Genomic DNA, 142760 nt, shown 5'->3' on the forward strand with positions numbered 1-142760 from the left:
GCAAGATTAATGGATGAGTAAATGAAAGGCCCTTGTGTGTCTGCACGTTTGTGTCTGCTGTTTGTATGTGTTTGTGATTATATTCCTATTTCTCTGGGTTAGGTATGCTCTTTATTTTTAAACTGTGTGTTTGCCTGTGCACATGTGGTTTTGAACATATGGAAGACTCTCTGGGTCTATGCATAGTGTGCTTCTGTATGTGAGTTTGTGTGTGTTTCTGCCTGTGTTTCTGTGTCTTCTGTAGGTGGATGTGTCTGGACCCTTCAGCCTGGTGTCAAGATCTGTGGAAGAAAGAGGCGTTGTAACTGCCTCTCACCAGCAGAGGGCACCAAAGAGCCACGTGCCTTTGCTCAAGGCCCGAAATCCAGAAATCTTGGCGGGTAGTTAGGGACTCAGGAGACTTAGGAGCCGGGAGGAAAGAAGTGGAGACCTCTCTGGACCAATACAGTGCTGTAAAGTTGTGCAATTCCTGTGCAGTTTCTGATATTTCTCCTCAACTCATTCCCTAGAACCCAGAGGTCGAGGCACCCCCAATCCTGTGAGCAGAAGCATCCGGTTAGGGGCTGGGAGAGAGGCTGGTTGTCAAGCTGGGCTCTTTAAGAAAGAGGAGAACCCCGTCAATCTCCAGGAATTCCTTCCCCTCCCAGTACCCAGACCCCTCAACCTCAAAGGATCTGAAACACTGTGCTTGGAGATCCTCCTGTGGCTGCCCTCTCCTGGGCCTTTGGAAGCCCTCTAGTTGACTACTTCCTGGATGGGTAGATAGATGCCCAAGATGAACAAAGGAAGGAGTCAACTGCGCCTCTCCCCCACCAGCTGAGGACTCCAACACAGCCTGGTGTCACTGTGTGCTGGGTGAGGCCCCCCTGGCAGGGGCCTCAGTCCAGTCCAGGAAGCAGCTGGAATTCTTCAGCTTTGGGTTTTGTAGGTGGGAAGAGAAGTGTATCCGTCCTCACCTCCAGCAGTCATCAATTGAGAATTCCCACTTTGGGTGATGGAGGGGTTAGATTCTGGGTGTGGAATTAACACGAAAAAAAAAAGGATTTTATCCTTTTTGATTCCATGAACAGCCACCTGCCCACCCCCTCCTCTCCCACACACGCTTACACATACCCAAACACACCCAAACACTCACACACCCTTCCCCACCAGTCATCCCCTGGGCTAAAGGCTTGTCCTCAGCCCATGCCCCGCCTCCCCAATCTACTGCCTAGTTCCGTAGCCCGGGACCAGGGCTGTATATATAAATGAGAGGGAGGTGCGGGGGGCAGGGGTGCAGCCGTCCCAGCTCCAGCGCCCGCTTCTGTCACGTTAGTCAACCCCTTTGCCCTCCACCGCTTTCTCTCTTGGCGCTCCGTCCATCTCAGTTCCAGCGAGGGGTGTGAGTGTGTGTGTGTGTGTGTGTGTGTGTGCGCGCGCGCGCGCGCAGTGGGGGGGGGCAGGGGGAGGGCTGTGGAGGGAGGCGCCGTCGGAGGGAGAGTAGACGTCAGGAGGAGGGACTGAGGAGGGAGACAGAGGGAAGGAAGAGAAGGGGGGAGAAAGGGAGAGCAGAGATCGAAAGAGACCCAGAGAGATAAAGCTTGAGGCGAGAAATAGTAAAAGGCGGGGGGCGGGGAGGGGGGGAGGAAGGAGGAGTGGAGAAGAGGGAAAGGGAGAGAGTGAGAGAGAGCGAGCGAGCGAGCGACGGGACCAGGAGGAAAGAGAAATAAAGAGGAGCGGAGGGAAGGGAAGTGAGTTTGCGCGCGTGAGTGAGTGTGCGTGTGCGTGTGAGTGTGCAGGGGCGGGCGCGGGCGGGCGGGGGGCGGGCTCCCGGGCTCCCCTCCTCCCCAGCCCGCTCGTCTCGCTCGCTCGCCAACTCCGGGCCCCAGCCGCGGGCGGGCGGACGGCGGGCGGACAGCATGCTGAGCCTCCTCGTTTGGATCCTCACTCTCTCCGATACTTTCTCCCAAGGTAAGGGCCCCCCCGCCCACCCCAACCCCCGGCAGCCCGGGGAACACTGGGGGGCTCGGCGACCCGCGGCCGGTCCCCCGGGGTCCGGACGCCACGAGGCGGGGGCTGGGTCCCGGCGCGGAGCCCTGGGGGAGGGGGCGCGGAGTAACGGGGGCTGGCGAGGAGGAGTTTGCCGTTGATTTGCCCAAGTTGTTTCCTCCGGCTGCGCGGGGGACCGGTGAATCGGGGCCGCGAGGGCCGGGGGTCGGAGTGAAAAAGGGATCCGAACGCTCAAAGTCTTTTCCGGAGCCTCTGGCAGCCCTACCTACCTCCACCCTCCGAGGCCGGGAGTCAGGACGCCCGGGTCCTGGCCGGGGGAAGGCTGGGAAGAGAGTGGGATTTCAGATTCGGGGGTGGGAGGTGCGCGGAAAGCTGGGGGCCCAGGCTCCGGAAGATGCAGCTAAGGGAATCCCCGTCCTCCTTCCAGCCCAGCCCCTGGGAGGGCTGAGTCTGAGCGGCGGCTCCAGACTGCCTGGGGCTGCCCCCTTCAAAGGAAGGGAGCGGTGCCTCGGGGCCTCTGGTGGGGATTCGAACCCCTGCCCGCGGAGGCTCCGGGTCGGGAGTGGAGTTCCAAAGGCAGCTTCGGGCCCGCTAGATATGGAAGGGGCCACTTGCGGGCGGGGCTCACACCCACGGGGGCGGTCAGGAAAGTGTTGATGTCCGGGCTTATTTGGGACTGGCAGGGGAGAGGCTGGGAGATGAGGGAGAGGCTGAGAGAGAGATGAGGATGTTAGTGTATCCTGAGGTTGGGCTGGGGGGCGGCGGGGGAACTGAAGAAACCAAGGGCCCAGACTTCAGCCCCGACTGGGGTCTGTGGGAGTGGATTCTTGTCTCCTGGGTCGGACTCTAAGAAAGATTTAATCCTGCTGAGCAAGCTCCCCCCACACCCCCCCAAATGGAGCTGACACACAGATGTTGACATACAAACACCAAAACCCAGCCATAGACACTGAGACAGACTATTCACCTACTGAGACAGACATACCCGCGAGCATCCCCCACACGGAGACAGACACATATACACAAAGACACTGACACATCTGAGGAAGACAGATTCCTCCCCCGTATCGGCACATGCGTGCACGTTCATGCACCCAAACATAACAAAACTCACAGACACAGTACATGTATGAGGCGGGCATTTACAAGGACACAACACACGCACACACACACACACTGAAACCCTTCCAGGGATACCAACCCTCCAGCAAACAAAGAAACTTGAACAGATATTCATATAGGCAGACACTTATGGAGATGTACAGACAACAAAATGGAGGAGGTGGTCTCCTTTTTTTTGGGGGGGCGGTTAGGGAATCTGGGAAGGGGGAAGTTAGCTTGGACAGAGCACCCTCAGGCATTGCCCTGCTCTCAGTTCCCTTCCGGGGCCGGTGCGTGTGTGTTTAGGGGTGGGGTGTTATGCTGGACCCCTCCCCTCCAATCCTGGCCAGGCGCCTCCCTGGCTCGGAAGCCAAAGCCTGGCTGAGTTGCTGGGGGCGGGTCTGTCGATCCATCATTCCCCATAGGGCATCCATGCCCCCCTGCCCCCCCACCCACACTTAGGATTTGGGAAGGGCGCACATCCGTGGTGTGAGAAGTGGTGCTGGAGGAAAGGAGGCCTGGCCCTGGGGTTGGCAGGCCAAGCCAGCCACTTGGCAGAAAGTTGGGAAGATGACTTAAGTTCTGACTTTGTTCAGCCGGGCTGCTAGAGAAGGGGGAGATGAGGGAGGGCCCACGCTGGTGGGGGAGGGGTCAGCTGGGTCTGTACTGATATGTGTTGGGCGCAAGCTTCTGTCTGCCCCTTTCCCCGCAGCCCTCATGTGTCAGCAACGTGGATACAAACGAGCTTCAAGGAACAAAAGCTGCAGTTAGCAAACAGGAGAGGCATGTGGATTGAATTGGGACAGAAACGGTCCGAGAGAAGTGTGTTGTGTGCCTTTCTCCCTTTGGAAAGGGGGGGAGGGGTTGGGGGTTAGCTGAGCTCCCATCGCCCATCCTCCAGCGTGGGTGAAAGCAAGACCTGATGAAAGTGTGCAAAAGTATTTGGGATGGGGGGAGGGGTTACCAAAGGGAAATAAAAGGGAGAGGATAGAACGGAGGGGAGAGGAAGTCACTTCTGAGTGTTCCTGGGAAGCTGAGCAAGGACTGGGGAGGAGGCAGGGCGGGAAGGAGTGGGGATCTGGGGCTCTTCAGGGTGGGGGGAGGTGGTAGGACCTCTCTCTTCAGCCTCCATCCTTAGAAAGAAAGAGTTGTAGGCAGGGACTGGGCCAGTGGTAGGGGAAACCAAGGCGGGGGTTGTCAGGGGCTTGAGGGGGGGTGGGGAGAAGGTAGGAGGAGAAGGCAGTTGAATTGAGGGGAGTGGAGAGGAGAGGGGAAGGGGACGTTCAGCCTAGGCAGAGAATAAAAATCACGTTTTAAAGAATTTCAATGGGCTTCATCAATCTTCATTTTTCACTAAATAATTTTCTGTATCTTATCTAAATGAAAACCATTATCCTTCCCCCTGTTTCCATCATGCGCTGGCTCCTCAGACTGATTGCACCGACAATTGAAATATTTATTCATTTTCTGGGAGATTTTCTCGCTCCCCAGTCTCAGGGAGGAGAAATTGAAAAAGAAAGATTATAGCTCATCAGAGCAATGTGGGATGACAGGCTGGCCCAGGGTGGGAGCTGCCCAGGGGAGGGTGGAGGTGAAGGTAGGGGGAAAATATGTCCCCCCAGCCCCCAGAGTCCCCTGGGCATCCCTGCCACTGCTTGGCAGGGCGGTGAGGAGTGAAGGGAAGAGGTCCTCCTAAATTCCCAGTATTCAGCTGCCGAGTACAGCTACATCCTGCCAGAGAACAAGAGTCTGGAAAAAAAGAGTAGCTGGGAATGGACTCTCTCCTCCCTGTGCACCCCCACCCCATGTCCCACCCTTCTAGCCCAAAGCAGGATCTTGAGGTTGGGGAAGAGGCAGGGGGCGACATGGCAGAAATCAGGATACCAGGTCTCTCTCCTTGACCTTTTTTGTTTTATATATACATTTATTTTATTTATTTATTTATTTTTGGCTGCGTTGGGTCTTCGTTGCTGCGCGCGGGCTTTCTCTAGTTGCGGCGAGCGGGGGCTGCTCTTTGTTGCAGTGCGCGGGCTTCTCATTGCAGTGGCTTCTCTTGTTGCGGAGCACGGGCTCTAGGTGCGTGGGCTTCAGCAGTTGTGGCTCGCGGGCTCCAGAGCGCAGGCTCAGTAGTTGTTGCGCATGGGCTTAGTTGCTCCGCGGCATCTTCCCGTACCAGGGCTCGAACCCATGTCCCTTGCGTTGGCAGGCGGATTCTTAACCATTGCGCCACCAGGGAAGCCCTTCTTGACCTTCTTGATTGGACTTCGGCTCAGGCCCAAAGGGAGGGTGTGAACCCAGTATTTAGTGCCTGGAATTACCTCTGGCTAAGCTCTGGACCCCAGAAGACCCTGGATCAGGAGGCGGAGGCATCTAGGCCCTCCCACCTTCTGCTGGCTGCATGGTTGGTTGTCTTGCTCTGCCTTTGGTTCTCTGATGGGGTGAGGATGAGGAAGCCCAGCCTTGTCCCCTGCTCTCACCCCCTTGACTTGAGAACCGAGTGCTCTGATGGAAGCTCTTGTAGACCCTCTTTACATCCTCGGGGACCAAATCTTAATTTCTCTTTTATCCTTTCAGTTTCTGACACAGTGCTACACACTCGCTTGGTAAGTGCCCTTAAATATCTGATCAATTGATTGATTGGATGAGAGTGCTACGATGTTGGAAGAAGGCAGTATTAAAGGGTGCTTAAATCACAGACTCCTGTCCAGCTCCCTGGCTAAACCCCCTCCCTCTTGGCCACTGGGTAGTCGTGTTGGCTTGAACAAGGTATGTGCCTTCTCTGTGCCTCAGTTTGCTCATCTGTAAAGTAAGGTTAGGAATAACATTTCATAGGGTGTCGATGGCAGTTAAATATGTTAATCTGTGTAAGGTGCATGGAACAGTGTCTGGCACAGAGAGGTGTGCTCAGTAAGTGCTTCTGTTATGACTTTGTGGCTGGACATCTGAAGCCGAGTTGTTTGCTCTCTTTCCAGCTCTCCTTATGATTCTCTTTTTGTTTTCTTGCTCCAGTTGCCCAGATTTTTTGTCCTGGGCTTCAGTACCTCTGCTTTGTATCTCTCATGGAGAGAACTGGGTTGTAGAGGATCCAGAAGGGGAAGCTGACCAGCCTTCCCCTGGTTGGAGACCTCAGGAAAGCTCTGGAGAAGGAGAGGACCAAGTAGAAGAGGTCGGCATTCTAGTGAGAAGGAGCTAGAGCTCTTGTGAGAGATGAGGAGCACTAGCCCCGAGGTGGCAGCATTTCAGAGTCTGGAAATAATACGGATCATTTATTGAGCGATTGTGCTAACTATATTATATGCATTATCTAATTTAATCTGTACAACAGCCCCCTGAGATTGGCTCTGTAATTATCCCCATTTCATGGATGAGAAATCGAGGTTTAGACAGGTTAGGTATCTCGATGGTAGCTGGGGGAACCAACCCACCTCAAATCCTGCACCCCTCCCCTTTGCCTGGGATCCCACATGCCAGCAGGGACAGATGCTGGGCTAGGACAGGGTCTTTCCTGATTCAGAGCCAAAGGAGAACTAAGAGGAAAAGGGAATGAGTGCTCATAAATGGAAACTCACTCAAATTTTTAAAATCATCCTTTATTCTGAGATTCTGTCCTTCTACATTTTTGGGTGTTGAATGGTTTTTCTTTGATGATATGACAGTGCCCATAAATGACTTTTTACAAAAGCCCTTTACTTGGCAAATCTAAAGGTTTGCAACCTGTGTTTGTTTCTAAGATTAGACACAGCGTTACAGGTCCATGAGCTACAAACTTGGGCACTACCCCTGTACCATGCAAGGCTGACTCCTGGAGAATCGTGGCAAGGCAAGAGGTGGAGTGCTGAGTGGGGGCCTGGGGAGAAAACCAGGACAGTCAGCTTCCAATTCAGCGCAGTCCCTGGCAGACACAGAGGCTGGGATCTGGTGTTCCCATCTGCTTTGGGAAGCCCTGCCTGCCCTAGAGTGGGGCAGAGTGACTGTAGGAGGTGGACTCCCTACCAAAGCATCAAAATTACTTCTTCTTGAATCCCTACTGTGTGCTCTTCACATTCATCATTCTTTATTCCTTTTAACAAAGACCTTGTGAAGATAGCATTACGCCTATTTTATAGAAGAGGAGACAAAAGCTGAGTTTAATTAACTTGTTTAAGGCCATCCCTGGGGTATTAGATCCCAGATTTAAACTCTTTGTCTTACTACAAAGCCAGGCTGCCTCCATGTCAGAGCCACCTGTGCCAGTGGCGCCTTTCAGTTGAGGCAGCTGTGGAGGGGAGAAGAGGCCTTCTTCCTTCTCCTCTTCCCCACGGTGATGGACAGGCTCCTCCTGCCGCCTTGCTCAGCCTTCTCCCCCAGGGCTCAGCCCATCACACCTAGTGCATATCCAACTTGCTGCCTTGCTCTGATGGTCATCTGTTTTATTCAGTGGGGATGGGAACTCCTTGTCTGTCAGGAGGAGGTTAGTAAAGCCCCCTTTCTTCCCACCTGAGGAGTCTTTTTAACTTTGTACTTCTGTAGTACTTTCCAATTTTAGCAACTTTTTCACATGTACAATCTCATTTAATAGAGATATTGTGATCGTCCTGTGATACAGACAGTGGAGTTATTACTTCTCCATTTAACAGATGAGAAAACAGAGTCCTAGAGAGTTGAAATGACTTGCTAAGGGGGAGGTTGGGCTGGAGGGAAGGGATGGGGGCAAATTCCTCCGTCACCCCAATTTTGGGGGACTGTTTCCAGCTAAGGGTAGGGAAATTTCCTCTCCATGCGTCCAGGGCTGAGAAAGCTGTGCTCCTTCCCAACCTACCACCTCCTGCCTGGTTTCTTTTCAAGGCCTCCAGACCACTTTACTTGGCCATGTCCTGGAGGATGCTTTGACCTGGAAAGGGCTGGTGTAGGGGGTGGAGGAGGCAGTGGTCAGCAGTGGAGGAGAAAGAGGCTGCCACGTCCTTGGTCCTCGATGCTGAAATGCAGCATCAAGGAGAGGCTGTCTCAGGAGTCAGGAAACAGAATGAGTTCATTCCAAGTGAGAGAGAAGGCCGTTCACTTTTGTGGAGGACGTGCTTTGTGTTTTATGTGCATTAGTAACTCATTTAATACCAACAATAATCTATTAAATGCAGGAGTCATTATCCCCATTTTGTGGGTGGACAAAGAGAGACTCAAAGATGTTAAGCAGCTCGGCCAACGTGATACACCTAAGAAGTGACAGAGCCAGGACTAGATCCCAAGCAGGGAAGTCGGAGTGAGGGGGCCGGAATGATTCCCAGAAGGAAGCCCCTGAAGATGGGCATATCCACCTCTTCCACATTGCTGCTGCATGCAAGTCTCACTGCACAGTGTGTGTGCCCACATGCACACGCATAGGTTCCCACGTGGCCTCCTGTGCACTCGCACACACAGCCATTTCTCATCCCCATATACCTATGGACAGATATCTCTGGCTTTCCTCTGGTCCTTCCATTCACCAGAGCAACACTGCCATGTTTCTGTGTACCATTCCCCTTCCAGCTATGGCAGCCATCCTTTGAAGAGTCTTTAAAGGCACTACTTTTTGTCTTGTCTCACGTGCTCTGAAGATATACACACTACAAGGTTAAGAAAGTTAGAACGCTTGGGTTCCTCATTCTGTGACTCTGGTCTCTCTCCATCCTGCAACCCCAGCTCTTACACTTTCCCACTACTGATTCACAGACGATGCAACCTGATAGAGTTCTTTGAGCTCCCAGGATGAAAGCTGTTCTAGCTCCCAGACATTGCCAAAGATCACATTTTTCTTTTGCCATCCTACTCTCCCACACCCCCCATCAGCTCTCTCCAAACTCCCAGTTTCTCCCCCTCCACATTTAATTTCTCCAGCAACTTTTATTAACCTCTGTAGCCTCTGGGAGCTGAAGCCTCATTCCTCTCTGCCCTCCTTGAGTCCATTTAACAAAATTGGGATCATATTGAAATAAATGGGCCTTGTAACCAGCCAGCCTCCTCAGGATTAAGGGTATTAAATCCAGGGTGGAACTCTCTAGTACTCCCTAGCAAATTCCATTAGTTTCCCAGGAGATGCTGCTGCTGCTTCATTCCTCTGGAGGTCTGGCTCTGGGAAGGTGATGGGAGAATCTTCCAGAAGGCCACGGGGACTGGGTTTTGAGGTAGGGAAGGGACAGCAGGGACCTGAGTGCTCTGTGCCTGGAGGGTAGTCCCTGGAGGCTGCCCCACTCCAGGCAAGATTAAGAATCATACATTCCTCTTCCAGACTGGCCCTTTGATGCTTTTCTTCTCTGCCCCTTATTTCCTTCTGAAGCAAAATGAGGAGTCCATCCTCACTGGAAGATGTGTGGGAAGAGAGTAAGGACTCAGTCCCTTCATCCCACAGAAATGTGTTGTGTACTTAAACTATGTGCCAGGCACCAGTGCTGCAAAAAGAATAAAATACTGTCCTTGCCTTTAAGGGTCTCACTTTGTGATTTAGGTGCAAAAATTACTTAGCTTCGGTAGGTCTCAGTTTACTCTTCCATAAAATGAGGATATTCATTTTTTTTCAAATCAGCAAATGTATATTTCTATATATAAAACATACTGGTAGGCATTATGAGGAATAAAAAAAAACCCCACAAAATTGTATGGTCCCTTCCCTCCAAAAAGCTAAGATGCGCATACATATGCACAGATTCCAGGTAATGCTAGGCTGGGTGTAGTTGGTGTCAGGATAGCAGTGTGCACAGTCAGAGCTGGGGAGTTTGCTGTGTGCTGAAGAGGCCAGGAAAGGCTCCATGGAGGAAGTGGGTCTAAGGATGGACAGGATGTGGCTGTGGCAGGAAGAGGGAGAGCATTACCAGACCGACTGAACTTCCCGAGTCAAGGTGTGGCTACCGGAATGTGCGGGGTCCATTGAGGCTGGTGGCAGCTGAGGATTTGGGTCGGGGCAAAATAATGGAGGTGATCCAGAACAGTAGACTGGGGCCTGACCCAAGAAGGCCTTGAAAAGCCAGGCCAGAGACTGTCCTGTAAGAAGTGGGGAGCCAGGGATTTCTGTTTTTGAAGCACAGGAAGTGTTAAAAACCCGTGTGATCCCTACCTCATTCCTCACCAAACCCTCCTCTCCTCTTAAACTCCCCTTCCGCTGCTATAGAGATCTGCAGCCCATTCAATTGGAAGAAAAAAAAAAAAATGTGAAATGGGCAGATGATCAGAGTTTGACCAGGCAGAAGTGAGCAGAAAACCTTAGAGAAAATCAGTTCTGCCTTGGGAAGTCTCAGATCTGTGACCTGAGTTGGGGAGGCTTTGGAATGATAAGATCTTTTTTTCTCTGTGAATCCTCAGGTGTATGATAAAGATGCCCAGAGACAGAGTTCAGTGGAGAGCCCTGCAGCTTGGTGGATACCTAGGCTCTTTGTCACATGTTCCCTGGGAACTTAGGCTGGGTCTGCACTGCCCAGAGTCTAGGGGAACCACCTGGTTCCATCAGAGGGCCAATCCGGATTTAGTCCCTGCAGGGTCAGTCCTGGGCCGTTTCCTCTGGTCAGTGGCCAGAGATGTGTGTGCACTTGGGGGTTGAGCCTAGAGAGTCTTAAAACCTCTGCAAGGAAGCCAGCTCTGGTTTTTCAAATGGAAACCTTTGAAGAAGATTCCTGCTAGGGTGGTGAGTGCCTGTGTCCAACTAAGCCAGTGTGCTTTTAATGGCTGGGCTGGGCCGGGCACTCAACTAGGCACCGGAGGTACAAAGGTAAGTGAGATTTGGTCCCTGTCCTTGAGGCACTCTGGGGCGGGTGTGGGAGAAGGATGTATAAACACATATTGACAATTCTATAAGATAAACGTTGGGAGAGAGGTATGTGAAAAATGCTGAAGTCTAGCTGTCGGAGAGGGGGGAGTGGAGGAGGCAGCCTGGCAGGGGGAGGGCACAGCCACAGATGTGAGGCTCTGGGGCTGCGCTGGAGCCTCTGGAATGCAGCGCCACTCAAGATATCCCGGCTCTGGACAATCCCTGATTGTGCCCCCTGCTCCGGATGGAAGGAGCTGAGGAATCCGAAGGAGTGAGCAAGGTCCCTCCCAAGGATTATGATTTCCAGGAACAAAGGCAGTTTATGTAAAGCGCCCTTTCCCCAGATCTCCAACCTCTTGTGTCCAGTTCCCTCTTCCCCACCCCAGCTCCCACCCAATTGAGCTGATTTCTAAATTAACTTTGTCCTTGTAATCAGCTTAGCTGAGTTTTTTTTCTTCTCTTTTCTTTTCGTTTTTTTTTTTTTCCCCTCCTTCCTGAATTCTCCCAGGAACAGCCTGGGGCCTTGCTCGCTCCATTACCCAGCATTGTCAAGCCATGAGGTGCTTTTAACTGCTCTTACCATTCGACTCTCTTAACTGGGAGGTTATGAAAAGGAAGGAAGCTGAGATGGGCAGATGGGGGCAGAGAGAGAGAGAGAGAGAGAGAGAGAGACAAGGGAGAAGGGGAGAAGGCAGGCTGGCAGGGTGAAGCCCCAGAGAGAAGTTGGGGTTTGCTTCATCTTGATTCCCTAGTCATCCAGTGGACTACTGGGTTTTAATCCCAAACCCTGAGCAACTGACATGCTGCTCTATGCCTCAGTCCCTACCTCCCTGGAAAGCTACTAGCTTGACCTCACTGTGAGATGGGATGGGGGGACTCCCAGAGGCCCCTGCAGCCCGCTGCCTCTTTGCCCACCTCTCCCACACACATAACTCCTGCTACCAGTGCTATCAACTCTCCAGCCTCCACCCCCAAGTCAGCTACTGCCTGGATGATGTTTGATCCTAGACTAATGTGCCTATCACCCTGCACACATCTGGGAGTTCTTTCCTTACCAGGCCGTGGGTGAAGTGAGAATACAAATTCATTTTAATGTCCGTTTGAGCCAAATATAATTAGAAAGGAAAATCCGACTTGGCAAAAAAAAAAAAAATCTAATGCATTGCAAAGCTAAGTTAAAATGACTTCTGGATTATCTGCACTGCTGCTGCTCTCCATTTGTGCAGAAAATTGAGAGGGGAGCCTGTAAAGCCTGTATGTAAGGGGTTTGGTTTGTGCACGTTGCCTTTGGTTTCATACCAGGGTCATGTCACAAGACTAGTCTCTTTCAACACACCTTTGGAGTTGGATAACCCCTCAAGTGCCCTGGGACCTCCTTACCAGAGGGCCTATGGAAAAGCCAGACTTGCCCAGAGGGGCTGCCGCCCGTGTGATCAAGACCAAGTCATTTCACTAGAGCCTCAGTTTTCTCATCTATAAAATGGAGACAGTAATACCTACCTCAGAGGGTTGCTATGAGGACTGAATGAAGGAATCTATGTTAAGAAATGGGATTTGGAACACAGCTGGTATTCAGTAAATCATATTGCACAGTGCCGGCTTTTTATAGCTCATAGTCCAAGGCAGATCTGAGGAAAGCAGACAGTAAGATGAGTGAAGAACAAATAATGGTGAAAAGACAGGTAGGTCTCTGTGAACTGTGCCAGTGTTGCTGGTAATCCCTGAATTTATGGTTTCTGGAATGCAGTGCAGTGGGACTTTTGAGATGGCAGCAAAGCCTAATGGAAAGCACCCTGCTTTAGAGTTAGGTCTGAGTCCTGGCTCTGAAGATTCAGTGGTCTCTTCATCTTCGTGAGCCTTAGTCTCCTCAGTGTTAAATGGAGTGATAGCAACCACAGCCACTTACCTCTTACTTGAAGCCCTGGGAAAGCATCTGGCAATGCACAGTAAGCATGACCAGAAGGTTTGTCGTGCCACAAGATTTCAACTCACTGTGTTAGAACAATGATTCTCAAACTTTAACGAGCTTGTGAAGCACCTGGGGATCTAGTTAAAAAGTGCAGATTCTGATGCAGAAGATCTGGGGTCAGGTGGAGTTTTTTTTTAATTTTTTTGAAATTTTATTTATTTATTTTTAAAAACTTATTTATTTATTTATCTTATTTTTGGCTGCGTTGGGTCTCTGTTGCTGCGCACTGGCTTTCTCTATATTCGGGGAGCGGGGGCTGCTCTTTGTTGCAGTGCGTGGGCTTCTCATTGCGGTGGCTTCTCTTGTTGCGGAGCACGGGCGCTAGGCACGCGCGGGCTTCAGTAGTTGTGGCACGCGGGCTCAGTAGTTGTGGCTCACGGGCTTAGTTTCTCTGCGGCATGTGGGATCTTCCTGGACCAGGGCTTGAACCCATGTCCCCTGCACTGGCAGGTGGATTCTTAACCACTGCACCACCAGGGAAGTCCTCAGGTGGAGTTTATGCATTGGCACCAAGCTCCCAGGGGACGCCGATGCTGCTGCTTCTTGGACCACACTCTGAAGTGTTAGCAGATGTGTTCTTCTAGGGAAATAGATCTTCAACATTCTAATGGGAAGCAAGAGAAAATAGAATTCGTTTACCTGAATTCGCTTTTCAGCCAGCTTAGTCGTGTAACAGAGCCCGGATGGACCGTTGATTCAGGAGTGTCGATATGTTTGTTTTAGGGAAGCAGGTTGTGGGACAGAAGAGGGGGCAGTGGGTGCCAGCGTGTCCATCTTCGGCTCCAAGCCTGACCTGACCAGTCTCCTTCTTGCCACCTCCCAAGCTCCCAGCCGCCCTTACTCCACCCCACCAAGTCTTCACTCAGGCCAACAGCTGCCAGCTGCAAAGTTGAAAAGCAACTAGCCAGTATGTTGGTGGAAACTCCTCCATGCCTGACCCAGTCTGTCATTTCCACTCAATTTTTTTTTTTTTTTTAATGAAAAGAGTCCCCACAATCCAGCTCTCTTTTGGTGGAGTTTTGGGGGAAAACATTTTTGGCAGAGCTGCTAGCCAGGGCCTAGATCTTGTTGGCTTTGGCTTGAAAATTTGGTCAGGAGCAAATTGAGGTTTGGGAAGGTAGGTGGGTCATAGGCCTAACCGAGGGCATGATCTGGGGGGAGCAATGGAGGACCATCCCTGGGCAGGTCATTTTCTCACACTCACATAGACCTACTGGTGGTTCAGGCAACATGATGAGCTAACTCATTCTCTCCCTACCTTCTCTGTCTGTGTGCAGAGCCTCAGGCTGTAGAGGAAGATCCACAGGCCTGGGAAGAGAGCTTCTGCCTTCAGAGTTCTGATTCAATGGGGGAAGCTTGGTTCTTAAATCTAGGGAATCCTGTCCACTAGGGGAAACAGGAACTCCCATTACGTCCCCTTATCCGCCCCCCCCACCCCGCCAGAAAACTGACTGCACATTCAGCCATCTCCAAGTGCAAATCGGGACATATGCAAACTGCACGCATCCATCCTGAGGGGTTTCAGAGTAAATAAAGAAGGAGGTGGGATCAATCAGATTGGGCTTCCTAGAACATAGAGCCTGGGGTCAGGAATGAAGATGGAGAGATGACTCTGGAAGAATTCTAACATCTTTGGACTCTCAGGATCTCTCTCTTTAGTCAGGTAAGACTAACTTGAATCAACCTGGACACGTCAGTGTTTGCCCTTTTTCTGAAGAGAAAGGAATTTCATTCGCTCTCTCTGCCTACTCACTTCCATATCTAATAAGCCCTGGCAAGCAGGAAGTTCTTCTTTGTGTCTAACCTGAACCCTTCTTGCTCCTGCATGGAAAAAAAAAAAAAAACTCTCTTGAGACTGTAACTGAATAAGTGTTCGGTATTCTTTTTGTCTGGAAAAATAACATTTTCCCCAATAGGTTCATTTTTCTCTCACTGCAAGGCAAAGCTCCCTGTGATAGAGAAGCAAGCCCAGAGAGGTCATAAGTGAGACTGTCTCTGAGGCCCCAGTTGAGGCAGAGCAGCTTGTCTCTTTAGGGGTCAGATCTGCTTTCCAACAAACTGCCAAGGCTATCTTCCCAGTGTCCCCAGTCAGGGCTAGAAGGATAGTGTTCCTAGGAACCTGGCTGAGTCACCATGCCCTTACTTGTTCAGTTTCCCCTTCTCAGCAGCTTGGAGCAGCTGGAGGCTGGAGAGCTCTGGTGTTCTTCACTGGACCGCTGTCTCTGGCTGATGGCCTGAGGGCCTCTCCTCCTCACTCCATGGGGGCCAGGCTGAGAGAGGCCCTGGCATCTGCTGCTACACCTGGTACCTGTAAGAAAGTGGGGCCTGCAGGGGAGATGGCAGAGGTAGGCCTATGCCACAGTCAGGCCCTGTTCTAGCTTCAGAGCAGGATATTTTCCTTTTGGAATCACACAGAGATGTCCTCAACCATGCCTGGGTGGACAGGGTGGATCCCAAGTGCCATCAGTGTGGGCAGAGAAAGGAGAGGATAGAGTGTGTCTGCCTTTGGAGATCTACTAATCTGTTGGAGTATGGACAAGGATCCTGGACTGTATTAGATCAGTGCAAACTTTTAGCTCTAAGCTTGAACTTGAGGGTGGAGACTTGATTTCTGCTATCGGATAGCTAATTACAATAGAGGAGGTAGGTTCCCCATCTTCCTCAGGATCTACACACACAGAAAGATCATCTAAATAAGGGGAGGATTTTGAACCCTGTTGTACATCAGCACAGGAGAAGATGGAAAAAGAGGTATTGCAGCTGCGGGATCAGTTATGGAAGGTTTCCAGGAAGAGGCAAGAGGGGAAAATGGAACCCAGTGGGAAGGACTGGTAGGGCAGGACCCAGTGTAAAAGAAGCTAGAAGAGGGCTTCCCTGGTGGCGCAGTGGTTGAGAGTCCGCCTGCCGATGCAGGGGACACGGGTTCGTGCCCCGGTCCGGGAAGATCCCACATGCCGCGGAGCGGCTGGGCCCGTGAGCCATGGCCGCTGGGCCTGTGCGTCCGGAGCCTGTGCTCCGCAACGGGAGAGGCCACAACAGTGAGAGGCCCACGTACCGCAAAAAAAAAAAAAAAAAAAAAAAAAGAAGTTAGAAGAGACGGGTCTTACTGGAGGGTTGGATGGGAGAATAGTGGGAGTGGGGGGAGGCCTACCCAGCTAGAGCAGTGTGGGCTGCAGGCTCCGGGAGCTGAGAGCTGTGGTGTCGCCTTGTCAAGTCGTGGCCCCTGCAACGTTCACACTGGCCGTGTGACACACTCCCACACTGCACAGGCCAGGAGAGGAATGGTGTTAAAGCAGCTCCTGCTGCCTGGAGGACAGGGCGGAATGTAAGTCCTCGAAGAGGAGGAGCTGACATGTCTCGGGGGGGAGACAGGAGCTTGGCCCTCTGGTCCCCCTAGAGGAGACAGTGAGGGTGTTCCAAGTTGGCTCCAGCGTGGAGCCTGCCTGTGGGGCAGCGTGTCTTTGCCGGGGGGAGGTTGCTGCCCTTTTTCAAGGGTAGCCATGGCCCGGGGTCCTGGCAGTGCTGCCCGGTGGCCTGGCACGGGACAATCTGTCCACCAGCACAGACACACGCTCCGCTGCGCCGGGCTTCTCTCTGCCCCCCAGCTGGATGATCCCCAGGCCTCTTCCTCCTGCTGTCCTTCCCTGTCTGTCGGTCTGTCACTCGGCAGGAGTGAAATGTGCCCTGCTCTTGGAGCATTTGGTGCTTGATAATTTGTGGATTATAGCTAACTCTCGATAAAGATTCCCCTAATTGCTTGGCTCACCTCAGGTTCTACCATCAAAGCAAAGCCGTGAGGCCCGCCTCTCGTCCTCCTTTTCTTTTTATTATCTCTTAATTAATCACTCTGGCTTTCACACTTAGCAGATAATTACAGTCTCCTGGGCACGAAGCTCATTTTCATAACCTCCTGCTCCAAGCCAGCAGCAGAGGGGGGGAGGGGAGGAGGAAGCGGGAGCGAAGGGGAGAGTGGGAAGAGAGATGCTGGAGGGAGGTGCGGGCAGCAGGTAGCGGGTACATGAGGACAAGGGAGGAGAAGAAAAGGACGTCAGGCAGCGGCAGCAGGGGGCGGGAACAAGGAGTGCTGAGTGGGGGCACAGGGACCAGAACCCCTGGTCAACCCAGCAGGCCCAAGGAGGCTCTGCCAGTGGGCAGGGAGTATGGCCCTGCTCCCTGGGGAAGGCCCCACCTGGTCCACCAAGTGCTGGCGCAGCCTGAGCTGCACTCGACGGCTCCCTTGGCCTCCCCGGGGGTGGGGTGGGGTACATCAGGAGATGTGCGTAGGTTGGTGGCCAGAAAGCTTAATGAGGAGCAAGGGATGGTCCCAAGTGAAGTTCATTCGACCATGTGCTGGGAAGTGAGGCAAGCTGGGGTGAGAATGGTGACAGGGAAAGGAAGGACAGGACCTCCATCCAGTTAGGACACAGGTCTTGGTCTGGGAACTTTTCTTTTTTGAGGAGAGCAGAGCACACACACCCTGGGGCTGAATGCCACGGCCATGACTAGGGAACGGCCACTCAGTAATGTGATTGGATGAAGAGGGGAAAGCCTAGCACTTCCTCACACCTGCGCCTTGTAGGTGCTGTGCCAGGGGTCTGACGCTATGCTCATCGTTCCCATTTCAGAGATGAGGAAAACTGTGGCTCAGGAAGAAGAGGTGAGGCAGAGAGAAAGCACTGTTCCCACTGGGCCGTCAGCCCTGGCATCACCACAGACCTCGGGGCTTTCCTTGGGCTTCCAACTCCAAAATAAACAGAGAGGAAGATGTCCAGATGATGGATTTGAGAGGCTCGAGAGACAGGAGAGTTTACCCAGAGGGTTAGACACAGAGCTGGACTGGAACCCAAAGCTCTAGAATGTACTCACGTCCCCAACGCTGTTCTTCATCGTGTCTCTGTGGCCTGGGCTGCTGGTCCACAGGAAGTGGTGGAGAATGAGGGAACATCCATTTTTTTCCCTCTCTATATTGAATTTTCTTTCATGACCCTAGAACAATGTGCTTGATCTTGAGAAAGAAAGAAATTGGATCCTACTAACTTTTGCTGTTAACTAGCTGTGAGACCTTGGAATCGTCATATAAACTGAGTCTGCTTCTTCATTGGTAAATGGGAATCTTGAAAAGACCGCAGATGGTATATGTAAACCTGGCGTATGACAGGTGCTCAACAAATGGTAGCTGTTACTACTACCACTACTCCTATTGTCATTACCACTACGCATGAAAGCACCTAGCCCATGCCCTTAGAAACCACATAAAACAAGTTAATTTTTTTAAAAGCTGGCGATGGAAAGAGGGTCCTTTTTTTCTACTTCCTCAGTAAGGGAGGGCACAAAATTTCTACCCTGTGTTCCTTCTGGGATGTGCTAGTGAGCCTTGACAACCCAGGTCACTCTGTCCCAGTGCAATTTTTCTTTCCACAAATAAGTTGTCTGTTCTGGCTGGGGCTGCTTCCAGCTCAGAGCTTATTGGCTTCCAGCTCCAGGCAGGGTTGATCGTCCCTTTGCTGACCTCCAGGCCTCAGACTGCACACTGCTCCTGCCGCCTGCAGCAGAGCCCCTGTGCCAAAGGGTTAAATGTGTCCAGTCTCACGTGGCTTGAAACTTGCAGCTTCTGGTTTCCCAGGCACTACAATAGGAAAGTCTATATTCAGGAGGCAATATGAAAGGAGCACTGGATTTCGAGTCTAGCTGTGGATTTTAGCCCTGTTTGTGCCTGTCAGGGAGTGGCCTTATGCACTGACCTGGGCCTGTTTTCTTATCATAAAATGAGAAGGTTAATCTCCAAGATTCTTTTTGGCTGTGCCATTTTCCAACTCTGCCATCCGGTGGGAGTTCAAAAAAAAGGACTTGTTCTTCCTGAATGAGGCCCTGGATCTCTCTGATTTGGTTTTTCAGCCAAGGCCGGAGGTACTGATTTCAGAGGGCCAGAGCTGGGGTGCTCCAGGAGAAGCATTATTTGCTCAGGAACCAGGGTGGAAGCAAACGTTTTATACATTTTTCAGATTTTTCAGTGCCCTCTTCTACACACACACACACACACACACACACACACACACCCGCTGTCCTGGGGATGGGGATGATCCAACACGCCCTGGGAAGGTGGGAGACCCTGGATCAAGGATGTGGGTTCTTGTGTCTCCTCCATGTTGATAAGAGTTTGTTCCTTAAGAAACGTGCTCTGGCTTCACCCTGAACTTTAGCTTTGGTCTGTGAAAAGGTTTCGCAGAGTCTTGTGGGAACATAAACATTTGGTAGATTTCTTTCCCTGAAAGCTATTTCTTCTCCTTTCTTTTTCTGGGAACTTTAGCCAGCAAGACCAAGGCCCCTCCACCCTCCCATCCTCCCTCCCCTTTGCCTGAGACACCCAACCCCCTCTCTCCTCCTCCCCGCGATGAAAACAAAGTGAATTGGTGGGTACTGGGAATCATCGAGAGCAAACCGGGCCAGAAGAAAGGAGTGAGGCAAACAGATAGCTCTCCCAAGAGGAGAAATTATAAGAAGGGAGGGGAGAGAGAGAGGGAAAATAAGCAAATGGCATCAGTGGTGAAAAGTGAATTCCAGGCATTTAAAATTCTTTTGGTTTTAATCATCTCAGAGGCCGACCAGAGCTGAGCCGTGGGGGAAGGGAAAAAATGAAAACCAGGGCCCTCTCCTAGGAGCCAGAGCCCAGGAATTTCGGTCTGCGCCCTCCACCTCCTGCCTCTGATGCTCAGAAGGGTTACCTCCTCCAAGGGCCTTTCCTGACTAACCCTCCCTTTATCTCATTTCACAGGCTCAGTTTATACTCAGTTTTAAAGCACTGACCTTTCAGTTTTCTACCAGATTGCAAGTTCCCCAAGGCCCTGGATTATGTTTTGTTAAAAACAAAACAAAAATAACAAACAACAAACCTCAGCCTCTTTCATAAGTCATGCCTGGGCCTCCTCGGTGAGGGTCAGGGCCCCCAGAGAAACTTCTGGGCCTGTTTTCCCCATTTGTAAAATGGATTTGAAGAGATGAGCTGAGCCTGGAAGAAACTCCAGAAGGAACTGGGAAGCTGGGAGGGAGCCTGGCAGGTCCCGGGTACCTTCTCTGTGCAGTGTTCTGTGTTGGCTGCTTTAGGATTCTCTCAAGGGCTGTCCTGTCTTCTTGCCTCCTCCCTCAGGGTCGGGGCTCGTTGTCCGGAAAAGCTGCAGGCGAAGCCCCTGGACACTGGTGGGTGGGGGGATTCCAGGCTCTTTCCCTGGCCAGGGGGGCAAGAGTGGGTTTTAGGTGAGGGAGTGAATCAGGAAATCTTGTCAGCCTGGCCAGGTGATGGGTGGTGAGGCACAGAGGGAAGCAGAGCGTGAGGTTAGCCTGGAAAGAAGCAGGAGGAGGGCAGGGAAGACCCTGTCACCTGCCATGCTCAGAAGCCTCCTCCTTTCCTAGTCTGGCCCCTCTCTGTGTGCTCAGCATCTTTCTTCTTTCTTTTTTTTTTTTTTAAAGGATTTATTTATTTATTTATTTATGGCTGTGTTGGGTCTTCGTTTCATGCGAGGGCTTTCTCTAGTTGCGGCGAGCGGGGGCCACTCTTCATCGCGGTGCACGGGCCTCTCACTGTCGCGGCGTCTCTTGTTGCGGGGCACAGACTCCAGACGCGCAGGCTCAGTAGTTGTGGCTCACGGGCCTAGTTGCTCCGCGGCATGTGGGATCTTCCCAGACCAGGCCTCGAACCCGTGTCCCCTGCATTGACAGGCAGACTCAACCACTGCACCACCAGGGAAGCCCCTCTTTCTTCTTTCTGAGCTTCCTCCCTCAGCCTCCCCCTCCCCGACTCTCTTTCTCCTTCACCACCTGGAGGCAGCTCTTTCCATTCTACTGACCACTAGCTGTTTCTCCCAGTTTCCCAAACCCTCTTTCCCTCAAACTTTGATGCTGGGATGTTCAGACTTTGTTTCTTATGATGCGCTTCCCACTTCCTTCCCCCAGTAAGATTACAAACATTGAGATCTCGAGGCTATATTAGATCCGATATTAGACTGGGAGTCCGGTGACCTGGATTTTCGCCTTGACTCTTCTTGGGCTGTTTCTTCTTGGGCAAGTCACGTGCTCTTTCGGGGCCTTGATTTATTCAGCCATAAAACAAGGAGCTCACTAGGTGATGCCTGGGGTCCCGGAAATACTCTTTGCCTTCTGGGTAAAAGAGCAGGATCTGGAGTTCAGACTGCTCGGGTTCATGACCCTGTTGTGCAAGTCCCTTCACCTTGGTATAGAAGAACAGTGGCATCTGCTTCGTAGGGTGGTGATAAAGATTGCATTAAATAATCTGTGTAGAATACTTGGCAAATGTATCTGAGATGCTTTAAGTATGCGGTATGTGTTGGCTCTTATTGCTAAACTGACCCCTAACATTTTCTGGTATGGAGAAATGAGAAGAGCCCTGGATTTGTGGTCAGAAGACCTGGGTTCAGGTTCCAGCTTCCTTCCTGACTTTCTGTGTGACCTTGTACAATTTCGTTTCAAGTTGTGAATATGTTAATGAAAAGTCTTTGGGGACAAGGGGATCTTCTCTCTTGGTCTTGCATCTACCCCACCGTTCATGCCTAGAACGGTGCCTGGCCTAGGCACTCAGGAAGTGTGTGTTACATGAATGATTGGGTATAAGGTACTAATCTATGAACAAGGAAATTGAGGCTCTGAGTGGGAAAATGAATTGCTCAAGATGGATACAGCTAACCTTTGTTGCATGCGGCGGTGGGGCGCGGGGGGGCTGCTGTGGACTGTAGGATGGTTAGCAGCATCCCTGCCCTCTACTCACTGGAAACCAGTAGCACACCTCACCCACTGGTGTGACAATAAAAAATGTCTCCGGACATTTCCAAGTGTCCCCTGGGATAAAATCACACTGATTGAGAACCACAGAACCAACGAGAGGAAAAGCTAGACCTAGAAATCGAGTCTTCTGACTCCCAATCCATAGCTTTCTCTAAAATGTCAGATTGTTGTTTATTTCTCCCTTTACCCAAGTATTTAACTTTGACCCGTATCATAAAATTAAGAGAGAGAGGTTTATGTCATGGAGGAGTGAGTAGAGTATTTCAATCTCTAGCCCATTTTAGAAATGACTAGGCTTCCACCTAAACCGTAACTTACTGACTGGGGGACCAGGGAAGGAGCAGACAGGTGGCAAAGACAGCCACCTGGACAATCCACTAGTGGGGAGTGAATGGAGGCCCTGACTTCCTTTAGAAACGAAGTTTGGGATGAGGATTGCTGGAGATCTACCCACTCTCTGCCTTAAGCAGATAAAAGCAGTCCCCTGTGGTGCCAGACAGCGGGACTAACTGTTTTGGGTCTCAGGCACCTGCTACACCTCCCTCCCCTCCCCTCACCTCCCATCCCCCCAGCTATAGCTGCTGAGGTGGTTCTGATGGCCTAGGGCACCTCAGAGTACAGAAAAATCACAGATTGAATCCAACCCCTGAAAAGGTACCAATGAAAACCAAGACTCAGGAGTGTAAGTGACTCACTGCCCCAGAGCAGACACTAGAAGTTCCACCTTCACCCTGCCCTGCCCCCCATCCAATACACACACACACACACCCCTCCCAGAAGTTTGGAAAACCACTGCTTCACCTCCACAGACCTCCCTGCCTCTCCTCCCCATTCCTGACTGCACAGATCAAAAAGTCCTTTCTTGGTTGGGGGTGGAGGGGAAATGGTGGGATAAGGAATCTATTTTCCATTAATTGCTAGAGGAATTGAGGCCCAGAGGGGAAGGTGGTGGTCCCCAGAGAATCTTGAGTAACACTGCTCCTGGGACTGCAGGCAGATCCCCCCACCTTCCCCAGACATGCCCTTATCATTCAACCTCTGCCCCCATCCCTCCTAAAGGGCCTACTCTTGCTGTCATGGCAACCAGGGGATTAGGGCCAGCTAGGAAGCCCAACAGTAGGGGAGAGGGCTTAGAGCGGAGGCAGGTGGAAGGAGGAAATGAGAGAATGAGGTGATGATAAGGAAACAGAGCTGGGTGGGGGGGAGAGCAGGGCAGAGAGGAAGGTGAAAGGAAGGGAGAGGATGAGAGAAACCTCATCCGTCCTAGGAGAGAAAAAGAGGGAGGAGCTGGGAGGGAAGAGAGAGAGAGAAACCTCAACTTTTATTTAAAATCAGAGAGCAGTTGTATGCCTGGAGTCGTTGCCATGGCAACGGCAAAGAAAAGGAGATAGAGAGCTTGTGAAGCCGTGAAAACCCAATAGGGGTAAATGTTTAAAGCCAGGAACAAAAACCATTCAGAGATAATTAAGTAACAGGCTGCAGGTTCCAGACTCCTGCCCATTGTCAGGGGACTTGGCCTGAGATGCCAGCCTGCTCTACCTCTCCTTCTCCCCCACCTTTATCCTTGTCCTCACTCACCAAGAGGATTTCAAAGAAGCAGCCAGGGAGCCCCAACCCTCCCTGCAATCTTCTTCCCTTTAACTGGGGACTGCCCCTCTCACTCCAGTGCCAGCTCCGCAGACCAAGGCTGGACAAGCTTTCTCTCCTGCACTATTAGGAAAAATACAGTCTTGGTAGGGAAAAACAACAAAAAAGGCTTTGGTCAGATAGACAGAAGAACTTGTGGATGCTAAATTACTAGATGGATAATTAAGTTGTGGACTTTCTTCCTTTGGACGATCTCGAGGGTAAGAGCTGCAGATGTCACAGGCAGGCTGACCTCTGTGTTGACTGTCGCCCTCTGGGTCTCTGAAGTGCTGGGGCACCTGGGCTCTCCCTTCACTGGGGAGGTACAGTCTAGTCTGGGAGCTTTGCTGGGGCTGCTTCACCGTGTTTAATTCTACCTCTAATTCCTCTTTGAATTCTCCTTAGGATTTTTTTCCAGCAGGCTTAATCTTCCCAAGCTTCAAGATGGCCAGAAGCTAAGCTGATATTTTGGGGGTTAGGTATACTCTGCAGAAATAAAAAAGAAATAAAATGCCAAAGTACTTTTTCATATTTTAAATGAGTCACCTCACTCCCACCCCAGACATCACAACAGCTGGCTGGCCCCTTGCCCGGTGTCCTCAGGGAAATAATCTTTTGAGTTCTGCCTTCCCCTGCCTTCAGATGCCTCCCAAGAAATCCTGGATATCAAAGAAGGCTGTGATGTTCTTTCTTCCTCTCATCTCAGGATGCAGTTCTGAACTGAAGGCCAGAATAGCTAAGTCGCAAGAGTCCTGTTTTACATCTGCAGCTTCCCAACCCTCTCTCTCCACTGTTATCACCTTCCTCCAGTCCATTCCTCCAGATACTCTAAATTTTATCCTTAGACTAAGCCAGACCGTTAGAGAGTGGCAAACTGAGACTGAACGGTTTTGGCCCCTCGAAGAATTGCTTTTACTGAGCTGAGCCTTTGGCACTGTGCCATCAGCCTGCACTGAGGAATGTTCTAAGGGGCAGCACTGTGAATCTCCTTATTGTATTTATGGTAGGGGTGTTGCCCAGGACATGGTTCAACACATCCCAGTGACTTTGTATGAGGATCCACAGAAGAAAGTTCTGTGGTGGTACTTTTCCTAAGGCACCAGTTAGTTTTTATTTTATGGGTACTGTAAATTGCATCACTAATTATGAATTTTTCCTCTTTACACGTGCTGCTTGGAAGCTCAAGGCTAACCTTGCAATTCATCTCTGATGAGGCACCCAGGATCGTGTGGCATATATTTAGTATTATGACTTTACCCCACTCTCAGTTTATTTCTCCTGTGCTTATTCTCTTTCCCTGCTTGCCTAATCACCACCATCCCCACACAATGTCTCAGGTCATCTCCTAATTTATTGTTTATATCATTGACTCTGTGTATGCAAGTCTTTTTTTTTTTGTAATGAATAAATTAAATGAGTTAAAATATATAAAACATATAGCATAGTGCCTGGCACATAGTAAGCCAGCAGCTACTAAAATGTCCGCTGTTATTTTAAGTAAAAAATAATATAAATTGTCTGTAATATTCCTTTTAGAGGTACTGTAAAGATGGACCAGAGGCTGTGGAGAGCTGAGTCCCCCAGATTAAAGGCCGTCTGTAAATACAGTTAACTCCCACCTGACCCAGTAGAGGTGGAGCCTTGACAGGGTTAACACCCAGCCACTGATTTTGTTTTTAATCTTTTTTTTTTTAACTTTGGAATGCATCATGGTGGCAATAATGATGATAATAATCAGATTTGCCTTGCTTATTAGAGTTGACTTGGACTGCTATTTAAATGAGTTTCTAATTCCCTGCTCACACCAAGACTGACAACCAAGACATTTTGGGTGGCAAAGGGAATCAACCTGCCTGGGATTAAGATTTTTCCATGGATAATCTCCAAAGTGAGAAACCTACGTGCGAGTGATTGAACGCTGATAGCATTTTGCTGGATGAGTGATGCCCAGCCAGACGAGGGTGAGAACTAAGCCCAGGGAAGATGGTAGGGTGAGACAAGAAGAGGTTGACAAAGTGTGACCTCTGTTTGTGAGCCTGGCACAACCTGATCTCCATCAGGTGAGGTTGGCCTGAGTTCTTTGTTTCTGCCTTGTCTATTTTCCAACCAACCTTTAGCTGGGTCCTGGAGGAAGAAGAAAAAACAGAAACAAAAAATGCAGTCACCCATAACTGCCTTGTTTTGTTCCACCCTGCATTTATTGAGCATTTACTGTATACTAGGCACTGTTAAGTGCCGTGGGTGTGCAAGGAGAAGAGAACTCTCTTTACCACCTCAGGGAGGACTTCTAGTTCTTTCTGTTACCTCTAAGTTGGAGAAACTGTCCAATGGATACACAGCCTGGGGAATGGGCATCTCCATCATATCCCTTCTTTCCCCTTCTGCTCATGCATTTCTCAAGGTCCATCTTCCTCAAGCTCTTCTCTCTTGTTTCCTCAAGGTCTTTCTCTCCAGCCCTCCCTCATTTTCTCTGTTACCTCTCCAAGGTCCTCTCCTATTCAGAGTCCTTCTTTTCTTTTCATATTTTCAAGACCTTTCTCTTTTTTTCTATTAAAATAATTTTTTAAGAAAGAAAATAGGTTTATATTGGGTTTTCTTCTATCTTCTCTCCTTCAGGTTTTTTTTTTTTTTTAAAGTCTTTCCCAATTACTTACAAGGGAAAGGAAAAAAAAACCCCAGCAGCCCTCCCAATCTCTCAGTTCTTTTGCTCAGAAGACAAAAGATCCTTCAGAATTAGAGAGGAAGGGGGAAAAGGAAAAAAAAAAAAAAAAGGGATTCCAGTTAAAAAATCTTCATCAGGGTCAAAAACCTGACAGAAAAGCTTTGTTTGAAGGGCATGTGAAGGGGGAGGAGGGGGGAATTGGCAACTAGCAACTCTCAACCTCAAAAGGCAAATATCTTGAGGTTTGAAGGGAATCTAGAGATAGTGAGCATTCCCATTGAAGTATTGGAATAGCTTTGATTTCCTTTTTAACCAGAGAGTCTTCTCCTTTTGAGGCTCGTAGGATATGCTGAGAAGAATTGGGGCGTGGGAAGGAAAGGGAAGCAGGAAACTACTGTTTTAATTTCACCCTGGGTCAGAATTGTCAAGAGTCAGAGTCGGGATGATTGAAAAGAAAGCCTAGGCCTTGAAACCTCAGGCCCCAGTGGGCTGCCCAGCCTTAATACTTTTTGAGAGTGGGAACAAGAAGAGAGAAGCAGAGTGGAGGCATGGTGAGAGGCCCAGGGGGACTGATAACACTGCGAAACCTTAGGAGAGACCTGTGGGAGGTGGGCAGCCACATGGCAGTGTTGTCATGGAAGCAGGATGGAGAGAGATAGCTGCCCACCTAGGAATGGAATCTGAGAGGGTGTGTGTTATGTGGACAGAGAAGGAAGGCGGGGAAACAAAGTTCCAACTGGTCATAACTTCTCTAGGACTTTGGGCAGAAAAGATTCAGAAATGTCCTTTGAATCAAGGAGCAGTGCAAGCAGGGTAACATGGGGCATTACTGAAGGAGTGTCAAGAGTGAGAAGGCTAGAATGAGGAAGGAAACACAAAGCTGGAACCTGGACCAGAGGGAAGTGCAAAGAGAAGACAGGAACCAGTCATTCATTGAGAGCATCTAAATGCCAACCTTCCCAGGAGGCCATGCTGGGGGCGGTGTATGGGCCAGCTTGAGAACTGTTTGTGGCAAGTGTTTAAATCCCAGGCTGCTTTTGCCCTAGCACCTGGTATCCAGCCATCGATTGATGTGTGGCGGGGGAATATGAACCAATTTTTAATATTAGCCTGAACAAAACATAATTAGGAAGAGAAATTTGCTTCTGCAGTTCTGGCTGCTGCAGCAAAGAAGTTACATAAGGTTCATTCAAATGACTTGGGACCATCTTCCCCATTCCCGTCCCCAGGTCTCTGACTTGAACAAAGTAGTAGAGGCCCAGAGCCTCCACCCCTGCCTTCTGGAAGTCCCAGAGACAGACACACTGCCTGGGAGCAGATCTAAGACCTTCAGCCTGTAGAAGGACACTGAACAAGGGCACAAATCAAGTAAATCAGTGCATAATGAAATACAAACAAAGGGGAAAAGAGGCAGAAGAGAGCAAGAGAGGGAGGGGCAGACTGGAGGGGGAGGGAATAAAGAGCTGAGGCAAAGTGTGGCTCCTGTGATGGGGGAAAGCAAAAAAAAAAAAAAAAAAAGTACAGCATTATCCTGGGACAGTTGCAGACGAACGAGATGGATTCAGGAAGGAATTAACTCTGTGAATGTCCTGTATTATCACGGCTACAATCTAAGGTGGGCAAAGGATAGGATGTGGAGCATTTTGGCAGAGGCTTTTTGGGTGGTGGGGGAGGAGTGAGGGAGTGGGTGGCAGCGGGGGTGACATTCGTGTAGAATGTTAAGGCCGCAGACGTCCCAGGCTGAGTTCCACGTGGCCCCCTTAGAGCAAGCTGTTCATTCGGGGCACTTCATCTGGGTGGAGGGAGGCAGAAGTGGAAACTCCAGGCCTAATTGCTAGGTCTCTCTCAGCTCTTCCAGGGAGCACAGGGCAGGAAATTCCTCAAATTCCAGGCTTGTAGGATCACTGCTGAGCGTAACCGCAGAGCAAGGGAAAGAGGCCGAGAGGCAGAGAGGGTTGCCTCCTCTCCATCTTTTTTCCTTCGCAGTTTTAAAGCAGCAGCAAATTAGAAGGGTTTAGCGGGGCTGATGGCTAAGAGAGAGGCCCCAAACATAACAGTCTCATGTAAGAAAAGTTCCAGGTCTGGGAATCCCAGAGAAACTAGCCCTGGATTAAGTAAGTTTGAGGTTGAAAATAGACTGCTGTGGACTGGGACAGGAATTTTTCCCAGGGTGATTTTTTTTTTTTTTTTTAAAGCTCTGAGGAATAACTGGCGGAAGGGAACTTGCTTCAGTAGGACCTAAGCAAGAACTATCTTGTTGAAATAAATGATGGTGGAGCAGGGAGCACATTAAAAGGCATCTTGGGGGTTTACAGAATTTCCTTTTGCTCAAAGGGGGAGGCCAGTCAGGTCTCCTCCTGCAGCATTGGGTGTGGAAGGGAGAGCCGATGCTGTTCCTCACACTGTTCCCTGAACGGCCCAAACATCTTCTCAACCTCCATGCTCATTCAGACTGGTGACCCCTTTTCCCATCCTATGCCCTCTGAAATCAGGATTTGCCTCCAAGTTGCACTTTTAGTGCCTCTCAAGGTAGTCTTCTCTACTCCCTCCAGAAAACTATTCTTTCCTTTGAGCTTCCAAAGCAAATTGCTTCAAGTTCGATATGGCACTTATATTCTGTCTTAATCATAGTGAGTTGTTTACCTTTGCCTCTCTCACCAGACTGTAACACTCCTGGAGGATAAGAGTGTGTCTTGTTCCTATTTGTAATGTCCCTCTCTTTCCTCTTCTCCCCAGCACATAGCAGAGTGCCTGCCACACACACACACACACACACACACACACACACACACACACACACACACGCTTGTTGACTGAATATTCTGGTCATTGGCAGGTCCCCATAATGAAATTTTAATTCAAAGTCTGGTTCCTCTTCCAGCTAACCACTTTTGTTCCTCCCTATCACTTAATATGTGCTCAGAGAATACAAACACTTTTTAAATATTATCTTCAGTAGAACATAACTAGGTGCCACTAAAAATCCATTATCATGCTTTCCAAGGCCAAGAAGAGATGACTTTTGCATTATCTACACCACCAGTCTTCCTCAGTGGTACCAAGAACTGAGATGTGAGTGTTTGCATCATCGTTGATGATGGGACCACTGTAGAGGGCAGTTGGTTTCACTGGGTTAGAGGAGGAAGGGGCAGTGGCCCTCGGCCTCTGTAATTCTTGCTTCTCAGTGGCTGTGCATCCTGGGATTTGTCCAGAGCACTTAGCGCTGGTGGTCCCGCCCTCAGCAGCAACCTAAAAATGGCCACTGTGGGCTGGCATCAAGGAAGTAGCTCCACCAAAACCTCAAAAATTCACGGTCAAAAATGCCATATCCTGGATTTCATTCTAGGGCTGTTAAATTCTTTCTTGGGATAGGATTATCAAACCTTTTTGGTTCTCCTTCAGACCTTTGTGTCCCCTTTTGTTGTCAGATATTGTTACTGGGTGGCAAGTGCAGGTTTTTCACTGCACTTGAATGTGGATTCCCCACCAAAAAACAATTCAGCTGGCTGTATGATGTCAAAATGACTCCTTGGTTTGGCTAATTCAGTCAGCTGGTGAAAGGATCATGGTGCATGAGGCATTACGCCATCTTGGTTTCCTTCCTGACTACTAAGTGAGCTGTGTGACTTTGAACAAGTTGCTTAATCTCTCTGGGTCTCAGTCTCCCCTAACATGAGGAAGTTGGGATAGGTAAAAGCAGAGGCTCGGGCTTCCCTGGTGGTGGAGTGGTTGAGAGTCCGCCTGCCGATGCAGGGGACACGGGTTCGTTCCCCGGTCCGGGAAGATCCCACATGCCACGGAGCGGCTAGGCCCGTGAGCCATGGCCGCTGGGCCTGCGCGTCCGGAGCCTGTGCTCCGCAACGGGAGAGGCCACAGCAGTGAGAGGCCCACGTACCGCAAAAAAAAAAAAAAAAGAGGTTCTTTTTAGCTGTAGCTTTTGTGTTTATTATATATCAAGTTATTATGTTTTTAACCTTCTTCCCTTACCTGGAGGAAGACTGAGAGAGAGGGCCGTGGATGTTGATGCAGGCTGTGGTGGGTTTTATGAAAGGGGTTTTCCTTAGTCCCTTCTGTTCACTTGTCAGGTTTCAGGGGTAAATTATGCCTTTACTTACCAGGATATATATAAAAGAAACTACGGATAAATATAACGCAACCCGAGGCGTTAAATACTGAAGGGACAGGAAATAATACCGGGTGTGGTTATAGATGGTGCTAGTTTTGCCAGACTTCCTTAGAGAGGTAAGTCTGGAACAGGGCTCAGAAGGAGGCGACATGGCATGGATTGCAAGGGAAGAAAGAAATCCAGTCCAGGTGTGTGGGCCCGTGCGGTTGGGGGTGGGACTTTGGTGGGCAGCTATTAAGGCCTTGTGCACCTGGACTCTCAGTAGGCAGCTACTGTGGCTTCTTGAGAAGTGGGTCAACATAATGCAGTTTGAGAGGCTGCATTCAGATTTCTGGGCACTTGGAGGTGGGGAAAGCAAGAAGCAGGGAGGATGCTGAAGGGGCCATTATCATCCAAATGAGATCAGTGGGATGTGAGTGGTATGGAAAACATTGTAAATATCTGGAGGAAGGGAGTCTCAGAATTGTATCTATTCAGTCATTTAACTTATGCTAAACACCTCCTGTGTTCTGGGCTGTCAGTTCTGGAGGTAATCTATTCCATGAATTAGGAAACTAAAGATCAGATAAGGGATGGGACCAGTGCAGTTCCACACAGCTGATTCTGGTGGAACCAGGGCTGTAAAACTTCGACTCCTGATTCTCATTCCAGTGGTCTTTCTACGACAGCTAAGTACCACCCATATTCCTTTACCTCAGTTTCCCTATTAAATTTGCATGTAGTGCCTGAGGAGCTCCACTGGATATAGAGTGACCTTAACACACCCCAGGAGCTCTGCAAGCCATGGGCTGTCCCCAACAGTCAAAAGTCAGGACTTGCCCCAGATCCTTTGCCAGCTGCCAGAATCCCAGGCCCTGAGATGTAAACTCCCCACACAGCTTCCAGCACAGATTGCCCAATAACGTAATCGGAAGGGAGAGAGGGAGGGGATCCAAGTGTTCAGGCAAGTACTGCTCTGCTGGGCTCCTCTCTCGACCGTCCACATCTGTATTCCTTTGAACAGCGTGAGAACATCTGCAGGCCTTCTGCTAAAGCTCCACGGGCCCTATTTCCAGGCTGCTTCTTCCTCCCGTGGACCCTTACCTGCGTATACCCAGTGCGGGTGCAAGTGAGGAGAGACCTAGGCTTTGGTCCAGGAGGAGTGAGGAGGAGCCAGGAGTGACCACCCTAGAAGATGTTAGGGTCCACAGGTGTTTTCTGGAGTTCTTTTTGGAGCCCTGTGTAGCCCCTACAATCTCCTCTCTACACATTTGGCCTGCAGCCATGAAGTGGGCCAATCAATTGCAAAGTTCCTGGCCTGGAAGCCTATGCCTTTCCGTTTTGGCTTTGGAAAGGCCAAAAGGTGCAAGTTGTGCCCCTAAGTGATGGTTTTACATCCCCATTGTCCTTTGTAAGTGGTAGGGAGTGAGAGGAGAGAGCTGGCCCCAAATGGACAGGGCTGTGCTTTATCATCCTTGTCAACAAAAACCTCCATCATCTTATTGAGGGTGAGGGCTCTGCAGTTTCAGAGGGTCCATAGTATGTTTTCATTTCAGTTAGTTTCAATTTGTCAAGCAATTATTGAGTGCCAGGCACTGTTCGGTGCTGAGGAAACAGAGATGAATACAATGTGGTTGTTTGCCTTCCAGGAGCGCACAGTTGAATAAACTTAAGACCAACAACACCTATCTCAGACATAGCAAAGAGACTGACTACAGGGAAAGGTATTTTGGGACAGAGAACAAGGAACAGTTATGGAAATCCCCAACCGGCAGACCAGGCCAACTCTTCTCCCTTCTCTGAGGAGATGGCAGCTTCAGGACAATGGAAAGAGCACAAGAGGAGGAGTTAGGAAACTTGGGTGTCTTCTCCCAGCATTGCCATTAATACTTAAATACTTAAATCACTTAATTGCTCAGGCACTCAGTATCCTACTTCTAAATTGAGGGGCAATTAAATAATTTCTTAGATCTCTTCCATCTTTAAGATGGAATCAATCCAGGAAGGCTTCCTGGAAGAAGTACAATTTCAGTGTTTGAAAAATGGGGCGGGTGTGGGGAGGGAATTAAGTTACTGTGCTGGGAAAGGCATCCCTGCTGTGTAGTATCACCTGGAAAAAATAGAGGTGGGAAAGGGTGGAGAGAGGCAGAGAGTGGAGACAAAGGGTTTTGAAGATATTGTGAACAAGTAGTATAGGAATTGGCAGATCTGGAGGATGAGTGTGGAAAGGCCTTTGGATCCAGTGCTTAGAAGATCATAATGGTTTATAGAGAGGAACTTGACACAGACCTGGCAGAGGGAATCCGATATTTTCCCTAAGGCGAGCATCCCCTCATGGCTCTTCAGGATCCGCCCTGACCCCAGAATTAAAGGCAGCTCACCACCAGCTGCATTTTTAGAAGGAGAGAGGCGGTGTGGCAAAACCAAGGCAGTAATTCCTCAAAGGTTGGAACTGCTTACCCTCAGCTGAGGAAATCAGACCAAAAAGAGGCCCTCCCAGCAGCTGTGGGCAGCCCAGGTGTGGCTGGCAGGTACCCCGTCACCAAGGTGGCCCATGGTAACTCCTCCAGAAAGTGTGTCCCTTTTGTACTGCCTCCTCTGTGTGGAGAAGCCATTGTTTAATATCTTCTCCTTGGCCCTGCTGCTCCACAAGCTATTCTCTGTCACTGGGTTTCATGTTGGGAATTAACTAGTGGATTGTGAACGTAGCGAGGCACTTAGGATGAGACAAGTCACAAGTGTCCTCCCCCAAGTTTCCCCCCATTCTCTCCTCCCACCAGGAAAGGGGCAGAACGTATACAAATTCCTCAAAGTGCACATTTCTTTTAGTGTGGTGGAGGTACCGAGTGGGAGGGGGGGAGAGAGTAAGAGCCAGAAAGAAGGGAACACAGTAAGAAAAGGGGAGAGAGAAACAGGAGAAAGGGGCCAAGAAGGGGAGCGAGAAAGGAAAGAAAGCAGAAGAGAGAGCTGGAGCAAAAGAACAAGAGAGGCAAGGAAATAAGGATTCTGAGGCTGAGGATGCAGCAGGGAGGGCAGGTGGCCCAGAGAAAGTGGCTAAGACCTGAAACTGGAGGGCCGGAAAATCGGGGTGGGGTGGGGGGCAGGAATCAAGAAAAGATGATCTTGAGAAATGGGAGGAAGGAAAGGCCAGGGGGCAAAATAGCCAGAGAAAGAAGGGGAGAAACAGTGAGATGAGGAGGGAGAGATACAGCCAAGAGTGGTACAGAAGAGAAAAAGGAGTGAACAAGGTGATAAGGAGGGGAGGCCAGAAGGATGAGGGGATGGGAGCAAAGGAGATAGGAGAGGGCAGGCGAAAACGGGCAGAAAGGGAGGGAGCCGCAGAAGAGGCATGCATGGCTGGTTTAATGAGCCACTCTGCCTCTCCCACTCCCCAGAAGCACGCTAATTATGCCTCCATCCTCCCGGGCAGGAGGAGGTCAGGAGGACTGAAGAAATGCCCTCACCCAGCCGAATGGCAGGGGGAGTGAGGGGTGGGAGCAGGCAGGGCTGGGGCTAGGGGCAGGAAGGAGTGCTGAGCCGGCAGGATGGAAGATGGGGCCCCTGCCCCTGATTAATCAGGCCTCCCGTGGACTGGTGGCGGGCACACTGCCAGCCCAGGATGGGTGGTGGGAGGAGGCACACCTATCTCCATTGGCCCTGTGGCACCATTGTCCTCTTGGGGACACCCTAAGAAAGCCAAAGACCTCATGAGAAGGGGGAAGGAAAGGAAGGAGCTGCAGCTAGGGCTTTCTTCTCCCCAGCACCTCCATGGGGCGTTTTCCCCTGCCCAGTATTACTGCCTGGTACTGATGCTTCGCCTCTAATCTCCAAGGCACTGAAAGTAAACCAGGGGCAGGTGAAATTCTAGCCTCAGGCCACTCCAGCTTCCCCCCTACTCCTGTCCTGCTGGGTATCATAGGAGCTGAGTTTCATATGCTAACACCTGGACTCATCTGCACTCACAGGGATCATACACCCTCTAGGTGCCGTGGAGGACAGAGGGGCGAGTGGGAGACCACCAGTGTCCTATGAGTGGTTTACAATGTAACGGGGACTTGTGAGAGATGGGGGACAGTATACTTAGGGAAATCCAAGGGAGGGAGACTGTAGGGAAAAGTGGAAAGAGCATGGATTTTGAAGTCAGACACACTTGGTTATAATCCCAGCTGTATAGCTTATAAGGTCTTGGACAAACTTCCAAGCATCAGTTTCCTTGTGTATTAACCATGTGCCAGGCACCTTTCTGAGTGATATTAGTGGATTTATGCATTATGCATTAATGGTCTTCTGTGGTCCTATGAGATAGGTATTTTGTCATCCCCACTGGACGGAAGAGGAATCTGAGGCACAGAGAATTTAAGTGACTTGTCCAAAGTCTCACAGCTAAGACATGACAGAGTAGCTGAGATTTCAGTCAGTCTGGCCTGGACATCCTGCTGCTAACTACCATGCTCTAAGGCCTTTCTCTGAAATGGGGATAATGTAACTGAGTGCAGGGCTGTAGGGAGGAGTAGATCAGTTGAAAGTATTAAGCACCCACTAGGTCCTCAATACCTTTGTGTCCTCTCGGACCAAGGCAGTAGATGCTAAGTTGCCCTGTGAGTAGCATAGCCAGGAAGCTCAGAGCAAGGACACACGTCTTTTTTTTTTTTTTTTTTTTAATTTTTTATTGGAGTACAGTTGATTTACAATGTTGTGTTAGTTTCAGGTGTACAGCAAAGTCAATCAGTTATACATACACATATATCCACTCTTTTTTTAGATTCTTTTCCCATATAGGCCATTACAGAGTATTGTGTAGAGTTCCCTGTGCTATAGAGTAGGTCCTAATTGGTTATCTATTTTGTATATAGTGGTGTGTCTATGTCAATCCCATTCTCCCAATATATCCCTCCCCACCTTACCCACTGGTAACCATAAGTTTGTTTTCTACATCTGTGACTCTACTTCTGTTTTGTAAATAATTTCACTTGTGCCCTTTTTTTAGATTCCACATATAAGCAATATCATATGATAGACAACTCACTTCTTCATTAGGGTGTCCTGGGAAGGCTTGACCGTCAAGGAGAATTAATAGGAGTTCAGTCTTAGGGATAGGGCAAGGGCGCCCCCAGGGAGGGAATGATAATCCAGAGACCACTTCAGAAAGGACCAACACTCCTGCCTCCCCACTCCACCCACACGCCGGTTTTTCTCCTTCTCCCCTACACAGCCCCTCCCGCACCAGCCCACCCCCCAACTACTGCCAAGTCCCTAACAGAAGGCCAGCTCACTCTTGCCTCCAGGCTTGGAACAAGCCACTGTTGTTACTACCTGGAACGCCCTCTCTCACTCCACTGCCTACCCTTGACCTTCACCTCCTGCAAAACCAGCCTCAGCACGCCAGTGGGGACTGTGACTTGATGTGCCTTGTCTGCTGCTCAGGGTCTCCTCCCCGACCCCGGGCCATCAGAGTGAACTGCGTGGTCATCTGCACTAGTTGCTTTATTGCTTGAACAATCCCTCCCTAACTTTGAGGAATGTGTAGCTGTGTGTGTATCCCCATCCAGAATAGATAGAGATGGGAACTGAGGCTCAGCCAGCTCAGATAAATTGCCCAATGCCATGAATGTGACTAAATGAAATTTAGGGAGAATTGGCTACTGCTTCTCTCGTTAGCTGTTTCCAAAGGTGGATGAAAATCCAACTTTTCATTGTAGCAACCAGCAATTGCAAAGATCTCTGGAATATTTATTCCATGTGCCAGTGGTGTGCTAGGCCTTAAGCCAGGCACAGGGGAGCTATGAACAAGACAGTTTCCGTCGCTGGGGGGTGGAAAGCACAGGAGGCATTTTCCCCTGATAAACCTTGGGATTTGCTCAGAGGTCCTTTTTTTTTTTAAATTTATTTAATTTATTTTTGGCTACGTTGGGTCTTCGTTGCAGTGCGCAGGCTTTCTCTAGTTGCAGCGAGCGGGGCTACTCTTCTTTGCGGTGCGCAGGCTTCTCACTGCGGTGGCTTCTCTTGTTGCAGAGCACTGACTCTAGGCACACGGGCTTCAGTAGTTGTGGCACAGGGGCTCAGTAGTTGTGGCACACGGGCTTAGTTGCTCCGCGGCATGGGGGATCTTCCTGGGCCAGGGATCGAACCCGTTTCCCTGCATTGGCAGGCGGATTCTTAACCACTGCGCCACCAGGGAAGTCCCTCAGATGTCATTGTTTTTTCGTTAATTTTTTCTCTCTTTCTTCCTAAGTAGCAGATATATAGCACTTTTCAGTTTACTAAGCATTTCACAATCCCTTCTTTTAATTTTCATTACAGACCCATGAAGTAGCTATTATCTCCATTTTATAGGTGGACAAACTATTACCGAGAGAGGATAATTCCCTTGCTCTGGAGCCGGTTAGAACCAGGTAGAGCCAGGAGGCAGATTGTGCTCTTTCTCCAGGTACTAGTGCACGTTCCACTGCACAGCACTGTCTCGTGAAAATTACCCTGCCTGGAGGCTTCATTTCTCTTTAAGTTGGAATAAACGACCTTTATCTCTGTGGTCATCTGCTCAAACCTTTATTAACCACATAATTGTGTCTGGCTCAGAGTAGATGCAGTATAAAGAGAGACATATGGCCCAGGCCCTGCCCTCTGGGGGCTATAGTCTAAGCCAAGGCACTGACATGGATAAGCCTGTACAGGGCATGTACGTAGCAGAATGAAAACAATAACCTAACATGAATCGGCAGCAAAGTATTTAAAGACTGTCTGTGCAAGGCAAGGATGAGTATGTTTCAGGGGTGGGACAGGATGAACAACTCATGCCAAGCTGCCTGGGCAGTTCTCCACAGTGCCAGACCACAGGGGTGCCTTTTCAATATCATCCTAATTCTTTCTCCTCTTGCTATAACAAAAGTGTGTGTGTGTGTGTGTGTGTGAGTGTGTGTGTGAGTGCGTGCATGCACATACATAATTCTTCAGACTGCCAGTGAACAATTGGGTTGATTGTAAGGCAAGTAGTTATGGGAGTCCTATATTTAGATGATGATGGGGAAACTTTTAGCCCTCTTGTAGCAATATAGTAAAATTTTACTCTCCTCCCATATACATCAAGTTTATCTCTTAACACTGAGCTTTTATGAGATGGAATGAGCACCTGTAATATGGCGGGGGGGGGGAGAGAGAGGGAGAGCAACTCTGAAATCAGAAAAATAGGAGTTTTAATCCTAGACCTGCTAATATTTAGTCACATTCATGGCATTGGGCAATTTATCTGAGCTGGCTGAGGCTCAGTTGCCTCATGTGCAACTGGGAAAATTATCTCTTCCTTGCAGGGCTGTGGAGAGAATTAAGTGAGATTGTGCGTATAAAGCACTCTATAACCTGATGATCAAATGTATTTTTGTTAAATTTTTAAACATTTTCTGTAGGTAATGCACATGGTACAAAATTTTTTTAATGCAAAAGGGTAAACTGAAAATCTCTTTCCCATTGTTGTCTTCTAGCCACCATTTCTCTTCTCCTTGTATATTTTGATCCTCAAAACCTCTGTGTAGCAGGCAGGACAGGGTTTATTATCCCTGTTTTTTAGGAATGAAAACTGAAGCCCAGAGAGGTTAAACAGTTTGAAAATGCTGGGATTAAAACCCAGGTCCTCCTATTAGTAACCCAGCTTGTTGTATTCCACATTTCACACTAGAAGGCATGGTCAGAGATGGGCCCCAAGTTGCTGAATCTTGTGATTTTGAGGTCACAGACTCTTTCAAGAATCTTATGAAAGCCGTTGATCCCTCCCCCTCCCCCAATGCCATTCACATTCTGACATATAATTTTATATGGTTTGTGTGGAAGCCCTACCCATCCCAGCACCTTCTTTATATCCTCAACAGGGTTTGAGCTGTCAGGGAATTGGGACCTCACCCACTGTCTCTGGGGTCAGTAGGAGTCAAAAGGGTATTGAAGACAGATTTTTAAAATTATTTTCCGTAGGAATGGGATGCAGCGGGTAGAGTGTGGGAAAGGAAGTCCATTCAGAGCTTTCCCAGCATGTCTGGGGAGAGGTGAGCTCTGGATATCCCTTTCTTTAACTACAGATCCATCTGCCCTACTAAGGGCAAGGGCCCCTCACCCCACACCAAGCACCCTTTCACTAGTCGTCCCCAATCTCTTTACAGATCATCCCAGACAAGGATGGGGGTGGGGGTCCCTGCTCCCTTCTGAGAGGACCCCATCACTATCCCTATCACTCCCCTTAATAGGAAACTTCATGGCTTTCCCTGAGTGGCCACCTTCCCTCTCACAGACCTCCTCCCGGTTCCAGGCCAGATGGTGAGCTTTTTGGTCTCATTACTCCATGGTACCTTCTCTTCCTTGCTTTGCAGCTCGTTTTATTGCTGGTCCCCACCATCACACCAATCAGGAAGTTGTTTGATCGTTGTCTCAAAGCCTACTGTCACAGAATGAGTCAGTTTTCTCTTGTTTGGCCCTGGACAAATGGTCACTAGGGCTGTAGAGCTAACACTCCAGAGACAGAATATGAAGTTTTTCTTCATCCTTCTCTCTGCTTCTAGGAGCCTCAGATTCCCATAGATTGTCCTCTCCCAGTTTCCATTCTACTTCATAGCCAAGTGCTTAGCATTCTTCATGTCCATGAACCCCAAGCTCTAATAGGATCCTGAGCAATGCCTAAAATAGAAGGGAGTCGCTGTCAAATCTTTGTTTTCTAGTTACCTGGATGTTTTACTTTGTGGAGTACGTGCACATGCGTGTAAGCCACGGGTACATGATGTTATGTTTCTCCCTAGTGATGTAGTGACGTGAGTGCATGTATTAGGAGTCAGGAGATGTGGGTTCAAGTTCATAGTCTGTTTTTACTAGCTGTAAGAACTTGGGTCTGTAAGTGGGCTATAAGGTCACTTCTCGGAGCTTCAGCTTCCCTGCTTCAGCTTCAGGGCTGAGTTTCTGTGATTCAAAAGTAAAATGAAAATGATTTGTGAATTATAAAGCTGTTCATCAAAAGGATGACATTTTTATTTCTTGCTAATTTTATGTTAGTCCTGTTGTCCCTTATCCAGTCCATAGGGGTCAAGGGACTGGAGGCTTTTATGGATAATCCACAAGTTGGATAGTTAGAGTAGACATATTTTAGATAATGTGGGGCTGCATAGTTATTACTGCAAATCACCCATTTGTTTTTCATCCCACCAGATATAGATGAGTATAGTTTTGCATTGAAGAAATTTATGAAATTTCTAGGGAAAGCCAACATTAGATTCTCTCTGTATTTTCTACCTAACAAACATGGAAGTTGAACCGTGTGTATGTTTGTATTTTTTTTTTGCCCTTGTTTTGTTTTTCTTACATCCTTTTCTTTCACCTCTTTTGGTATGCATCGCATCTTGGAATCTGCAAATTGAAGCAGGAACTGGTAGGAGCCATACCCCCTGCCTCCTGTCTAGGTAGCTATTCAGGCACCCTCCCTACCTCTTGTAAGGGATCACTTACTTACCATCCGTCAGTTTCTTTTTTCTTTTGGAAGGAAACCTGTTTAGAACAGCCCCCTTGGGACTGGAGCCCTGGGCAGTGAGTGTCACAGAGAACGGAAGTCTGTGCTGCTGATGTACCCTTGTGACTGCACGCACACATGCCGACAGCAAGGACTGCAGAGAGTTCTGCCCCCCTCTCTGGCATCCCCCATCCACCAGTGGAGGGGCAAGGGTATCAGGAGGGAGACGAGAAGACCCTGACCTTCACACTAGGAGGGTAGATACAGAGGAAGGAGGGAAATCAGGAGGAGAGAATTAATGCATAATGAGTACCTACTCTGCACTAGACACTCTGCTAAATATTCTACTTACTGTTGACCCATTACGTTTAATTCTCACGGAACCCTATTAAGTAACCTTATTTTCTGGGTGAGGTGTTAAGACCCAGTTAGGTGACAGTGGAGCTGGGATTTAAGCCAAGACCTGTCTGACCCCAGATTACTAGCTCTTTTGACCAGTCCACCATCTCTCAGGGCCTCAGAAAACCACTCTGATAAAGGAGACAGGCCCTGTCCCTGCTAGATGGAGACTAAGTGGCTGATAACCGTAACTAGACGTTTGGGTGCCAGAGCCATAATCTATATCCTGTAGCAGTAGTGCCAATAACTTGGGAAGAACATTCCTTTACCCCTTAAAAAGACATTTTACTACCCCAGAGTCCCAGAAATCTACAGAGTCCTACAGAACCATACAGAGCCAAGGGGATCTGGTGTTTCCGGGGGTAGTTTTATGCTTTGACAGTGTGTACTGTCAGCCTGCAGTCCTCAAAAATTTCGGAGACCCAAGGTGTCGGGAGATACTTCCATGAAAACCAGGGGATGCTGGGATAATCCAAAAGTGTTGTGGATTGTTTGTTTTTATTAAAGTATAGTTGATTTACAATGTATTAGTTTCGGGTATGCATCAAAATGATTCAGATATATATATATATATATATATTCTTTTTCAGATCGTTTTCCAAGTTGTTTTTTGATAGAGAAGGAACCTTGGGGCACTTGACACTGCAAGACAAGGGGCATCAATAACACAGACTGCAATGCACAGGGCGCCCCCTGGAGCACAGAATCAGAGTGTGGAATTTCAAAATGTGTATTTATTCATTCAGTTATGAGTCATTGTTCCAGACTTATTTTCTGGTTTGACTCATTGAGATGGATACTGCATTGAACTTGTAGTGCTGAGTGTACATGTCAGCTGGAGGTGTTCGGGGGCCGTGGCAGATAGTTTAGGTGGTTTAGGGAGCTGTGTTAGGGTGAAAAATGCACAACTCCCTCGCAGACCTGGGCACGATGAAACATGCTTCATGCTCAGGTAACAAGGCCATCTGTTGGGTTACCTGTACTTACAAATGGTGAAGGGGTATAATAGTGTGCTAGGGTTGCTGTAACAAAATACCACAGACCGGGTGGCTTAAACATCAGAAATTCATTTTCTCACAGTTGTGGAGACTGGGAGTCCAAGATCAAGGTGTCAGCAGAGTGGGTTTTCTCTGCCTCGCTTGCTGAAGGCTGTCTCCTTGCTGTGTCCTCACATGGTCCTTCCTCTGTGCGCATCCCTGACATATCTTTTGCGTGTCCAAATTTCCTCTTCTCATAGGAACACCGGTCAGATTGGATTAGGACCCACCTTCATGACCTCATTTTAACTTAATTACCTCTTTAAAGGCCCTATCTTCAACAAGTCATATTTTGAGGTCCTGGGGGTTAGGACTTCAACAGAAGAAATTGGGGGGGGCACAATTCAGCCCATAACAGGGACACAGAGAATGGGAACCTATAAGAAGGAGAGTAAGAGGGTGCCTGGAGCAGAAGACGGTAAGTCGTCCTACATGAAGCACAGCCCGTGTGAAGGAGGCAGCCTGATGGAGGGGACAGACATCCCATTGACCGTGGAGCCTGGCGCGACCTTAGTCAGCCTGCTGGGGCAGATGTCCTCCACTGTAAAGTGAGGGCTTTGGGCTGTATGTTGCCGAGGCCTCCTGATGGCTTTCATATGCCTTGGTCTAAGGCTGAAAGGGGAGGAGAGAAGGCGATTTGAAGTGGAAAGCAGGCTGGCTGGACAGGAAAGACCAGGAGAGCAGACCCGCAAGGGCAGTCAAACATGAGCAAGGATGCTGGGGATGAGGGTGGTGAAGGCTATCGGGCTAGACAGTGTGGCTTTGATCCGCCACAGGTCTGAGGAGCCTTGGCAGGTCTGCAGTGAACCTCTGTGAGCTTTGTACTTTGATGGGGTCTAGGTTAGGTACAGTCTCAGTTTTGCCCTTGAGTGTTGGCTTTCCTATGATAGAGAAATCCCAGAGGATGCCATGGGACCCACTTATGCTATGATGTGCACTGATGACATGATGCCCTCTGATGACATGCAGCAATAAGTCACGTTTGAAGTCCTTGACACATGGGTTCAAATTCCAGTTGGCCCTTAGCCAAGTTACCTCATTTTTCTAAGCTCTGATTCTCCATTTGTGAAAGGAGTAAATTTCTTCTTCTCTGGCAGTTGTGAGCATCAAATGAATCGGTGTCTATAAAGTGGTTAGCAGAATGCCTGGCATACTTAAGTGTTAAAATGAACACTGTTTTATTTTTGGGGGCCTGCACCACACAGCATGCGGGACCTTAGTTCCCCGACCAGGGATCGAACTCACACTCCCTGCAGTGGAAGCGCAGTCTTAACCGCTGGACCACCAGGGAATTCCCAGAAATGAACATTATTTTAAATTGCTAGCTGTCAAGCCCCTTCTCTCCTTCCAAACCTTATTTCCAATGCCCCTCCTCCAGGAAGCACTCTCTGACTAAGCTTATAGGACTCCGCTCTTGCATGCTGAATCTGGGCTCCTGTTGCCTCACTTTGGGTTCCCGGGTAGCTGTTGGCTTGTTGTCCTGAGTGTCCTAGAAATCTGGTCTCCAGAGCAACGGCCCAGCTCCTCTTCTCCCCACGTCTCTCCTCGGGGCCCAGAGCAGATCCCTGCCTGTGGCACATGGGGCTGAGCCCGGGGGTTCCTGACTGATTGACCCCCTGTGACTCACTCCCATTTCCTTATCAGGAAACAGTCTCCCAGGCTCTGTGTCAGCCAGACACCAGGCCGGACCAGCAAGTCAGCTGCTCAGCAGCTCTGCTTGAGTTGGGAGCTGGCTCTGTGCCTGCAGACCTTCCTGGGGCGGCCACCCCTCTGCCTGGCTGGCGGGGTGGGAGGCCAGCTGTTTCTTCCTCAGGAAGGTGATGCTGCCTGAGGGATCGAGGTCTGTGCATGAGTCTCTGCTGTGCGCCCGGCACTGTCCTAGGCCCTGGTGATCAGCCGTGATGAGGCAAACGAGACTCTGCCCTGGTGTAGCGGGAACGAGCTGGTTCATGGCGGTCCAATAAGTAAATCAACAAGAATATATCAGCGAAGAATAAATGTTATGGGGCTTCCCTGGTGGCGCAGTGGTTGAGAGTCCGCCTGCCGATGCAGGGGACACGGGTTCGTGCCCCGGTCCGGGAAGATCCCACATGCCGCGGAGCGGCTGGGCCCGTGAGCCATGGCCGCTGAGCCTGTGCGTCCGGAGCCTGTGCTCCGCAACGTGAGAGGCCACAACAGTGAGAGGCCCGCGTACAGCAAAAAAAAAAAAAAAAAAAAAAAAAAAAGAATAAATGTTATTATGGTGAAAATAAACAGGGTGACATGAAAAAGGCTGACATCTTCCAATCCTTTTCCAGCTTTCCTCTTTCAAGTAGTGCTTCTTGGTGTATAATAGGAGAAAATGTTCTCTTTTTTGTTTGTTTTTTTTTTGGCTGCGGCGCGCGCAGCTTGCAGGATCTTTGTTCCCTGACCAGGGATGGAACCTGCGCCCCCTGCAGTGGAAGCGCGGAGTCCTAACCACTGGACCACCAGAGAATTCCAAGGAGAAACTGCACTTAGCCCTCAGAGACCTCACAAACTGAAAACTGAACACGAATAGGACTCCAAAGCGTCTGGGGAGAAGGGAAAAATCCTGTGTCATGTGGAGGAAACAGTGGACTGGCCCAGTAGATGTAAACACTCCAAGGGACTTTGTTTCGTTCATCGCCTTAACTTCGGAATCTAGAATAGTGGGGCATAGTAGGTCCTCAGTAAATATTGGCTGGCTCCAGAGGGCTGAGCTGAGATGAATGGAAGTGGACATTACACAGAGAAAGAGCTTCATACACTATTCAAAAAAAAAAAAAAAAATGCTTCTTAATAGCCAGAGCTGTCCAGCAAACAAAAGGGCTGCTTCAGGAGGCAGTGAACCCCACAGCCCAGGAGGGTTCAAAAGGAGCCAGGATGGGGCTTCCTTGGTGGCGCAGTGGTTGAGAGTCTGCCTGCCGATGCAGGGGACACGGGTTCGTGACTGGGTCCGGGAGGATCCCACATGCCGCGGAGCAGCTGGGCCCGTGAGCCATGGCCGCTGAGCCTGTGCGTCTGGAGCCTGTGCTCCTCAACGGGAGAGGCCACAGCAGTGAGAGGCTCGCGTACCGCAAAAAAAAAAAAAAAAAAAAAAAGGAGCCAGGATGATCACATGCTGGGAACACCAGACTGCGGACTTCTGATTGGGAGGCGAGGTTGGGCAAGGTGACCTCCATTGTCCCTTCCTACAGTGAGGCTCTGCCATTCTGTCACCACCTCTTCCCAGGCCCGGCCTGCCCGGTGTCGCATCATAAATGTTCGGACTTTGCTGACAATGCCTGTGTCTTGCTTGCAACAGAATTGCCCATGAAGAGGAGCCCTGACTGCTCCGCATTACAAGGGCAAATCACTTGGAAATAGACTTCCCTTCCCTGACCCTGCAACTCTGTCCCTGTTTTATTTTTCTGCATCAAATTGCCAAGAGTAAAATTGCAGGACACACGGCATGTGCTGTTTGCTTCCTTTATGGCCCCTCATTCCCGCCAGTTGGCCAGTGGAGAAAACAATTAGCGGCATTGGCCTGAGACGTGGGCTGGAGGACAGGAGAGCAGGCAGTGCTGAGCGGGCTGCAGAAGCCGGGCAGGCTGGGGTGGTGAGGGCCAGGACAAGCGGGCGCTCACATCGCCATATGCCTACAACCTCGCCATATGCCTACAACCTCCCATCCCATGCCCACACCAAGTCATCAAGCTGCTTCTCCTCCAACCACTCCGATTGTTCCTGAGTCCCCTACCTTGCAGGGCTGTGCCTGAGCGCAGTGTTCCCCTGGCCTCCCCACTCCTTCACGTCTCTGAATGGGCCGGTGATGTAAATACAGTCTGGCCACGTATTGATTTTCTACTTCTAGGCCTTCTTTCCAAATGGCCTAGATGTTGCTACCTGTGTTGGTGTGTCGGTCTCAGAGGGAGGTCCCAAAAGGCCAGGGATGTGTCTGTCTTGTTCTTTATAGGGAGTTGCGCTTGTCACCTTTGGGTGTTGTTGTTATGTTTTCTGGTTTGTTTTGATGTGGTTGGTGTTTTGTTTTTCGAGAACCATGCTATCTCCTTGAGGGCTGATGATTTGCTCGTAGAGCAGAGCTCCGAAGAGAGGAGACAGTTGATGCTCAAGGGGTTCTTCTGCTCAGAGCTTGAGACTAGGTGTCCCTTGCGTTTATTTTCCTCTGGACCATTCCTCCATTGCTGCTTACGCCTGGGGGAGTGATGCAATCCTCAGTTCATTCATTCATGTATTTATTTGTTCAATTAACCACATTTATTGAGGGTCTTCTATGAAACTACTCCTGGGCTTGGCTTCTGGGAATGTAAATATAAGAACCAACCTCTAGCCATACGTCTAAAAGGGGAAATGGAAATATAGACCGATATATGCCGTAAAGCATAGGAAGGAGGCCCTATAATAGAAGTAAGAGGTGGTGAGGTGGAGAAGACCAGAGACTGGGGCTCAAATCTTGACTCCAGCTTTTACTGGTTTTGTGACGTTCTTGCAGTGCAGTGATAATGTCTATCTTCTAAGGTTGTTGTAACGGAGAATTAAGCTGGATAGTACATTGTCAGAGCCCTGTAAATATGGATCCCTCTTTTCCATGCCTGGGAGAATATGAAAGGAGTAACTCACTTTGCCTGGGGAAGTTAGGAGTGCTTCCCAGTGGAGGTGGTTGTTGAGCTTGATCTTATAGCACAGAGAGCAGTTGTCCAGGTGGAGATGGAGGGGAAGAACATCCAGAAAGTGGGAACAGCCATTTCCTTAACTCAACCCTAGTAAGGAAAAGACCTGGCCTCTTCAGAGAAGGAGGGCTAGAGTGTGTGCTGTGGGGTCATGGCAGGAGATAAGATGGGGAGGAGGACAGGGATCTGGTGATGGAGGGCCCGGGGTGTCCAGCTATTTTGAAGATTTTGAATTTTATTGCAAACAGCAGGGGTGTAATGGAGGTATTTAAGCAGTAAGTAGTATGAATCGATTTTGTGTTCTAAGGTAATAATTTCGGGGGGCAGCGTGGAAGTAGGAGCGGAGTAGGGGAGAGATAGCAGGGTGAGTGTGGGCCTGGGAGAGAATATAGACAGTCATTCAACAAACGTTTATTGAGCAGCTATTGTGTGCCAGGCTCTCTGCTGAGCATTGGGATACAAAGATAAAGAGGTTCCTGAGGGTGACAGATAAATGAGGAACACACTAAGTTGTAGTAAAGGTTTTGCTAGAGAGCAGCGCAGGTCCTGTGGAGGCCTGAGGGGAGAGACAGCTAATCAAAAAGGCTGCGGACAAGGCCCCTCTTTCATCCGCATGGATGTGCACACGTGACACAGTGCCCAGAGGCGTCATGCACACAGGCAACTACACCCGGTTGTCCTGGTATTGAACTTATCCACGAGAACGAGAATACGAGTTAGAACCAAGGGAGCAACAACTCAGGAGAGGAGGCATTTAACTCCAAAAAGTAATCTGGAGTTGGAGTCGACAACTGCTTTGAGGTAAGGATTGAGGAAGAGGAGGAGGTTGAGCCCCTCTACGGAACAGTCCCCTCAGGAAGGTACTGAGGCTCTGATATAAGGGACAGGAATGGTGGTAGAGCCCCTGGTGGGAGTGGCTAGAAGTCTCAGCATCTCTGCTGGGGGAGACTCGCCTTGAGCAGGGACTGTGGTTTGGGCTCTTCCGTCTGCTGGCTGACATGTCTCTTCTCATCGTTTTGAACCTAACCCCAAGGAGGGGATGATTTCTCCCCACCTTCCTCTTCTGTCTCTTCAGATTCCTTGAGTTAATCCTCTCCCAGAAGAACCAGATTCCAGCTTCAGCCCCATTACCTAATGTGTGCAGGACAGTGAACAAATCCACCACCCATTTGTGCCGTGGGATAATGGGGGAAAGTGCTTTTGTACGTTGTGAAACCCTCGGCTGGTATTGGATTTTAGCCGTCATCATTGTGGGCGGCAGGTTGGTTGGATGGGCAGAGGAAATGAGTTTGGAGAGCTGGAGATGGGACTGTTAAGACACTTGGTCAGTTTCAGAGCTTCTTTCTGGGGAAGGAGGTGAGAACAAAGTTCAAGGGTCTTCACAGAAGCTCAGAGGATTTGCTGCACCGCCCAGCATTCCCAGAACTGTCAGCCGGGAGGCATGGGGTGAGGACCAGAAAGAGGAAGAAAGCTCTTCAAAAACCTGAGACCAGAGGCAGGCCCAGCGGATGTGTGATGGTATGGCCCTTCCCCAAGGGAAAAGTAACTGTGTGTGTGTGTGTGTGTGTGTGTGTGTGAACTTGAGAGAATTGGTAACTGAGCAAAGTTTCCAGTGAGCATTCAGGTAAGAGGGGGCCCAGACTGTATGTTCAGGGAAGGGGGTGGGTGACCCTTGTGTTCATTGAGAGGCAGCTAGGCTATTCCAAAGGGTTCTTTAACATGGGCCCAGAAGCATTTGCATCCTTGGTTATGCCGTTGCCTGTTACCTGAGCCTCAGTTTCCACATGTGTAATATGGGATGCTCATCCTTCCCTCACAGGGCTGTTGAGATGAGGTGAGACTCTGGAAATGAAAGCACTTGATAATCTGCAAGGCTCTAGATTGCTTTAACCATAGCTAGTGTCTGTGGAGTGCTTACTTAAGCGCCAGGCGCTGTTATGTGCCCGCTGCCTCATGAACCTGAGGTGGGAGCAGGTATCCTCCCCAGCTGTGTAGGTGAGAACACAGATGCAGACAGGTTGTGCAGCAGACCGGGCAGTCTGGCTCTGGTCTGTGCTCTTAACCACCAGCTGCCCTGTCTCTGTGTGGAATATTATTGTATGTCATGTAAAGAATTGTTACTTATGGTGGGGCCCTCCAGCACCTACTGTAAGGAGATAGATGTTGGGGAGACGGGGAGAAGCTGTATGCAGAGTGAGCCTTGAGGTCCACATTGGGAAAAGAGAGTGGATGGAAAAATCCTCAAAAATAAAAATGACAACACAAGTGCAAGGTATCCCGGTGACCAGCTGGCATCTCATCTCCCCTCTTACGGTGGGAGGAATAAGAATCCTGTCTCCAGGACTTCTCTGGTGGCGCAGTGGTTAGGAATCCGCCTGCCAATGCAGGGGACACGGGTTTGAGCCCTGGTCCGGGAAGATCCCACATACCACGGAGCAACTAAACCCGTGCGCCACAACTGCTGAGCCTGCGCTCTAGAGCCCGCGAGCCACAACCACTGAGCCCGTGAGCCACAACTACTGAAGCCCCCGTACCTAGAGCCTGTGCTCTGCAGCAAGAGAAGCCACCGCAATGAGAAGCCCACGCACCTCAACGAAGGGTAGCCCCCGCTCTCCACAACTAAAGAAGGCCTGTGCATAGCAACGAAGACCCAACGCGGCCAAAAATAAATAAATTAATTAATTTTAAAAAAAAGAAAGAAAGAATCCTGTCTCCAGGCCACCAGTCCCCGCTCCCTGCTCCTGTTTTCCTCCACCTTCTGCTCGGCCCCTCTGCACTCCTCCCTTCCCCCGACCTGTGGCCTCCACCCCAGCCGGGATCAGATATGGCCTTTGTCTTTCTGCCTGGCTGCTCCCTTTCAGGGCCTCTGTGTCTGGGAACACTGATAGTTCAGGGGAGCCCAAGGGGCAGCTTTGGGAAGTCAGACGGGGTTCCCCAACTAAACGCTGTCTCTCTCCACCCACGGCCACTTCTCCTCATCCCCTTCCCCTGGCCTGGGTACCCCATGACAGTTAGGTTCCAGGGGCTGTGGAAGAGGCTTCTGCTTCCCTGGGTCCCTGCTTAGGGGGAGAGGAGGAAACAGAGCAGAAAATGTGCCTTCTGTAGAGCACTGCGGAGGCGGGGGCTGGGGGCTGGGAGGTATGGAGACGAGGCCTCTTCCTCCACACCCCTCCCATTGCCCCTCCCAGACCAGCACTGCAGGTGCCTAGAGGCTGGGGCTTCTGGCAGCCCATGCTTGTTGGCCACGGGCTTCCTGTGAGGGCACCCTCCTGTGAGTACAAGTACTCCCTCCCAGGGAAGGGAAGGCGCCCAGGACTAGCCTAAGGTGAATGGAGAGCCATGGTGTGGATGACAATAGGGCTAAGGCAACGTCTTGTCACTTTACAGTCTTAATTGTTACGAATAGCTACCATTTACATAGCATTTGTATGGCTAAGCACTTTACATACTTTAGTTCCTCTAATCTTTGCAGTCGTATTTTGCAGATGAAAGAAACTGAGGCTCAGAGGGGTACCTTCACTTGTCCACCCTTACATTACCAATTAGGCAGTGCAGCACCGAGGTTAGGCTCTTACTCTTTGATGCCAAAAAGAGCCAGTGTTTAATCCTATTTTTTCACCCTAGAACTGCAAATTCCTAGCTTTGTGACATGAGGCAAATTACTTAATTTCTCTTAGACTCCACATTTCTGTCTGTAAAATGGGGTTAATATGTATCACAGTGGTAGCTGTTGAAGATTCAGTGAGATAATCCATGCAAAATGACAAGCTTGATGTTTTGAATATTCATTCATTCATTGAGCAGCTGTGAACTGGGTGCCAGTTTGATGCCAAGGACTGTGCTACATGCTCGATTTACAAAAGTGAGCAAAGTGGCCGTGGACCCTGCCTTTTTGAAAATGAGCAATGTCTGCAGGGCCTGATAAGTGCCATGTATAGGAAGCATGATGTAAAAGGCAGCTATAAAAAAATAGTGGCAGAGCAGGAGGTGAACCCCCTTCTGCCTGCCTCCAAAGGCAGGGAGGTAACACCCAAACCTACTGCTTCAGAGCTTACTGTGACTTCCTCCCTGGAGGAGGGGACGGTCCTCTGAACTGCACTGGGAGGTCCATGCCAGGAGAGCTTCCATCCTTTCCGGACTCCAACTTTAATGGGAAATGGACAACGTGGGCTTCCCTAAGGGACAGTGGTAAAGCTTCTAGAAGTCACACAGATTCATTTATCCATTCAGTACTTTTAAAGTACCAGGCACTTTTTCTAAATGGTGAGGATACAGCCATGAGCAAAGCAGTGGGAAAAATTCCTACCCTCATAGACTTTATAAGGCTCATGTCAGGGAGAGAGACAATAAATAAGTTAGTATGTAAAATATATGGTAAGTTAGATATTGATATGTGCTATGGGGATAATAAAGTAACAGAAAGGGAATCCAGAATGTGCTGGGACAGTGGTGCATTTTAAGTAGTGTGTTTAGGGAAAAACTTACTCAGAAGGTGATAATTGAGAAAGGATCTCAAGTAGGCAAGGGAGCAGACATATTAAGGGGAGAAGGCATTCCAGGCCACCCATACTTTTGACCAACTGGCTACAAATTCCAGTGTTCACACAGCCCCTTTAGTTTCAATAATTTGATAGAACTCACAGAATTCAGGAAAGTGCCATACTTAGTTGCAGTTTTACTTTTAAAGGATACAAATCAGGACCAACCAAATGAACACACACATAGGGCAGGGTCTGAGAGGGTCCCAGGTGCAGAACTTCTGTGTCCTCTACCTGTGGAGCAAAGCCATCACCCAGGTATTCCCCAACCAGGAAGCTCCCCAGTGCCCAGAGTTTTTTTTTTTTTTTTTTACTATTGAGTCACTGGGCATGTGATTGAACTCAGTCTCCAGCCCTACCCTCTCCCTGGAAGTGAGCAGGTCCTGTCTGGCTGATATCAGTGCCCCAAAGCCCCAACCCTCTAATCGGTTGGTCTTTCCAGCAAGACCAGCCCCATCCAGAGTCACTTTATGAGCATAAAGCCAGGTGGGGTCCAAATGCCCACCATGAATAACAAAGACTCCCTTATCATTTGGGAAATTCCAAGAACCTAAGACAAGGACCTGAGAGATTATTACAGGACAAGGACCTTGAAGGAATTCCAAGGATTTGAGTTTTTTCTTTGAATGAGATGGAAAGTTAGTGGCAGGCTTTGGGCAGAAGTGACATGAAATAATGTCTTTTTTTTTTTTTTTTTTTGCGGTACGCGGGCCTCTCACTGTTGTGGCCTCTCCCGTTGTGGAGCACAGGCTCCAGACGCGCAGGCCCAGCCGCTCCGTGGCATGTGGGATCTTCCCGGACCAGGGCACAAACCTGTGTCCCCTGCATCGGCAGGCGGACTCTCAACTACTGCACCACCAGGGAAGCCCATAATGTCTTTTTTAACAGAGTCACTCTGGCTGCTATGGTAAGAATAGACTGTGAGGAAAAGGTGGAGGCAGGGAGACTATTTAGGAGGCTCCTTCAGTAATCCAGACACAAGATGATGGCTTGGGCAACAATGGTACCAATGGAGGCCATGTGGAGTGGTCCATCTCTGGAATTAGCAGGATTCACTGCTGGAGTGGATGCAGGGTAAGAGAGAAAGAGCAGAGTGGAGGGTGACTTTGAAGTCTGTCTTGAGGACCTGGAGGAATGAAGTTGTCATTTACCGAGAGAACCAGGTTTGGGAGTGGAAGATCTCAGGAGCTCAGTCTTGGATATGTTAAGTCTGAGATGCCAATGAGACATCCAGTTGGAGATGTTAAATAAGCATTTTGACACGTGTGGCTGGAGTGTGAGGGAGAGATCAGGGCTGGGCAGAACTGCTGGAACATTAGTGTAGAGGTAAAATATTTGACGCGAGCAAACATTTTAAACTATATAACTGGGTGAATTCACTGAGGGAGCGAATGGAGAGAGAGAAGAGAGCCAAGGACAAGCCCCTGGGACCTTCGATCACTCCCATTGGAAGATGAGGAGGAACTAGCCAAGGAGACTGTGGATGGGGCAGGAGAGCTGGAAGGGAACCAGGAGAGCATAGGGTCCTACAAGCCCAGGGAGGCATTGGTCAACTGTAACATTGCTACTGATCCATCAAGCAACATAAGGACTAAGGAAGATTAATGTTGGATTTAGCAACTTGGAAGTTGCTGGTGACCTTGACCAGAAAAGTTTGTATGCAGATGCCGGTGGAGAGGAAATAGCAGTTTAAGAAACTATGTTTGGTCATAAAAAGAGGAGACTCTGGGGGCATGTCATAACTCCTCACGTGCTTAAAGGACTGTCATATGGAAGAGAATTAGATTCATTTAATGTGACTCTAGAGAGAAGAGCTGGGAGGTTTAGAAGCTGCAAAGAGGAGGATTGTAGCATAGCCTAAATAAGGATTCTGTGCCCCATTTATTTACTCATTCAAGAAATCAATGTTGAATGCCTGCTTTGTGACAGGCACTGGCCTGGGCACCAGGGAGAGAGTCATGGGGAGATTCAGTGTCTTCTGGCTAGTGGATGAGGATGACATGGGCAGACAGTTGTAATACACATGGAAAGTGCTGACAAGGGCCCCTGTGTCTGACTGGGGATGGGCACAGGGTGGGGAATGGGGGTTCAGGGAAAGGTCAGCCTGGGCAGGAGAGTCATAAATGTTCGCAGAGGATCTTCCACCTTCTGATAACTGAGAACCTATTGGCCTAAATAAATGAGGCCTAAAAAGGTACTTGAGCCTCAGTCATCAGGTACATTTTCTGGATGACTAAGCCATATAGATACAGCCTTAATAAAAAGGATGGCTGATAGGTGGGTGGTGCTTTATCATTTACAGAGCACATTTAACCCTCACAACAGCTCTGCCAACATCGTTCTGTCATCCATACCTGTTTTATCGTTGGGCGAACTGAGAGGCTCAGAGCAGTGAGCCTTGCCTCAGGTCACATAATTATTACAAAGATGAAGCTGGGGCCAGAACCAAGTTCATGAGTCCAATGTGCACACCCTTCCCAGGGCTGCCAAATGCTCAACGACGCTGATTACAACCTGCTTTGACCCATGCACAGAAGTACTTTTGGGCCAGGGTTTGGGTCTCTTGTGAAATGTTTCATAACACGAGCCCCCTCCCCTGATTTCTTGGAGCTTTCCCCAGTCTGCTTCCCACAAAAATAATGTGCTCTGATTATACCAGACGGTTTCCTGTCCTCTGCCCAGGACTTTGTCTCCTGCTCCTCCCCTCTGGCCCTGACCCTTCCCCTTTTCTTGATCTTACTTTATCATTCTCTTACTTCCAGGAGATCTCTGGAAACCAAGAGTGGCTTAAATTGGGATTCTTTTGACTTCCTAGACCAGCAGTCCTTGGGTTCCTTTGATGTTGATGAGACCTACTGAGTCCAAACAAAGAGGCTGAGATATCAAAAAACTGTAAATAAGAAGGATGGAAGGAAAGATAGGGCAATAAGAATAACAACAACTTACCTCGGGCTTTACTACCTGTGAGGAAATACCAATATCATCTCCGTTTTACAAATGGGAAACCTGAGGCACAGAGAAGTAAAGCCCACTGCCCCAGGTTGAGTAGCAGAGCTGGTTACTCAGTCGACATGTTAAGCTGCTGTGCTCTACTGCCTCGCTTAAGAGGAAAGAGGAGGAGAGAAACAAAGACTCGGGAAGGCTTTCATTCAGCATGATTTTTTTGAGGCTTCATGGTGCTGAAGCTACGGGGGAAGAAATAGATCTAGTTCCTGCCTTCAGTGAACTCACAGCTCCAGCACCACAAAACATCAAAGCAGGAAGGATCTCAGAGATGTCCAAATTGAGACATGGGTTGGGGGGGGGGGGTGTGGGTGAAGCAAAACACCTACAATGGAAAAGGGAACACACACCTTTGCCCACACACAAAAATAACATTAAGCATACAAGTGGGCAGTTCAGCGCAGGCCCTTAACAATCGCAGCCAAACACCTGTGGTAGGAAGTCTGTGTGCTGGGTGCTGTCACAGGTGGCAGGCAAAGTCCTTGCCACCCTCAGCTGGAGGGGAATTGCAAGGATAGGAAATAGTATGACATTGACCGAGAGAGTGTAAAGCGCTTATGAAAGCTTTGAGAAAGAACGAGCAGTCCAGTTTGGTAGGAGTAGAGCTTACTTTTAAAAGAGAAGTGAAAGGTAAGGTAGAGATGCTAAGTGATGCAGCCCAAACTGAGCTCGGTGACATCAAGAGAAGCAGACAGGTAGGACTCCTCAGGAAAGGCTTCCTGGAAGAGGGGACCTTTGTGTTGCACTTGAGAAGAAGAAACACTTGGATTAGCAAGTGAGGAGGTAGAATGAATAAAATATATATATTTTTTATTTTTTATACTTAATTTATTTTTGGCTGCGTTGGGTCTTTGTTGCTGTGCGCGGGCTTTCTCCAGTTGCCGCGAGCGGGGGCTACTCTTCGTTGCGGCGCGCGGGCTTTCGTTGCGGTGGCTTCTCTTATTGCGGAGCACAGGCTCAGTAGTTGTGGTGCATGGACTTGGTTGCTCCGCGGCATGTGGGGTCATCCTGGACCAGGGCTTGAACCTGTGTCCCCTGCATTGGCAGGCAGATTCTTAACCACTGGGCCACCAGGGAAGTCCCAATAAAATATTTGTGTAGGACAAGGTGGTGTGGGAGGTGGAAAGGGAGGAGAAAGTTACCTTTTGAGTTCAGTTCAATTCAACAGCTGTTAGTTGAGCAAGCCAGGCATCCTTGATAAGAATAAGGATGAATTAAAAACATAGCATCGGGGCTTCCCTGGTGGCGCAGTGGTTGAGAGTCCGCCTGCCGATGCAGGGGACACGGGTTCGCGCCCTGGTCTGGGAAGATCCCACATGCCGCAGCGCGGCTGGGCCCATGAGCCATGGCCGCTGGGCCTGTGCGTCCGGAGTCTGTGCTCCGCAATGGGAGAGGCCAGAACAGTGAGAGGCCCGCAACCCGCGCCCCCCCCACCCAAAAAAAAACATAGCATCTATCCTCAAGGAGCTTATATAGTTCAGTGCTTCAGAGTCGTAGGGTGCACAAGCACCATGGGAGCTCGGAGTGGGGTCTTGGCCCAGGCTGTGGGTTTAGGGGAGGCTCCTGGGGCACCAAGCCTGAACTGTGTCTTGAAGGCTGGAGAAGAGTGAGGCAAATGGCGGGGGAGGGGAGCGTGCAAAGGTGGAGGGCTGAGGTGGGATGCAGCTCGGAGTGTGCAGAAACCTCTGACATCTGGGATTTCTAGAAAGTAAAGAGCACATTGGAGAGAGCAGAAGTTGAGGCTAAAGAGGTAAATAGCAGCTAGGTCGGACAGGACCTAACCTAATTTTAGATCTTTGTCTGAAGTCACTGGGGAGCCACTGAAGGGTTTTACACAGGGCGATGATATCAGATTTGCCTTTTGGAAAGCTCATTCTAGCAGCTGTGTGTAGAATGGATTTAAGGGGAGCAAGCTGGGGGAGGGGAACCAATTCGGAGGTTATTGCAATAGTCCAGGGGAGCAAAGGCGAAGACTTCAACCAAGGGAGTTGGCGTGGGAGAGGGAGGGAGAGGATTGAGACCTGTGCAGGAGGGGTGTTGAGTGGTACCTGGTACGAGGTAAGAGAGAAGAAAACATCTGGGATGCGTGCCTGGTTTAGATGAGGGTGGGAAGATCGCAGGGTCGGGAGCAGAAGGCCTAAGGAACTGAGGCTGAAGAAGCCGAGGTCACAGCAGCCACTGCCCGCTTGTCAACCAGAGTCGGAGTCCACAGCTTTTGTGGACTGAGCTGGTCTCAAGTGCTGGTGAACAATTCCTAGAAATCCTTGGATGAAGACCAAGGGCTTGGCAGTGTTTCAGGTTTAAAGCCAAAAATCAGCGTCTGGAGGTGGGTGTTGGTGGGCGGGGAGAAGATTGTGTGTGTGTGCTTGGTTGGAGAGAGTATCTAGAACATTTGGCCCGGAATTCCTGAGTTTCAAGGACCCCTGAACCTCTGATGTTTTTTTACACCTCAGGCAGCAGCACTGCCCCGCAAGCACGCATGCATGGCACCTGCAGCCTCCTGGTGAGAAAAGAGGGTCAATCCCAGTTCCCTCCATCCCAGGGTTCTGCGAGAGGTCAGGGATATCAGATAGAGCACTTGGAGGCTCACAGTAATATAGGAGAATATTGCTTATTAAAGCAAGGAGTCACTTAAACTTGAGAGGCTACTCAGCACTGCGGCACAGAGTGTTCAGTTCTCAAGAAATCTTTATGGTGACAGGGAGCTGGGGTGGGGAGGGGGATGGAGAGGGCACCTGATTAGGAGTCCAGAGAGACCAGAGTTATGCTCCTGGCTTTGCTGTTGACTTTGCAGAATTCACTTCACCTCTTTGGGTCTCAGGTTTTTCATCTGTGAACTAAGAGGATTGGATTAGATCATCTCATATAGGTTTCTTCCAGCTCTAAAATTCCGTGATTCTAAAGAATGCAGTCATATAGCTGCTGCCCATTTGATCCTTTCCTGGTCTCACTATCTACACTTTTTCAAAATCTTATGTTTTCTTGATTCTTGAAAACTTGAGAGCAGGAAGTCCTTCTTCATGTCTACCCTCTGTTTCTCCTGCTTCAGCATAACACTTGTTGGGGAGAATGAACATCTGCTCACCGTTGCTCAGAACAGAGGCCCCCTCCTCTCAGCCTTCATTGTTGGCTAAAGAGTGTTCTCATCTATTCTGAGGGTGGACATGGGGAGGGCCCTGGTGAGCAGAGAGCAAGGAGCACACGGCAGCTGTAAAGTTCGCTCACACTCACACTCAGTACCTTCACGGTCCTTCCGCCTCTGTGCCCGTGTTCATGCTATTCCCGCTCCTTCCCATGGCCTTTCCTGAAGCAAGGGGAGACATGAGAACCCTGACTCCCAGCTCCGGTCATCTACAGTCACAGGTGACAAGCTTCTATTATTATTGGTTCATGGCCACACAACAAATACCTATAGATGACAGAGTTGATATTAATGAAATAATAACAATGGCTAATATTATTTATTTATTTATTTATTTATTTTGCGGTACGTGGGCCTCTCGCTGTTGTGGCCTCTCCCGTTGCGGAGCACAGGCTCCGGACGCGCAGGCTCAGCGGCCATGGCTCACGGGCCCAGCCGCTCCACAGCATGTGGGATCTTCCCGGACCGGGGCACGAACCCGTGTCCCCTGCATCGGCAGGCGGACTCTCAACCACTGCGCCACCAGGGAAGCCTGGTGTAAATACTAAAATACTAAAAATACTTTTTAAAGTATTTACTTTATGTATACCTCATTTAATCCTCACAACTGTTGACACTACCAATAACCAGATCATAGCCACAGTAATGCCAACACTAGGGTAACTGTCACTACACTTGATTTTCGGTTATCTCTTCTTTGGAGGGACAAGCTCATTGGAGGCCCACCGTCTTCTCCCTCCCTTCTCCTAACTCATTCTCCTCTCTTGCTTACTCTTTCCCTGGGATGGGTGCGAGAGTCATTTTTTTCTAAACGCCACCCTTCAGTGGCTCCCCATCATCAACAGGATAAAGTCCATTCTTCTTAGAATGACCTTGGATGGCTGCCCGGCCATGCACACCTCCCCACCCTCCTTCTCCAGGATTCCCATAATTGCCTTCACCCACTCTCTGGTTCCCCAAACCGACCATGGTTTCCCTTCCCCTCAGCTTCCGCATTCTCCCAACCATTAAATTCTCTTTGTTTCTACCTCTTTCATGTATTTCATATCTATTCCGTTTCAGTTTATCCACTGTCTTAGTTTTACATCCTTATAATTTCTCTCCGGGAGCAGTGATGCAGCTCCCTGCTGGGTCCACCCTCCCCAACAACTGGCAGAGAATTTTTTGTAATTCTTCATTTAGTCCTCTCAGCCACTGTGTTAAAATCCAAGCTCTTGATCCCACATGTAAAACTCTATATGATCTGGCCCCAGCCTACCTCCCTTGCCCCATTTCCGTTTCTCTCTCTCTCTCCCTCCCTCCCTCATCAGAACCAGTTGCAGAGGGAATTCCCTGGCGGTCCAGTGGTTAGGACTCCGTGCTTCCATTGCAAGGGGGCATGGGTTCGATCCCCGGTCACGGCCAAAAAAAAAAAAAACGAACCACTTGCAGATACCACACAGTCCACCAAAAGTCCTTGCCTCTGAGCCCTCGCTCACATTTGCATTCTGCCTGGAAGAATTCCTCGACCCCCACTAGGGCCCATTTTTCAAATCTTAGTCTAAGTGATATCACCTCTATAAAGCCTTCCTGATCCCCACCCCCCACCCCCCTTGCCCAGGCCAAATGGACTCTTTCTCTGTGCATCCGTTATATCCCTTCCATTCTTTCATCACTGCACCTATAACCCCATGCTGCCTTCATATGTTGAAGCCTGACTCCCCTGCAAATTCCTTGAGAGCTGGAGACACGTGGGGTTCTACTTGCTGTCTCCAGCCCCCTGCACCATGCCTGATACCTAATAGGATAAATGAGCATTAAATGGTGAGTGGATCAGTGAGCAAATGACATTCAAGACCTGCCACAATCTGATCCCAGTCTACCTATTCTTTCTTATGTTCCATAAACAGTAAAAATATGGCCCCTTATAACTGCCATGCACATGTAGCTTGCGAGTGCATTTAAGGGGATTATCACTTTTAATCCTCACAACCCTGCCCTTCCACGAATACCCAGAGCTCCAGCCACGCCAGACTATTCCCCAGACACACCATACTCTTCCCTGCCTTTGTCCTCAGTGTGCTTTGTGCCCAGAATCTCTTTCCTTCCATATCTGCTGGTTCAGGACTTCGTTTTACCCTTTGCACAGTCCCTATTCACCCCCTCCTCTTTTCCTGCCATTGGAATTAATCACTTCTCTCCTAAACACCAAAGCTGCTGATTGGCCTGAGCCTTAGATTTAACTAAAAGCGGTTTATTATAAATGCCTCAAGAGCAAGGCGATGCCTTGTTAGTCCTCTTATCTCTATGGTAAAACTCTGGCACATAGTAGGTCCCCAATACTTGTTGCTGATTAGAATAGAATAGAATTGAACTGGATCAACTGCTTAGGTTTCAGGATTCTTCCAGTTTTTGCTGGAACCACAGGCAGAAGGGGATCAAAGTGGCAGGAATGGGTTGGAGCTGAGGGTGAGTGAGGGTGGGACCAGGGGCAGACTGCTTCAACTTGACAGAAACCCTTCCCCAGAAGTTATCAATAGGATTTCTCGCCAACGAGTCGCCTGTGGATGCTTATGGAAGCATGATTATTGCTATTATGTAATTTTTGATGATTCCAATCAACATGCTGACTGCTGAGCGACGTGCCAATGGCCCGCCTAAGCCCGTGCCAGGAACTCCTCATGACATTTTCTCACGGTGGTTCTTGGAGCCCATTCCCCATCCTCCTACCATCTCGGGGGTTAGAAGGCTTCTTACAGATCTTCTGTCCAGCCCGTGCTCTTTATATGAGGAATCAGGGGCCCGGAGAGGAGTGCTGGCTCCACCGCCATCTCCCTGGTTGTAAATGGCAGAGCTGGAGTTCAAGCCAATTCTTCTGATTTCCAGCTGATGCACTGTTTGCTACTCCCTCTACTAAAACCTGCCCCCATCAAATTGCTGTGAGAGTTCCTCGTCGTCTCTCTTCCTCCATTCTGTTCAATTCAATAAATGTTTATTTTATTGAGTATCCACTCCTGCAGAGCAGCCTGTGCTGGGGAATATTGAAACGAGAGAGAGAGATGGGGAAGATGAAGTTCCTCATCCTGACAAGTTTACTGCCTAAACTGTGGGTGGGGGTGGGGTGTGATGGGGGGCACACAAGGGGACCTTCCATCCCAGAGGACTTCATGTTGCATCGTCAGACTCATTTCTGTGGGCTGTCTTGCTGCCCCCTTTCCCGGCCCATCCACTATCCCTGTTTGACCACTGATGAAACGGGCTCCGAGAGGCAGAGCTGGCCCTCGATGGAACTGAAGCCCCAGGAACTTGCCATGGCGCCGTCCGCCTTCCCCTCTAGATGAAAAAGAAGCGGGGAGCTTGGGGCTGCCTAGCCTATTGCTGGCCCACCTGAAAAAGGTGGGAGCTAGGGAAGGGACCACACTCAGGGAGGGGAGGGAGCCTTTCCTGAGGTCCAAGAGCCTGACATTTGCTGTCGTCCCCAGCAGCTGTTCACAGCTCTGCAGCTCCGTGTGCCTTGCTCCCCTTAGGCCCTCATCCACTTCCTTCTGGAAGAAACACAACTTAAATCCTTTACGTCTGCGACCCTAACAGAGTTGGGGGTTCCAAGAGAGAGAAACTGTCTGGTCTGGGGGACCTGAAGAGTAGACAGCTTTGAGGAAGAACTGAGGAGAAGTCTACATCAGCACCCTGGGCTCCTCCAACCTCATAGGCCAGAGCGGCAGCCCCTCTCGATGCCCCAGCCATCCGAGCACCACCTAGGGAATGCCAACACGCCATTAATGTGTGTGCCTTGCAAATACGTTATTGGCATCTCGTGGTGTTGAAAGTCATGTAATTATGAGCAGAATTTATATGTTGCCAGGGCTGCCTGGGCGCCTTCCTTTCGTCTCCTTCCAGGCACTGCAAATATTGAAGGCTGGCTTAGAAAAGAATCAAACCCACCCGCCTTTATATCTTTGCACCCTGTAGATAAGGTTTTAATTGAAAATCGGTTCGTCTGTTCCCCGTGCCCAATTACAAACCACCTGCACTGCTAACGGAGCACACGGACACAAGCCCAGCACCCTCCAGGAAGACCGGGCTGGGTCCTGGGATGGGGATGGCAGTGACTTTGGCAGCTTCTCCTCTTCCACATCTGCCACGTGAGGCCCTCTGATTTCTTACTGATGAGCAGACACTGGTCTTTGCAGGCAGGACTCTCCCTCACCTTCCTCTTCCCTCCCTGTTTCATGGCTGGTGATTCCCAGTGAGGACAGGATGCAGCTCACCGCCTGCTTCCTCCCTTCTGCCGAGGACATACTCCTCCCACTGCCCCCATCCTGCCCACTCCTTTCCTTCCAGCCCAGTTGGGCAAAACACCTCCCTGTTTGTCAACTTGGTTCTCTTTTCCATATCTGGACCTGCCTGGAGGCCTCTCACCCGACCCAGAACACTCGTCCCAGGTCCTCATGGTCTCCTTCCCCAACGTGCTCCGTGCCATCCTCTTCCGTGTAGCCCCTGCAGTAGTGACTTAGGGCCCGTCATCCTTCTAGATCTGCCCCTGTGTGTCCATCCTGAGAACTTGCCTCTCCCATCAGACTGCAGCCTCCTCCACCCTCTGTAACTCCTCCTGCACCTGAGGAGGTGCTCAGCAGTGTCCCAGGCTGAGGGGCTGGGTCACAGGCTCTGTCTGCCTTCTGCCAGGGACTCGTGAAGGTCGATCAGGTGGGAAAGGCAGGGATCCGCTTGGCTGCCTTGCCTGGGCGGAGCCAGAGTGTTTGATTCAAGGCCCCAGGCAGAGGAGGAGCACCCGGGACCTGCCAGGCGTGGGTGCCCATGGCCTCCACCCTCAATGCCCTCTTTTGACCCCCGGTCACATGTCACTGCTGTCACATTTGGTTCCAATGATCATTCCCCTGCTGGAGAGCAGGAGGAAGAATTCATTTCCCAGCTCTAGCCAGGCGACTGTGAAATATGATTTCTGAAGTGTTAATAATGCATCACGTTTAGATAGCACTTTACATCTTGCAGAATGGCTGGCTGGGCACGGGGGAGCTGGCAGCCTGGGCTTGGGGCTGGCTGCCGAGTTTCATTTCAGTACTTCTCCTCTGGACCACATGCCTACTCCTTGGTGCCTTAGTTTCTCTTTCTGAGACAGTCTTGGCCTTCTGCCAGGTATGGAGGTGCCTCCCCTTGCCACACCCCAACCCCTGCTTCCAGACCTGCATTTCTTCTTCATTTATCGCCTCCTAGAAAGCCCCCAACATTTCTTTTTTCATTCCTCAAACGCTGGTTAAGGGACTGTTTTGTGCCAGGGCTGGGGATGCAGAGATGTTACCGTCTATGGGGGCTCTTGGGATTGAATGGGATAGAAGTGTAAGTCCCCACCCCGCCCCAGCACTGCAGCCTAAAGTGAAGGCAACTGAGGGATTGACACCCACCCTCCCCTCTGCTCTATTTTGGGGATATGGGTGTGTGGGGGATGCTCTCTGCAGGCTGCCAGGCCTCCAGTAGCTAACTCACTGCTATGGACTTGGAGGGGAGACCCTGCTTTGTCTTTGGTGGCCTGCTCAGAGCCACTAAGCTTTTAGGGTCCTTGACCTCCCAAGAACTGGAACGTTTCTGAGCCCACACACATCAGCCCCTGTGCCTTTCAGATATGTGCTTGATATATAGCCTTATCTTTTCATTCCTTTCCAAGGCATTTCATAGACCTAGAATATTCCCCTCTATCCATGTCCCTGAACCCTTTTGCATTTGTCACTCCAAGGGCTTGGGAAATCTCTTCATTTCCCAGGCCACATCCATAGCCACTGCTTCCAGGAAGCTTTCCTAGAGTGATCTAAGAAAAAGAGAAGGCATATAATGGTTATGATGGTTACCCCAAGTTCCCTCATGGCTCTCACCTAAAAGATAGCTGCCCTTGACACACTGGAGTCCCAGGGTACTGCCCTCTCTGTAGCAGTTGGCCCTTGAAAAGTATATGGAACTTGTTTTTATAAAATCATATTTATTTTTTGGAGACCTGGATTTCTCATTTCTAGGAGTCCTGCCCTGCCATCAACTGTCTTTGTAACATCTTTGGACCTCAGTGTCCTCATCAGGAAAACGAGGCCATTGGAAAGGGCTTTCTCTAACAGTGTCTTTGATGACACTCCTACTTCAGACAGTTCCTTGGTGAATTATTAGGTCAAGAGAAGGAGCCCTTTGGTAAGTGTGTAATTGCCTTGCAGCTAATTGACTTCAGAGAGCAAGTTGGGGGGCTGTGTTTTCCTGGAGGGTGGCTTGCCTGTGCTCTGTCTGCAGTGACTTCATAGATTGCTCCTGTTCTCAGTCCTGTCTGTGACCCATGGGTCTGATCCGGAGTGGAAGCTCCCAGAGGGCCAGGCCTGGGGCTTTGTGACCTTGTTTGCACTTCATCTTGCACCACTGGCTGGACGCTAACTCAAAGCTTTGAGCGGCCGGGGATGAGGAGCACGCTTCCCCTTGCCCTCAGCCCTGCTGACTCCTCTCACTTCCCAGGAAGACAATTCCTCACAAAGTTTTCCCAACGGGTTGCGCTGCCGCTGCTGTTGAGCTGACACCATAGCTGATGAGTTATTAAAAATCCTTCATTATTATTCTGTACTGTCACTCTCCCTCCTCCCTCCCTGCCCTGCCCCAGGCTTCCAAGGCCCACGGCTGTCACTGAGAAATGCCTGGAGGCCCCAGCCAAGCAGAGGCAGGCTTTTCCACTCCCTCCCTCAAAGTGGGCCCCACAGATGCAGCAGCTGGCCCAGAGGCAGTAGGTCTCACCCAGAGCTGGGGATTCTCACGCCGGGGTTCCGATCCTGCTTTCGGCAGAACCTGGGGAGCTTGTGCAGGCGCTTCAGTGCTCAGAAGTCTTTATATCAAGAAATGGTTGGAGAGGAATCTCCCGAGGATCTTGGTTAGAGAGACATCTCAGAGTTGTGCACATTCCAGATGACATCGGGGATCCGATGCTTTATCCCCTGGGGAAAGAGGGACAGGCTAACTCCATCATCCCACTCCCTGAGCTGTGGGTCCAAACCTAGCTCACCCATCACACGTTCCGATAATCAGATTTGGCTGCAGCAAGAACAGAACAGAATACTCAGCTCCTCTCCCAGGCACCACAGAGACAGGTCCTGAGAGATGGGGAGAGCCTTGCTCCTTGGAGGAAGGAGAGCCCAGAGAGAGCTGTCCCTGTTCCAGAGTCAGGTGGAACATAGGCAGAGCCTCCGAAGCAGCTCTGCACCTTCACAGCACCCTCCCTGCTGCAGGGCTTCCCACAGGCACCCTATGAAGGGTTCCTGCACCCTGTGTCTGGATAAGTGATTCCCAAGGTTGGAGCTTCGAGCGGGAAGATAGATGTCGGGTCTCTGGCTCCTGAGCTGGAGTCCGTTCACTTATTCTCTGCCGCATTTCTCTCTGCTCACTCTTGCCTCTTCAGATCTCAGTCACTCTTCTTGGGGTCTCAAGCATTAGATTCCTTTTGCCCCCAACCTTATAGGCATGCTCCCTCCCACTTTCTCGGACCCTGGGGCAGAAAGCTCTGGGCAGCTGGGCCAGAGACGAAAGCATCCAGAATTAGCCTGAAAATTCAGGGGCTATGTTCCCACCTTGTTTTGGCCTCCAGGTTGAGTTGATGTCTTTTGTTTGTCTCTACCTTTGTTTGCCCAGATGAATGTGAACCATCTATCCAGAGGTGTGGAGGCAGAAAAAACGGAGATTAGAGTTAATGAAGTGAAATTGTAGTTAAGAATGGTGGCCTTTAGGATTGGGATAGGGATATAGTGAGAGCTGGGACTTGGGATTGACCAGTGCTCAGTAGGGGTCAGGCTGGAAACAGGGGTGACTGTTAAGGGCAAGGGTTAAGGTTTGGTTTCTGTATTCACGTATTCAATAAACATCTGCTGATCACTTCTGCTGACCAGGCCCTGAGGGAACTGGAGATGTGTTGCCTTCAAAAAGCTCATGCTCTAGTTCAGATTTGGGGTTAGGATGACTGTTAGGACAGGTCTGGATTGGAATTAGTGTTGGGTTGTGGCTGGGTTCGGGGTTCCTTCTTGGCGTTAGTGTTGAAGGAGAGCTAAGGGTTACGTGCTGTGTGATCATACAGATGGGTGTGTGGCTCCTGTGTAAGTTCCTTCCTCCAAGGATCTGCTCCTAAATTCCCCCCTCCCACTGCTTACCCAAGCCTGTCCCTGCTGTCTAAGGCATCCTGGACTTACTGGAATCCGTTTAATGACAGCAACCATCTGCTACCCCTCCTGGTAATCAGCCCCTTCCCCTTTCCTCCTTTTTTTTTTTTTTTTTTTTTTTTTTTGCGGTACGCGGGCCTCTCACTGTTGTGGCCTCTCCCGTTGCGGAGCACAGGCTCCGGACACGCAGGCTCAGCGGCCATGGCTCACGGGCCCAGCCGCTCCGTGGCATGTGGGATCTTCCCGGACCGGGACATGAACCCGTGTCCCCTGCATCGGCAGGCGGACTCTCAACCACTGCGCCACCAGGGAAGCCCCCCCTTTCCTCTTCTGTTCCTCCTTCTGCCTTTCTTGGAGGGGGTCCTGCATCCTGCCTTCCTGGGGGGTGGGGGAGGGCCTGATATTCCTGTCCTCTCTCATGGCTCATGTCCTGGGAGTCTCTGTCCCTCGCTCCTCCACCATCTCCCTGACATAGGCACCCACCCCACCCTCCTTCCCCTGTACACTGCCCACCTGGCCCAGGCTCTCTCACTTCTGTGCTCACACATGTGGGACCCTCTGTCTCCAGTGGAGTTCTCATGATTCTCTGGCCTCCTCTCGTTTCCTCTCTTGCCCTTAAGCAACATTTCCTCGTGACTCCCTCCCTCCTTCTCCTTTGATCCGTTTTCCAGGGTCCTGTCAGCAGTCCCCTGTGGCTCCGATTTCACTCTGCCCTTCCTTCTCCGTTGATTCCCTTCAGAGAACCTCCCGCCCCATCCCTCCAACTCACTGCCTCTTGGGCTGGAGAAATTTCTTTTCATCTCCCCTCATCAGTCATGTGGGTCAGTTCCCTCCCAGGACACCTGCCCCTTCTGGCAGCCCAGCCAGGAGCAAGTGATTTTTGTTAGGAAAAGTCATTTCCGTGGCATGCAAGGGGCTGAGGAATGCTGGAGTGGGGGCATGGGGTAGGCAAGTGGCTCTTCCTCCCTTGTTTCATTCCAGGGTGAAATAGCTGGACTCCAGGGCCATCAATCGCTCTCCTCCCTCCGTTAGCCCCACGCCAAGATTTAGGGGGTGGCTGGATGAAATGCCAGGATCTCAGGAGTGGCTTGAGAAGGAAGTTCCAGAATTATCTGAGCAAAGGTCACACCGCTCCCATCACCAGCTTCCATTTCAGAGAATCTGCACATAAACCTGATGAGGGCCGTGTTTCCAGAGGCTTCTGTCTGTTCCCCACTGTCCTCCCTGTCTTTTTCTTGCTCTTGGAGCCCTCCTGTGCTCCCATGAGAACCTTCTCCCACCCCACACTTCCATCCTTCCTTCTCAGGGCTGTGAGCTTGATTAACTCTGATACCCGGGGAAGGCATAAGCCGCTTGTTGGAATGCACGGTGCCCTGTCCCCCTCACAGGGAGATAATCGAGGAGGAATATTGGCTCGTCCAGGAAACGAGGTGATAAATTTGTTGTGAGATTGGTGTCACAAGCAATCGGAGGGAGCTTCTCCCCATCCACGGCTGGGCAGCTAAATGAGAAATCGTTAGGTTATTGCAGAGACCAGGGACAACGGAAGTGGAGGAGGGAGAGGACTCCCCTTTTCACCTCCCCGTTACCCTGTGGGGCAACACAGGGAGATCAGAAAGGGAAGGGAAGAATCAGAGATACAGAGAGAGGCAGGCTGCTTTCTCCAAGGTTTCTCCTATACCTGAAGGTCTGTACCTCCATCAGTGATGTGCTCCTGGCATCTCCTCTGGTGTCTGGGCCGTCCTGAGGCTGACACAGAACACAGGACAAAGAGACAAGTGAGCAGGGTTGGGGGTCCCCACGTCAGTGAAATTTTTGTAGAAATTTTGTAGTAGAAAAATTGAAAAGGGCATGTGAGAGAAGCTGATGTGGGCATAGGCCAGAGTGGCTGGTTTGGAAGGGATGGGAGAAGAAAATCAATACCTTCTTTACAACCCCTCTGGGAAGACTGCCTGGAGGAGAGGGATTTGAAGGCTGCGTAGCAGACACTGGATGGGTGTAGGTGTGTAGCAGACACTGGATGGTTGTAGGTGTAGACCTGCTAGGAGATGATTGGGTGGTTGGCATGTATACATGTAGGGTGCTCTCCCCTTTCTGCTAAATTCCTGCCTCATTCATGGAAATAAGACCATAGAGCTGCCCTGCCTTTCACATGCTTTGGGGTCCTAGGAACAGACATCAGTTTGCATGACCTTGAAGAGAAGGTCTCTCCATGGACCCTTGCCCTGGACTCCCAATTGGTCATCAGCACCATGTCCGCCATCCAACAGTGGATGGATGTAAACTTCCAACAGTGGTTAGATGAATAGTTTTGGTCTCCCTGTGCTTCCCCTGTTCTTGGGGCATTTGTGTCTCATCTGACAAGCAAACTGAGTCAGGTGGAACAGGAAAGATCAGGAGCAAACAGTGAAACCAGCGTTCATCAACCCTGAAGACCTACCTCTGGGTGCTCCCTCCCCTATGCTGGCCGCTGCCGATTGAATGCTGCCATAGTGAGACCTTGCTCCTCCAGCTGTTAATTACAGAGCCTCCACTGCCAGGCTCCCTCAGTCCTGTGCAGCAAATTAACATTCCGTGCCCCTTGCACGTGTAGAATGAACCGAGTTAGATGGATCGATTGAGCTACCGGTTGGAGCTGCTTTTACTTTATGCAGGATTGATCCAGATGACCCCAACTTGGGGCCTCTAGAAGCGCCTTTGCGGGAAATCTTTTTAATGGAGATTAATTGGAAAAGCCTTGAGTGTCCTAGTTATAGGCAGAAAGTGCCCCATTCTCGCTTTTGGTGGCTACATACCAACACTTCTATGTAGATGTGCAGTAACACGCACAAGTTCACTAGACACAGGAATGCACACAAGGACACACACACCCTCACACCACCAAACAGCCGCCTTAGTCCTTCTGATTCTTCTAAGCCCATCCCTGAACCTTACCAGGTGGACACATGGTGGCTCTGTGGAGCTTGGATCAACCCCAACTTCCACTTTTGTCTTTCTGAATCTGGACCTCTTTCTATGTCTATGTCCAGTTTTTCTCAGCAGCCTAGAAGTTTCTGGAGGGCAGAGACTGAGGAATGCCCAGAAGGAGAAAGTGTTTAATTTTTAAAGAGGTATGACCTTGGTTCTAACTTCTTTATGTGCCTGAATTCCAGCCATTTCCAACTGCTTGCTGGTATTTTATGTCTCCATGTCTTAGCTCATGCTGTTCCCTTTGTCTCCAGTGCCCTGCCCCCAGCTCTCTGGCTGTTGAAATCCTTCTTGTCTTCAAGGCTCAAGGCAGTTCTGATCAGTAAATGTGTATTTATCGGATACCTACTGTGTGCCAAGCAAGGTGTCCAATGTTTAACTTGTATGATGTAGAAAGGACCGAGAGCTAACAAAGGCCAACAAGAAAGGGGTCTCGGCCCAAGGGAAGACCAGGGTAGAAGTCAGACATGTGAAAAAAATGCATTCTATCCATTGATGTAATGCCCTTTCCTCCACATCACTCCATCAGAACTCTCATCTTGCCATACTGCCCGGATATGCGAGTGTGTCCACTAGACTGTAAGCTGGGTGGTGGCAGGACCAGGTCTGTCTTGTTCACTTTACATCCCAGAGCCCAGGACAGTGCCTGGTTTGTAGTAGACACTCAAAAAATGTTTGTTACATGAATGAATGAATGTTGAATTGAGTTGACTTTCTCTGGGTGCAGGTGCCTTATCCATTAATTCAGAGAATCAAATGACAGACATTTATTGAGCACCTGTTGTGTGCAAAGCACTTCTGTACTAGTCACTTTGGGAGATGCACAACTAAGATCACATCTGTTGCCTCAAGGAGTTTACAAGCCAGAATAAAATACAGTATAGCTACAGATGAAACTACAGGTCTCAAACTACACGAAACGTTGAGGTTTCCTGATTAATTTCCATGGGACCAAAGTCTTATTTATATCCTTGACTGCCAGCCTAGACAGTTTTTTGAACTGTTCTTTTCCCTGTAGATGGCTCTGTTCAGAATTCCTTCCTTTAAACTTTAGTTCTGCAAACCATTTCAGTCCACCTTGATCAAACTGTTATAAATTGATTATTTGTTAGGTGTGTGTCCAGAGTAAAAAGAAATTATATGAGGTGTGTGAATAGAATCATAAAGCACCAGAATTGAAAGGGATCTTAAGTATTACCCAGGGCCCTCTGGAACATTGCTGTCTGGTGGTCATCCACCCTTATCTTGAACACTTTTAGTAACAGGAGCTCACTGCCAGGTGCTATTAGATAGTTCTTATATGAATTAAAAAATCTGCTCCCCTAGGGGTCACAGTCATTAATGTCTGTTCTGGGGGTTTGTAAGGAAGGCTCGGTGATGGGGACTGGAGTCGTGGAGCATGTCTGCCAAGGCAGACTTTCTCAGAGGCACTAGTGCAGAGCCAGGGCCAACGGTGAGAGCACTCATCAGAGGCCTGCCTTCCCAAATTAGTTGCTCACCTGGCTCATAGAGCCAGATAGTCCATCTGGAAGTCCTAGTGAAATCTTCAAAGTCATCTGTGATGAAGGGTTCCTGACTCTGGAAGGAGATTAAGATCTATCACCTGGATCTGACCTGCTGCTATTTCTTTTTCTTTCTTTCTTTTCTTTTTTTTTTTTTTTTTTTTTTTGCGGTACGCGGGCCTCTCACTGTTGCGGCCTCTACCGTTGCAGAGCACAGGCTCCAGACGCGCAGGCTCAGCGGCCATGGCCCACGGGCCCAGCCGCTCCGCTGCATGTGGGATCCTCCCGGACCGGGGCACAAACCCGTGTCCCCTGCATCGGCAGGCGGACTCTCAACCACTGCGCCACCAGGGAAGCCCCTTTCTTTCTTTCCTCCTTTCTTTCTTTCTTTCTTTCTTTCTCTCCTCCCTCCCTCCCTCCCTTCCTTCCTTCCTTCCTTCCTTCCCCCTTTAATTTTGAGGTGAACAGGGGTCTGAGGTGATGCAGACATATAATAAAGCTCATTAAACTTTGAAATGGAGAAGTGTTCCTAAGAGCTCCCGACAAGCCTCAGAAGACCTGGATTTCCTGCCGGCTCTTTTGGTTTCAGCATAAAGGAGAGAATGCCCTGCTTTCTGCTGCCCCAGCCCACACCTTTCTGGCTTTCTCAGAGTTAAGGCTCTTTATTCTGGAGACTGTTCCTAAAAGTGCCAGGAGACCTCTATGGACAGGGTCTGGAGACCAGCCTGCATTTCTTCCTGGGCTTTGAGCCTGCTGGGGGCTCTCAGGGGTACAGTTCTCGCCTACTCTCAGATTGTACTCTGAAGCCATATTCATAGCATGGTAACTAAGAATGTTAAAGCCAGCTGAGGGAGCTTTCAGAGCAGAACTTGTAGGGTGCCTGCGCCCATCTGCCTGAGGAGGAGCCAGAGGGGAGGGGTTCACTCTAGGAGTGGGGAATGGGGTCAGACCCCAGGATGAACTTTTTGTTTGCCTGGGGAAAGGCAGGGTGGCGGGGGCTGAGGAGTGGCGCATTGGTCACCTTCCTGGTGGGCACACTGCTGCCTGGGGCGAGGAGGCACTAGCCCCCCGGGGGCGCCTGTGGGAAGGAGATGAGGGGCAGCAGTTACCTGGTCCCCACTTCATTTGTGGGGAAACACCAGGGCCTTGCCCTCAGCTGCCTTAGGAATTACCTCAGATACGGCCCACCTCATCCTCTCCTCCTCCCCAGCCTTGGCTAATCCTTTCAAAAATCCCTTCTGTTTCTCAAGGATTTCACTCCTTTCCTTTGACCTAAATGCTCAGGACCTTTCGATGAGGCCCTAGGGTGGTGATCCACCCCAGATGTCCCCGCCCATCCGCCTGCACAGCCCCCAAAGCTGTGCTGCCCCTGCCCTTCTCCGATTTCTTTCCTCCTCCTCCTGTGTCCTTATCTTCATCCTCGCTTTCCGCTCCCAGATGGTCCCAGTACTTCTTTTCCTGACTCTCACTCCCCATTTGTATCCATCTTCCCCGCCTTCTCCATAGCTTCTCTCTTGCTGTTCCTTCCTCCCCACCCCCATCCCCCCTTTTAGGGAAGGAGGGTTTCCAGGGAAAGATTCCCCAACCCCCACCTTGCCCCCATCATCAGTGCAGGTTGAGGAGGTTTTGGAGGTGTGCCCTGGGGGAAAGGGGAGCCCTCTGTAATTGCGAGGCTGGCTCAGAAGCCACCAGAAGTTTGAAGACATGCCCACCCCAAATACCTCTTTCCTTTACTGACCCCCGGTTTCTTCTAAATAAAGGTGTTAAATTGGTGATCAAGGCCCTTTCCAGCTCCAACCTTCAGATTCTCTTTCTAATTTAATGTTCTTCTCTTTCCCTGTCCTGTCTCTTTGTCTTGTCCTCTGTCCCTTTTATACCAGTGTTACTTCAGCCTTCCTCCCTCCCTCCCTCCCTCCCTTCCTCCCTCCCTCCCTTCCTTCCTTCCTTCCTTCCCTTAAAACACTCTTTTACAGGGCTTCCCTGGTGGTGCAGTGGTTGAGAGTCCGCCTGCCGATGCAGGGGACACGGGTTCGTGCCCCGGTCCGGGGAAGATCCCACATGCCACGGAGCGGCTGGGCCCGTGAGCCATGGCCACTGAGCCTGCGCGTCCGGAGCCTGTGCTCCGCAACGGGAGAGGCCACAGCAGTGAGAGGCCCGGGTACCGCAAAAAAACAAAAAACAAAAAAAACACTCTTTTACAGCCTCTTTGTCACTCTTCCTGCCACCAGCTTTCTCCTTGTCTGCTTCGCTCCCTTTTTTCTGTCTGACTTCCTCTCCCCACCCTTTTCTCTATTCTCCTTTTGTCTTTGCACGTTGGGCCATCTCTTTCAGCATCCTGCATTTTAGGACTTGGGGACTGCTGGAGAGCCAGGCATTTGGGCCCCTCCTCCATTTGGTCTCCTTCCTTTCCTGCCTCCTGACCCTAGCCCTCGGGGGCCTTGCTTTGTCTCTTTCAGCCTTCTCTGGCTTTGTGACTGACCTGCTCTCTCTTCTCCTTCCCTCTCTCTCCTCATCTTTTGCTGTCTTTCCTCTTATCCTCTGTCTCTTATCTGAGCTAAGTCCTTGCCGGCCACCTGCCTCCTCTCCCCGCACTGCCCTTCCCTTGCCCACTGAAGCCAGATGGAAATTCAGTTTTTCAGCAGAACTATCCACCATCCCTGCCACCCTCCTGTCTCCTCCTGCCTGTCATACCTGCTCCAGCCAACCCCACTTGGGCTCACAATGCCATTGTCCTTCCCATAAAACACTCTCAGGGTCCCCTGCCAGGGCACATTTGCATAAAGTTGTCAGATCAGGTCTGGCCCCGTTGCCTCCTCCGGCTGGCAGGGCAGAGGGGGCTGGAGGCCCAAATGGGGCAGGGTGGAGGGAGCGTTTCCAGCTGCACCTGCCTGTCTTTTTTAGTTCAGGAGCTCAGCGTCCTTGTGAGTGGGTCTGGGCTGGCAGGTCACTTTGGAGACTCAGGATTGCCTGCCCTCTATCTTTTTTTTCCACCATGAACCTAGTGGAAGGGGATGCAAGGAACTCTGATGCAGAGTTCCTTACAGAGGAAATCAAAGAATGGCCTTTCTTTCCGATGCTGGATGCATCCTGTGGGTTCTCTCAGCTGCTGTCTTAGTGTCATAAACCGGCAGCCCTCCCTCTACACTCCTGCTGGAAGGAAATGCCAGGATGGCCCCAGGTACACCAGCTCTCGCACTGTCTGGGGTACGGGGCTGAGTTCTTGGGAGTGTCAGCAAGGTCTGGCTGAGGCCCCAGGAAAGCAGGAGATGCAGTAGAATCTTAGAACATCAGAGCCAGAAAGGTCCTTCCGTGCCTAGTACTTCAGCCCCCTCTCATTACAGTTTAAGGGAGCTGAGACCCAGAGAAGTGAAGTGATGCCCCCCCACAAAGTCACACAGCTGGATGGGGCAGAGCCGGGACCAGATCAGCCCACGCCTCCTCCCTTCTGGCCCAGAGTGCTCTTGTCCCTGCCGGCAGGTGGTGCTGGGCCAGTTGCCCTGGCCTCTTTCAGGGTTCTGTTCTTGCCTCTTTCGGTGAGTAACATACTGGCCCAGACCAATAAACTCCTGTGCCTTGTCATTATGAATACCAGAGCCCCACGGCCGGCCTCTGCAGCCAGCCTCTCTGGTGTGTTCAATGCAAGGAAACCAGGCCAGATTGTGGCCACTTGTAAAAGCCCATCTGGTCCCTGGAAAGATTCCCCTTCAGCTGTCCCTACCATACCCCAGCCTTAGAGATAGACATCGGGGTGGCTTGGCCAAGCAGTTTGTGGGGAGGGAGGAGAGACTGCTTCTTCTGCCTACGGCTTTGGCCTCCTGGGATGAGAAAGGACCAAAAGGGGGAAGGGGGTGAAGGTAGGTGGGCCAGTGGAGCTGAGGTGTCCGCTTCTGAGGCCTCTGCTGCCCACTGTGTCTTTTTCACTTCACACTGTGAGATACTTTGGTATGGTAAATGCTGGTGGGCAGCAGATTGGGGGCCATAATAGCCCTTGAGTGTTGAGTAACTTGTCTTCGGGGTGTTCATCTGATGTCCATATCACCAGACCTCTACTCACAGCCAAGCCTGAGGTTATCTGCTGGGAGCAAGTCAGTGCAGCTTTCTGACCCCTGACCCCTGACCCCTGACCTCTCAAAGGAGGGGCTTATATTCTCTAGGTCACATCACATTTGGACACTTTTGGATTCTGGGCTGGGCTCTGTATAAGGCAGAATCAGCAGACCCACACCCCTCATGACCAGTCGGCTGGGTAGGCGTGGTACTTCCCTTCTGGCAGCTTCTGGTCTAAGGGTTCTGACCCTGCTTCTCTCTCTGCCTCTATGTCTCTGCTGTGGGCAGCTGGGGTCTCTGTCTTTCTCTCCTGTCCTCGTCCTCATTCTGCCCGCCCCAGCCAGTTTGTTCCTCCCCCCCGCACCCCAATCTCCCTTCCTCCCTTCTCCCCTGCCTCCTCTATCAAAAGTGCAAATCTCCCTTTCTCCTCTCCTTTCCCCTTTGCTGGCCCAGCCCAGAGAATTGCAAGCCTCTTTTCTCCGTGACAGAATCCAATGGACAGGAGGGGCCCTCTCTGGCTGTTGTATTTTTCATAGAGCAGGAAGGGGATGGCTGGGGTAGGTGGGGAGAAGCTCTTGGGGAAGGAGGGGAGAGCGAAGATGTGAGGGCAGAGAGAGGGAGGGAGGGTGGCAGAAGGAACAGTAGAGTGTGGAGAGATTTAGTTCCATCTGAAAGCTGTCGGTGCGAATCAAAGTCTTCCCATTGAACCAGCAGCGATCTGGAGTGGAGAGCATGGGGACTGCTCCAGCCCAAGGGGTTCATTACTTCTCATTTGATAAATCTGGGGAGACAGGGCTCGGCCTCCACCACCCCTCTCTCCTGCAGCCCGGCTTCCTTGGCATCTCCTGTGTTTGACTCCACTCCCTCTCTTGTTCCCGGCTGGCATAGCAGGCAAGGCTTTGGGAACATGACCACCAAGGTACATGTGCCAAGACACGGGTGCAGAAACTTGTACTTGAATGCAAAGATGCAAAAGACTGTGTGTGTGTGTGTGTGTGTGTGTGTGCGCGCGCACGCGCATGCACCAGTGAACGTGTGTTTATGTGCTGTGGTACATATGTGTCCACAAGAACTCCACAGCTGTGTCTGAGAATCTGTAAACATTCCCAGCCTCTCTATGATAGATGGAGAGGTCACTTCCTAGTTCTCAGACAAAAATGGGATTCAACCTCTCTGTCTTCACCAGACCTTTGTGGGAACCTAGTCCCCAACCCTGGGGATAGGCCCAGCAGGAACAGGAGATGTGTTCACACACAGAGATGGGGATGGGTGGCCTCTCCTGTGCTGTGCTGAGGATGGAGCAGGGAGTTGGAGAGCGAGCAGAGCTGGAAGGCAGTGTCACCCCAGGAAGATCAGCATTGGGAAGGAGAGGGGGGTGATGCTGAGAGACGAGGAGAGGGTGTCCTAGTGAGGGGACAGTATCAAGGGGAGACAGAGAGGCCCCAGTTTGCACAGTGGCCAGAGTCTGAGCGAAGAGGCCCAGGGGATGGTGAGAGGTGGAAGGCAGCAGTAGCCAGGCTGGCGAGATGGCATTCCAGGGGAGCCAGATGTCCTGGCCCCTTGCCTTGCTTGCAGGCCCCGACACTTACCAGCTGTGTGCCTGGGGAGGAAGTTGCTTATCTCTCTGAACCTTAGGTCCTTATCAGGGATACTAGTGGTACCTATCTCATCATGTTGTTGTGTACATTAAATGAACTAGTCTTCATGAGGTACTTAGCACAGTGACTGGCGCTTCATAAGCAGGGGCTATATTATTGCTACCACTTCTACTGGTGGGCATTGGCGGCTTAAAGAGTGACATTTGCGATTGACTGAAAATGTCTTTAGGTGCCACTGATGGTCCTGCCAGCCTTTGGAACCACTCTCCCTTCATGTAGGAATTTTTTTTTTTTTTTTTTTTTTTTTTTTTGTGGTATGCAGGCCTCTCACTGTTGTGGCCTCTCCCGTTGCAGAGCACAGGCTCTGGACGCGCAGGCTCAGCGGCCATGGCTCACAGGCCCAGCCGCTCCGCGGGATGTGGGACCTTCCCGGACCGGGGCACGAACCCGTGTCCCCTGCATTGGCAGGTGGACTCTCAACCACTGCGTCACTAGGGAAGCCCATGTAGGAATATTTACATCAAGCCTTCTCCGATGGTTGTTTGCAGCGTGTGGGGCAAGTCCTGTGTGGCTGTAGGGTACAGGCCAGCCCCAGATCTCAGGAGGGAGCAGCGCCCTCCCAGGAGGTAAACACAGTTAAGATGCAAGTCTGAGTATAGAGTGGAGATCAGAAGTAGCAGGTGGGCGCAGAGCTTGGGGGCACCAGAAGTTCTCCGGGGTGGAGGCCATGAGTCCAGTGTATTCAGGAAATACTTCTTGGATATTCCTACAGCACAGCACAGTGCCAAGAGCACTATCTCTGCCACTTCCTGTCTGAGTCTTATTCCCCTTTTCTGTGACATGGAGACCATAGCCACCACTGTGCCCTGGGTTATAATGATGGGAACGGTGTCTCTAAGACATCTGCACTGGTGCCCAGTACATAGTCAGCATCTTCTAATTGGGAGTTAGCATTTATTAAGGAACATTGCTGGGACTGAAGGGACAAGAAAGGTAAATCCAAGCAACTCTGTTCTCCAGGGGCTCCCAGGAGACCGGGAAAGACAGAAACGCACACACATGAGTAACTTTTAATCCAAGGCAGGCTGTGATAAGTGCTATAACCAGAAGTCTAAACAATGTGGAAGAAGAAGAGGGGAGGGAACCATTCCAAGGCGGAGGCCAGAGGAGCTTTGTGTTATGGGGTGGGATGGTGAGGGCCAGGGTTAACCTAGAAGGAAGGAGGGCTGGGCGGGGGGAAGATGGTGGGAAATAGTGGGGGGGCCAAAGACCCCACCCCATGGCACCCATCTGGAGTCTGAGACCCCCCAGCCTTCTGGCAACACGTCTGAAGGACGGAACCGAGCTGGAGATAAGGTCCTGGGCCCCTGTGACCACATTCACCATCACCTTCCTGCCTTGCTTTTCTGCCTTGGCCTGGGTCTCTGTGGCGCCTGGGCGTCTTTGTATCACCAGGCCTTTCCCAGTGCTTTTCTCTCTGTTTCTCTGCCCTGGGCCTGTGTCTTTTTCTTTCCTGGCCTCTTTCTAACTAAGATCTCCTCTTCCCTTCCTGCTTCTCCTCCAGTCTCCTTTCTCTCTTTCACTCTCCCTCTGCCTGGTCTGTCTTTGTCTCCGCTTCCCGGTGTCATTGGCACCTCTGCCAGCCTCCCCATCAGTCTGTAAATGTGTGAGTTTCCATGCGGCTGTGTATAGCACACTTCTTCTCTGTCTGCCTTCACAATGGCTGCTTGAGAGCTCACCAACATCTGTGATGGTGTCTGAAGACAGGGAGGCAGCAGAATGAAAGCAGGCGGGAATTCACTTAAAAACACACACGCAGATTTGTACTCACCCCAGACTGGAGTTGCCAGGCAGGCAAGGCTGCTGATTCAGTGCTGCCGCTGCTGCTTCGGAGGCTGGTCTTTTGTCACCATTCTGTTTGTGTTCAGGCTCTTCCTGAGTCCCATCCCACATCCAGCCAGTCCCCTGCATTTTGGTTTGCCCTGGTTTTATTTCCTGGAAGTGGGGTGTGGGCACAGGGATGGGGCTGACATTTCACCACCACTCCTACCCCCCAGTTCCAATGCAGACTCTGCTCCGTGTCACAGGTGTCACAGATGTCACAGACGTCATGGCCAGTGGAAGGCCCAGGCCACCGGGACCTCTGAGGCATGTGTGTGTTCTCTGATTTGTGTGTATTCTTGTGAGACCACTGATGCTGGTTCTTGGTGCCTTCTTGACACGTACCCAGTACCTCCTTTTCATTTGTAACGCCACCTCTGCCCTTCCTGTTGTGCCTGTCTGATGCCTGCACTCATGGCTCACTTTCTAGGCTTTTTTTCTCAGCAATCCCCATATCCCCTCTTCACCCATCCCCATCACTGCACCAGAAACTTCCAGAGTTCTGTTTCCCCTACCTGTCCCAGCTCTGCTCCACACTCCCTCCTTCAGGGATCCTCCCAGGACTGCCCCCAGCACCATTCCTCCCCCGCCAGCAGGGAGAGCCCTGTCCCGCCCCTCCACCCTCCTGCCCTGTCTGCCTTTACCGCAGTCTGTGAGCCTGACCTGGGGAACAGGGTGTTTTGCCTCCTTCCCTCGATGGGGTTGCACAGGCAGGAATGTTCACTCAAGCATTTGCTCACTCTCACTCCATCAATCAACAGACATATTTGCAACACCTGCTGTGTGCCTGGCAGCCAGGCCCTGTGCTGGGTGATGGGACTGGTGCTCTGAGTGACACAGTCCAGACGCAAGGAGCTTCCCCTGGGCTGGGCAGGGGTGGGCAATGCAGCATGGACCTACTATAGCAGAGGTGGGAAGTGCGTACAGAGAGCTCTGAGGGCATGCAGGCAAGCAAGGAGGACTTCACAGAGGAGGTGACTATTTGAATCCCAAGGGAAAGGGAGGGAGCAGTGTTCTGTCCAGGAAAGGCCTGTGTAAGGACCTGGAGACAAGGAGAAAAGGCTGGAGCGTGCAAAATAGGGAGAGTGGGACTTGGCCATGGCATAGCAGGCTTGGGGCTTTCTCTTAATCTTGATCCAGGTCAGAACAACCCGTGGGCATCTGGCCTCTCTCTCAGATACTGTCTTGGCTGCAGGGGCTGTTTTGGGGCCAACCAACATTGCTTGCCACTTTTGCAGGCACAGGATCTACACGGCCTTTCCATCAAGTTAAATTCCTGAGACCCCTCGTTTCCCCTCCTCTCTGGACTCTCTTCTGGGTTATTGCTTCCATTCCCCCGTCTCCAAATTGCTTCAACCAGGCCTATGCCAAGAGGCAACGATTTCAAAATCCGCAGGACGACAGATACCTTCTTTGTCATGTCACTGCTCATGTTTCCACCGGTCCCTCTGATTATCTAACGGCCCAGGATAAATAGGGTCATAGCTACCATTCAGTGGGCACAGGCAAGGGAATGTACCAGGCATGTCATCCAGCTCATCCCATTTAACTCTTCAGCAGTCTGGGTAAGCGTCATCATCCCCCAGTTTACCAGTAAGGAGAATGAGGCTTAGAGAGTAACTCGGCCACGGTCACACTGGTAGGAAGTGGCAGAGGCACTATGCAAACCTAAGTCTGTTTCCTAAACCTCTGCTCTTAAAAGGGACTTTGCAATACTTAGTCTAGACTTGTCACAGGTACAGGTGAGCACACGGAGGAGGCTGGGATGAGGCAGTGACAGCCCAAGGTCACACCACGCCTCCCTCCGGCAAGATGCTGACTCTGACTCCATCCTGCTGGGGGGTGAGCTGCCTCCTCGCTCCCAATGGATGGAACCAGCTTCTCACAGTCCTCGGGAGACTTCAACAGGACACTAGGGTGTCCAGGCCCCACGCAGGAAAGCTGTGAATATAAATTCCATCTCTGAGCCAGGGCTCACGGGCCACTCTGCTCGCAAGCCCTTGACTTGGGCTCCGGGGGCTGTGGGAAGGAGAAACGTGAGTGTGGAGAGTTTGCAGCCTGTAGCTGCACTAGAGAAATGCGCAATGATATGAATAAATTTGAATAATAATGAGGGCAATGCCTGAATTAATAATGCTGGCTTACTCACCTGACCCACCCCTCCCCCAGGATCTCAGCTCCTGCCACCCTAATCCCAGGAAGTATGAGTGAGCCTTTTCCTTTCCTTTAGAAGACATGGATGGGCTGTCAGGTCAGCAGAGTTGGGGAGCTGCTGTTTCTAACTTCTTGACCCCCTGCAAACCCAAAGAGCTGGGTTTGCACACTTAACCAAAAGAGGCTGCCTCTTTGTATTAAATCGTATGCTGGCCATCAATCCACTCCTATCTCCGCCCCCTCTCTCGGTCCTCTTTATGTGCAACTACCAATCCAGATGTCGAATGTCCAGGGAGGTTCAGAGGGGAAAGACAGCATGGCACTTGGCCTTGAGGAGAGGTTCCCATTCTAGTGAAACAGGTAGGGCAAACACCGTCACCCACCAGCTGCCCTCTACCCCATGGCAAACAAAAGCATGGGCATAGACTGATAGGTGAGACAGGAAATGCCATGGATAGAGCTGTGACAGCAGGGCTGAAAGATGGGACAAGCTGGAGGTAAAGATCAACCTAGGAGGACTTCCTGGGAGAAGGGGATGTGAGGCAGGTTTGGAAAGAAGGGGAGAGATGGAGCTGGAGGAGGAAAAAGAAGACGGGAGGTGATGAGAAGACGAGGGTCCTGTTTTTGGTGTCTTAGAGGGAGGTCTTGGAATGGGCGGGAGACAGTTCTGTTTGCTTACACACAGGAGTGATGGAGGATCAGAGAGATTTTGGAAAGCTGGGTTTGGGAAGAGTTGGATCTGGGGATTGTGGTTTCTGGAAAGACTTGGGAGCTGGGGAGGGAAAGAAGGGGGAGGAGTCCCCAGAGTTCCGGGGAAAACTGATTTGGGTTACAGTGTGTGACAGACTGGGGACGTGCGTAGGAAGCCCCAGACCTCTCCCTGTGCTGTCCCGCAGCCCCTCCATTCCCTGGGGCCCAGCGCGGGAAGCTGATGGTCACAGCACGGTGCCAGGACTGCCCCACCCCCGGACCGACCAGTGCTGGCTGGAGTGGGTGGGTGGGAGCAGTGGGGGGAGAAGAAACCCGCAATCCAATTCCCTGCTCCATTTAGGCTCCACAATTAAAGGCAATTACTCTGCAGTTCTCTAATCAAATGCTCGCGGCCGAGCTGCCAGCGGGGCAGCCATGTGTAGCTCCCGCAGCCAGAGAGAGAGCGGAACAAAGTCACATGGCTTGTCAGCTCCCACAGGGGCGGGAGGCTGGGCGTGTGCAGGTGTGTCCGTGTGTATGCACTCATGCCCTCGGAGCTTGGGAGCAAGGGATGAACACACGGAATGGGGAAAGTGTGCAAGAAGTGGGCTCAGAGCTCCTTTGTTTGGGGTTCACCACCATCCAGGAAGCTTATATGCGTACATGTGGATGTGCCTGTCCCGTAGAACCTGCCTTTATGTACCTGATGCGTTCAAGGGGGAATTGTACCTGGCATAATTGTACACATGCGTGACCTCACGTTGGCCACGTGCACAAGTCCAAGTAGGGGTACGGTGGTATATTCATGTCTCAGGGATTGAGGGGGACCGTGGCATCACCACAGCATGTGTTATGAATGTGCCACCCATTGACGGGGGGCTGGGGCCAGGGAAGCACTGGTAGAGGTGGTGAGGAAGAGCCTGGGACCTGAAGTGCTGAGGCGCAGGATTTATCCTTGCTCTGTCCTTAACTCACTGGGTGTCCTTGGGAAGGTGACTGTCCTCTCTGGGCCTCAATGTCCTCGTCTGTAAAATGAGAGGGTTGGACTAGCCTGGTCTCTAAGGCCTTTACATAACACTGCACCACTTTCTCTGCTTGCTGAGCACTTCAGTTCCTGAAACCCATTCCCATGGGCCACGGAGGGAGGAAGGAAGGAATCAAGGGCGAGCACGTGGCATCTTGGAGGGAAGGGGTTGAGGCTGAAAGTGGGACAGAGGCTGGAGGGTCCACCTTCCCAGCCTTCAGCTCTCTCTCTCGGGCCCGGTGCAGGGTGGGAGTGGAAGCCTGGGAGGCTCAGCCTCTTAGTGGAGCCCTCTCCTCACTCATCTCCTTACCCGGTACTGCTTTGGCTTTGTCAGGGACCCAGACCCGCTTCAGCCAGGAGCCAGCCGACCAGACTGTGGTGGCTGGACAGCGGGCCGTGCTCCCCTGCGTGCTGCTCAACTACTCGGGGATCGTGCAATGGACCAAGGATGGGCTGGCGCTGGGCATGGGCCAGGGCCTCAAAGGTGAGTGGGCCATGCAGCCAGCCAAGCATCCAGACTACCCCATCTTTTCATCCCTCCCCCACCAACAGAGACTCCTGGATCCAGCATCCCTTCGTTCCTCACCGCGTTTCTTCTCTGTGCTCTAGCCTCCCCTCTCCCGTTTCTGTGTGAGTCAGTCTCCCTCCCTCTCCTCCCGAGCTCTGTCTCCACTGCTTTCCAAAACCCACAGCTCTGCCTTTCCTCCTGGCTGTGGACTGGCTCATGAAAGGCCAACGGGAAGCCTGAGAGATCAAGAGAAACCAAGAGACCTTTACGTAAGAGAGCTTCAGACAGACAGACAGACACCACAAGGGGAGCTGCAGGCAGCCAGGTGAAGCAGGAGGTGCTGGGAGACTCCAGAGCACCCCCTGCAAGAGCAGGGGGAGGACACAGTAACTTCTATGTCCTGCAAGCGTTCCATGCCAGGCTGGCTTTGCTCCAGCCTCTCTCCTGCCCCATGCCCAGGCAATGTCCTCTCAGTGTTCACAAATTCATTTTAATATCAGCCTGAGCACTGTATTTATTCATTCATCAAGCCTTTATTAAGCATTATGGAGCCACTGCGGAAACAAACATAATGTGCTGGGGTGGGGAAACCCTCCTATATTCCAAAACAAGTAAAGATACTTTTGGAAAGGCCGTCTGGCAGAGTGGATGGGGAGTCAAGACCTGCCTCTGCCACCTCCCAGCTGGGTGACATTAGGAAAGCCACTTCACCTCTCTGGGCCTTAGTTTACTACTGTGTAAAACAGGCATAATAGTCGTGGGTCTGCCTGCCTTATAAATGCGTTTGCGAGTTTTGATCCAAATGAGAGAATATGCTTTGTGAAAACACATTGCTCACTGTAAAGCAGTGTAATGACGAAAGTAGGGAGGGATGGTGTATTTTTATTCTTATTGTTGTCCAGGGCTTGAGACTATTTGCTGTGGGTTCCGTGTATTAGAACAGGTAGGGGAAATTTGTCTGTATAGAGCAATCTGTATGAAGGAAGGAGATGGGGCTGGTGGATCTATTGATGATAGAAAGAGAAAGAAACAGGGAGAGAGAGAGATCAATAGATATGGAGTGAAAAGAATCGATAGCCTCTGGACAGAGGGAGATAGTGGGAAGGAGCTGATGGTGGGGACCATGAGAGAGGAAGACAGAGTGTGAGGGGGTGGGCAAGAGCCTGGAGGACGGAGGGCGAGGGAGACAGGATTGCAGAGGCCAGAGGCTCACCTGCCACAGCCGTGGCTTCTGCAGGGGACGGGACTCTTGGTTTAGGGGCTCCTTCAGGGAGCTGGCAGGACCCTGCCTCGTGCATCCCTCCCTAGGCGAGATGGTGAGACCTTAGCCTGCCTTGGGCTTCCCTCTGGCCCTGGTGAGCTCATGTCTAAGCTGCAATGGCCTATATTTCTTAACGCCCACACACCCTCCCCTCTTTCTCTCCTTTTCTCCCTGCTGTCTGCCTTTTTTTTTTTTTTTTTTCCTCTTTCTTTCCTATTATTATGAGAGACATTTATCTGCAAACAGCTTCAGAGATTTCATCTGCTTCTGCTCTCCCCCATCACTCCTCCTGCTTTGTGGCTCCCATCCTCCCTGTAGGAGGTTGTGACATCACATTGTCTGCGTGGGGACCTCATCCTCGTCAAGGGCCCGTGGGGGGGCTCCCAGGAGAGGGTGGAGGGAGGAGTGCTGGCCCTGGAATGGGATGCGGACCCTGACGTGGGGAGAGGATGCACCCTTGGGGGGCAGGGTGGTCCAGGTCGATTCCCAGGTTGGGGCTGGGCTCACCTGGGCTCGCCCTTTCTGTTCCTGCAGCCTGGCCACGGTACCGGGTCGTGGGTTCTGCAGACGCCGGGCAGTACAACCTGGAGATCACAGATGCCGAACTCTCTGACGACGCCTCTTACGAGTGCCAGGCCACGGAGGCCGCCCTGCGCTCCCGGCGAGCGAAACTCACCGTGCTCAGTAAGAACCCCCGACATCCTGCAGGGCCCCCAGCCTCCTGTCTCTTTCTCTTGGCATCCTGGCTGTCCCCCCTTCTCCAATTTCCTCTTGTATTTCCCAGCTTCTCCCTCTGTACTCCTGGCCTCATGTCTGCCCCCACTGTCTCCCTAGCTTTCCCTCCCCAGATCCTTTAAACTTCTTCCAAAGCCAAGTTCAGATAGAAGAGGAAAAAATGGGCATGTGGGCACCCACTGCTGGACATGTGGACTGTGTGAGCTCTGGCATCCTCTCTGCCCCTGCCTGTGCCCAGGCCACGCAGGGACGGGGCTCTGCCTTCTGGATACAAAGCTCTCCCCACCAGAGTCGGGGCATGTTGGGGTGATGGGGACCGGGCCTCTGCTGGCAGATGGGCTTGTTGGAAGCTTCTCCCTTCCTCTCCCTCTCAGCTGCCTCGAAGCCCCAGAAACTACCCCCTTGGCTCCTTTTCCTTGAACTCAGCCCCTCTTCCCTTTGCTCCCTCCTTTCCCTCCTCAGCACACACCCCTTCTTCTCTGTTTCACCTAGAGCCCTCCTCAGGGAACAGGGGAGCAGGACTGGGCTTTGAGGGCTGAGAACTGGGGGGGGGGTGGGGTGGTGGCAGGGGTCCTGGCTGAGTCTGCAGGAGCTGCTGGAGGAGGGCTTGTCTCGGAAGCCGAGCCCCCCGGCTGCTGCCCACGGGAGACAGAACAGATGTCCCTCTATGGCAACACCCAGGGCCATTTGCATAATGAGGGGATTCTCTCCTGCACGCAGTACGGAATGAGGCCAGCTCTGACACGCCTTCGCCTCCCCTGTTGCGTGCCTTCCCCTCCCTGGCGGTACCTCCAGCTCCATCAGTCTTTCTGTCTCCCTTAAGGTCTGGTGCTCGGGCTGGGCCTCTGCCTCTGCTCTGCTTGTCTCCGGCCTGGCTCTCTCTGCCTGTGACCCTCTTTCTTCCTCTTTGTCATCCACTCTGTCCCTTTCTTTTTTCCTGCCTCCACTTGATCTGTCCTGCTTCCTCTATTTTCTCTCCCCAATCCTGAAATCGTTGAAGTGGGGGACACCCCCAGGAGGGATGGGAGAAAGGAGTGGGGAGCTGAGATGAGGATACAAGGAATGTTCTTACTTGGGGGAGAAAGGTGAGAACATGAAGTCATCTGAGTGTGGTGGGAAGAGGCCTGGACCGGGAGTCAGGAGACCTGGTCCCTTTTGGCACCATGACCCGGAAGAGCTCATAACCTCTGGACAACAGGTTTCTCATCGGTAACATGGGCTGCCAGCCTTTTCTTATCAACTGCCGCTTTGCTGCTCCCTGAGCAGGGAGTTGTAAACTCCGGAGGTCTGGGCAGATGTGAGGTGTCAGGAGAAGTGAGGACTGGAGGGACCCGACAGCCAGTTTCTCTGGATGTAAAGACCCTGAAGGACTAGGACTCAGGGCTGGTGGATGACTCGCTTTTCCTCTCCAGTGAGGACAAATGGGAAGAATTAACAAGAAGCAGGATGGAGGTTAGGAAGCAAGAGTTAGCTAACCACCAGGGCGAGGCATGGGATGCCAAGACATCCGCTTCCATGCCTCGTTGGAGAGCGTATGAGCCCCGACGCCAGACCAGGCATTCCAAGGGAACGTGAGATTCTTAGGAGACCTTCTGTCTTTTTCCCTCCCTAACTGCTTTGGCTTGGATCCTGGAAGGTGCTACTTCTAGACAGGAGAACTTCCATTCTAATGAGGGGCCCCTGATACTCTCCTTTCCCTCTCCTACCCCAGCACAGAGATGGAGAAATAGAGAGAGATGAGTAGAGGCCAACCAAGCCCAGAGATATCCCAGGAACTTCATAATGGCATCCAGTGTCTTGGTTCAATCAAGGAAGTCTTCCTGGCAGAGGAGAATATCGATGGGAACCTAGATGGAGGAGTACCTTGGTGTTTTTTTTTTTTTACATCTTTATTGGAGTATAATTGCTTTACAATGGTGTGTTAGTTTCTGCTTTATAACAAAGTGAATCAGTTATACATATACATATATCCCCATATCTCTTCCCTCTTGCATCTCCCTCCCTCCCACTCTCCCTATCCCACCCCTCTAGGTGGTCACAAAGCACCGAGCTGATCTCCCTGTGCCATGTGGCTGCTTCCCACTAGCTATCTACCTTACGTTTGGTAGTGTATATGTCCATGCCACTCTCTCGCTTTGTCACAGCTTACCCTTCCCGCTCCCCATATCCTCAAGTCTATTCTCTAGTAGGTCTGTGTCTTTAGTACCTTGTTTACAAAAACTTGTGAGTCAGCGAGGGAGGAGCTGACTGGCTTGTCTGCAGGGCACGGTCAGTGTTGAGGGTGTGGGCCTTCATAGCCTGTCTGAGTGATTTAGGTGGATGAAGGGAACAGGAGGAAGCCACAAGAGTAAAAGAGATGAAAGATGAACCCGGCTACTCCTTCCCACCACCAACCCCCCACCCACCCACCCCCTCCCCCGCTCCTTGTCTCTCTGGAATTCTCACACTCCCTGCCTCCTGCAGCCACATGGAGACACTGAGAAGGCAAGACGTTTGTGCATCCTCCCTGCTCACCTGCTTGCACACAGCCTTCGTTCATGGCAGCCTGGGGCTCAGAGAAGGGGCAGGGCCGAGAGTGGGCTGTGTTCACTGCTCGGAATCAGCCTCCCTGTACACGGCCAGCCTCGTCACCTCGCCTCCCCTGTAAACATGCCCCTCAGTGGCCCACCCCAGACCAGCCCAGGTCACAGAATGGCCTTTCATTCTTCCTGCCTCAGGACTCCGAGAAGCTGCCTCCCACTCTCTCGCAGATGCGGACGCAGGCATAATATATATCTGCAGACCCACGGCTCCCTCATTACTCACAGCAATAACCGCTCAAATGCAGTGGTAACGGGCATGGCTTCGGCGGGCCTGGTCCACATCCCAGCTCACTCTCCTGTCCCTGAGCCTCAGTACCTTGTCTGTAAATGGGGGTTAATGGTATTTACCGTGAAAGGATTAATGAAATACACTTTGTGGCGAGGATGAAATGAAATCGTATACGTGAGGCGCTTGAGCTGACACGGGGTGGGCGTTCAGTGAATGGTGGAGGTGCCGTCGATCACGTTACAGTTTACAGTCGGCTTCGTATCCTTGGTCTCCTTTCACCTTCACAGTAACGACTCTGGGGAACAGATGTCAATGTGCTTTTTGAATTTTACAAACAAGGAGGCTGAGGCCTCGGACACATGTACATATTGATACAGATTTAAGTCACAACTCCTAAAAATGTGTTCATAAACATACACAGGGACACACGCCTAAATGAGCACGGTAGTGATGGATAAGCAGACACCTCAACAGCCTTCTTTTCCTTTTTGCCCCAGATACGAAGAGAAAGGTGGGCTAGTGGCAGAGGTGACAGGTGGGCGGCCTTCCCTGAACAAAGGGCAAGGGTCAACGTTACAGGGGAAGGGAGAGCCGGTGGAAGGAGAAGCCTTCCTCTCCTCTGCCCATCCAGGACTGTCCTCCTGGCGTGTGGCAGCAAGGTGTGACCTTGGAGGGGCCCACGTAGACCCGGAGACCCCGAGTGGCGGCTCTTTATCCATTTCTCTCCTTCCCACCCTGTTTGCAAATCTGCGCCCATCTGGCATTGGAGCCAGGTACACCAGTGAGCAAAGAGGAAGAGCCCGGGATTCAGCGATCATTCACCAGTCAGGAGTTGGAGGCACTGCTGCCTCTTGTCCGAGCAGTAAAGTGAACACACTGCACACGTCACATGTGCCCTGAAAACAATAGTCCATGTACAGCCCTCATCTGGCCTTCATGAGGGCCCCGGGAATGAGCACCGTATGTCTCTGTTGAAGAAACTGTGACTTGAGGGCCTCACCCAAGACCACATGACAGATGAATAAAGGTGCCAGGATTTGAAACTGGGGCAGCCTGATTCTACAACCCATGCTTTTCACACCCTCCCACTCTGCATGCATGAGTTGAGCAGAGTACTGGGATGGGCTACAAGTGGTTCCTCTCTCTTAGAAACCCCAGCATGGAGACTGTCCTTTCATAAACTACAGGACAGCCCTGCCCACAACTGGATTCATGGGCCTCCCAGGGTCTCCTCTCGAGGGTTCCCTCGGAAAGGCCCCTCTGAGCCTTTCTGGTCTTTCCCAGCAAAAAGCAAACAAAACCCTTTCACATTGCTGGCCAATGAACATGAGGTGGACCAGAAATCAAAATTATAATCCAAACCCTTCTGCCTTTATTTCATCAATCACTTAGCCACTAATTCAGCTAATATCCCCCAGGATGTGCTATCAACCAACCTCTGCACTAGATCTTGGGGCTTTAAGAGAAAATAAGAAGCAGCCCCTGCTCCCAGGGAACTTGCAGTCTGGTTCACCTGAGCGTTTAGAAGCCTATGGGAGTAGGACAGGGAGAGGCCCCCCTATTTTCTAGTATCAGACATCTGATTGATTCAGTTCCTTAAGCATTTAGCCAAAGCCTGCTTTGGTCATGCTCTAGGCACTGGAGACTGTATAAATATTATTAGTGAGATGGAGTTCCTGCTTTTTCAGGGAGGACAGTTTCGGTTGGGGAGGGGGCATGGATAATCATCTTAAGTAATGCAAACAGAAGGTAGATAGTGCTCGGAGCTCCAAGTGACTGGCTGGGAACCACCAAGGTGGTGATTGAGGGGGATGTGGCATGGAGGGCCCTGTGCAGCAGCTGGGATGTGAACAGGATGGACAGCAGTTCAAGAGAAGCTCTGAGGGAAAGAACAGCAAAAGCGAGACGAGAAGATGCGAAAGCGCAGGACTCGGCCTGAGGAACCCTGGATGGCAGGCAGAGATGCTTGCAACTCATGCCCATGGCAGCTGGTAGACATGGAAGGTGTTTGAGCAGGGAAGTGGCACAGTCTTACCTGCTCTCTAGAGAAAATAACCTGCCAGCGTGATGGATGGATTAAGGCCAGCAGGGACTGGAGGCAGGGAGTCTATTTCGGAGGTTGCTGTGATAGACCCCCTCATCTGGCTGCCCCAGGGCAGAGGTGCACACAGGAGGGAATGGACGTAAGAAACTCCGTGGAGGTAGCCACCTTTCTGTGCCAGACCCCCCAGGCCACAGGAGCAGCAGATACAGTAATTATGAATTAGGGGGTAAGGATGGTCCTGCCCTGCCAAGGGGTGGACATGCAGAGGGAGAGATGACTCCAGGGGCAGGGGTTCTGGTCATACAGGCAGTGTTGGCTGCATCCTGGACTGACTCTGCTCTGCTCTTCTCCGCAGTCCCCCCGGAGGATACCAGGATTGATGGCGGTCCTGTGATTCTGCTGCAGGCAGGCGCCCCCCACAACCTCACGTGCCGAGCCTTCAATGCCAAGCCTGCTGCCACCATCATCTGGTTCCGGGATGGGACGCAGCAGGAGGGCGCCGTAGCCAGCACGGTGAGACCCTGCCTGTTCCCCCAGATCCTCCTGGGCCACATCCCAGTTCACCTTTCCTTTCCCACATGGATCTGACCACAGACTCGGGGAGACAGATGTGAGCAGGGGCCTCAGAGACCATCTGGTCCAATCCTCCCATTAAATAGTTGGGAAAGTTGAGGTCCGGAGAAGAGAAGTGAATTCCCAGGTTCACAGGGCCAGTCAACAGTTAGCAGAGACTAAGAATAATGCTGAAAATAGCTACATTGATTAAGCCCCTACTGTGTACCAGGCACTGTGCATGCTAAGATCTTTATGGACAGTCTCTCTTAAACCTCACAGGAGTTTCATAAATTAGGTGATACTTCCAACTCACAAAGAGTGAACTGATGGTCAGAGAGGTTGAGTGACTGGCCAGGGTCACAAAGCTGACATGCTGCAGAGCTGGGGTTTGTGCCTGAATCAGAACGTGGCCTCTTGCTACTGAGCCCCTTGACTTTCTTCCCCCAGCCTCTAGTTGGTACGTGTTCCCAGTCGGCGCGACTAAGAGCTTGGGGAGTCAGGGGTTACGTGTACATGTTATAGATGAGGAACCTATGGCAGAGAAAGACATCAAGTGACTTGCCCGGGATCACATGGCAAACTTGATGGTGGAGCTGGAATTAGAATCCAGATCTCCTGTTTGGAGCTCCTCCTGTCAGCTGGGGACAAGCACATATGTACCCAGCCCTTTGCTAGATGCTTCAGGAGACAATTCTCATTGAGGGGAGAGAGAATGCTCACCTGTGTGCCTCGTAGTGTGTAGCCCCAGGGAGTGAGTACCGGGATTAGCTCTGCCCTTGACGCTCTGTATGACCTTGGACAATTCACTTGTCTCTGGCCTTAGTTTCACCCTTTGACAAGTGGCAATTTGGCTTTAGTGGTGCTTAACTTTTTCACTACCAAGAACTCCGTTATTTTTTTCCTCTAGGGCTTCATGTTTTGAATATTTTGGCAACCAAACAAACTGATTGGTTAATGGCCATTTGTCATCCACCCCCCCCTTTTTTTTTTTTTTTTTTTTGCGGTACACGGGCCTCTCACTGTTGCGGCCTCTCCCGTTGAGGAGCACAGGCTCCGGACACGCAGGCTCAGCGGCCACGGCTCATGTGCCCAGCCGCTCCGTGGCATGTGGGATCTTCCCAGACCGGGGCACGAACCCGTGTCCCCTGCATCGGCAGGCAGACCCTCAACCACTGCGCCACCAGGGAAGCCCCACCCCCCTTTTTTATACTCATTAAAGACACGATGGAGCTTTGAAGCAGCAGGAGGGAGCTGGTGTTACTGCACTGGGCTGGTGCTGTTCTGGTACCACATCGGGCCCAGCAAGGATGCCTATATATTGCTGTCAAACTGTGGGCCCCTACTTTGCTTAACAGTATGGTTTCCCTTAGGCAGTGTACAATATGGAAAACAGCCCAAGTGTTCCTGTGATCATGTCCAGGGACCTCAGGTTGGATATCACTGAGCTGGTATGAGATTTTGAGCCTGTGAGTCCCTTCCCTGCCCTCAAGGAGTTTATGGTCTAGCAGGAGAGACCCAGCACTGAAACACACATGCACGGTGCCTAAGAGGCAAGGCCAGATGTGACCAGAGTGGTGTGGACGACAGACTGCCTGCAAGGGGCACAAGTTCAGGCTGGGGAGAGAGTCCTGAGGGCTGGGATAGCAAAGGAAGACTTTCCAGAGGAGGAGGGACTTGGGCTGGACTCAGGGGATTCCAGGAATGGGACTCAAAACCGTGGGGAGAACTGTACAACGCACAGAGTGAACTCTAATGTAAACTATGGGCTTTCGTTAGTATTGGTACCAATGTTGGTTCATCAGTTGTAACACATGTATCACACTAGTGCATCATGTTAATTAATAATAGGGGAAACTGGGGGGCCAGAGAGGAAGGTATACAGGAACTCTCTGTATTTTCTATTCAACTTTAATGTAAACTTAAAACTTCTCTTAAAAAAATAATAAAGTCTATTAATTAAAAACTAAACCAACCCAAACCTGGGGAGGAGGTAGGGGCTGGGGGAGGGTTGAGCTTCAGGTTAAATACCCCTCCAGCGAGCCAGCTCTGAGGGGGTCACCCTGAGAGCAGAGGAGGGGGCTTTTAGCTTAACCGTGTCTCCCACCCTTGTCTCCCCCACCCCAGGAACTGCTGAAGGATGGGAAGAGGGAGACCACCATCAGCCAGCTGCTCATCAACCCCACAGACCTGGATATTGGGCGTGTCTTCACCTGCCGCAGCGTGAACGAGGCCATCCCGAGTGGCAAGGAGACGTCCATCGAGCTCGACGTGCACCGTGAGCACGTCCTCCTGGGGAGGAGGCAGGGATTGTGGGGTGGGGGGAATGTGCACCTTGAGTGGCGTCCTGGGAAAGAGCCCGGGAAGGGCGGGGGGCAGCACCCTTTGAGAAGCACAGAAGAATCCCCCAGGCGCCCTGGGACAGATGCACCATTTCTTTGTCGTCTTGGATTCCCTGGTTTGAACTCTGAGGGCTGGTAGAAGAGGCATCAGCTGTGAGCCAGGCAGTTCCCGGGTTTAAGCCGTGTGACTTTGGGCAATGACATAATCTCTCTGAGCCTCAGTTTCTAATTCGGTATACGTGCAGAAAATAAAATGCAGCCCTACAATCCCTTATCGGAAATTCTAAACCGAAAGTGCTTGGGTGGCAAAACCTGAACCGAGGCTCTTCGTAGTCTTTTATTTAACCCACTTAATTGGAATAGCTATACATTTCACTGCAGATGTATTAATGCGTGTGTCTGTGGGATATTGCCCAGACTGTGCTGGGGTCTTACACAGTAAACGGTCTGTGCCCGCCGTTACCTTTCTAACCCTTGAAATATCCCAAATTCTGAAACACATCTAGTTCCCGGGGTTTCAGATAAGGGACTGTGCACCTGTACCTGCTTCTCAGGGTTGTGAACATTAAGTGAGATATAGTGTAAGAGCATCTAGCATGGAGTATGCTACTTGGTAAGTGCTCAATAAACTCTCCCACTCCCCAGAGAAGGGTGGGAGAGTGGCAGCCATTGGAGAGATGCCCCACCCCCATCCCGGTCAGTGAGCCTAACGAGCCCACACTGACGCCTAGTGGTCACGGTCCGTCAATACACCTGACTAATTTGTCCCTCTGGTATCATCCTTGGTCGTCACCCTAGCTGGCCCCTAGAGGCTCCTGGAATAAAAGTGAAGAAGGCTTATTTATTGGAGCTGGTACACTGCTCAGTCAAATTCCCGGGTCACCACGCGGGTGAGGTCTGAGTGTGTGTGCTAGAGAGAGAAAAAGAAATTTGAGGGACAGAAAAGACCCTGACTTCCAGTCCTCTGCTTTGCAGACCCTCCTACGGTGACCCTGTCCATTGAGCCACAGACGGTGCAGGAGGGCGAGCGCGTCGTCTTTACGTGCCAGGCCACAGCCAACCCTGAGATCCTGGGCTACAGGTGGGAGGGGCAGGGGCCGGGCACACTCTGGGGAACGATACTGGGCGGCCCTTGAGGCCAGGAGTGGGGGGCTGAGGAGGACAGGCCACTGGACGTGAGTGAGAGGGCTCCAAGGCCCGACCCCTCTCTGTGTTGCCTGTTCCCCCAGGTGGGCCAAGGGGGGCTTTCTGATCGAAGACGCCCACGAGAGTCGCTATGAGACGAATGTTGATTATTCCTTCTTCACGGAGCCTGTGTCCTGTGAGGTTTACAACAAAGTGGGAAGCACCAATGTCAGCACTTTAGTCAATGTCCACTGTGAGTAGCTGCAGGGCGGGGGTGGGGACAGAGGGCCGGGGCTTTAAAGGGCCTGGGGTGGGGCTGGCGGGGCTCCATGAAGCTGAGGGGGCGTGGGGAGGAGGCAGGACAGGAGAAGGAAGAGGACAGCGATTGGAGCCGACCCCCAGGGAGACTCGGACCCTAACGGGCTGTTCCTTTCTACCTCAGTTGCCCCCCGGATTGTAGTGGACCCCAAACCCACAACCACAGACATTGGCTCTGATGTGACCCTCACCTGTGTCTGGGTTGGGAATCCCCCGCTCACCCTCACCTGGACCAAAAAGGACTCAAACATGGTAAGAAGCTTGCTGCCTCTCCGGGACGCTGGAAGGAAGGAGCCTGGCCACAGGCTGGGGAGAGAGGGGGCATAGGAGGTGCAGCATTATTTTTCAAGTTGAACCTGGGCTATTTCCAAGTTCTCAGGATTTGGAAGAGAAGGACGGTGCTTGCAATCACCCCCACCCTCCTCGGCAGGCCGCCGCAGTGGCAGTGGGAGGGACGTGATGACCTGTGGGGTGGGAGGGGGGCAGGGGGCCTGAGTGGAATTGCCGTGGTGGCAAGAGACCTGGTAAAAGAATGCTGCTAGGAGGGTGGAGCAGCTGGGATGACTCACTAGAGAAAAGAAGGCTGAATTGTGCCGCTCTACAGCGACCTGCCTTGGACAGTTTGGGCCACAGTTGCAAAAAAGAGGGATTTCAGAGTGAAACTTCCTACCTCATTTGGTTAGAGAAGCACTAGAACAGATGACCAGAAGCGGCTGTATCCTCTGTATAGAACGGTGGCAGCCTCACCTGCCCTCTTGAGCCTCCACCCACTTCTGCCCGCTCTTATATAAAGAGATGATGTGTCTAAATAAATGCCAGCCTATTTAGAGTCAGGGGATGGACCAGATAGACTCGGGACCCTGTTTCCCTTCTGGGAATTCACTTGTGGCCCTTCCTGCTTTCTTTCCAATGCCTCCGATGCGGGGGCCCGCACGGATCTAGGGGCCCAGGCCTCCTGGCTCCCCACCCGAGGCTGCTCTCTCTGCCCAGGTCCTGAGTAACAGCAACCAGCTGCTGCTGAAGTCGGTGACCCAGGCCGATGCCGGCACCTATACCTGCCGGGCCATCGTGCCTCGGATCGGAGTGGCCGAGCGGGAGGTGCCACTTTATGTGAATGGTGAGTGGCCTGAGGTGGGAGGGGGGCCTGTGAGGGGGGAGGCAGGCACTGGAGGTTCCAGCTGGCCCTGACCACGTCTTCTTGCTTGCAGGGCCCCCCATTATCTCCAGCGAGGCCGTGCAGTACGCCGTCCGGGGTGACGGTGGCAAGGTGGAGTGTTTCATCGGGAGCACGCCACCCCCAGACCGCATTGTGAGTGCTGGGGCTGGCCTCGGGCCGGCAGCCGCTTGCTTCTCTGCTTGGCTCAGCCTCCTCCCACTTTCCCCAGGCCTTTCCTGTGCCCTGTGCTTCTCATCTTCTGACTCTGTCCCTCTTCCTGGTCAAATGCCATCTCCTCTCTTACTTGTTGTGTGACCCTGAGCCAGTTACTTGTTATTTGGAACCTCAGTTTCCTCATCCATAAAATAGGGGCAGTGATCCCTACCAAACAGGGTTGCTGTGAGACGTGAGGTGACAACACGTGTGAAAGGCCTGGTGGAGCCTCCCTGGCTATGCTGTTGGTTCCCCCGGGCTTTCACTCCTGCTCTGTCCTCTCCCTCGTCTCCTCCCCTTTCCTCAGCCTCCCGATCTCTTCCTTGCTCTCTCCTCTGCCTTCTGCCCCTCCGCCCTGCCCCCTCAGTTCTGTCCCACCCTGTCATCCCCTCCTCTCCCTTCTGCTGCCTTCCTCCTCCTACCAGCCCCCATGCCGCTCTCCACCCCCCTCCCTCTCCCCCACACCATGAACCATTAATTCCTTCCGTGACCATTAACCGTCAAACCCCTCATCACATTTAATGACCATTTGGCTAACTCCACGGCTGCCCAGAGACACTTCATTACCATGGCCACCTGGGCAGCGGGCGGCTTGGCTCCCGGGGGGGCTTTCCTTGCAGAGCTAGGAGGACTGATCCCTGGAAAGGAGGCAGTTCTCAGTGGCTCTCCCTCCCTTGGGTTCCACTCTGAGGGAGGGGACACAAAGGGGGGATGCCCCGGCTAGGGGGTCGGGGATGGAAGAGCCTTGGAGAGACAGCTCTCCGGTGCCAATGCCCACTCATTATAAGGGTCTGTGGATGAGTCTGCAGAGCCAGTGGGCTATGTAAGGCCAGCTGTGGAGTGATTAAAGGTGAGGTTGAAGGTTAAGTTATGTTTAGTTAGAATCTCAGACTATCAGAGCTGGAGGAAAGCTGGAGCATTGTCTGCCTCTAGCCCGGTCCTCTCCTTTTATAGGAAACTGAGACCCAGAGAGGGAAGGGGAGGCTACACAGGGCTCGAGGGGAGAGTCAGGCCTAGAGCCCAGGGTTCTCGGCTCTCCACCCAGGATTTGTTTTACCACATCAGGGGTCCCACATGTTGCTTCATTGGATCTGCTGGGGTTGTTACAAAAATAGAGATTCCCAATCAAAGAAGCCTGAATTCTAACATGGAGAAGGTGGGTCTTTGGGACAGTAGTCGACCATCTTCTTGGCCTGCTGGCTTTCCGAATAAAATTGCTCTCCCTTGCCCCAACAAAGGCAGCAACAACAAAATAGAGATTCCTGGTCCTCTCCCCTGGAGAGTCAAATGTAGGAGATAAGCCCCGGGAATCTGCATGTTAAAGAGTGTCTCTGAACGTATTTGAATGGTCCTAGCACATATTGCAGGCATGTTTCGGAACCGCTGCTTCTCCTAGACTGGAGGTTTGATGCCAGGGCTTGAGGCAGCAGGTGCGACTTGGGCTTGTTTCAGGGCAAGTGTGGGGCTGGGCTTAAGAGCACATGGGGTGAGGATGTGAGGATGCCTGGAGGGTGGGTCAGGTGTTTCCGCCACCTGCCTCTTCCTTATCCCGTCCTGCCCTCCCCACCCCAGGCATGGGCATGGAAGGAGAACTTCCTGGAGGTGGGGACCCTGGAACGCTACACGGTGGAGAGGACCAATTCAGGCAGCGGGGTCCTGTCCACGCTCACCATCAACAACGTCATGGAGGCCGACTTTCAGACCCACTACAACTGCACAGCCTGGAACAGCTTCGGCCCAGGCACAGCCATCATCCAGCTGGAAGAGCGAGGTGACAGCAGTACTGGCTGTGTAGCCAGGGCGCAGGGCAGCCTGGGGACTCTGCTCCCTGTTCTCTCTGGGGGCAGGGCTCAGAGAGACATCTCCCTCCTGGGCCTGCCCACCAGAGCCTGGCCTTGGTGCTCAGTTGGAAAACCCACTCGCATTTTTAAACATTTATTGAGCATCTGCTCTGTGCCAGCCACCCCCTCTAGGAACTGCAGGGACACATGTGAGCGAACACACTCCTTGCCCTCTGGGAACTTTCAGTTCAGTGGAGAACTTACAGAGTGGTAGCAAATGACTTCAGATGGAGAAAAATGAAACGATCTGTGAAAGGGAGGAAAACTCCCCACCTCACTGGGTTGGTGTGAGGATTAAATGAGAAGATATTCCTGAAGTACCTGGCATAGAATAGGTGCCCAGGAAGCTTCGGTTCCCCTACCTCTTCACGAATCCTTAGTCTGGTAGGAGACACATATTCCCTCCCTTAAGGCACTTCTAGTGTGATGAAAGATGCATCATGCCTTTGACTTTTTTGGAAGCTCCCACCTCTGATGAGGAAAAGAGCCCCCTCCTCCTCTTTTTTTTTTAAAATGAGAACTAGCCATTTGACATGGGAGATGGGGGAAAATAACTGGGGGTCCCCTCGAGTCTTTCTTAGCTGAAGACACCAGCAAGAGCAAGGGGTTGGTGGAGAAGAACAGAGTAATAGCGTGAGGCAGGGCTCTGCAGGGAAGGCTTTCTGGAGGAGAAGAGACTTACATGGATCTGATCCATCCAGGACAGCCAGGAAGGGAGAAAAAGCTGGAGGCAGGATTCCTGGGTCCTTCTCATCTCTGGGGAGCAGGGGGAACCAACCAGAACTGTTTGAGCCCTGGGAGGGTAGGTACAGATGGAACAGTCACAGTGGTGTGTGTGGAGAAGGCAGTGAAAGAGGTCAGAACACATGGCAGATGGGAGAATGTGGGGACAGCTGATCTCAGACAAGAGCCCAACCCAGGAAGGAGAGACAAGCCTCACAGACAGGTGGGCTGCAAGAGAGGGACAGATGGACCACCAAGGCCAGGGTCAAGCTGATCCCAATTCTGATGAAGCTGAAGCACAGGTCTAAACCCAAACAGTGCAGACTTCCTCTCAAATCCCACCTTGACTTTAACTGAACACAGCTCAGCTGAAACATAAAACCTGTGCACAATCCAGGGGGGCACGGAGCTCGGCTGTCCTCACCTTCAGCCAGCACTGAGCTCAGATCCTCCGTGTGCCCCCATCCTGACCCTCCCCCTTTTCCTTCCCTCATCTGAAGAGGTGTTACCCGTGGGCATCATCGCCGGGGCCACCATCGGCGCAGGCATCCTGCTCATCTTCTTCTTCATCGCCCTGGTGTTCTTCCTCTACCGGCGCCGCAAAGGCAGTGAGTATGGGCCCTGCTCAGGCCTCAGCCCTCCTGGGGGTCCCCAACAGGCAGGGCCTGGGAGAGGTGAGGGGGTTGACAGCGGCGCTCCCCAGGCCAGGTGGGTCCAGAAGCAGCCTCTGCAGAGGCTGGCAGAAAGCGTCCAGGCTGCTCCTCCTGTCCCAGGTCGCAAAGACGTGACCCTGAGAAAGCTGGACATCAAGGTGGAAACAGTGAACCGGGAGCCACTCACGATGCATTCTGACCGGGAGGACGATGCTGCCAGCGTCTCCACGGCAACCCGTGTCATGAAGGCCATCTACTCGGTAAGGGTCCCTCCTCCCTGGCCCAGCTCTCCCCACACTCTTGGGACCGGCTGCAGCCCAGCTCACCAATACTGTCGCTCTCTCCTCCCTCAGCCATCCTACCTTGGCCCTGCTCCGTCCCCCATAGGCTCACACGCTCACACACGTACATATATGTGCACATGCACATTCATAAACACATTCACGTGCCCACGCTCCCCAGGCTAATTTCCATCCATTAGAGGACAGGCAGGTGTGGCCTAGCACAGGCTTCCTTCACCCCAGCCTCCACCTACAGAGTATCAGAATTGGAAACCCCTAGAAGTTTTCTGGCCCAACTGCCTCATAGCTCAGATGAGGAAAGAGCCCCAGAAAGGGGCAGGGACGTACCCAAGCATTGCACGTTAGCGACAGAATTGGTGCTAGAACCCAGGTCTCTGGCCTCTTCCCACCACATCCCAGAGCCTCTGCTGGGAGAGGACACAGAGTTCAAGGCTGCCCATGACCCCAGACGCTTCCCCTTCATAGGTGACCTCTGGGTGTGGGGATACGGTAGGCAAGGAAGGACAAGAGCAGGGTGTCCATCTCCTGACGCCCCACTCTTGCTGCTCTGCAGTCCTTCAAGGATGACGTGGACCTGAAGCAGGACCTGCGCTGTGACACCATCGACACCCGGGAGGAGTATGAGATGAAGGTGGGAAAGCGGAGAGGGGCCAGCTCACGGGGGCTGGTGGGAACGGGGGCTCTGAGGGCCTGCAGGGTGGAAGTGAGGGCAGGTTTGGGGAGGAGCGGTCAGGAGGAAACAGGAGGTGGGGAGTTATTGGCTGAGAGCCCAGGGCAGAGCCAGAGAAGGAGGCCCAGAAGGCCATGACGAGACGACACCCTTCCCCCAAGAGAGACTCCCCTCGTCCATCCTCTTCTCTCGTTGCCCCCCAGGATCCCACCAATGGCTACTACAATGTGCGTGCCCACGAAGACCGCCCGTCTTCCAGGGCAGTGCTCTATGCTGACTACCGTGCCCCCGGCCCTGCCCGCTTCGATGGCCGCCCCTCTTCCCGCCTCTCCCACTCCAGCGGCTATGCCCAGCTCAACACCTACAGCCGGGCCCCGGCCTCTGACTACGGCCCTGAGCCCACACCCCCAGGTCCTGCTGCCCCAGCTGGCACCGACACCACCAGCCAGCTGTCCTACGAGAACTATGAGAAGTTCAATTCCCATCCCTTCCCCGGGGCAGCAGGGTACCCCACCTACCGACTGGGCTACCCCCAGGCCCCTCCGTCCGGCCTGGAGCGGACCCCGTATGAGGCATATGACCCCATTGGCAAGTACGCCACTGCCACGCGGTTCTCCTACACCTCCCAGCACTCGGACTACGGCCAGAGGTTCCAGCAGCGCATGCAGACGCACGTGTAGGGCTAGAGCCTGGCCGGGGCATCTCTGCGGGGCAGAGGAGAAGGCTCTCACAGCTGTTCCCTGATATTCAGGGGCATTGCTCGTTGTTGCTCCCGTCCTGGACCAGCCTTCCTCCTCCCACCGTGGCAGGCAGGGAGCAGGTCTCCCGGAAACACCCCGTCCCGAGGATGGTGCTCTGTGCATGCCCCAGCCTCCTGGGCCTGCCCTTCCCTCTTCTTCGGGAGGATGTGTCTCTTCTGATCTGCACTCTCGCCTGGCCCCAGCCTGGGGACGGGGAAAGTGAAGGTTGCGGAGAGCAGAGGGGGCACTTTTTAGCATTCCCTTTCTATCCCACCCCTCTGATCTCCCGTGAGTAGACAGGGGGTCATGTGGAGATGAACAGGCTTTGGCCCAGGGGGCATGAAGTGTAGGGGTGGGTGGCTCTGGTACAGATAGGTGGAAGTGGGATCACCTGGCCAGTCCATCTGTTGTCTGCGTTCATACCTTGGATGCATCTCTCCCTCCTTGGGACTGCAGAAAGGACCTTGGATTTATTTAGTCCTGGCACCGAGTTCAGATCCAGCCCTCCTTCAGCTGGGAGTAAAGTGCCAGTCATCCTGGTTGCCCATGGGGACACCCGTCTGTCTGCCTGCAGAGGGATCCAGGTATGTCCCGTAGTGCTGCCCCCTTTGCTTCTCCTCTGTGCTGGGCCGGCCAGATAAGCCAGGGGGTCGTGATGGAGAAGGAAATGTCAGGAACCATGTCCTGAGTCACTAGCCAGACAGCAGTGTGCTATATAGCAGTTTCCAGAACCCACGCTAGAGTGAGCCCCCCCAAGCCCCCTCCCCTCCCCAGTCTGCCCCACTTCCTGGCTTTAACTCTCTAGCATGCCTGGGGAGTGGTGGGGTGAGGGTGGGAGTGCGATAGGCTAATTTTCAAAGACAACAAAAAACAATAAACACCTCATTTGGAGAAAAAAAGCAAAAAAGCTGTAGGGAGTCCCCCACCCAAATACAAGTCCCAGTGGAAAGGAAAGGGGGCATCTGTTCTTCACCAGATTCCCAACATCTTCCATTACTCTTTCAATCTCGAAGCACTTTGAATCCATTTTTAAACATTCAGGCGGTGAGACCTGTCATCCGATGGGCCCTGATAGGACAGGGAGGGGCCTGGCTGTCAGGCTCTGCTGTCCCACCCTAGGGCCAACCAGCTGGTTAGAGAGGCCACCTTCCCGGGGGCATGGGAGATGTTCTCTTTAGACGGGTTTTCGTTTGTTAAGTGTCTGCTTTTTTCTTGGACCAATCAGATTCCTTCTTCCAGTTTCAGTGCCTTGAGTGTCCAGCTTTGGTTGACCGGCCCTGGGTGGGTGGCTGCACAGGGAGCAGGTTTTGTGAGCGCAAACTCACTGCCAAGTGTTGCAGAGTTTAGGGGACAGACGGGTGGGGGGGCCTGGTAAGAGGAAGGGCGGACCTGGTAAGGTCACGCGGAAGGGCACTGCAGGCAGCCACGGCCCAGGCGGCACCCCACGCCCACCCTCACCTCCATCTACACACGTGCACGCACGCCTGCACATGCATTCCACATTCTCAGCCGCCACCTTCTGACCAAAGAGAACCGGCGCTCCAAAGAGAACTCACTCCCCTGCCCCGGCCTCCCCTTTCCAAGAAGCAGGGTCTGCTCTTCCCCTTGCTGGGCCCTGAGCCGGCAGGTCCTCTGTTGCAATCCCCAGAATGCGCTTTGCCCTTTCTCGTGGTCGCCGTTCATTAGTCACGTTCGCTTTAATGAGTTACATGCCCATCAGTCACGGGCCATCGCCACCTTTGCGGATGGCTCTGTGGGGTGACATTCCTCGCCATCCCTTGGCTGGTAAGGACCTGCTCATACCCAGGAAGAAAGTAGTTCTAGTTCCAGCCTCTCAAACTGCCTCTGCATCCTCCTCCACTTCACCGGGGGCAAGTCCCGAGGACCGGTCCTTACAGAGGCATCATACAGGCTCCCAGCGCTATGCTATTCCACCCTCACCCCTGGAAGCTGACTCCTTCCTGTGGATTCCTTTTCTGTGAGCTCAGTGACAAGGTCTGTTAAGGATGCAGGTTCCTGTGCAAATTCATGCATATTTTGATGATTTTCACAGAAGCCATGGGTAATCTAAACAGTTAAAATCTGAAGAGGGTGGCTTTTTAAACAGGAATATTCCAAAAGACATTTACTTTTATTAGGGGTTTGGCCACATTCGCTTGTTTACTCCTTTTTGGTTTGAGTGCTGGGTCCATTCTGTTGATGGAGAGGAGGAGGCCCTGAGGTCACTCGGTAACTCAGCTGACACTGCAGGAACCATGGGTTTTGGAAGCCAGATACAGAGCTACTTCCCTGTTCGCTGTTCCTTAACACGTTACAGTACCTGGGTATCAACAAGCACCATGCAAGGCACAGGGAGATGTCAGCAACCAAGGCCATCTCTGCCCTCTGCAACTTGCACTCTGGTCTGACCAGAATCTGAATTGGGACCGACCTGTTAAGCCAGTGGAATTGCTTTTCTGGGGAGTGGCAGGCGCCCTTGAGCATGGAGGGTTGCTGTCTGAGGCTGGAGTCCCCCAGCATGGTGCCTCAGTACTTGATGTGGTCACTTTGGTGATCCTGACTGCCTTGGCCATTTTAGTTTTGGTGGGAAGAGCAAGGGGTCAGGAGACGTGGGACCCACTTCTGAAGTTGCCATCTACTGAGTGACCTTGGCCTAACCTCTTTAGGTTCATTGTCCCCTATTTTCTGGTCTTTAAGATGAGGAGGGGGGAGAGTTGCATAAACCTCGAGTTATCCTGCTCTTGCTGCATTCATTTGGTGAGGTGGAAGGGCCTGCCATCCCTAGCAAGGATTTGGGAACAGTGACTGAGCAGTGGAGGGATGGGAGAATTGAAAGGTTCTCCTATCTTGAAAGAAGCTTTCACTGTGGGCTTCATCAACTTGTCAGAAGTGTTGTGAATGAATTTCCACTAGCAACCCCTTAATCCCAAACAGCAACAGAAAGCATATCCTAAACCTCAGTGAAATTGATGTGGGTTATCCTTTGGCCATTGTGCTGCCCCCCACTCAGAATCCTAACAGTTTTGCAAAGGTGTCTCTGGCTAGGTCAGGGCATGGTGAGTTTCCTTCACTGTGCACCCAGGTTTCAGGCAGCCTTCTCCATAGGGAGAAATGGAAGCAGCCACCCTCCACCCCAGTCCTCAGGAACACTCCCGTGGCCTGGGGACAGCCAGCCTCACTTACTGAGCAAGGGGAAGCCTGCAGGCTAAGGTGTCTCGAGCCAGAGGGCAAGGCATGAGAACAGCTGGCCTCTCTGCAGGAGCAGTTCAGAAGGGCAGCTGGTAGAGTGAAGAGGGAGTCCAGCAGTTTTTGACTTAAGTTCTGGATCTTGAAGAGGTTCTTGTGATTCTGGATGACCCACAGTCTCCTTGTGGAGGGCCTGGCTTGCATCCTAAATCCCAAATCCATCCAAGTCTAGCCACAAAGTATGCATGAAGCAAAACCCACCATAAGTCAGAAAGGAAAGCAGCCAGGGATGGGAGCAGCGCTATACTCTCACAGATGTCCTGCACGGGATGAAAGATGTTTGTTTGATTCCCACCCCATCCTCACCCCGTCTCCAGGCACTGCACCTTCTCCTTGTCTCAGCAGGTGCTGCTTTCCTTATAATTTTGAGGGCAGCCTTTTCTGCTTTACAGGATGGAGCCCTGGAGTCTCTTTCACCCTGGTGCCCTCTCGTTCAACGGGTGGTGCTCTGTCAGGAGCCACAAGTCCTGGGCTCTTTCAAATGGAATCAGATGGTCTTTCAGTGTACTTGACCCATGTACATAGCAGTGTTGGGCCATTCGGGTTTGGAGAAAACCACGTTAAAGCTAAGAGCCCAGTTGCACTGAACTGGCTCAGTCACTGCCTCACTCTGCCGTGAGGGCAGTTCTCTCCCCACTGCTGCGCGCCCAAGCACCCCAGCCTCGGAAACCCTGGCTTCTCTGCCAACTTAGTGCTGTGTGTCCTGAGCCAGGTCACCACTCTGTGCCCCTACGGGCCCTTCTGCATGTCGAGAGAATCACCTGGAAGGCATTAGTGAAGCTTCTGACCCTGGTGGGACCAGTAAGGAGGTGATAATAGAACATTGAGGTGCACAGACCAAGGGATGTAACTGAAAAGGCATTTATTTTTGTGAAGAGGCTATAAAATTAGCATTTAAATAACCCATCCCCTTCTCCCTGCCTCCCCCTTATCCTCCCATGATGCCTCTCCTTTCCTGGAGGCCAGCCTCTTTCTGTAAGGCACTGGCCTCACTTATCAGCTGGGTCCTGACCTTCCATTTCTGTGCTGCTGGAAGAGGATGGAAAGATGTGTGGCTCGGGAGATTCCTCAGTTTTGGAGATGGGGGGGTGGGGCGGAATCCCATTTTCTTGCATCACTGTGAGGGAGCTCCAGGCCCTGTCCCTGGAGGAATAATTGCTGCGCAGAAGTCACAGGCCATACTGGGTGGTTCTGGTACAAGCCTGCCCTTAAAAATAATAACAATAATGATAATAATAACTCTGTCTGCATAGAGCTATCACTCATTCCTACCACTCTCCTGTCCCCTGATCCTGGCATTTTGCTGTCCCCAGCCACTGGCCTTTGCAAGTGTTGGTGGGCCATGGGTTCTTCTGTTCACTTCTGGGGATCTTCAGATGCTTCCCCCTGGGAGTACCCCTAATTCTGGGGAGAGAGCAGCCAAGTTGCCAATACAATCAAATTCTCGACGCAATCTTTCTAGCAATAGTGACCCAGAAGATTCGGCTGCTGCCTCCAATTACACCAGAATGAGGCCCAGGGCTCCCTGTGGTCCCCTTTTCTACCCCACTATTCTTGGGATTACAACCACCGCTTCTGGCTCCAGTTCAATTTTCTCCACCCAAACCCTGATAATAAATGGATCCATGATGATAATTAAGAGAAGAGGAAAAAAAAATATTATTTTTGTTAGGACAAACCATCGTAGATTTTTAGCAATGTGTATCTGTGTGTCCCTCACACTTTTTCCTATTCTGCCTTTTTTCATTTTCCTTTTTTTTAAATATTATGTACTATATTTTTAGTCTCAAGCACACTATATATTATATATATTTAATTTTTTTATATATATAAATATAAATGTTTTAAAAAGTACCATGTTTTGTGTTGTTTAATGCACGAGCAACTCTACTTACTTAAAAGCTTGCCTGATTTGGGGTGAAATGATCTAAGTTGGAGGAAAAGATAGATTTTTGGATTGAGATGGCAGAGACTATATATTTGTGTCACCTCCAGGCTGTGGGGCAAACACATTTTATTCACCAGTTTGTGTCTGTTGCAGAAGCCTGAGGCCAATTATGGCAGTTCAGGGATAAACAGCCAGAGGCTCTGTGCTTTTGGAACACAGCATCCAAATGTTCTGTGCCAAATCTGATTATGGGGATAGGAAATGGGGGGTGGGGGGGAGAATGAATCTGGGATCCAAATCCCGAAGGGTTTGGGAGTGTGAGGATGAACAAGACTGATTTCACTTATTTGAAATGTAGTTGTTTGGGTAAAAGGCAAAGTTACCAGGTCGCTAACCCTTTGAACTTGAAGTGAAACAATGAAAAAACAGATGGTGCAGCAGTACACACACACAGAGGCCATCCTGCTGAGAAATTCTAAATTCTCCGAGTTTAGTAGAATTTGCAAAGATTTTACTTTACTCTTTTCACAGGAGTGTTTGAGGATAACTGGGGAAAAAAATTGTTTTCAGATAATGTTTTTGAAAGCTATAAATCACTAAAGAAATACAAGGGTTTATTGTTTCCCTCATCCAGTTAACAATCCAGCAAACTAAAGATGGTCCACAGTAGCCTTTTTGTACACAAGGGACACAGAGCACAGTCAGAGCTAGGGATGTAAGAGAGCTGAAAAAAAATACTTTAGAGATAATGCAACCCATTTCCAAGAATGTTGTAGGGCACAACCCAGAGCTACTACAGAGGGTGGGGCAGGATGCAGTGGGGGCTGCAGTTTGGAGTGTGTCCTGGACCAGAGCCTGTAGGTAGCTCAAGGGGCGTCCAACCTGGATGGGAATAAGAGGCCTCCGTGCAAGGTGAATCTCGAGGCTACAGCCAGGTAAGTTGAACTGGCATAGGTAAAATATGGCATGATAGTTGGAATCCAGAAGCAAACAGAGTTAAGAGAGGGAGAGAGAGAGAGAGAGAGAGAGAGAAATGAGAAGAAGCAAGTTTGTGCAAACATGGAGGCCAAGTGAATTCTGTTAGGCCAAGTAGTGTTAGGTGGGGTGTTTCCTGTGCTTTGTATCTGCTTGGGATGCATTTTATTCCTCTCTGCATCCCCAGAGCCCAGCCCAAGGCCAGCAGGTACTTTAGGACAAGCCTGTGAGCTGTATAGGGCACCACACGATACTTGTTGTCAAACCCAAGTTCATGTGCCCTACATACAGTGAGCCCAAACAAACTGAAACATTGGAGTTTGGGGCAGAGAAAGGTTTATTGATTAAGAGGACACTGACCAAGAAGATGGGAGACGTTTCTCGGATTCATCTTACTGACTGGCCAAGGTATAAGGTTTTTAAAGGCAGCATTTTCGGATGAGGGTTGCAGGGAGCATGATTTTTTTCTTTCTGGTTGGTGGTGAGATAACAGAGTCGTGTTTCGGGAATCTTAATCATCAGTCTTCTGGTTCCAACCAGTCTGGGGTCTATGGACTTGTGGTCAGCATGTAGTCACCATTCTCCACCTGGGTGGGCATCTGTGTTCCCACAGAACAACTCAAAGATGTGTGTCAAATTGTTAGGTGTGTCCCTTGAGGAGGAACTAGGACTCTGTCCATCACTGAACTATTGTTTCTTGACTGCTTTTCCTTTGTTTCTGCATCCCCTCACTTCCCTAATTAGTAACTGCTTGAGTCTGCTCTTTCGAACTCAGGGAAGACCTAGGAGACTAAAGCTTTTTTCCACAATAAGAAGTGAGGGACACAGAAATGCTTCTGTACCCAGGAGCGTCCTGCAGGGTCTTGCTCAGTTTCAATTCCCACTTTTCCTTGATATTCCTCAATCCTGAGGGGAACAGGGGTGGGACGAGAAACGGAATAAAGTTTTAGATGGAGAGATTAGTCATAAGCTCGATGGGGACTTGGTTTTAGGGGGAACCCACTCTCATATCTAGGCACTAGATAGGCCGCAGGAACCTGTCTCATGTATTAGGCCTCTTCCTGTGACAGGGGCCCAAGCCCTTCCCTTAAGTCACCCCCAGCCTGAAGACAAGTAGTAATGTTGCAGGAAGGGGGATCCCTTCCAGGGCCCTAGAGTGGGCTCTTGTCTAACACTCGGAAATGAATTATGTGAGGAGACACATGTGCTGACAAAGCAGGAGACTTTATTGGGAAGGGGCACTTGGGTGGAGAGCAGGAGGACCAGGAGAACTGCTCTGCCACGTGGCTCATAGTCTCGGGTTTTATGGTGATGGGCTTAGTTTCTGGGTTGTCTCTGGCCAATCGTTGTGACTCAGGGTCCTTCTTGGTGTTGCACACATCACTCAGCCAAGATGGATTCCAGCGAGGAGGATTCTGGGAGGTTAGTAGGACTGGTGTCTCCTCTCTCCTTTTGACCTTTCCTGAATTTTTCTGGTTGGTGGTAGTTTGTTAGCTCCGAATTCCTTACCAGGACCTCCTGTTTAAGATATTCATGCAAGTGGTTACTATGGTGCCTGGCCAGGGTAGGCGGTTTCAGTCAGTCATTCTCCTAACAGTAATGACACCAACAGGCCCTTTATCACTTTTATCACCACTCTTTGCAGAGTTTAACAAGCTACTCCTTCCTTGGGAGGTCTCCTGCCTCACAGAAGGAGCTCTTGCCCTTGGCACAAATGTGCTCTTGTCTGTACCTTCACACCAAAGGGGTGAACTTCAAAGTCCTCCAAGACCTACCCCAAGATCACCTTTCCAAAAGATCAGACCATTTAGCCTTCCCTTTCACTTACCCAACATTTCAAGACAGTCTGACAGAATCATGCCTTATTTGGCATACTCCTGCACTTTGCTGCCTCTGTGCTTTTGTCTAGGCTCTTTTCTCTGCCTGGAATGCCCATGTCCCTTTACCTTCCTATTTCCAAATTTTGCATATGTTTAGGGCCCAGCTCAAAGGCCATCTCTTCCAGGAAGCCTTGCCTGATTCATTATGTACTCACCTTCTCTCCCTCCTAGCAAGTCTCAGGACAGGTGAGCTGCCTCTCACTGATCTCATTGGTAACTGTTTGCTTTGATCACAGGGTTTTGTGTATAACACATTAGTACTTTCCTCTTAAAATAAAGGCACTGGAAGGCTTATCATCTAACAGAGTCCCTGGCATATAGTTGCTCAATATGTGCTAAAGGAATGCAGGGATGAAGGGAAGGGAACCAAACCCACAAACATAACACATAAAGGGAATTTACCCTGGAGGAGTCCATCCTTGATGAAGTGGGATGGCACGGTGATTAAAACATGGGCTCTCAAGTCAGTCTGCCAAGCTGATAGACATTACCAGTACTCACTAATATTGAGTCCTCTATTTGAGTCCCCTGGCTATTGGACAAGGCCAGCCTGCTTAGTTTTGGCCAGTGTTCTATAAACAAAAATGACATGTCACTTCCAGACCAAAGCATTTAATTGCTAGTGTGAGACCCTCCAGCTCTTTCTTCACCTGCCATAGCGACAGGAGCTCATTTATTCCAGATGGTGCAGCTTCATAAAAGTGGAGTCCCTCTCGGCCTGGGCCCCTGAGTAATGATGTGAAGCAGAGCTTCTCTGACAACCCATGATAAACATGTAGTTTGAGGGAGAAGTGAATCTTTGTTTTGTTAAGATATTGAAATTTTGGAGCTGTTTGTTACTGCAACATAGTGTGTCCTATCCTGATTAATACACAGCTTCACCTCTTCCTCCTGCTTGACCTTGGATAATGTTGGGGATGAAGACATTTTCTTCTACCCTTCTAGGTTCTACTGGCTGGTCTAAGAATTAAATTGACATGAAGCAGATTAACAGGAGAAAATCAAACAAAAATTTAGTAACATGTACACAGGAGAGAGACCCAGGAAAACTGAGTAACTCACCAAACTGACCAAAGCCCTTCCCTTAAATACCATCCTCAGCTAAAGACAAAAACCGAGGTTGAGGGTGGGGAGAGTCAGTTATGGGAGGTTATAATCACCCAGCAAACAAGGCTGATTATGATGCAGATTTAAGTCTTTGCCTTCTTCTTTGGTGAGAACTTCTAGAGATTTGGTCATCCTCCTCTTCTTGGTACAGGGAGGGAGACATCCAGACAAATGGAGATTTCCCTTACAGATGTAAATGTTTCTTACAATAGGGCAATGCCTACTCGGTTTTCAGAGCCCTTCCCAAGTCTACTGTTTCACAGAAAATAACGAGATTAAAACAACATGCTAAAAACATATTTTAGGGTGGCAAATTCTGTTCCCCTACAGTAAGTTCCTTTATCTCTCTGTGTCGCACCTGTCTCCCTGTGAAATGGACTAAGACTTCCTATCCCATATAACGGTGCTTAGCAAAGTTCTCAGCACGTGAGTACTCAGTAAATGTTATCTTGTGTTAGCCTGGAGAAAGGAGAACAGTGGGCATCTGCCTCCCTCCCCTTTGCCCCTCTCCTTAGAGACATCACCAAAGATGTCAACAATTGCCCAGGGGTTATGAAAAGAGCATGGAATCTGGAATGAGTATATTTAGGTTAAAATCCCAGCAGTGCTTGGGGCTCCCCTGGTGGCGCAGTGGTTAGGAATCCACCTGCCAATGCAGGGGACACGGGTTTGAGCCCTGGTCCAGGAGGATCCCACATGCTGTGGAGCACCTGGGCCCCTGCACCACAACTACTGGGCCTGCGCTCTGGAGCCAGTGAGCCACAACTACTGAGCCCATGCTCCTAGAGCCCGAGCTCCTCAACAAGAGAAGCCACCGCAATGAGAGGCCTGCGGACTGCAACGAGGAGTGGCCCCTGCTCGCTGCAACTAGAGAGGGCCCGCGCACAGCAACGAAGACCTAAGGCAACCATAAATAAATAAACTGTAAAAAAAAATCCCAGCAGTGCCTCCTGGAACTCCGATTCAGGGCAGGTCAGCACATCTTTCTGAGCTGCCTTTTCTTTATCTGTAAAATGTTGTGAACACACAATGAGATGAGGTACACAAAAGCCCTTTGTAAACTGCTAAATGCTATTTAAATGTGAGCTGATTACTTGGGTCTATTAACACGCTGGCATCCCACCCCCACCCCACACCATCGCTACTCTACTGCATCCCATGCCACACACATTGCTCCTACAACCGTACCCCCCACCCCTACACGTGCACACAAGATACTGGCAGCTCTAACAGTGACCTGCTATTGGGAGAATGTGCCCATCCAGCTGGGTACAATAGAGAACATCTTTATGGTCCCCAGGGTTCTAAAACCAAAAGACCAACTCTTTGCAAAGCAGGAACCTGGGGGAGGAGAAAGATCACTTCATCAGCACTCACTCTCCCACTTCTTTTACTCATTGTAATTAGCTACACAGAGACAGCCTCCCGGGGAGAGCAGAGCCATCAGTTTCCAGAACTGAACCCTGGAGCTTTGTCTTTCTGTTCCTCTCCACATAATACTGCTCTCTTGGCGGTCGCTATGCAAACACATCCTGCATTCATTTGCAAACTGGGGAATATTTCATATTTTGAGGCTCAGATAAATGTTCCAACTCCCCAAAAGAGACACAGGTTAGGATTTCTTTGCAAACAGTATCGTGTCAACCCTCCTAGTCTGGATCCTCAGTGATGCTACAGCCTGAGAGGTGACCAAAATCTTACTCTTCTCAGAGCCCTCACTAAAATAGATGCTTACCTGTGGTGAAGGGAATCTCAGACATTGAAGGCATCTCTGGGGCCATCTGGTCCAACTATGGACCCAAAGGAGGAGCCACTATTCGGCCTCAGAGACAAGTGGGTTCTGCATCAAGGCCATCAGGGGACTGAAAAGCAGGGTGGCTTTTTATGGAGTCTGGGCTTTGGAATCTGAATGTTTGGACTTCCCTCCAGCTTTTCCAGGCACCAGCTCTATGCCTTTGGGAAAATCATTTGACCTCTTTGGGCCTCAGTTTCCTCATTGATAAAAATCATTCCTTCATTCATGCAAAAAATATTTATTGAACATGCACCATATGTCTGGCACTGTTCCAAACCCTGGGGGTACAGCAGGGAACAATGCAAGGTCCCTGCTCTCGTAGCATTTATATTATAATCATGGGAGATGGACAATAAACAAATAGGTGTATGTCAGATAACGGATAAGTACTCTGAAGGGACGCAGAGTGGAATACAGGGGACAGTGGGGGACGGACTTTATGTTGGGTGGTCAGAGAAAGCTCTAAGAGAAAAGGAAAGGTAAATTTGGAAAAAGGATATTCTAGGCAAAGGGAACAGCAGCTGCAAAGCCCTGAGGCAAGAAATGAGTTTAGAGGGTTCAAGGCCAAGCAAGGGGTCTGTCCAAGGGGAAGTAGAGAGAGTTGGTATGAAATCCTATTAGAAAGAAAGGTGGGGTCGAACAGATCCTGTGAGGACTTGTAGGCCATTAAAAGGACTTTGGAAATTATTCTGAGATGGGAAAATGTAGTAAGTCAAGCCATATGAAATTTCTGTTTTTGTAGATCAGAAATGGTCGAACATTAGCAATGTTATATGGTTCAGCCTAATAGATGTAAACATGCAGTATTGTTAATTTATTATTACTACTTAAAAAAAACAACAGGCTCTTCTATTATTATGGCAGGATTAATTGGAAGACATTTCTTCCTTCTACTGAGCATGAATCTGCCTCCTTGCAATTTTCTCCCAATGGCTATAATTCTGCCTCAGGGCAATGCTGTCTGTAGTCGCCACCCCCTTTTCCCAAATGACCCTTTTGATATTGAAATGTAGTTATCATGATGTCATGTCTCTTCTGAGATACCTCTTTTCTGAGTTAAATACTTCTGATTCTTCAGACCATTTCTCTTATGATATGGTTTCCTGTCTCTTCCACATCTTGCCTTCTGAGTGAGCTCTGAACAACTGGTAGGAAACAACCTTCCCCAATGCACCCCACTAGTCTGAGGGAGCGTTCTCCACCTCAACCCAGTAGGGTTCTCTGCGTTCCTTCACCTCCTAACCATCAATAAGTACAGACGCTGTCTTCTGGCTCTTCCTCAAGAGGGAGTGGGGGCCCCTTGATCTTCCAATGGCCCTGAGAACCATCCCCTCCACTGCCATGGGACATAGTGCCAGATTCTCAGACAAAAATCCCTAGGAGATGGAATAAGAGGGGTTCCCAGGTCCAGCAGCTCAGCCACCACCATATCTGGCACCTCAACCTAGGTTCTTTGGTGTCCCAAGACTTGGAGTGCTCTGTGTGATGGACCTACTTGGAATTTTTTAATGGCTGGCATCACAATGTCCCAGACCTGTCTTCCAGGATCTAGATCTGTCAACTGTACAGTTTGAGAATCAGGAGATATGGGTTCTAGTCCACGCTCCATTTATTAACCATGTGACCTTGGACAAGTTACTGAAACTTTCTGAGTCTCAGTTTTCTTATCCATAAAATGGAGATAATAATGCTACTTCATCAGCCGAGGGAAGAGCTGGCACAGTTGGATATTAAATGAGCATGTTTCCCCAAACCCACCACAACACATGGCCTCCACCGCTATCCTCTAGTCCAATGGTCCTTCGGCACTGCCCAGACTCTTGCAGTGGCTAAGTGGTCTCTCTGCTTTCATTCTCTGTGCCCCTAGAGTCTGTTCTCCACAGCAGGGCATTGATAGTGATTCCCTAAGGAATTGTTACCCTACTTGGGGATAAAAAAGAAGCTCTTCTTAGTTTCACCATCAATACTGTAAAATTAGACTTTAACTAAAATAACACAACCAGAGTAATCCTTTTAAAATGTAAATCACATCACTTCACTCCTTTGCTCCGGGCCTTATGGCTTCCTATTCCACTTAGAATAAAATCCACACTCCTTTCATTTCCAACAGGCCCTACCTTAGCTGGCCCCTGCCCACCTCCATCCTCACTTTGTCACTTACCACTCTAGGTCCACTGACCTTGCTCTCTTGCTCCCTGGACCCCTTTCTTCAATGAAACTACCTGAAGTTTGGGGGGTGCTTAGGATAGGGAAGAAGCTAGCATTTATTAAGTAAATGTGCCAAGCACTTTCATAAATGTGATTATGTACAACGTTCAGAAGAATGGGCCTCTGAACCTAGGCCTTAAAGGGAATTCCCCTATCCTCCATCCCAATACCTAGTGGGACAGCTCAGAAGAGCTCAGCAAATAAACCCAAGAAACTTCTGGCCTCAGAGCCCCCAGGCCTCCAGCTCTCTCCTTCTAATAACCCAAAGGGTTATTAACAGTCTCTTCACATATTAAAATAATTTTTTTGGATGCCTGTCCCTTTGGTCTGTCTGCATGTCAGAGAAAGGAGCTGGAATCTCAGATCCTCCTTTGAAAGGGCAGCCCCTCACTAGGGTAGGAAAAGAGAGACAAACCTCATTGTTCAAGAATTGCCCCTTCCTTATGGGAGGACACAGCACCTCCAGCACTGGACACAGGTTTCTCTTGGATTTAAAAACTCCATTGGGGGAAGAAAAAACCTGAGGGCAAATGTAGAAACATTGGGAATTCTGGTTGATTGAGGACAAAAACCTAATATTTGAGTTCAGGCCTGTGGGCTAGTTGTGCAGCTCTGATTCAGGGAGCTGGAGTCTGTCAATGGCGATGAACTCCCTGAGGGCAGGGAAACACCTTCACACTTTATATCTGTCACACTTTTTATCTGTCAAAAATCAGTGAACTTACACGACCAGAATGGCATTTTTACAAGGCAGGGAATTGGACCACTGATCTCTAAGTTTCCTTCTAAGCACTAACAACCAGGATTCCATGATTTTGATGTCTTCTATGGATGGATACCAACCGGGTGGCAATGAAGCAACTCAGATTTTCAGGGCAGTACATTTAAAAATGCTCCTCACCATTTTCCATTCAGAACCCTTGGCTTCTGTATAATATTTATGGCAAACCAGTGGCAAGAGGAAGGATTGAAGTTTTTGACCCTAAGGTTTTCCCACCACAGCTTGTTTCCTTCATACTTGGCATGGACTCAGTGCAACATCTCTGACTCCTTCCAGGACTCCATAATCACAGCAAAGAAAAAAAAAAAAAAAAAAAGACTCAACTCACTCTTATTTAAAGACTCAAACCAGGAGTTATCTTTTCAGGGAAGACCTCCACCCCCATGTCAAATTAAGTGACCCTTTTTTGTCATCCCATAGCACCCCATTCTAGCCCCCCCATTTGTGCTTCTGTCATGTATTTATACCCAGCACAGCTTACCAAGGTATTGACACTTTAAAAAGGAATTGTGGTGCCAGCCGTAAAAGAAATACTTCTTTCTTTCCACAATATGGTGCCCTCCAGCTAATACCCAATCTCTCTCCTTCCATTCCCAGCCAAGTTTCTGGAAATCCATTGTCTGTGCTTCCTCGTTTTTATCACTTCCCCACCTGAACACACTACAGTCTATCTTCTGATCCTGTGAAACCTTCCAAACAGATCTTGCTCTAGTCATCAAATCCAATGGTCGCTTTTCAGTTATTTTCTTCTGTTATAGGATCATTTTTAAACAAAGGTTAAATCATGATTTGCATACAAATATAAAATGAATGTGTTAAAAAGTGTATTTAATCCATTAATTAACGAGAGATCCAGTAAAATGTTTTAACTAATTCAAAGGAAAAGTCAAAGTACCACACTCAGATAGGTAAACCAGGAATTCTGAAATTAATTTTTTTAAATTTATTTATTTTTGGCTGTGTGGGGTCTTCATTGCTGCGCACGGGCTGCGCGGGCTTTCTCTAGTTGCGGCAAGTGGGGACTACTCTTCATTGCAGTGAGCAGGTTTCTCGTTGTGGTGGCTTCTCTTCTTGCAGAGCACGGGCTCTAGGCATGTGAGCTTCAGTAGTTGTGGCACGTGGGCTCAGTAGTTGTGGCTCGCGGGCTCTAGAGCGCAGGCTCAGTAGTTGTGGCGCATGGGCTTAGTTGTTCCATGGCATGTGGGATCTTCTCAGACCAGGGATTGAACCTGTGTCCCCTGCATTGGCAGGCGGATTCTTAACCACTGCATCACCAGGGAAAACCCCTGAAGTGAATTTTTGTCCACAAGGCACTAATCAGTTGCACTCTACCATACACAACTGATTTGCATTTCTATGGACAAGAATCATTTGCATTATCAGTTTTCTACAAATTAGAGGGTTGTAAAATAGCTGATAGACAATGAAAAGCAGAGATAACATTGATGGGGAAGTGAGACAGGACATCCAATAACCTTTTTTTGTCCCTTTTAAAGTCTTTCCTGATACTTCCTTGTCCTGTCTGTAGCATTTCACACTGATGGCCATGCCTAAGACTCCCCCTTTTGCTCTGTGGTGTCAACTCGAATTTCCCCCCACCTCTCTGACTACCCCTTCTCTGCTGAAGTGGGCTCCTCTTCCTCTATCTGTCCCTTAAATGCAGGTAGTAACCAGTGTTTTGTCCTGGATCTTCTTCTCCCTTCTCCCTCTACCCACACTTTTGAAGGTAATGTCATCTATTCTTTTGTCTTTAAGCTACCAAGGTTACGCTGATGACTCTCAAACCTCTATCTCCAGCATAGCTTCCTTCAGAGTTGCAGACCTACATTTTCTTAATATCCCCCCAGCACCTCAAATAAACATGATCTACCTACGAAACCCATCTTTTCTTCCTTGGATGGGGTCTCCTTTTACCCAGCTTCTTAGTCTAAAACCTTGGGAGCCAGGCTTGTCTTTTGCCCCTTCCTCACGCCTCATATCCAATCAGTCACCAAGACCTGCTGATTCTGCTTCCTTGCTTATGCTCCAGCCTTGCTGCTCTTCCCCATTTCCATTATGGCTACCTTAGTCCAGACTTTCTTCACTTCTTGTCCAGATTAATATAAGAGCCTCCTATCCAATCTTTCTGTCTCCAGCCTGACCCCATCTAATCCATACTTGACTCGGCTGCTGAAATAATCCTTCTAAAATGCAAATCTGATGTGATACTCTAGTCCTTGAAATCATTCCATGGCTCCCTGTCAAGGTCAGGACAAAATTAAGCCCATTAACAAGTCAGTCGAGGGCTTCCATGCGCTGACCCCCTCTGTCCAGCTTTGTGTCTTGTTGAGTCCCTTCCTAGGGTTTAAGGAGACCACTTGTGAGTCTATTTACAGTTCCCCATCATGTGGGCCATGCCATTTCCTGCCTCCTTGGAATGGGTTCTCTCCTTGAAATACTTGTCCATCCCCTTTCACCTTTTCCTAGCTAACTCCTGAGCTTTGCCTCCTGCCTGGAGATTTTCTTACCTCCTGCCCATGTCTGGATTATGGGCTTCTCCCAGGTGCTCCTTTCCTGTGTCCCCATCCCTGGACCCAGGGTCACAGACAAGTTTGTGATTGTTGGCCTATCTCAGGAAAAACTCTGGCTCCCCTGCTTTTCTCTTTCTATATACTTAGTACACGAGGTTGTCACTGGTTATTTGCATGGCTTCCTCATGAGTCAGGGACTGGACTCCACATGTATCCTTTTCCTTCCTCAATGTCTTCTTCCTACACAGTTCCTGAGGATGGTTTATCTCCCCTGGGGAGGTTTGAAACCATGTAACTCAGATAGGGACTTGAACCCCCAGTCTTTTAACTGAGATCACACACCTGGTCTCAGGACTTAATGAAGCTCAGGTTCTTGATGTCTCATCGAAGAAAGAATTCAGTGAGACAAAGTGATAGGTAAGAAGTGGATTTATTTAGAGAGAAACACATTTCACAGACGTAGTGTGGGCCATCTCAGAAAGCAAGAGGCCTTGGGAGAAACACACTCCATAGACAGAGTATGGGTCATGAAGGCGAGAAGCCCAGAAATATGGCATGGTTAGTTTTAATGGGCTGGGTAATTTCTGAGGCTAATGAGTGGGAGGATTTTTCCAACTGTTTCGAGGAAGGGGTGGAGACTTCCAGGAATTGGGCTACTGCCCACTTTTGATCTTTGATGGTCCTCCTCAGAACTGTCATGGCGCTGGTGGGTGTGTCACTTAGCATGCTAATGTATTACAATGAGCATATAATGAGGCTCAAGGTCCACTGGAAGTCAAATTTTTCACCATCTTGGACCTAGTTGGTTCCAACCAGTTTTTGTCATGTCCTATGGCTATGCAATTCTCCCAAAGGTTGTACCCTGCCCCCTTCCCTCCTGTTTCAGCTTCACCTAATATATAGCATCTATATATAGCCCCTCTGCCCTATATAGAATCTCAGATTGGGCAGAACAGGAATTGCAGGAAGCCAATAGTAAGGGGAGGAGAAGAACATGTGATGAATTGATCTGGACCTCTAGTTTCATTTTTTACACTCATTCATTCTTTCATTCAATGACTCAGTACTGGACACTGTGCTAAGTCTCTGGGGTATGGAGATAAGTAAATAATGCTTTCTGTCCTTCAGAAATGTGCAGTCCTTGGGGCTTCCCTGGTGGCACAGTGGTTAAGAATCTACCTGCCAATGCAGGGGACACAGGTTCGATCCCTGGTCTGGGAAGATCCCACATGCCGCGAAGCAACTAAGCCCGTGCACCACAACTATTGAGCCTGTGCTCTAAGAGCCCCCGAGCCACAACTACTGAAGCCAGCACACCTAGAGCTGGTGCTCGCAACAAGAGAAGCCACTGCAATCAGAAGCCCACACACTGCAAGGAAGAGCAGCCCCAGCTCGCAGCAACTAGAGAAAGCCCTTGTGCGGCAACGGAGCCAAAAATAATAAATAAATAAAATAAATACATTTATAAAAAAGAAAGAAATGTGCAGTCCAATAGCAGAGACCTACCTGTATGCAAATAAATGTAATATGTGATATAACTGCTAAATACTAGGAATCTGAACACAGTGCCACCTTAGCAGAAAGAGAAAGCCATTGCTGGTTAACTGTTGGGGGTTCCGAGTGAGAACTGCTGCCCTCTGAGCAGGGACTCGAAGGATGAGAAAGACAGCCTAGTTTTTCACAGGAAGAAAGGCATTCCAGGCAGAAGCAAGAGGCCCAACAAAGACACGGAGCTCTAAGTATGGTTTTCCTGGGATCAGCCAACAGTCACAAACTTGTCTGTGGACTGGATGCAGGATGGGCATACGGGGGGCAACCCGGTATTTAAAGAGTTCTGAGATTCTCCCGGACCTATCCCCCCGCGCCCTTGACCCCTCGGGCACCCGGTGCAGCCACCCACACCCGGGCAGGGTCTCCAGGCTCCGGGGGCGCCTGGCGCCGGCGGCGCTGCGGACCCGGTGGCCGCAGCGGCGCTGTCTCTGCCCACCGGCAGCCGCGGCCTCCTCCGCGCGCCTCTCCATGCCTGGTTTATTATGCACGAGGCAAGCAATTTGCCTTCCGCCCCGGGGACCCATCTCGGAGACAAGAAGGTAGTTTGTTCTCTGTAATGGCTTCTGCTGGAGTGTGGCGGGGCGAGGCGCGAGCCGGGAGCCGGAGCAGGGCGGGCGGGGAGCGGGGTGCGGGGAGCGGGGTGCGGGGAGCGGGGAGCGGGGAGCGTCCCCCAGCGGGCGTCTGGAGCCCGAAGCAGGCGCAGAGGAGGCTGACTCCTTTTCTCTACCCTTCTTTCTGCTGCCCTCTTTGCTTCTTAAGAGGTTTCCTTTGTTTCTCCCATTTCCCCCTGTCTTTCCGCTTCATATTCCTTGAGCCTTACTTAGTGTTTCCTTCCTTCTCCCTCGTTTCCTCCCCATCACGCTCTTCTTTGTGCGGAGACCGGGGGTGAGAGGGGCAGGAGGGATACAGGGATGACTAGAACAGTCATCTCTCCCAGCATGGAACGCAGCCTCGCCAGGAGGTTTGTCTCACTGCCTCCCCATTCTAGGCCATCTCTGCCTCTCTTTTTCCCTTTAGCATACTCCTTATCAGTTTCTTAGCCAACCCTAACCTCTGTCCCTATGCCCATGGGAAGACACCCCCAGCACCCTGCCCATCATATCCAGGTGGTGAAAATCAAGACTGATCCCAAGAATGAGCACCCATTTCTCCTGAGATGTTGCCCATTGCCTCCTCATTCACCAGAGGTGTTTCCTTCCTGAAGCCTAAAGTCTCCTGGGAGAGAGAGAGAGAGGAGATTGAAATCCAGTGACTGCCAGGCTGGCACCTCCTGGGATGATCTCTTCCCGGTGAGGGGTGACTAAATCAGCCAGTTGACCATATTCTCAGCTGTAAGTTTCTTCCACAAGGCTCAGGAAGAAGCTGGAAGCTGTCTGTCCCAGGGTTCCCCATGAGGAATTATTCCCCGATTTCATCACCCCCAACCCCTTACCTGCACCATCAACACCACCAGATCAGGCAGTGGAACTTGTGTCCATGCAGACATCTGCATAGCAGGATATGAACACTGAGCGAACAGTGAGTACATGCTATTTACATTCAGGTGAATGAGCTGTGTGCTCCTAATGGCTTATCTCCCCTCTGAATCTCAGTTCTCTCATCTGTAAAATAAGGAGGTTGCACTGGATGGAGTCAGAGATCTACAAACTGTGCTAATCCATGACTCTATGTTAGGGGTAGAGACTATCCCAGAATACCCCAGGCAGGGGAATGTCCTCTGTGCTCATGGATTCAGAAAGTTTCCCTGTGCAAGGGGAGTCTGTGAGTCACCTGAACGAGTGGAAGGGGGTGGCGGGGTAGGCTGGGGCAGATGCGTAGCTGAAAGAAGCAGGGGAAGAGGGGCTGAGCTGGGGTACAATTGTAGCCACAGGGAGAGAGTGTGGGGACTGTGATGGTTAGAAAGTGAAGGGGTGGAGGGCTGAAGCCCAGAGCTTGAGGACACCTCAGGTGATTTTCTCAGTGTGGAGGAAGTCGAAAGGCTCCTGGGCAACAAGTAGGGAGTGGCAGGAGGAACCAGAAGGGCCCCAGCAGGCTGGGAAGAAGAGAACAAAGAGGTGCCCAGGCCAGGAACTGAGCAGGGACAGTGGTCCAGGAGCCTGAAGGACATGTGGCTTGGAGAGTGAGGGGGAGCTGTGTGGTGGAGGACCTGGACCTTGCTGCTGAATCTCCTCCAAGCCTGTTGTCATCTGAGGACCCTGTTCCCTGAGGTGTGCTGGACTTCCCAACAGTGCAGGGACACCTCCTCCAAAGAACTTGAGAGTTTATGCTCAAGGCATCACCTCTTCCTTCTCAGGAAAGGATAAGTGGCTTCTAACTGAAAGGCAGGAAGACCCTGGGCATGTGTGTTTGTGTGGGGGCCAGTGTGTGCACAGGGGAGCCTGTGTAGGGGATGGGGTGTGCCTGGGTTGGGGGAGGGGACTGTGCAGGAATGGGGCTGCTGCTGGGGCTGCGTGGGACTTGGGAGTACCTGCCAGAGTCCAGTCACAGCTCTGGGGAAAGAGGGAGGAGTCAAGGGAGGGCTGAGAATCAGGGAGAGGAGCCGGCCCAGGCTGCGTGCAGTGGCGAGAGGAGAATGGATGGGCCTGACCAGGATGAGGAACCTTTCCTCAGTTACAGATCTTACGAAAGAGAACAAAGGAGCAGGGGTGAGGCACAGCACAGAGGGAGAGAGATGCCAAATGGAGGAGGAGGATGGAAGAGGGAGGGCAAGTAGGAGAATGACAGAGCCCAGTTCAACTCAGTAATACTTGTGTACCTGCTCTGGGCACTGCGGGTAAGAAAGAGGCAGTTCTGGCCTTTAGGGCAGGGGAGCAGATGCAACCACAGGTAATTCCACTATGAGATGCGGGGGCGGCGGGGGGGAGCTGCGATTCTTGCCTGGGGTTTCAGAGGAGGCCACAGGGAAGAATGAGCAAGAGACTGAGATATACTATATAGGTACAGTGAGAGGAGGAGTGTGGCAGGTAGCAATCTGTTTTGAGGGGCCAAGGAGGCTGAGCTCAGTGCTAAAGAACGTGGCCCAAGAGAGGATTATTGGTCATGGAAGCCTCACTAGGGCTCTGCCTGCCCCTCAGCGGAGGAAGTCAATCACTCTGCTTTGGTGGGCCGCCCAGGGGACGCTCACATATTCTGCTCTGCTCTTTGGTGACACAGACCAAACTATGTCACACCCAGTGCCAGACCTTCCATTGGTGCTCAACAGATGCTCCATGAATAAATAATTGAACCAAGCAGTGTGCCTTGCACCAAGCAAGACCCCTCCAGAGAAAACAATATTTTTTTTCAATTTTATTGACGAGGGAGTCGAGGCTCTCTCTCAGCTTTGGGAAGAGAATTTAAAACTAAATTAGTAGTTTCCCTGGGCTTGAGCAGTCTGTTTTTCTTTCTTTAAAAAAAAAGAAAAAAAAGAAAAGCTTAATATGATCAGAGGTTTGATTTATTTTTATTAGCTTCCATCCTGGTCAACATAAAATAATTATAAATTCAAGATTACAGTGAAAATCACTACCATGTTAATTTTTTTAAAAAAGTGTAGGAAGTTCGTAGGCTATATACATTGTCTTCCACGTTTTCTCCTGTGAATGTTAAAATAAATAAATAAATAAATCCGGGACTTCCTTGGTGGCGCAGTGGTTAAGAATCCTCCTGCCAATGCAGGAGACACAGGTTCGATCCCTGGTTGGGGAAGATCCCACATGCTGCGGAGCAACTAAGCCTATATGCCACAACTACTGAGCCTGCGCTCTAGAGCCCGCGAGCCACAACTACTGGGGCCTGCGAGCCACAACTACTGAAGCCTGTGTGCTTACAGCCCATGCTCCACAACAAAGAGAAGCCACCGCAGTGAGAAGCCTGCGCACTGAAAGGAAGAGTAACCCCCGCTCGCGGCAACTAGAGAAAGCCCGTGCGCAGCAACGAAGACCCAACGCGGCCAAAAATAACTAACTAAATAAATAAATCTAAATAAATAAATTTATTTTAAAAAATCCTGTCATGCAATAGAAACGGTTTTAATTAGGGGAATGAAAAAGGGAAAGATAGTGGGAGTGGGGAGAATGCGGTCAGGAACCTGGGAGATGGGGAGACACCTCCGTGAGAAACTGGAATTCTCATCAGCTCCCAGAACAGAACCAGGGGGGCCAGTTGAGGCCCCTCCAGGCTGTGAGCGTATTCTCCTCCAGGGGGCGCAGCAGAGCACCCTGTGTCTGGTCCGCACGGCCCCTGGGGGTCTGGCCTGTGGCTTCCCATAGAGCAACTAGCTTTGGACCAGGCACCGGGAGGGCACTGACTCTCCCTGCGTCTGTCATCGTCTAAGAGAGCCACAACACAGTCCAGAAAAGCCTTTGCGCTTCAGCCAGAGCCCGCCGCAGTCCCTCCTGGCTTCACTGTCCTCCCAGCTGTGGATGAGTAATGGGTCAGCCGGGCTCAGCATCACCCCCTCCCACTCTTCCACGCATCCCTGCACCCTCCTCCCGTCCACCATATGCAGGGTCTGGAGACCCTTACCGGGAGAAGGGGAAGGCCGGGCACCATTTGTCTTTCTGTAATTATCTGTCAGGTACAGCTTGTGAAGCCTCAGCCACCTCCCACCAACCATGCAAGAAAATAAATTACATACACACGGAGACACGGATGGCACGATCTTGCCCTCCGCCCCCAGCGGGCTCAGCTCCGGGAGAAAAGCTCTGCTCAGGCGAGCCCAGGACTGCTGATACCTGCACTGCGGCCCCAGCCGTCTGGACACGCATCCTCCCTCCTCCCGACCCTGACACGTTTGCTTTCATCTTTCAGCCTGAGTTCCTTGCTGGCTAGAAGGGGGAGATCCATGTGGCCTCTAAGAAGTCGTGGTTGCCGAGAAAGAAAGAAAAACACATTTTTGGGGCTTCCCTGGTGGCACAGTGGTTGGGAGTCTGCCTGCCGATGCAGGGGACACGGGTTCGTGCCCCGGTCCGGGAGGATCCCACATGCCGCGAAGTGGCTGGGCCCGTGAGCCATGGCCTCTGAGCCTGCGCGTCCGGAGCCTGTGCTCCGCAACGGGAGAGACCACAACAGTGAGAGGCCCGCGTACCGGAAAAAAAAAAAAACAACCCCCCCCCCACATGTTTGGCCATTTCTGATGAGAGGAATTGGAGGTGGGAGAGAGGCCTTAGAGTTGCCTGTAATTTCTGAAATGGACTGTAAGGCAAGCACAGTGCAATGACTGAGTCTCTTCTCTGTAACAGTGATGGCAGCCACTGTGCGTAGGGCCAGCGGATCCAGGCACCACACTAAGCTCTTTACACACGTTGTTTCATGGAGCCCCACAAGGAAACCCCGTGGAACGGGTGTTTCTATCCGCACTGTGGAGATGAGGACTCGGAGACTCAGAGAAGTCGAGCGACCTGCCCTCAGTCACACAGCTGGTTGTGCCTGACTTGAGGCCCAGCTCTTCACTGTTATGGGGTGGGGCTCCGTGGAGCTCTAGCTCTTGAAGGCAGAGGAGCAGGGTGTGGGCTCTTGTTACTTCCTCTTTAAAATATGCATAATATGATCATCTTCTCTGAATCCCTGTGACAGTTAAAGATAGCAAGTCTTGGTATTTGTAGGGGCTGGAGAAACGAGGTACCTCACCATCTGCCCTCTCTTCAGTGTCCCTCCATAGGCAGGGAGCTCGGTGCTGTGAGCCTGGTTGGACACAGACATCCTTGAGGACTCAGAGGAACATTTTGGGTCGGGGGTCCTGATCCTTTCTGTGCGCAGGACCCCTCTGGCAGTTTGGTGAAGTCCTTGGGCTCCTCCTCACAATGTTCCCAAATGCATACACTGAAATACGTAGGATTACAAAGGAAGCCAATTATACTGAAATACTGTTATTGAAAGAGTCACAAAAACCAAATTTGTGACATAGTAATCTACTACCTACTTTAACCATGCACTCAATAACCAGATCTAGCAGTAGATCTAATAACTACCATAATTTCCAGGTTGTGATGAGTGTAAATGATATTTCAAGAGATCTGCGGCAACTGATAGAATATGAAAGCATCTTGATTTTTATTAGTGCCAGAAACACAGGTATTGCTAATCTTACTGGGGCTTGTAGAGGAATACTAAATTCACTTAGCGGTTCATGCAAATGTATCTTTCCCCCAGATTCAAGTTCCCAGGACCCCCCATAAATCTAACCATGGATTCCAACTTAAGAGTGGTAGCAATTGGCTGACATACATGTTAATATGAATTAAAAGTGCAATTTAGGGGCAGACAACTAGGGAGATCAAATAAAACCTTCCTTCAGACAGAGAGGTTTGACAGTACTTGGGCCTTTCTTTGGCTTGGGTCGCTCAGGACTTTCTGGAATATTCAAGGTGTGTCTATGAATGAAGCAACCAAGGACCAGCGTGTTTCAGGGACCTGCCTGAGAGCCCTAAGGAGTGAGCCACGGAAGTTAGCTCAAACTCTTCAGTGCCCCTGACTCTGCTGCTAGGTGGTCTCCACCTCACCGTGGCCCCTTTTCCCTCTGCCCTCTGCTGTTGAGGTAAACACAGCCCCCCTCTGTTGGGCTCTGCTTCCCTCACCCCTCGGCCCTGCACTGTACCCTCGGCTACCACATGGCTCGTATGGCTCCATGTGGCTCCACATGGCTCACTGCTGCACAGCTGTGAGGAAACTGGGAGGGTCTGGGCTGGGTGGCAGGAGGGAGCTGGGCTCAGAGCAGTGGTGCCAGCTCCTTCAAGCTGAAGCAAAAGGCCAGTTTGCCATTCAGGTGGGACAAGAAAAAGCAGCTGGCATTTACTGGAGGGTGAGGAAGTGGGGGCTGGGAGCCCTCAGGCTGGATGAATGGAGCCATGCAAGGCCTTTGGCAATGAAGCTGCCCACATAATATCCTTGAGATTTGAAATGGGAGGAGATTCCTTCACTGCCCCAGTTTCCTGGGGCTCCACCATGGAAAGAATGCAAACCTTGGATTCAGAGGGTCTGGCTGTACCCCTGACTTGCCATGAGACCTTGAGCAAATTACTTCACTTCTTTGTGCCTGTTTTGTCAACTGTGAAAGAAGACTAATGAGAGTGTCTTCCTCTCTGTTCTCAGTAGGAGGTGGGGTGGTGGGGGGAGAATGTAAGGCAAAACTTCTTTGTAATCTCTAAAGTGTTTTATCAGTGTTAATTATTATTAACGGGAAAGTACTCTTCTTCCCAGGTCATATTTGTATGGTTGTCTTCTAGAGCCATCTTATTTGGACTGAGCTTTAATTAAATCAGCAGACCCAGAAAACTCTAAGGGACTTGATCTTGCTCAGTCACTGGGCCTTTCTGACCCAAACCAGACATATATATTTTTGGGGCACACATTTAAAAAGATTTACATATCTCTATTTATATATATCACAGGATTTACCTATTTGGCTTTTCCTGTCTAAGATACATTATTAAAGGGCTTATAGCACCTCTGACTTCACAAAGATTCTTTGCATCTTTCTCCTTAGAACCTCGTAATCCTATGAGATGGGTATATTTTTTTCAACTTTACTGATGAGGAAACGGAGGTTCACTTATACAAGGATTTAGTGGCTGAGTGCGTCCAGGAATCCATCTTATGACTCCTTCCAGCATTTGATTTCATTGTAATTGAGACGGACTCATTGGAGGGTGGAGACCGCAGTGATAGAAAGGGCCTGGGGAGGTAATACGACCTTGAAATCCTTACTTGAAGGAAAACCGGTAGCTGGCACTTTTCACGGCTGTCTTTCATATTCTTGGTTTATCATCCTTGTTGCCAGGTCGGCTGTCCTTACTTACTCGTTGATGGGGAATGTCACGGAGGCTTCAGGGAGACACTCTTTGAAGTGACTTTTTCTGTTCTTGAAGCGCCAAGCTTATTTTTTGTCTTGAGCTGGCAGTGCTGCTCTACTTGTGGGGGCATGCTGTCCTCAGGTGGTACCAGAGGTGAACTACAAGTGCACAAACGTTTCTGGGCCCTCACAGTGGCACAAGGCGATGTAGTAGAATTGTCACTCTGTTTGGGGACCTTGATGTGGGGATCTGCCTCAGGCACAGATGGGGACTTTGTGCATGAAGACATTGGCTTCCAGCAGCAAAGCAGCTTCATACTACACAATGCTTTATCCCCCAGACCCCAGACTTTTGGCTCTCTGAGCCCCTAGAGAAAGCCAAGAACAGCCCTGAGGTGAGGCTGGAGAGGCCATTGTTCAAGAAACACAATACCGTGAAATCTTGAGCAGGCATTTTGCATTTTATCTGAAGTACCTTTTTTTTTAAAGTCTCAAACTATCCTTTGAGATGTTATATGCCCGTTTTGCAGATAAGGAAATGGAGACCTAGAGAGTTTAAATCATTGTTTCTCAAACTTTTTAGTTTCATTATCCTGTTACACTCTTAAGAAGTATGGAGGGGACTTCCCTGGTGGCGCAGTGGCTAGGACTCTGCTCTCCCAATGCAGGGGGCCCGGGTTTGATCCCTGGTCAGGGAACTAGATCCCACGTGCATGCCGCAACTAAGAGTTCACATGCCACAACTAAGGAGCCAGCTTGCTGCAACTAAGGAGCCCATGTGCTGCAACTAAGGAGCCCTGGAGCCACAACTAAGGAGTCCGCCTACTACAACTAAGACCTGGTGCAACCAAATAAATAAATATTTTTTTAAAAAAAAGTTTGGAGAACTCCAAGGAGCTTTTCTTTATATGGGTTATATCATCCATGTTCACCATATTATAAATTAACACTGAACTTTAAAAAGAACCTATTAATTTATAAAAATAACAATAATAAACTTATTATTTTTTAATTTAAAAAAATTTTTTTGCGGTACGCAGGCCTCTCACTGTTGTGGCCTCTCCCATCGCGGAGCACAGGTTCCAGACGCACAGGCCCAGCGGCCATGGCTCACGGGCCCAGCCGCTCCGTGGCATGTGGGATCTTCTCGGACCGGGGCACGAACCTGTGTCCCCTGCATCGGCAGGTGGACTCTCAACCACTGCACCACCAGGGAAGCACTAAACTTATTTTTGAAAGAAGGAAGAATAGCATTGTTTCATAGTTCAGCGAATCTCTTTAACACTTGACTTATTAGGAGACATGTCATGTAACCTCTCAAAAATTCATGAGAGAATGAGAGTGAAAAAGGAAAATAATAATTTACTGTTTTTATTAAAATAGTTTCAATCTCGTGGATGCCCAGAAAGGGTCTTGGGGGACCCCCAGGGATCCCAGGACCATACTTTAAATAAGAGTCACTGGCTTAAATAATTTGCCTGCGGGTGCATAGCTAGTGTGAAGTGGCACAGCTAGGATTTCACACCGGGCTTGTCTGATCTCACAGTACATCCTCTGGCCACTCTTTCACACTCACTGCCTCCCTCATTTACCTCTGGGCATCAGGGGCCTCCTCTGTAAAAGAGAGTGGGATTCTGGATGGCCTAAGGCCCTTCTGGGGCTGACGCTTCATGATTCTGTCTGGACCATGGCAGCTCTGGGCAGCTCTGATTCCAAGGCTGCTGCCAGCTTAGGGAATCCACAGTGTTTGAGATTCAGTGGACTGGAACAGTTAGAGCATCTAAAGGAACAGAGAAAGACCAGTGGGGGTCTCCTCACATCCTCTTGAGAAGACAGCTCTGTGAGTCTAAACTTTTCCAAGGATACAGATGTCTCACCCCACCCTCAGCTTGTGGCATCATCCGTTTCAGCCCCTGGCACAGTCACTCAGCCCTCAGGGCCAGGAGAATGGGAATGGGCAGAGGTTCCCATCCCTTTGGCATGCTTTTAGACAAGTTTTGAGGATGCACTCCTCTGAATTCCAGTCACCCTCCTTCTTCATACCCTGCCTTAAAAAACGATTGAGCAGAGAAAGGTTTACGAATGGACATTTCAAGTGGAAGGAATAGAATGGGCAAAGTCACAGAAACAGTAAAGTACCAGGAACTTTGGGAAGTTTGTTATTCAACTGGCATTTTAACTGGTCTTCTTACTTAGTCTCTCCCTTCTCCCATTTGTCTTACACATTGACTATACCCGATTAATCTTGTTTAGTGTTTATTTCACTTGTCACTCCCCTCATCAAAAACCTTCCCTGGGTCCGTCTTAGTTGAAATCCAACACCCTCATCTGGCATTCAAGGCCCTTTCCCATTGGCTAGTACTCTTTTCTTGACCTGATTTCCCATTGTTTCCCTACATGCATCGTGTGGCTGACTCACTGTCCCTTATGTCTGTCACGTGCTCCCTCCCACTCCTAAATCCAAGCCATACATTTTCCTAATATTTCTCCTGTTTCAGGAAGCACTCCCCCTGCATCGAGCTAGCACACGGGGGCTCCCCAGGTGTCAGAATGCTTAGAGCATTCCATTAGTACCCACCCTTGGCCTTTCTCAGAAACCACCTGGCACTGAGATTGGGGAAACCCTCAGCCACATCTGGCCCAGAAGCTCCCTGAAAAAGGGAGCAGCATCTTATCCTTTTCCACTGCCTTTTCCCTTTGGTCCCCATTACTCACTGGATGTGTTATGGTGGTTGGTACTTGTTGATTTCATCCCTACAAGTGCAGGACATGGAGCTGCAGACGGACCTCTCTGAAGGTTCTGGGGAGAAAACAGAAGAGGAGGCAACACAGGAGAATGCAGGGCACAATACGAACTCAGGCTAATGGCATTTTAGAGCAAAGAGACTTCTGATAGGGAAAGAAGAGCTGCCTCAAAGCAGGAGATGTCTTACTCCTCCGTGAACACAGGAGGCAGCAAGGGAGAGGAAAAATAAGCTGGCTTTTCTGTGAGACTTGAACAGACAGTCAGCCTCTCTGAGTCTCTGAGCCTCACTCAACTTCCCACCTGCGTGCATAATGTCCTTTTCTTAGGGTAGTTAAGCAGAACAGAGATAATGTTAAGAGTCAGCATATGATTGATGATCAAAAATGATGAAATTTTGCAGCTCAGGAGATCTTCTGGCTAAGAGCTTCCCATTATCGTGGATAACCTGATTATCATCTGTTGGGGACAAACTCCGCAACTCTCAGAGTGTGAAGGAGAGAGGATCCCGCTGTCTAGTGGTTGCTGTAGGGACCAGGTTTGCTGACCCTCTGCTGCCATCAGGTGGCCATAGCTTGCAATGCAGTCTGGCTGATTTGTTAGTAAGTTCCCAATAAGGATAAAACTGAGGAGATTTGGGTGCACGAGGAGTTGGAGGAAAAAGGAGATCCTGGAGGACAGAAGAAAATGGGAGGAGGGTAACTTAGAGTCCCTGGGTAGCATGGAGTGACTGGCCCAGGAGTCTGGTAATCATGCACAAGGCTGTTAAATTAAGGAACCGTAGAGGACTGCCCCCACTCCACGATCCCCACCCACTCCACAATCATCCCAATTAGTATTGCCCACTGGGGTGTTGTGAGATCCAGTCCCACAGACGTCTCCAGCTCTATATGGTTCCATTCTCGCACTCCAGAACCACCATCTTTCTAGCCCATTAATACAACAGACTCCTCCCCTTACAGGGCTTTGCACATGCTGCTCTCTAGAACAGGGGTCCCCAACCCCTGGGCCATAGACCGGTACCAGTCTGTGGCCTGTTAGGAACCAGGCTGCACAGAAGGACGTGAGTGACAGGTGAGTGAGTGAAGCTTCATCTGTATTTACAGCCGCTCCCCATGGCTCACATTACCGCCTGAGTTCCGCCTCCTGTCAGATCAGCTGTGGCATTAGATTCTCATAGGAGTGCGAACCCTACTGTGAACTGTGCATTCGATGGATCTAGGGATCTAGGTTGCACGCTCCTTATGAGAATCTAATGCCTGATGATCTGAGGTGGAGCTGAGGCAGTGTTGCTAGCACCGGGGAGCGGCTGCAAATACAGATTTTCATCAGCAGATAGGTTTGACTGCACAGAGACCGTAACGAATCAATTGCTTGCAGACTCATATCAAAACCCTATCAGTGAGTGACAAGTGAAAACAAGCTCAGGGCTCCCACTGATTCTGCATTATGATGAGTTGTATAATTACTTCATTATATATTACAATGTAATAATAATAGAAATAAAGTGCACAATAAATGTAATGTGCGTGAATCATCCCGAAACCATCCCTCCCCCACCGCCCCCGCCCCTGGTCCGTGGAAAAATTCTCTTCTGTGAAAGCGGTCCCTGGTGCCAAAAAGGTTGGGGACCGCTAGTCTAGAAGACCACACCCCTCCACCCCCACCTTCCCCGTATTTAACTTCCGCTCTCTTCTCAGCTCTCAGCCCAGGCATGACTTCCTCAGGTAAGCCTTCCCCAGTCAGCTTCCTTTGGTACACGTTCTCATGAAGCCAAATTCTTTTCAGAGCACTGTTCTCAGTTGATAATGAAGCATTCATCCATGTGATTAGTTCGTTAGCATCCATCTCTCACTGTGCTGTGTGGGCTGTAGGAGACGCGGCCCCTTTCTGTCGTATCCCTAGCACCCGGAACGGAGCCTGATACAAAGCAAAGCCTCAATAACCATCTGATGGACGAACAGAGGCATTTGCAGGATAAGAAAGAAAGATCTGGAGAGTGTTAGGAGTGGTGAGGATCTTTCTGCCAACTCTGAGGCCTGACTGACAGATCTTTTCTGGGCTGCCCCCTCCTCAAAAGAAGATGCATGGGAACCCCGCACACTCATTTCCCACTCCACTCCACTCCACCACACCCCGCCCCTGCCTACTTCCCAAAGCAGGCATGCTGGACTGAGAAAAAGTGTGACAGTCAGCTTGAAGGGAAGGCTAGTCTCTCTGATAAAGGAGTCCACTCTACCAGAGGGGAGAGGGATATGTCTTCCTTGGCCACGAGGCTTTGGGTCCTATTGCAGGCCACTTGTAATGTCTCTGCTAAAGCTGGTCAACCACCAAAACAAACACCACCACCACCAGGCACTGGAGGGGCAGGTGGGCTCCCCTTGGGTCTGGTAACAATACTAACCTTTCCTCAGCACCAAGTGACGAAGCACCTTAATTCCTATGGGTTAAAGTGGAAGGGAATGAATGACCCATGGCTTGAGATCCAGAGTACACAGCCCAGAAAGCGGGGGTGGGGGGGACTTATCTTTAGAGAGGCATGGAGAGACACAGTCCCATGATTCTAAGCAGTGAGAAAAGCTTCTGAAGGAGGGGCTCTTGGCTCAAGACTCCAGAGTCAAATGCATGAGAGGGAAGAGACAAGGGGACATCTGATAGGATGCTTCCAAGAGGAAGGGTTAACAGTAGGGTTGGACATAGAGGTTCTTCTCCTAGAAAAATACTAATTCCTTCTAGGCTAATGTCAAATGCCCCATGGGGCAACCCAAGCCTAATTGGATGAGGGCATGGATTTTCAAAACACTGTGGCTTTAGTTTGGATTTCACTTGAAAAAGAAGTTAATGTGTCCCAAACTCAGAAAAGATTTTAAAAATCAAACAAAATTATGGTTTTAGAATATGCTATCTTTAAAATTTACCAACCCACAAAGTTGGAGGATGGGGAAGAAGAGAGAAAAGTACTTGGTGCTTCAAATCGTTTTGTAAGAGGAAATATTCTTTGTGCCCAGAATTAGGTGAGAAAGAGGGAGAACTTTACTTAGAATTCAGAGTAGGTGAGCTGTTTCCCTTTCAAGGATCTTCTGGAACCGAGCTTCCAGTATGGTTTTATTGTCGAGTTGGAGATGCTGTGAACTCCCAATAATTTCAATATCCAGGAGTCAACACATACCTAATTTAAAAAGGAAAATTTGGGTTTGGTAATCAATTTTCAATTCTCCGTGAGTTTGTTCCTTTCCTCTGTTAATGCAGAAATCAAGAGCCATCTATAATTTCAGTCTGGAAGATTCCACAGAGGGAAGACATTTAAACTCAGGAGGCTGGAGAAGCCAAAGAGCAGCAGGATGAGTGTGAATTATAACAGAGGTGGTGGTGGATGAGGGAAATGAGGCCTTGGGAGGAGCCCCTGGCATTGGGGGTAGCGTGGCTAAAGCAGCTCTTCCTTCCCAGGCTTTACCTCCTGTCTTTTGGGCCTCCAGGTCTTCACCTCAATGGAGGCTCCACCAAGAACCACAGACCTCCATGCCAGAGGTGTTGCCTCCTTTCTTTGGTCTGGTTCTCTGTTCTTTTTTTTTTTTTTTTGTGGTACGCGGGCCTCTCACTGTTGTGGCCTCTCCCGTTGCGGAGCAAGGCTCCGGACGCGCAGGCCCAGTGGTCATGGCTCACAGGCCCAGCCACTCCGCGGCGTGTGGGATCTTCCCTGTCCGGGGCACGAACCCGTGTCCCCTGCCTCAGCAGGCAGACTCTCAACCACTGCGCCACCAGGGAAGCCCTTGTTCTCTGTTCTTGTTGCCTTTGTCTTAGGTTACTTTCCAGACCAGTTTGAGTAGAGTCATCAGGAGTGAAATGAAGGAGAGAACTTTTAGTAGGTAAGCAGGATCAGATATGGCAGTGGTGAGTGTACCCTTGTCCCATAAGAAGGCTGGAAGTTGTGGGGAAGAAATAGATTTCTCAAAGAGAGCTGAGATATATGGTAGAAGCAGACTGCCCACACAACCAAGAAAACACCAAGAGAATTGGTCTTGCTCTTTGTTATAGCCTAGGAATGAGTGTCAAACTATTGATCCTGTTGCTCACATGGGGTCATTTTCCTTCCGATGTAACTGAGCAGGCAGAGTAGTTTGCTCAGCAAGGTTGAACAACTGCTTCCAATGCAAATACAGTCCTGAGATGATAGTTCAATTTGAAAAACCTTTGAGTGGTAGGCGGGGCTTCTGAGGCTTTGTGATGTCACTTGAGGATAAGGCTAGGGTCTGACCTGAAGTTTCCTGTCCAGAAACTTCCATCTTCTGGGCACCACCTCCCTTCATGTCTAGCCTCCAGATTGAAAAGAGAGTTCCTTAATTGCCTGAGAAGTTGTCCCTTCAATCCTCTTTTATTTATTTATTAAAAGAATTTTCATTTTGAAGTTATTTGCCATATATAGGAAGTTACATAGATAACACAGAGAAGTTCCATGTATCCTTCATCCAGTGTCTCCCAGCGCCTTACCTTGTGTAACTATAGTACAAAATCAAAACCAGTAGATGGACACTGAAATAAATGTGTGTATAGTTATATGGCATTTTATCATACAAGTAAACTCTGGTAACCATGCTGAAATCAAGACACAGAATGATTCCACCATCATGAAGTACTATTGTTCACATTCTGTCAGTGGGAGACACGTGTAGAAACTCATCGCCCTTTAAGTCCCTTTACCTCCTCCATTTATAATATAATTTTATTAAATATTCCTTCTACATACATTGATATTACCATTTAGACAATATATGCTTTTTGCTTTAATTTTCAAACATAATTTAGAAAACAAGAGAAAGAAAGTCTATTGTATTTACCAAAATTACTCTTTTTCAACTTGGGTCATTTATATTATTTGATCTTCAAGTTTATTGATTCTTTTCCTCCGTCCCTTCCATTCTGCTGTTGAGCTTATCCATTGAGTTTTTAATTTTGGTAATTATATTTTTCAGTTCTAAAATTTCCATTTAGTTCTTCTTTACATCTTCCATTATTTCACTGAGATTTTCTATTTTTTAATTTGTTTCAAGTGTAGTCATAATTGTTTGTTGAGGCATTTTTTTGATTCTTCAAAATCCTTGTCAGATAATTCCAATATCTGTATCATCTTGGTATGGGCATCTGCCGATTGTCTTTTTAAATTTAAGATGAGGTTTTCCTGGTTCTTGGTATGATTTACGATCTTGATTGCCTGCTGGACATTTTGGTTGTTATGAGACTCTGGATCTTATTTAAATCTTCTGTTTTAGCAGGATTCCTCTGACATCATGCCAGTTGTGGGTAAGGGGCATCACCTCATGAATGTCAGGCAGGAGTGAAGGTCCAGGTTCTCCACTCAGCCTCCTTTGTCCACCCAGAGTAGAAGGGAGAGGTAACTCCTCATTTTGGGGTGGATATAGGATTTCAGACTCCCTAGGTGGCCTCCTCTGACACTCTGGCAGGGAGGGGGAGGGGGAGGGGTGTCATTACCTTGGAATGGGGAACTCACTACCTCTGGGCAGGAATGAAAGCCCGGCTCCCCACTCTATCTTCTCTGACACTACCCTGGTGAGGGGAATGGGGAATGGGGAATGGTATCTCATTATAATTGGACAAAGGTAGAAGTCTAGGGTCTCCACTTCCCCGTAAGGTTGGAGGTAGGACCATGATTTTTTTCCATGGTGTTTGGCTGGAGTCAGGCAGTTATTGTCCAAAGCTTCTCAGTCTTGCTGGATTGTCTTTTTCCTAGTCCTTTGGCTAGAGAAAGCAAGCAGGCTTTTCTTGGGACTTCATTTTGTCTGTGCCCATTGGCATTTCTGGTTTGCTTCTCCAGCACCCAGCCCATGATATATATGAGGCAAAATGAAAACCCAGGGAACTCACTGTTATGTCGAGCTTTGGGTTCCAAGAGCCCTAGTCAGTCTGCCTTTTTCTTCCCACCTTTCAGATCTTCTTATGTTGGTTTTATATAAACTGTCCAGAGTTTTCAGCTGTGCTTAGCAGGAGGAATAAGGAGAACTGAATTTACTCCAGGTGCCTCTACCCCATCCTGTCTGGAAACTCCTGATGCTATACCAAGATTCAGGCAGGTGATGGCAGAATGGGTACCAAAGGATTTGGAGGGCAAGAACTAAGACTAGAGTCTAGCACTGGTACTTTCCAGCGTGTGTGACCTTGGTTAGGTAACTTAATCTCTCTCAGCCTCCATTTTCTCATTAGAAATGAAATTATAGTGATAATAACAAATTTACAGGTTTTTATGTGACTGCAATGAGCTCATAAATGCATAATAACTTTTCAAACCATAAAATTCCATACAAATGGAAGTTATTTTAAATGTGAACTAAGATGGAAGTGAAGTGAAGAAGGGGGGTGTCTAGAGACTATAAGGCAGTTCAAATTTTCTCAAGTTGGTTCTCTCAACTCTTCTATAAACTTTCAAAGATCTGTATATGAATTACTCCCCTCCCCCCAAGATATCTATGTCAATTCCCTGGAACTTGTGGATGCTACATTATATGGCAAAAGACGTGATTTAATTAAGGATCTTGAGAGGAGGGGTTTATCCTAGATTATCCAAGTGGAAAGACAGAGCAGACAGAGATGAAGCCACAAGCCTAGGAACAAACCTGGAAAAGACAAGGAATGGATTCTCCCCTAGAACCTCTGGAGGGAGTGTGGTATTGACAATACCTTGATTTCAGCCTTATGGCTTCCAGAACTGTGAGAGAATAACTTTCTGTTGTTTTATTTTTATTATTTTATTTTAAAAAATATTTATTTATTTATTTATTGGCTGCATTGTGTCTTCCTTGCTGTGGGTGGTCTTTCACTAGTTGTGGTGAGCTGGGGCTACTCTTCGTTGGGGTACACGGGCTTCTCATTGAAGCAGCTTCTCTTGCTGTGGAGCACCAGCTCTAGGCATGCAGGCTTCAGTAGTTGTGGTGTGCGGGCTCAGTAGTTGTGGCTCATGGGCTCTAGAGCGCAGGCTCAGTAGTTGTGGCGCACAGACTTAGTTGCTCCGCAGCATGTGGGATATTCCCAGACCAGGGCTCAAACCCATGTCCCCTGCATTGGCAGGCAGATTCTTAAGCATTGCGCCACCAGGGAAGTCCCCTTTCTGTTGTTTTTAGTTTGTGGTAATTTGATACAATAGCTCCAGGTAACTAATACAGGAACCTCACAGGTCATCTAGTCCGACTCCTTCATATAACAGGTGAGGAAGCTGAGGCTTGAAGAAGGAAAGTGACCAAGGTCGCATAGTTATTGGCACAATAAGTAAAGGACTGGGATTCTGGTTTCTCCTCTCCCAGAGTCCACTACAACTGTGTCTTTTTTTGAAAAAATTAAACACCTTTTATTGAGGTATAATTCACATGCTGTACAATTTACCCATTTAAAGTATATAGTTCAGGGGAGATCCCTGGTGGCCTAGTGGTGAGGATTCTGGACTTTCACTGCCATGGCCCGGGTTGAATCCCTGGTCAGGGAACAGAGATCCCACAAGTTGTGTGGCGTGGCCAAAACCAAACCAAAACAAACAAACAAACAAAAACGTTTGTTCAGTGTTTTTTTTTTTGTTTTTTTTGTTTGTTTTAAATTCACAGGGTTCTTCAAACATCATCACAATATAATTTGAGAATATTTTCATCCCTCCCAAAAGAAATCCCATAACCATTAGCCATTCTTTTCTGTGTCTTTTATAATTCCTTGTTTCGGGCATATTGGTCTTATCTCCCCAATCAGACTGGACTTCTCAATCTCTTATCTTTTCTACTCTTTTTTCCTTCTCTAGTCTGATGCTTCACCTGGGGCTGTGGTTTGATTGGTAACACTAACTCACTTTATTGATGAAGCTCTGGACCTAGCGGTTTCCTTTATGTTCCCCAGTTATGTTGCTGATTTGCAGGAAATGGCCAAGCAACTCATCATTCTCTGAACCAACTGCCAAAGATATCAGATTGAATTGTCCTTCATTTGTTCCTTGAGAGGCAGGGCCCAGAAACAAGTCACAAAGGGCCAGGCAGTTTGCACTCCCTCCAGTATCTCCAGGGGAAACTCCACTGTGTCACCCACCACAGTGTTGAGGAAGAGTTTACCACTGGCTGGGCCACCATCTGATGACCTGGATGGTGATGTCTAGAAGCCTAAGGAAAAAAAACAAAGTAGAACATGGTATTGGGACTTCCCCAGTGGTCCGGTGGCTAAGACTTCACAGTCCCAATGCAGTGGGCCTGGGTTTCATTCCTGGTCAGGGAACTAGATCCCACATGCCACAACTAAAAATTCCACACGTGGCAAAGAAGATTCTGCATGCCACAACTCAGACCTGATGCAGCCAAATAAATAAATAAATATATATAAAAAAAGAACATGGTATTGGGGGACCACTTTCTCCACATTCCTGATGTTTTCTTTCTTAGGACAGAAGCCCTATTACTAACACTCTTGGCCTCTCTCCACTCAGCTTTCACTCCCTCTCCCCCAGGTGCAGAGAGCACCCACTTGGATCTGTTCCTTTCTATATGTTTTACAGAGGTACACCTCCCATGAGTGAGAGGCCTATGGTTTGACACTGATAATTATGATGGGGTAGTGAGTCAGTCTAATTCTGAAATTCCTGTTTGGAAAAAAAAAAAGGAGATCCCTGGTAGCCTAGTGGTTAGGACTCCACTCTTTCAGTGTCTTGGCCCAGGTTCAATCTCTGGTCAGGGAACTGAGATCCCACAAGCTGTGTGGCATGGCCAAAAATAACCCCCACCATCCTGTTAGGAAGCCCATGGTGGCTGCACACCGAAGCCATACCTTCCAGTATGGTCTTTATCAGTTATAAAGGTGAGTGTTGCCCCTCATTTATCTATCTCCACTGGTTCAGAACTTGGGTGGAGAAAAGAGACCTGTTATGTACACAGGTGGGGAAAAAGGAGGTGTGATGCATTGACCACTTAGATCCTAACACATGGGTCCTCCATGAACTCTGGAGGTCCTGAGTTGTGATGGTGAATTTTACATGTCAACTTGACTAGGCTAAGGGATACCTAGATATGGGTAAACAAATTTTCTGCATAAGTCTGTGAGGGTGTTTCCAGAAGAGATTAGCATTTGAATTGGTAGACTAAATAAAGAAGATTGCTTTCACCAATGCAGGTCAGCTTATCCAATCCACTGAGGGTCTGAATAGAACAAAAACCTAGAGGAAGAGAGAATTTATTCTCTGTTTAAGTTGGGACATCAATCTTCTCCTGCTCGTAGACATTAGTACTCCTGGTTCTCAGGCTTTTGAAATTGGACTGGATTAAACCACCAGCTTCCCTGGATCTCCAGCTTGCAGATGGCAAATCATGAGACTTCTGGGCCTCCATCATCAAGTGAGCCAATTCCTATAATACACACACACACACACACACACACACACACACACACACACACACAGAGTCCTGTTAGTTCTGTTTCTCTGGAGACCCCTGACTATTATATGAGTCTTCTCATCTAGATGATGGTAACAGAATCTCAAGAGCTTCCCTGCTTCCAGAGCCTCTCATTCCCTGTTTACAGAGAGCATTTAGTTTAAAATTTTTATGCAGAGCATTTAGTTTAAATTTCCAATATGGAAGAGAGGAAATTAAACTTCACTGAGCCTCTGTTAAGACATTATCCTTGGTGCTTTGACATGTTATTTTATTTAAAACATAACTCTGAGAGACAGTAATAGCAATAATTTATTGTATTATTTCTTTCTTTACACCAGTTTCTGGGCTTTTTTACCTGCATCAGCTGGCTTAATCCTTTCAGGCAACTGAGGCTCAAAGAGATTGTGTAATTTTCCCAAGGTCATGCAGAAATTAGTTCTAGAACCAGGCATTTAATGTAAAAAAAAAATGTCCAACCTAGTGCTTTTTTTATTCCAAGGCTCTTCCTATTGTAGTGCTGTTATTATATCTTTCAGAATCCTAGAGCAATTCTTAGTTTATCTTGTATTAGTACAAAATCATTCTTGGGGCTTGTAATACCCTCTACTGATTACATGCTCAATCAGCTCAGCCAGTGTTTAAACTCAAGGGGGGAAACTTGACCCCCACATACCATCTTGCACTCCCATCTTCCCCTTTTCCACCTCTGAAGAATCCTTTCCACCTGCAAAACCTCCCTTTCTGTTCTTTAAGCTCACTCCTTTCAGGCCTTTGTGCAGAAGTCTTCACTGTTGGAAGCTGCTACATTCTGATCACCCTAAATCAATATTCTCCCAGCCCTTTAAGTTTGCTCATTTGTTCTTTCATTAATTCATTTATTTGTTCATCCCCAAATATTTGAGCATCTATTTTGCAAAAGACACTAAGCCAGAATGTCTGGGAGAAACAATGATAAATCAGAGGTGAAATTTTGGGGAGCTTACGTGATCGCATGTGGTGGGGTTGTCAGGCTGAAATAGTGATAATACCATGGTCCTTCACCGGTGTAGGCACACTTGAAGTAATAAAGGAGGAAAACAAATATGTACTGAATGATATATTAAACATTTTTCCAGGTATGTATATATTATCTCACTTAATGTCCGGGACCCACAATGTTCCTCCCTCCAGCTGTGTTCTGGACACATCCCTTTTGGCCTAAGGGTTCTTGCTTTCTCTCTCTCAAGGTCTCTCTCTCTCTCTCCTATGTTTGTAATGTCTTTCTGATGGCTCTTTCTCTTCAGCATATAAATTTAAGTATTATTATCAGTAATAATATTTTGAGCACTTACTATGTGCCAGACCAATACTACAAGTGATGGGCTGTGTAATGTCTCCCCAGAGATATCCTATCCTAATCCTCAGGAATATATGGAAATGTTATCATACATGGTAAAAGGGACTTTGAAGATATGATTAAGTTAAGGATTTTGAAATGGGGAAATTATCCGGGATTATCTGGGTGGGCCAGATGTAGTCACAAGCATCCTTTTAGAAGTCAGACAGAAAGCAATGTGACAACAGAAGCAGAGAGACAAAGAGACAGATAGGGAGAGAGAGAGACAGAGATTGGAAGATGCTCTATTGCTGGCTTTGAATATGGAGGAAGGGGGCCACAAACCAAAGAATACAGGCAGCCTCTAGAAGCTAGAAAAGGCAAAGAAACAGATTCTTTCCTAGATCCTTCAAAAGTAACGCAGCCTTGCTGACCCATTTTAAGACCTCTGATTTCCAGAACTTAAGATAATAAATTTATGTACTTTTAAGGCATGAAGTTTTTAGCAATTTGTTACAGCCACAATAGGAAACTAATACTCCAAGCTAAGTCTCTCTTATCTTTATTTTTTAAAACATTTATTTATGTATTTTTTTCTTTTTGGCTGCGTTGGGTCTTCATTGCTGCGCACAGGCTTTCTCTAGTTGCGGCAAGTGGCGACTACTCTTCATTGCGGTGCGCAGGCTTCTCATTGCGGTGGCTTCTCTTGTTGTGGAGCACGGGCATGTGGGCTTCAGTAGTTGTGGCTCATGGGCTCTAGAGCACAGGCTCAGTAGTTGTGGTGCACGGGCTTAGTTGCTCTGCGGCATGTGGGATCTTCCTGGACCAGGGCTCGAACCTGTGTCCCCTGCATTGGCAGGTGGATTCTTAACCGCTGCGCCATCAGGGAAGTCATGTTTCTCTTATCTTTAAAGGGAGGGAAGGAAGGAAGGAAGGAAGGAAGGAAGGAAGGAAGGAAGGAAGGAAGGAAGGAAGAAAGAAAGAAAAGAAGAAAGAAAGAAGGAAAGAAAGAAAGGGAGACAGGAAAAATTCCTTCCTCAATGTGTGTTGTCTCTCCTTTCCATCAAAGTCAAGTTTCTTGAGAAGGGCCCTTTCCACCTCCTTCCTCCGCACTTGCTTCTAACCCCACTTTGATCTGGTATTCATCTCTACCGATGAATCATTTTTCCCTAGAGCCAACAACAACCTCTTCATCCCAAATGTATGAACACTTTTCAAATTCTGTCCTGACATTTCAGAATTGACCAATTCCTCTTTCTTGAAACCCCTTGCTTCCCTTAGTTTTGGTAGACACCTGCACAATTTCCCTCCTACCTCGGCTTCTCCTTAGTCCCCTTGCATCCCGTTGCCTTTTTATATGCTTGATGCTAGAGTCCACCCTCAGTCTCTCAGTCTCTTTATCTTCTGAAATCCTCTCTGAGTGATCTCATCCATTCTCATGGTTTCAGTGACAACCTGTTGCCAATGGCTCTCGAATCTGTATCTTTGCCCAGATCTCATTCCTTACCCCACACTCCTAAATGTAACCACCCATCGTCTTGCCTAGTTGACTATTCAACGGTACTACGAGCATCTCAAACCCTCACATCCCAATTCTTTCTAATTATCTTTCCTTTCAAGCCTGCTTCTCCTCTATACTCAGTCTCTGAAATAAGAAACCTGGGAGTCATGAGAAAACACTCTTTCTTCCTGAGTCCCTGCACTTAGTTTCAATACTGTCAATCCCACTCCTGAATCACATCCCCTCCTCTTTATAATCATTGCTTCTACCTTAGTTCAAACTTTTATTTCCTGGTACTTATTTGTTCTTGCCTGGATCACTGCAACAGTTTAACAATTAGTCTTCTTACTTCTTTTTTTTTTAAAATTGAAGTATAGTTGATTTACAATGTTTTTCTTACTTCTAGTAGTCCTATTCCCTTATAATCTATCCTACTTCATGTTAACAGAGTAATATATATAAATAAGTCAGACCGTTTTACTCCTGAAAATCCATCATTTGGATCCCTGTTATCTTTAAGATAGAGTCCAAATGTCACCATGTGGTATACAAACTCTTCCTTCACTTTGTCCTTCCATGCCTACTTGCCTAGTTTCTTCTCCTTTCATGCTTTCCCATGCATCTTATACTCCTTTATGAAAGACAACTTTCATCAAACCAAAGTAGCAGGTAGCAAAGTGGTGGAGGGCAGCGGTTCTGGACTCAAACTTCCTGGTGTGAGTCTTGGCTTCATCACTTATTAAGTAAACTGTGATTGGGACTTCCCTGGTGGTGCAGTGGTTAAGACTCTGAGCTCCTAATAGAGGGGGCCTGGATTTGATCCCTGGTCAGGGCACTGGATCCCACATGCATGCTACAACTAAGAGTTTGCATACCACAACTAAGGAGCCTGCGAGCCGCAACTAAGGAGCCCATGAGCTGCAACTAAGACCCAGCGCAACCAAAAAAAAAAAAAAAAAAAAAAAAAAGAAAGGATAGAACAAAAAATAAATATAAAATAAAATAAAAGTAATTGTTTAAAATAAAAAGTAAACTGTGATCTTGTTCAATACATTTACTTCACCTCTCCCTGCCTTATCTATACCTTATACCTTAACCTCTTCATCTATCAAATAGTCATACTATGTATTTCAAACAGTTGTTTTGAGAATCAAATGAGGTAACACTTGTCAAGCTCTTAGAGTGGCGCCTGACAGTGCTCAGCAAGGGTTTGGTTCTATTATTTCCTGGCCTCTGTACTTGGTGTTTTTTCTGCCCACAATCCTGCATCTCTCCCCTCCCCCTTCCTGCTTGGTCAATTTCTACTTTAAGGCTAAGCCAGTGTCATTTCCCCTGGGAAGCTTTCCCTAACCTCCACCATCTCCAGGCCATAGATGCAAAGCTCTGTCATAGTTCCTGGTGCTGAAATTGTTTTTTTTCCTCACTAGATTGTACCTTGAGAGCAGGAATTGTGTCTTTACACTAGTGTCCCCAGCAACTAGCATATAAATGCTGCTCCACAAATATTTGTTGGATAAATGGGTAAATGTGATATTCTGGATAAATTCATGTTTTAGTTAATCCAAGAATTTGGCTCTTCAGACAAAATGCTGCTCCCATTTTAAAACAGAGAGTAGACAATTCAGGGCAGGGGACATTAGGAGGATCTTTTGTCTGGAACTGCTTCCTAAGAACGATATCTTATTTCATGCCAGGGCTCTGAGAGCCAAGAGGCATTTTTCCACAGGCCTGTGGCACATCTTTTCCTTTCTGTTCCATTGTGGGGGGACAGAGAGGAAGGAAAGGGGGAGAAGGAAGGAGTGGATCCAGCTCCTGGGAACTCTACCTAGTGTCCGAGCATAGGAATATGCTTATTTTGGAAAGCTGTTCATCCTTCATCCTGTTGCCAGTAGACTGAAGGGCCCTGGTCAGACATACATTAAAGCTCCCTCTGCCCTTCTAGGTCAGTTAAAAATATTTTGTTGAACAAATGAATGAAGGAATGTTGCAGCCAGAGGCTGCAGTGCAGTCATAGGAGAAGCCATCCTTTCCATTCCATCACAGAGAAATAGTGGGAAGGGAGCTCCTACTGGATGGAGTCAAACTTCTAAACAACTGCAAAAGGGATTCTGGGCTTGTGAGGAATGGAGCCAAAGTTTAGGGTAATCCCCCGTCCTTGGCTGTCTCACAATTTCCTCTCTTGCAAACTTTGCAAATGCTTACAGGGCAGGTTGATCGAATAAAACTAATTGATAAAAGTGCAGATTCTAATACAGCACTTCAGATAGTTCAGAGGGGTTTTAACAACATAACCTGGTATGTAAAGTAGGAGTAGAGCACAACAGCTCTCAGGGACGTAGAGGCAGGGACAACGGCGTTTCAGCAGGACCCTAGGCTCTTTCAAATCACACAGACTCTTCCCCAAAGCTAGGAATCCTTCATTCATGTATTTAGTGCTATCTGTGTGTGAGGCATTATGAGACAAAGATGAGCAAAACAGACACTGTCCCAGCCCCTGTGGGGCTTGGTCTCATGGGGAAGATATACTATCAAGAGTCATTTAGAACCTAACACGCTAAGTGTTATAAGGGAGGCAAGGGGACCTTTGGAAGTGATAGATCAGTATCCTGCCTAAGGCTTGGCAGTGTTAGGATTTCTTCCCGGCAGTGATGATATCTACGTTGTTACATAAAACATGAGAAGGAACTAGTCACAGACAAAGGGAAGAAAAGAAGGTGTTGAGGTGTTTGACAAGTGCTCTCGGCAAAGGAGATGGTTTTTTTTTGTTTTTTGCGGTACTCAGGCCTCTCAGTGTTGTGGCCTCTCCAGTTGCGGAGCACAGGCTCCGGACGCGCAGGCTCAGCGGCCATGGCTCACGGGCCCAGCCGCTCTGCGGCATGTGGGATCTTCCCGGACCGGGGGACGAACCCGTGTCTCCTGCATCGGCAGGCGGACTCTCAACCACTGTGCCACCAGGGAAGCCCGAGATGGTGTTTTTGTTGCAGGACGTTAAGTAGGACTCATTCGGTACCCTGGAATTGTCAGTTATTCTGCCAAACCAAGAGGTACCATGAAGAGGTGGCAAGTCAGTTCTGCTATCCCAAACCATAGCCCAGTACCCCATCCTCTACCTCCCCAGGAAATAAATAGAAGATGGTGTGGAGGTGGAAAGGGAAAAGGGGTTGATGGAATCATGTGTCTGTCACCAGCCAAGGGATCGAGTGCTGTGCGTTTTGTCCTCACCTCCCCCGAGTGAGGGGTCTCCGAGAGAACCACTCATAGAAATTGATGGGTTGGCAAGGAGAGACTGCATCTCAGTCTGTGGTTGGATACCTGCTGATGAGCTTGCTGATCTGTTCTCTGTGATCATTGGAATAAGGAGTGAGGGTTGACAGGGAAAGGGTTGTCACTCCTACAATGTGGTTTAGCAGGGACATGTGAGTTTCCTGTGAGTCAAAGGAACAGTGTGAAAATCAACACAGCTGGAGCCATCTTGCTGGTCCTCCTCCCAAGAAAACCAGTAGCCAGGGGAGCTTAGTTATACAGCCAAAGGTAGGACCTGAGGCCTTGTGGGAAGCAGTTAGGCTGGAGCAAATGTCCCATCAGGGGACTGTGCGATGGAGAGAGCTCCCAGGAAACTAATCCATGTGCCCATAAGAGTTAGCATTTGGGCACCTTCCAAATGGAAGGTATCCACCATCAGTCAGCTTTAGCCTGAGAGGCAAACAACCAACAGATGGTTGCCATGACATGCCCAGTTAGGTAAAAGGATGTTTTGCCCTTCGTCCCAGACCCTCCTCCAGGTCCCAACACAACAAGTAGCTT

The 142760-nt window shown here is 49.9% G+C and overlaps 1 protein-coding gene across 2 annotated transcripts; it reads left to right on the forward strand.

Moving 5' to 3' along the window:
* Positions 1 to 1898: 1898 nt before the first annotated feature.
* On the forward strand, positions 1899 to 98218 carry KIRREL1 (kirre like nephrin family adhesion molecule 1; the record flags this gene model as incomplete). Of its 2 annotated transcripts, XM_079698523.1 has the most annotated exons (15): positions 1899 to 1950; positions 80619 to 80768; positions 82588 to 82737; positions 87999 to 88156; positions 90323 to 90473; positions 91513 to 91618; positions 91767 to 91915; positions 92105 to 92232; positions 92971 to 93097; positions 93189 to 93289; positions 94922 to 95120; positions 96414 to 96521; positions 96687 to 96826; positions 97422 to 97499; positions 97742 to 98218. In XM_079698523.1, the coding sequence occupies 15 exons, from the start codon at positions 1899 to 1901 to the stop codon at positions 98216 to 98218; spliced, it is 2274 nt and encodes a 757-aa protein (XP_079554649.1). The 2 variants fall into 2 exon arrangements, with proteins under 2 accessions (XP_079554649.1, XP_079554650.1); XM_079698524.1 differs by lacking the exons at positions 80619 to 80768; positions 82588 to 82737.
* Between the last annotated feature and the right edge of the window lie 44542 nt (positions 98219 to 142760).

The sequence above is a fragment of the Hyperoodon ampullatus genome (genome assembly GCF_949752795.1).
Source record: "Hyperoodon ampullatus genome assembly, chromosome: 2".
Lineage (NCBI taxonomy): Eukaryota > Metazoa > Chordata > Mammalia > Artiodactyla > Ziphiidae > Hyperoodon > Hyperoodon ampullatus.